The 144,179-nt window shown below is 35.9% G+C and overlaps 2 protein-coding genes across 2 annotated transcripts in view; one reads left to right on the top strand and one right to left on the bottom strand.

Annotated features, from left to right (window-relative positions):
* Positions 1-9,510: 9,510 nt before the first annotated feature.
* Positions 9,511-72,072, bottom strand: LOC148942049 (BAI1-associated protein 3-like). The gene is made up of 8 exons (XM_089103512.1): positions 71,985-72,072; positions 65,254-65,383; positions 36,687-36,902; positions 30,198-30,356; positions 28,438-28,597; positions 19,974-20,097; positions 17,004-17,212; positions 9,511-13,990 (listed from the first exon to the last, which is right to left on the bottom strand). The coding sequence occupies exons 1-8, from the start codon at positions 72,026-72,028 to the stop codon at positions 13,899-13,901; spliced, it is 1,134 nt and encodes a 377-aa protein (XP_088959638.1). The 5' UTR covers positions 72,029-72,072; the 3' UTR covers positions 9,511-13,898.
* Positions 72,073-124,664: 52,592 nt separating this feature from the next.
* Positions 124,665-144,179, top strand: part of LOC148942050 (uncharacterized) — a 64,552-nt gene continuing 45,037 nt past the window's right edge. The window contains exons 1-4 of the mRNA XM_089103218.1: positions 124,665-124,740; positions 131,675-131,791; positions 138,144-138,389; positions 140,053-140,397. Of these exons, the coding sequence (XP_088959344.1) occupies positions 124,665-124,740; positions 131,675-131,791; positions 138,144-138,389; positions 140,053-140,397 (784 nt within the window). The remainder of the gene's footprint in view (positions 124,741-131,674; positions 131,792-138,143; positions 138,390-140,052; positions 140,398-144,179) is intronic.

Here is a 144,179-nt window from a genome sequence, read left to right on the forward strand (position 1 = left end):
ATAATTTCGCTAACACCTAACTTGTGGCATAAGTACCTTGATTCTTTAATGCTTTTGCAAAAGTAAATCCGGAAAAATGATCTATAACCGAAAGAATACAAGTATGGCCTCTGCTAGAAACAGGCAATGCTCCGCTTGTTCCGTATAAGTCAAATGAGATAATATCGAAGGGGTACTTTGCTACCGGGACCCTCCCAATTGGAGGATTAGGATAAGCTGGGGGTATTTTTCTTAAGTTACACGCTACGCATGTACTTACAAATTCTTTAAGTTTTGTCATTGCCGACGGCACGTAAAAATATTGTTTTAACTTATGGAACGTTTTCATTACTCCTAAATGTCCACCTATATCTGAATGAAAATATTCAAATGCAGGCACTATTAAGTTTTGTGGTAATACAGGTATTATTGAGGTTTGGTTTCTATTTGTCTCAGCAATCACGATTCTACATAGTATTTCTTCGTCAAGATCATAGTAAAAATTATCTATCTCTTTTCTAAGAGTTTTGAATTTATCCGGTAACGCATCGTCATTCACAAAATATTTAATAAGCGCCGAACACATATCGTCCTTTTTCTGCTTTCTTTTTATATTTTCTAACGACAAGGGACAATAGTTAACCTTATTTTCTTTTACCGTGTGCTTGACTTTGTTTTTCTTACGTTTATGTTTGCTCTTAGCATTGATAGCGTTAACTTCATTTTCCTCAGCTTCCGACGGAATATTTTCTGGGTATCTACTCAAAAAGTCACAAGCTGCATTTTGTTTACCTTTTAAATGTTCAAATTCGTAATCTAAGTCTTGGATTTTCATAATTCATCTAGCTAGAATGCCCGTGGGGTTTTTAAATGTGCGCAGGTAGAGCAAGCTTTTATGGTCCGATCGTAGTATAAATTTTCTACCGATTAAATAATGTCTAAATTTGTCCAAGTGGTGGATTATAGATAATAGTTCTAAGTTTGTGGCGGAATAACTACTTTCGCCTTTTGATAAGGTTCTACTCGAATAGCATATAACTTTTTCTATTTTTTTTTGTATTAGAAGGTCCTTGTAAAGGATCGGGGTTTCCCATGGGAATCGTTTGCGAAAGAATAACCCCAATGCCTTTTGAACTAGAATCGGTTGTGACCACAAATTGTCCGTTTTCGAAATCAGGAAGTGATAATATTGGTTCAGAAGTGAGCGCCTTTTTGAGATGGTCTAGGGAAGTTTGAGCTTCCTGGGACCAGGTAACATTTTGGGAGTTCCCTTTAGTTAATTCCGTGAGGGGCTTCGCATTTTGGGCGTAATTGCGCACGAATTGTCTAAAGTAGCCAGTAAGACCTAAAATTCCCCTTAATTCTTTCATAGTTCTAGGGGGTTTGAGGTTTTCAACACATTTTATTTTATCAGGGTCTGGGGGCATTTCTTCTTGTGTCACTACAACTCCTAAAAATTTAATTTTAGGTTGAAATAAATTTACTTTCTCAGGCTGGCATTTTAAATTGCCCTGTCTGAACTTCTCGAAGACCTTAGCTAATGTTGCTAAGTGTTGTTCAGTGTTTTCTCCCACGCATATGACATCTTCAACAAAAATGAATGATATTCTTTAATCCTCTTAAAAGGTGTAATAGGGGTCTACATAGCGCGCTTGAACTTGTTTTAAGTCCAAAAGGTACCCTTAAGTATTCACATGAACAACATTCAGCTGCTGAAAATGCAGTTTTATGGACATCTTTTTCGGCTATTTTCACTTGGTGGTAGCCTTGGGTAAGGTCCAAAGAAGTAAAAATTTTGTTTTTGCTTGAAATTGAGTCAAGAATTTTATCTATTCTTGGTAGAGGAAATGTATCAGTAACTGATTGTTTGTTGCGGGCTCTATAATCTACTACAAGTCTAAGATCACCATTCTTTTTTTGTACTAAGATCACTGGTGCACTATGCGGACTTATACTGGGGCGTATAATTTCATTTTTTTATAATTCATGGATTTTATTTTTTAACCATTCTTTGTGCTTATATGGCACACGATATGGCTGTTTTGCTACAGGATTACCAGTCGTTAAAATTGAGTGTTCATAAAATGGTATCAGTCCGATGTCATCTTCAGATGCGGAAAATAGATCTTTAAAATTCCATTATAATTTACATAATTTTTTCTTAACTTCCGAGTCCGTAATATGATCCATGTCAAATTTGTTTAAAAATAGCGATTTAGTTAGAGGGTACCTGTTATTTGTGGTTTTAATGCCGTTAACTAAGTCTCTTTTGGAATTTTCCAATGTATTTAAATCTTTATCCGATAAAACTTGGATTTGAACTAAACACGTCCCCTTTTTTATTGTAATTGTATCATTTTCGTGGTTATTAGTTACCCAAGTAAAACCTTCTCCTCTGTCGTAAGATATAATCTGTTCCTCACGTAGTAGATTTTCAGGAATTTCATTTGATGGTGTCGCAAACCATATTTCAGATTTGCTAACCACTGGTTCAATCATCTGTGATATTTGAATTTTTCGCATCGTTTTGGGAGGGACTTTTGTTTTCCTTATCGCGAATCCGTAATATTTCTCTTTATTTACATTGTTTATTTGATTCATACTGGCACTATTTTGCGCCGTTGCGGCATCTTGCGGCGTCACGTTGGGTTTCACTATGTTTTTCCATAATTCTGCTATTTTCTGGATTTTGTTTGACCTGTACTGTCGCATATCTCCTATTTTTATTTTCGCAGATTCAATACTTTTATTATTTAAATTTACTTCGTCTCTGCAATGTCTTTCAGAATAATTGGACAAGCTTCTGATTATTCCTTTTCCTCCTTGCGAGACATGAGGTTCAAAAGATTGCGATATTATACCGCCAGAAATTTTGTTTACTGTTACGTTGTCTTCGTAAGCTCTGTTACGATTTCTTAAGGTAGAAATTTCTTCCCCCACCTTAGCCGGGTAGACAAGCCTCTCATTTGCTACGTCTAATAGTATTCTATTGGACCTTAAAAAATTTGCACCTATAATTGCTTCGTACGGAAAGTTATCGCATATTATAAAATTTTTCTGGAAGATCCTATTGTCCCTTTTTACGTAAAGGCAAATTGAACCCCTTGCATCCAGTTTATGCCCTATCACACTAGATAAATTGGGATTATTAGGGTTCCTCTGTCGCCTAATATGCAGAGGCAACATATTAAATACGCATGAGTTTATGATATTGACTGTAGCTCCGCTGTCAACTAAGGCTTTAAAGTAAATGTTTTCTACACAAAAGTCCCTAAACATGTACAATCTATTATTATTATCACTACAAGACGGCACTACCATTGTATTGGACAAATTAAATATTCCGGGAATCCTCTGGGTCCAATTTATATTTCTGAGGGGCCTGAAACGTTTCCCTGAGGATTTATTTCATGTTTTAGTGCCTGTAATAGGTATTCAGACATATAAGATTCCTTAGGCATATCTACTTGATTTAAATCTGTCTTCCTTCGCCATATATTATTATGGTAACTTGGGTGTCTTGCGTCAGTTCCGCTTACTGGCGCTGACTGCCAACGCCATTGGCTTGCAAAATTTTCATGTCCCATCGGCAAATTTTCTTAATTTCTATATAGCATTCTCGCATTATATTGGCTTTTGCGAGTATTTGGGTTTTCAAATCGGTAATTAATTTGTCTGTTGGGGGGAGGGTTATACAAGCTTGGTTGGTACGTGTTGTAAGGTACTGATTGGCGCAATCCTCCCTGGCTATAGCCTAGTGCACGACCGGTGCTAAAATTTGTTCTTCCGAACAAATGGTTGCCGTAATTTTGCGTATTACCGACAGCAATTCTTGGTATGCGATTGGGGACATAACGACACTCTCTCGCGATATGACCAACACGATTACAAATATAGCACCTCATTATTGTAGGGTTATTTTCGTAATTGGATTGTTTGACAGGCTGTAAAAATACTGTTTTCTGCCTAGCGGGTTCTTGCGTTTTATTTCTTTGTTGCACTGGGGAGTTATCCCTTGAAAAGAAATTGGGAGACGCCTGATCGCCCTTGAAGTTTAGGTTCACGTTTGAATCGTCTAGGCTATTTATTTTTGCTTTATTGTGATTAGCGACCATCGTATCAACTTCGATCAATCGCTCTACCTCCTGAACTGCAAGATCCAACGTCTGAATATTTTTGGATATTACCACTCTATATAGTTTTGGGGGTAGCCGTTGCAAAAAGATATTTAGTATGACTTTTTCATATAGTTCTCCTGAACCTCTTCCATATTTTGCCTCTACTGAAATGCGTACATTATCAAGATATTCTCTTATATTTTGTGAAAAGTCAAAGCTCACTATTCCGTGTTTTAATTTATTTATGGAACTGGTTTCGATAAATCTATCTTTAAATGCTTTTAACAATTTGTCCACCGTATTTATTGGCAAGTTGGCGTTATTGCCCATGGTGTGTTCAATCTTTTTTAGAAAGGTTAAGGCCTGGCCTTTTAATCGTAGTAGAAGCATGTCGACTAAAGCTTCTATCTCTGTTTTTGTTAGTTGTACAAACTGGGCCAATTGGATATTAAATTCGTCAATATCTGATTGACCATTGTACTCCGGGAAAGATTTTGCTATTTCTATATTTTTCGCGACTAACTTCTGCACTATTAATAAATCGTTAAGGTCATCCACCATTTTTTTTTATCAATTCAAAATAAATTTATTTTTTTTTCACTTAACCTATTTTGGGGGAGGCTATTATCTCCTATGAGATATCTAAATGGTTTCCCTGTAGTAGCTTAGTGGCAATAGACCTAATCACTTTACTTATATGTCTGTATCTCTCCAATAATTAAATTTAAATTACAAGGTTTTATAACCTAATTAGTTCACAAGATTTTCTCCAATTTCCGACTCGCGCCATTTGTAGCGATGGAATTTATTTGTGTGCCTATATAAATGTGGCTATAAAGGGAAAGACTGGACTTGATTGCGGTAATAAATATTGACCTCGTCAAATTTCATATCGTACTTTAAAACTGCGAACTTACACCTTATAAGTTCTCCGATAGCGCCGCTTATAGCGCCAACGATTGTGCCATCGAGCCCTGCGCCACAACAATGGGGAGTGAAGTAAATTTATAACCGCGCCACCCTAAATTATTGAGAGAAAATAACATGTGTAGCCATATAAATGTGACCTCTTTTCTTCGAGCGATCTGGATATCAGATTCCCTGGGAATGTGTCTTTGGAGACATGCGAACTAATTAGCTATCATTAGGCTAGATACGGACATATATAATGAAATAAACACAGGTAAAAAGCAATGGATTTATTGAGACTTACATATTAAGGTGAACAGCAGTAGGTCACTTCAAATAACACAACGGTGACTGAGATACAACAATCAAAGAATTGCAAAGATCGTACGCCGAAATAATTCTGTCTAAATGGTCCTGATTCTGAATTACGAATCCTTCAAAAAGCACTTTTACCCCACTATCAAACGTAGCTCTTTAGTCCTGCGCTGTAAGAACTGGCCCACCATTGGCTCAAGTGGCCCAAGGATGCGAGCCCTTCGTCCAATAATACGTCTTAAATATTTTTCATGATTTAGACGTTCACACGGTTCTTATCGTTTAAACTTCCTGCGAAAGTGACTGCACTTTTTCTCTTTGCTGATTAAGGACTTTCATTTTTGAAACTAGATTTAACTTAATTAGAGGAAGTCGGAATTATCTTTAGAAAGAAGGAACTTTATTTTGGTATTTTAATTATATTGCATTTTGCTCACAGTACAGGCTCACTTGCACGATTGTAAACAGGGGCTTGGCTTGCGAAAATTTGAATCACAGGATTTAAAGGCATAATTTTTAATATGAAATGCTTCAAAGATGTCTTTTGGGGGGGGGGGGATGTGGCAATATCAGAAGGATGCTGTATGCCATCCATAGTTGAACATGGTGGTATGCATTGCCATGGACTAATATAATCTAGAGGCGGGAGGCGTTAAAGAGCTTTTTCCTTGAAGGAGGGTGAAAATCCAATAATTACTCGAAGAAATAGTGTATTTCATTAAAGTCCTTCAAAGATAGCTCTTAATATAGTTTAAATGTACCAGTAATATCAGCTCACCCGGGGCGGGGACTGGTGCCACTTGGGTGATGAGGGGGGGGGGGGTGATGTTGTGGTAGCGTGGAGTGTTTTGTGGGGCATCATGATAGGCTTGGGTTGCAAACTTCAATCATGGGATTTAAATGCATAATTTTAATTATGAAATAACTGAAAAAATGTCTTAGAAAGGATGACGGGGAAGGGTTCAGCCAAAAGGGCTCAGTTTCACGGTTATAAACATGGGCTTGGATTGCGAAAACTTCAATCACGGGATTTAAAAGCATAATTTCTAATAGGAAATACCTGAAAGATGTCTTGGGGGACATGTGGCGATGTCAGAGGGTTGATGTATACCATCGATAGTTTACCAAGGTGATATGCATCGCCATGACTAGTATACTCTAGAGCTTAAAGATAAGGCGGGAGGCGTTAAATCATTTTTCGGTAGAGGGGGAGTGAAATCTAACATTCCTATTTAAGAAACGATCCATTTAGTTAAAAAAGCTCTAAATATAGGATAAATTTAACCCTATTATCAAGGCACCCCTCCTCTGGAACAACTTGCTTGGACCTCTCCCCTCTCATGCTTCTTTAATTTATGCATGTTATTGTTTATATTGCATCCCTTTGTAAGCCTTTTCATGTTTTGGTTTTTCCGTTTCGCATTGTCCTGTCTCAAAACGCTATGTTTTTGTTAAGGGTTCTCAGAAATGCCTCTTGAAAGCTTTAAATCTATATCTAATATCATTCCCCCCCCCCTGTCCCCCTGGATTCCATGCTAGGATTTCTTTTTCTATACTATATGGTTTTTATTTATATATTACGATAAGGCTCTTTTCATGTTTGATTTTTGGTTTGTCATGTTTTTCAACTGCTTTTATCTATGTTTTGATTTTACGTTTGCATAGTCCTATCTCAAAACTCTGTATTTTCGTTAAGGGCTCTCAGAAATATCTCTTTAAACCCTTTAAATCTATCTCTAATATCCCTCCTCTCTCTCCCCCGCCCCTTGGGATGCAAGCTAGGAAGTGTTTTTGTATAATAGATGAAAATTTTGCATATATTACAATAAGCCTTTTTCACCCTTTATTTTTTGTTTTTCATGTTTTTAACTGCCCTTTCCTATGTTCTTAATATTTTTTGTAAATTTGTTTGAAATAATAAATCCTTTATTTACATAGTCTGTGTTTTTAAGATATATTGTTTTGGACTATCAATGTTATTATACAATTAAAGCAATCCTTAGTCTGTATCATTATTAATATCTTGTGAGCAAATGTTTCCGGGAGCGTGTCAAATTAGGGGCAATAACACACCGTTCTAACTAGTGCCAAAAATGGGAAATGTCAGGTGTCGTGCAGTAGATTAATTTTAGAATATATTGAGTAGGACAAAATATTAGGAATGGCTCGTTAGTCCTCTCAGTTAAGGCACAAATCTGTTGGATGGGAATGACCTTTCGAGTCCAGGCGGGGCAAGAACTATAGAAAGAAAGAGCAAAATGTGTTGGGCGTTTCGGGCGAAAAATGTGATGTCAAAGTGTGCATTATGTGACAGTGATGTATGCCGACGTTGTGTAAGATGCACTGGAGCTACATAAAGTTTGTGCCGCCATTACGTAAGGTATGGGCTGTCGTTACGTTACAAGTGACGATTCCCCATGGGTTCCAGACGCATAGTTACATAAAATTGCATCAAGCATATTACACCCGTCCGTTTCAAATGGGGTAAGTCGTGTGACGTCATTTGAGTCCAGAGGGATGTGTCGTAAACGCATTGCGAAGGTGTAATGGTTTGAGAGGTTGGTAGTTCCAATTATCTAACCCTTTAAAGCACAGGGGTGTGTCGTGTGACATCAGAGGGCATGCGGTCGGAATCCTATGGGAAAAGGGAGGGCATGTCCTAGAAATCTAATGCTCCCTGTGGCTGCCTTGACGTCAGAGGGCTCCTCTAGAAACAGATGACCGCATTGTACAGGTGCAAGGGACTATTCATTTCCCGACCAAAGTCCAATTATTAATAGAAAAGCATTCTGGGGGAGTCTTGCTAGCTGGGAGGCATATTTAGACAAGATTCCTTACAAACTTCTAATGTTTTTCATAGAAAAACATCGTGGTGAACTCAAACAGGGATGGCATCGGCTAGTAACCTTATTTATTTTCAAATATATAAAAACCAACAAATAAAAATCCTAACCAGCAAACATAACCAACATAACCAACATAACCAGCAACCATTAATCATAATCATTAATTATAACTAACAAACAACAAACATAACCAACATAACCAACAAGCAACAGCCAAAAGTAATATCCAGCAACCAACAATCATAACCACCAACCAGCATAACCAACAATCATAATCACCAGCCCACATAACCAACAATCATAACCAACAACCATTAATCATGACCAACAAACATAACCAACAAGCAACAGTCAACAACCATAAGCAACATAACCAACAAACATGACCACCAATCAATAAACATAACCAACAAACATAACCAACAAAAATAACCAACAATCCTAATACACAACCATTAATCATAACCAACAAGCATAACCAACAAACATAACCAACAACCAACATAACCATCAATCATAAGCAATAACCATTTATCATAACCAACAAACATAAGCAACAGTCAACAGTAATAACCAACAACCAACAAACCTAACCATATGTTAATTTCCCAATATTAATTTGGTATCTGGCTGCCTGAAAGCAGAGTAGGGGTAATACTCAATTTGGTCACTTAAAAAGGACACTAGAACTTTTCCTTTTCGATCGTATGAGCTCTTTTCGGATATTCAAGGACTATTGTTTCGATACGATCATCCCTGGGAAAAAAAAACAAAAACAAATGAACACGCATCCGTGACCTTTCTTCTGGGAAAAAAAATTTACAAAATTCCACATTTTTGCATATGTGAGCTTGAAAATCCCACAAGAGGGTTCTCGGATACGCTGAATCTGACGGTGTAATTTTAATTGAGATTCCTTGACTTGGAGGGGGGGGGGGGTAGATTCCCTCTTTTTTTGAAAATCTGGCAATTTTCTCGGGCTGGTAGCTTTTGTTGGGTAGCACTAAAATTAATTAATCTTATATATTTGGAATCAACATAACAAGCCGATACTTTTGACATACCTATTGGTATAAAAATTCATTTTTTAGAGTTTCGGTTACTATTGAGCCGCGTCGTTCCTTACTTATAGATCGTTACTACGAACTGTTTGACTAGTACAAATAAAGATTAGAGTTTTTGTAAGCTGTACAATTTCAAGATTATTTCTAAAATATCAAACTGAATGATAGTTGTACCAATAAATATAAGAGCAATAAAATTGGTGATCAAAAACTGGACTTGTTTACTAATCACCGTCAATTACTCTTCTCCTTTTGTGCTAAAAACATACCAAATATGAAATGTAATTTATTTCTCACACCATTAAGTACATACAAGAAATGTAAAAATGTATAGAACTAGCTAGATAGAATAAATTGTGCCGTATATGTATATAGCAAATATAATAAATCTCTATAATCGCAGGTAAAGTTTTATATAAACATTGAAAAGTCGAATCAGGTAAACTATCAGGACAAACAACAAAGAGAGGACAAACTGAAATACAGACCAGAAAAGAAAATGAAGAAAGAAAACATTAATAGGGAGATTTATCATTAAAAAGTTTCGCATCTTAATACAGGATACTATAGAGAAAATTGTGTACATGTCCCAACACCTGGTAAAGCAAATTACTTGATGACAAATGTTGTCGACAAGTATCATAGTTGTTTTGAAAATGGAAAACACAAGCATCACCATTTTGAACGTGCTTGCTTGCACATTGCCAATGCATATGATCATGTATGGTGGGTGTTGAAACTGTGCCAGTAGTATATCGAATTCAGACCAGAAGAGTCGTGACGATATCTTTGATTGGATAAAGGTGATTGCATTACGTTGCTTTTAACTAATCAGAGACCTCTTTTCCGCTGTCGTAAAATTATTGAAAGTGGCATTTTCTGCCTTTAGTCAAAGGGTCACCCAAAGCCAATGAAAACCATTCTTTATCGAGCAGAATCACAATTTTACTATTCTTTTACTTTAAATTTGCAACCTCTGGTACGGCTTCCAATACCCACCATACATGCGTAGGCGCACTGGTGCTGCGCAAGTGCACTGGCCCACAATAATAATACTTGAGTGCTGGGCAAATGCGACTTGTAACCACTTTCGTCACCGCAAGTCATTAAATTAAATACCTTGAGATTCCACCGAAACCTGGTAGATAACAATTTTATTTAAACCCTCTTACGAGGGTTTTATACAGAATTTGCATTGTATTAGGTAAGTGATAAATATATTAGTATTAGTATATAATGTAATAATAGTATATATGTATATAATGTCTATATTAGTATTAGTATATAATAGTATGGTTTATACTGTTAGGGTGGTAGGCATCTTTGCAACAGAAAAAAAAGCGTTTGAACTCCCAAATCGATACCAATCAGTGCCCTCTTTGTACAGACTCCTCTGAAAATATAATCCAGTTAAAATAGTTTACTGTTGGTTTACAATGAGTAACATTATCACAATAAAAATTCCTTATAGTAGGTACCACTTATTGTACGGATTTCTTGCTGCTTAAACTCTGATTATTGATTTAAAATACTGTAAAAGTTTCTACAAAGTACAGGTATAATCTAATCTGCTACTATGATTAACGCCTTTGCGGCTATGATTTTTACTTTATTTTGTACGCGGTTACTTCATTTTTGTTTTTTACCGACTGAGACTGATCTTCTTTGATTGATTTAACATCATATATTTCCATCAGCCCATTTACCTAATAAAAAAATATGAGTGAGTTAAAGAGTGGCGTTTTGCGTCACTTTTTTACAGACTCAAAATTTTTAGCCGAGTGGCTGAAAACAGTGGGAGGAGGAGGGAGGTTCCTGTCACAAATACATAGTTATTGATTCAATAAAATAAATTTAATCTTGCTAAACGTAAAGTGTACCACCCATTGGTTTTCCGATAGTCCTTTACATTCAGATTGACTAAAATGGATTTTGCTTTAACACCCGATTGCATAATTTAATTTTGATTCTAAATCCGACTGTCAGAAGATCATTTGGATTGTATATATTTTTTCTGAGCAAGATTGTTCATTCTGGATTGTCGAAAAATTATAATCTTAGTGTCATGAGGAAGTAAACTTATGTTATATTTTGTGAGAAATTTAGGGGGTGAGCGTTGTTTTTCTTTGGTGGTTTTTGTTTTGAAATGTGTATAAATCATTGTATATTTTTGCTTTTCGTATCATTTCGTAATTTGTTTTCTTTTTCTGTGCAGTAAATACCAGTTAATAAGGTGATATATGTGGATGCAAAAAAAAAATTTTTAGACATTGAAAAAATATTTGCTTAAATAGGGCCGACTGTGCGGCCCTTGTCCGGAAGCCTTTATAAGCGGAAAAAAATAATAAAAATAATAATAATAAAATAAAACCTCAACCCTAGTGTCTTGACAAAGAAAATTTACTTCTGGTAGATTGAAAAACATTCGAAGCAGCCTAGAACTGTCACTGCTTAGCTTGGAATAACCTTACTGCTGACAGTATTTTCAGAGAAAAATAGTTCTAGTTTACCGTTTCTTCTTCCAGTTTTTACATTTATAAGAACCATTCTTCTATGTTCTATCATTATATATCGCAATTGACTTCGTTCAGAGTTCCAGTATTCCATCTTTTTTTTCTTCCGTTAGGGTTTATGGACTTTTCATTTTACGCTAATTAGCCCTCTTTCATTTCCTATTTCTTAGAGAAGCCCCGGCGTACCCTTTTGTTTCTAGATCTATTCAAATATTGAAATGAAACTTTCTAGTACTGTACTCGTTAATAAGGTCTAATCCACCAGACTTTGGTTTTAGCTTGTAAAACTTAAAGCAGTCTACTAGTTTGGCTTAATCTTGATGTGTTGAGAGCCCATTACGCTCATATAGGCACTGGTCAATTGTTTTGTTTGTCAGCTTAAATAGTCTGCAGCATAAGCAGGAGGGGGGGGATTCTTTGGAGTTGGTGATAAAAAAAACTATAAAAGTTTACATCACTTGCATTTACCCATGTCCTATAGTGTATTCTAGAATGGATTTTGGAGGAAATATTTTTCCTTCTAACGGGGGTACTACACCGTTGTTCCAAAACCATTTTTATAGAATTTGTCCCTAATAAATTCCCCTCCCCCATGGGAAATTCCCTCCAGGAATCCAGGAATTTTCCCCCGTGGAAAGTTCCTCTGTCAGAAAAAATTCCCTCCAAATTTAAGACTGAGCACCCAAAGAGAAAGCATGACAAACAAAAACATTAAAGAAAAGAAGGAATTTTCTACCTATATTCTAAAACATAGGCAGAAAATTCTATAGTATTTACTTTTACATTTTAATTTTATTTCTTTCGTCGTTTTCTTTTGGGGATTTAGCTATCATAGCAAGGAAGATAAAGGTTAAAAAATAATTTGAAAATATAAAATTAGTGGCATTGTCTCTTTTAGTATCATTTGGTAGTTTTTTTAATTCTTTTTGTGTGCAATGAATATTAGTTAAAAAAGGTGATGTATCTTACGTAGGTAATTTTTTTTTTTTATTAAGACATGGAAAAAATGTATACTAAAAAGGCCCGAGTGTTCGGCCCTTGTCCGCAAGCCTTTATCAGAGAGAAAAAAATAACAATGAACGAATCGACCAAAAGCTGAAAGAAACAAGAAAATCATATACACAGATGAAACCCACTATACTATGGAAGAGAAAGTAACAAAAAACGAAATAACTCTTCCTTTTTTTCCTTTTTTGTATAGCAATTTTTATAGCTTTATCTTATTCCTTGTATGCTGTTTTGTCTAGTTCATTTTTTCTGCTGGTAACAGCTCCTGACGTGAAGCTGAAATATTCGGGTATTTTATTAGGCCTACATAGTTTTTGCAGTCTTATTAAAAATCCTATTTATATAATTATTTATATTATATATATAAAATTTTGGTTATTTGTATAATTTCATTTCATTTCCCTCTTCATCTCTCTTTTCTTAAAACTAAAATTCTTTTCAAAATTTAGTTTACGTTCGGCCCAGACAGCATTGTTGTCTTTTGCTTAGGAAAAATGTCCAAATATTTAGAGAGAGAATCTACGAAATACTAAAAATAAGAATCAAAGTTGAAAATGACATTTTCCTCTTATCAAAAAAACATTGGAAATAATGAGTATTGAATTAAATTGAATTTTAGGACTTTAAAGCCAAAAAAGAACAAAACAGAGAATATTTGGATAAACTTTTCTTTTCTCCTTTAAGTTACTTCCCTGTCTTGTAAATAAATTAATATAACATGTTTGAATAATATAAAAAAAACACTAATAAAAGATTTTCCCACGACCAAATCTAAAAAACTGTTTCCAGCATGAAAAAGATTATGGAGAGGTAATAAAAACCCCCAAAAATTAATAAAAGCATTAAAAACTGAGAAAAAGGGATCCATTAACAGCATAATTATATAGACTACGGTAAATGATTACTTTCTGGGCGCATGTTCTTTAATATTTTGAAGAAAGTAGCTGATCAAAGAGTCTACTTCAAATTCCTTAGAATTTCATACACGTAGCTTAACTACTTCCTTGAAAATATTGAAGACAAATATCATTCAAAAAGCAAATGTTTGCTTAGCTCTTAGAATAAAATAAAAATAAGAGTATTAAAAAGTTTAGCCCTAATTTTGCTGTTAGAAATTTGAGAAGGCAGAGTGGGACCCTAAGAAAGTTAACTCATAAAACGATCCTTTTGCTTTTTGACGAATTCTTGAGCCAGCTTATCCCAGACCCGTGTTTCAAGGACCTTTAGAACTGGGTGACCTAAAAAAAAAAATTAAGTTGAATATAAATATTACAAGTGATGAGTGGATAAATACACTAGTAAGTTCGTAATAAAATTAAAGCTTGGGAAAGAGAGAGGGGAACACACAGAAGGGGAGAAACAGTTAACGAGAATTAATTGTATATTTATTTAAGTATGCATAAATTTTTTCCGAGAAACGGCTCAATATTTTTGGGGGAAAATTGGCGTCTTGGGATTTTCGTTAAAACCTTATTTTGGAAAATTAATTAAAAACCTTAACCCGGGGAAAAAAAATCATCTGAGTGACGTCATATTTGTGAGCGCATTCCAAGAGCATAAATTACACAATAAAATTATACAATAAAGATAGCTAAGTATATAATACCAAGTGTAATGAGTCTAAATACAAAAGGCGTTTCCAGCAGTTTCATAATACCTAGATGATGAAAATAGAGATAAAAAAAAATGCTAAAAATGAGCAAATTGGACCATCGAATGAGACACAATGAAGAGGACGACATGAGAAATGTAAATTCAGAATGGGTGAAAATGAATAACTTAGACAATCAACTGTGACAAGACTGGTCCCGGCTGGTAAGGCAAATGGCATTAAAAAAACATCTAAAGTAAGGATAAGCGATAATGAAGAACAGAGATACGTGGTTAGAATACTTTTGAAAACCACAACTACAACAAATCAAAACGAAAGGGAAGAACAAAGAAATATGCTGTTACAAGACATGTGTCAAATACCTAGAGGACAAAAAAGTAAATTAACAGGTACTCAAAATGAACTAACTGGACCATCAAATGAGACAAGATCAATAGGACGACATGACAATTGTAAATTTACGGGTGAGAATGAACAACGTAGACGATCGAATGTGACAAGAGAAATCCGAGCAGCTAAGGTGCAAAATGCCTGATGCCTGATGCAAAATGCCTGATGTAATAATAAATGAAAATGAAGAAGAAAGAAATATGTGGTAAGAATACTTGCGAAAACGACAATTACAACGAGTCAAAACGAAAATGAAGACAAGCGACATCGAGAATCAGAACGATTCAAAATGAAATTGAAAAAGAAAGGAATATTTTGTTAGAAGAACAACACCATCGCAATCTTCGGCTCCAACAAACTGTGGCGCAAAATTCAGAACAAATCTGTAAAGAAGCAATAAACTACGCAAGTTTTAATTACAAGTCATTGGGAACCTTTAACGTTGTATGTATTCACTGTGGAGTCCTCCATTTTCCCAAGGAAAGAGAAGCCAACAAAGGTGATCCACTTAGAGGTTGCTGCTTGCTTGGTCAAACTGCATTGCCACCTCCACAATTGCCAAATGCTTTGAATTGGCCTTTTATATGACGTCACTTGCTCTCTAAGGAATTCCACAAACAAATCCAAAACTTAGAGTCGTGTTTTGCTTCAGCTTCATTCAACGTAAGCGGTGAGCCATTGTGCCATCAATAATCGTAAGGTTTTCAGCTTCACAGTAGCTAGGCAAATTTATAACAAAATCTATTTAGCGGCACATCCATCAAAAACCCCTGAAGGTAATTTTGAACAACCTTCATATGGCCAAGTTTACTTTTTAAACTCCAACGAAGCTGTTGAAGAACGACTTGCTCGTTCTTCAACTGCTTGAGGAAGATATACTGCGAGACACAAACAACTATGCCAAAGGTTGCATGAAAATATGAGAAGTGGAGGATGATGTAAATCAACCTGCTGCTTCACTGGGACAACATAGAAGACAAGCGACATTTAGAATTAATATATAAAAGCCTGCCACGTAGCCGTACCAAGAGTCTTCACCGGTCTCCAGGTGATCACTTGCATATGCATTTAAAGAGTTAATTTTACCGTTTTCACCCGTGGGTGACCATATTGTTTTTGGTAGGTGTGACGTCATGAGAAATTATAAAAATGACAAACAAATCCGAAGAGATAAATTCGAACAGCTAAAGCAAACGGAAAATACGATAATTATAGCACAAGAATCACAACGTTTCGCAAACGAAAATAATGAACAACAAATTCCCCGGTTAGAATACATAGGTTAGCGAGCCAATATGAAGCAATCGCAAACTAATCCAAATTACAAAGGAATGAAGGTACGCGGTACGCGTTATTTTAGGGCTGCTCAAAGGAGAAGCAAGCACAGCCAATTCTGTGGTTGTTGCCCGCCTCCCAGGACAATACAAATCCTATAAAAACTTGTGATTTTGTGAAGGATAAACAGGAGGGAGGAACTAAATTCACACCTGAATTTCTTAATTCAATTGAAATTGCTGATTTGTTACCTATGACTTAGAGCTAACGAATTACACAGTAATTATGCTAATGCGTAGTTTAAATATGTCAGAGGGTATGTGCAATGGAAGGTGCCTCGTTGTTACTGAATTATGTACTACCGTATTTAAAGCAAGAAATCACAGACCTCCCCATTTGGCATCATTATATCATACGGAACTTTTTGCATAACGTTTGAATTTGTAATTGTTTAACGAATAATAAAAGTTAATAGTTTGTCCTCACACTTGCCTTTGCTCTCGTTGAACAATAAAATCTAATCGTTTTCAACACAGAACAGTAAAAAGAATCCAGTAGAAATAAGACTGTATTATTTTCACAAGAGATGTTTCATGCGTTCTGTTTTTTTTTATGATATTTCTTGTCAGAATATAACCATTTTGTATAGATCCGAGGTTTTTTAGTTTTTGGGTTTTATGGGACTCTTCTAGAAAATTTCACACCTTACGGAATATTTTGTTCTTTTACTGTAATTGAATCGGTCATGACAAAATGTATGTCCGTTAATAACTATCAATCATACTTGCTCTATGAAGGAGTAGCCATATTCTTAGGAATTCATAGAAGTTATGAAGTAAAGAAAAATATCTTAAATAAAGTAAACCAAGAAGCTTAACAGGATTAGGTTTTAATTCTCTGAAAACTACTTTTATATTCCTTATAAATTCATCATTAATAGGAAGGGAATTTAATATTATAAGCAGTTTTCTTACCTTTGTTGGCTTGCTGCATTAGCGGCAATTCAATTGGTCTTAACCCATGAAAGTTATCAGCGCCATATCCACCGTTAGAAATTCCTGGGATAGACAAAAGTGGTAGGAATGCTTCTCCAGCGAAATCATTCGCAGTTATAACATCATAATCCATCACAGTGAACAAGATAGCTGACCCATCACCTCGACACTGCTTTGCAGTTACAGAGCTAAAACATTAAATAGATAGGTCACTAATTAAAGGATTTTCTGGAGGGAAAAAGCAACTTGTGCATATATAAAGGAAATAAAAAGGTCGTAGTCTTCTGCCTATTCTTGCTATGTTTGCACCTGGCTAAAAAAGATTCAAACTGAACATACTAATTCGGCTAGGCTTATCCACTGCTTGAACCTCCAGGTATGACAAAACCTTTGTACCCTTCATTATGGATCAATAAACCGCTAGTTTTCCTTTTTTTCTCTTTTTTGTGGTGCTGGTGATACCCAGGTTTTATTTTTCGTTCGATTTTTTCGTTTCCTCTCCCTTTTTATATGATATCTTTTAAACCTTTTTAACATTAATTTTATTTCACTCTTTTCTTGTTTTTACCTTTTTAAGTTTCTGACATTTTGGCACTTAATGGCTTTTGACTAATGAATGGTTTTGCCATTTTGATATTGTCGTTTTTGGCAATGGGTTGCCAGTTTTGTTAGTTGTTGTGTTTTTTTATTATTTTTTATTTTTTTGTTTTATGACTCCGAAATGCGAATTAGGTCCTTCAGGGCTTGTGATAGACATTTTTTGAAATAAATAAATATCTTATCTCCTATCTTAAAAAAGAAAAATCGAAAAGAAAACAATCGCCGGCCTGACTATTTAGAGCTCTGTACGTTAACGTGAAGAAAAAGCAAAAGTTTGTAGAGCAATCCTTGCATCTTTGAAATTTTCATGAGACAGAGAATGATCTATGTTTGAAAAAAATATATAAACAAATAGTTCAAATTCAAAATAATTTAAATTAAAATTAACTTATTTAACATAAAAAATACAAACAAATTTACAGCAGCCATCTACAAAAACCCAAAGATTTGTTTACGATGGCTGCAAATCGATTATTTTAAAGCTCTACATCCACATAACAACTATCTCTTTGCGGGGAAAAATCAGCATTTGAATTAAATCAACATAAAGTACATCTCCTACTCTAAAAGGATTACTCTCTAGAAATCGGCAGTGAGAAATATCACCCATCGTCCTTACAACATCCAAAAAAAAAAAAAAAAAAAAAAAAAAAAAAAAAAAAAAAGCAGCAACAGAGGCAAAGAAAAAAAGAAGAAAAAAAAATTAGATACTTCTAACTAAATCAACTATGAAAAAATCAATAAGTATCAGCTAGTCTATAGAGCCGACGCGGTGCGCTTTGGCTGGGTAATTTCGCAAAAATGCGACCTTTGTCTGTCCAAACAATTTTCATATCAAAAATTATTCAAATTCAAATTTTTAACCATTCAAATTATATCCCAAAAGGTAACGCTTTAATCTCCTCTTGAACTTATCAGCTTGTTTAATAGGATCCAGGTGGGAATTCCACACCCCCGGTCGGGGTTGTGGTAGGGGGAGGCAGAAACACAGCACGTTGAGTATTCCGGAGCTCAGATGCAAGGTCATTCACATTTCTAGTCTCATAACAGTGATAAGATGAATTAGCTTTAAAAATTTCCCAAAATTCCTCCGGTGAACACTTTTTCAAACATTGATAAATAAAAATTGATAACTGGTAGTCCCGTAACTGATAAATATTTAATATTTTCAAACTTGTAAAGCAATTCAACGTACTATTTTCAAACTGAATATAATTACCTAAAATACAAACTATATTATTCTGTGAAATTTGGACCTTTCTAAAACTTGAAATAAAACTGCTAGTCCATAGCATGCAACCATACGATAAATAAGGGCTAACAATAGAATGATATAGTAAAAGTAAAACATTTGACGGTAGTTGATTTGGTCTTCTTATCACACCCAATCCTCTTGAAATCTTAACTACCACAAGATCACAATGTGATTCCCAACTTAAATTAAAATCAAGACTAAAGCCCAAGTATTTAACACCATTTACATGCTTTAAAAATTCACCATTAAAAATGATTTTATTATCTAACACACATGGAACTCCTTTTCTACAAAATGTCCTGAAATTCGTTTTTGAAATATTCACTGCCAAATAACTAGAATTTGTAAAACTTATCAATTCAGAAAGGGCCTTATTTGTCTTCTCAATTAACTGGTTCAGGCAAGTAGCTGTAATCTTAAACACCGCGTCATCAGCAAAAGACGTTATCAGTGCATCTGATCTATAAAAACGCATGGTATAAACAATAAAAGATAAAGAAGTGAGCCAAGCACGGAACCCTGAGGCACACCAGAATTAACGATAAAAGTTTTTGAAATAGAATTTTTAATAGAGACTCGAATAATGCGCTGGTTAAGATAAGATTCAAACCATTTCAGAAAAGCCCCTTGGATCCCTAAACGGCTTAGCCTACGCAATAAAATTTTATGAACCACCGTGTCAAAAGCCTTTCTAAAGTCTACAAATACTGAAAGTACCAGTATACTTTTTTCGAGAGCACCATCGATGAAATCTGTTAGGTGCTAGACTGCATGTATTGCAGAGTGGTTTTTCCAGAATCCAAACTGGGTATCACTAAGAAAACCGTAAGTAGTCAGATGGTTATAAAGTCGTCGCATCACTTTTTCATACAGCTTAGCAAATAGGGGAAATATCGAAATCGGCCTCCAATTAGACGGATCAGTCTTTGAACCCCCTTTTTGAAGCGGAATAACTTTAGCTTCTTTCAGCCGAGTAGGAAATTCACCTTCCTTCAAAGAAAGGTTAATCAGATAAACAATACAAGGCAACAAATATACCATAACATGCTTGAACGTTTTCAGATTATTATATAATGCTTATGGAAAAAACTTACAATTCAAAGCACTCGTCAAATACAGGATTCAATGTCTTTCTATGCACAGCTGTTCGCTGCTCAATACAGTGTGAAAATGTCGTTCTTGGCAACAGTTCAACAATCACAAATGGATCACTTAATCCTAGGAAAAAACAAATATTACCATGACTTACAGCTAGGTAAATTACGACCTTTAAAAATCCATCTGTATTAATTGACTGCTCTCATTAAGCGTACTGCCAGGTTATTTCTCGGAGGAGGGGGACGGGGTTAGCGTAACTATTTTGTTTTTTAAAGGTTATGTACATATAAGGATATGAAAAGGGTAACAAAAATACACATATGTAAATATACATTTTTGACGCAAAAACACTGCAAGTCCATGGCAACAAAAAACAAAATGAAAAAAGGAAACAACAAACAAAATAATTAAAACAACCAAAAAAAAAAAAAAAAAAAAAAAAAAAATGCTAGTATAGGCACAACTATCAAAGAACACCCTTCCGGTGGGTGATGCCCATGCAAATAAACCACACCAGACTCCTAATACTTATAAAGCACCCATTCTCCTGCAACTTTAACTACCCACAACTCTTCCCCCTCATCCACTCTAAAAATTTCTTATAATGAGGAAGGGAGTTTTATTCTACGATTTGATAAACAGCCAGAAATTAAATATTAAAGCAAGTTTTTTTTATCTGAAAGTAATGAGCAACAGTAAAACTCAAAACTAACAGAAATAATTCCGTAAAAAAGAGAGGCTGCCCCTTAATCAAATTAGATTAAAAAAAACATAGGTTTTTTAACTGAAAGTAAGGAGCAACATTCAAACTTAAAACGAACACAAATTACTACTTAAATTAATGGGTTTTCCAACTAGTCAATACATCGCTCTTTACCATGGGTGCTGATAATAGGGGCAAGGGGGCTCCAGCCCCCCCCCTGGCTGAATGATGCTGCCTTGTATTTTTATATTTTTGTTTTGAGATTTCTATTATACGACTAGACCCCGGTGACATGCCAATAAGGGAAGGTTGGTGGTGGCAGGGGCAAAAATAGCAGCAGCGGCCACTGGTGCGTTCATTGTTGACTGCAAAGGTTTTGTTTTGATCAGTTTTTCTCAAATACCAGCTTTAATTTAAATCAGATTTGGACCTATTCACAAGCTAGAAACATCGCGAGTGGGTTGCTGAACACTGGTGTTCTTCGTTATTCATTAAGAGAAATAGAAACCTAGTAGAAACAAAATGTCAGTGGCATTTCAGAACCCTTGCATAATAGTTGAAATATCCAACAGCTATGTATTCCTAACACAATAAATTATAAAAATTAGCAGTTTTTTTTTTAATCGAGCGACCGTCACCATCGAGAAGGACTGTAATCATTTACATCACAGCTGGGTTGGTAGGAAAATCTTTCCCCTTAGCTTTCATACCATCAAACATCCTGAAGGGATTTGGAAGGTATATCCCTTTTCAATCCAGATTGTTTTGATAATGAACATATGTGCTCTTAAATACAGACAAATCAAACGTTTTTCGGCCCATGAAGTGGGTGGCAAATTGCCAAGCTCATCAGAGGTCCTAACTCCAACCTAATCCATCCTCCCCCATACAAATCACTGCTACCCTCTCACCTAATGTTCTCAGTAAGCCCTGTGATTTTGCAGCCACTGTGAAATAGGATAGTCACACCTGAACAAGTACAACCATATCCCAGCACCACCAAGAAAACAAAATACTTCAAGGAAGAAAGAAGGGCAGAACAAAAGTGCTCACTGATATATCAGTGAAAGCAAAGATTGAAGCTGCCTTTGCTAAGAGGAAGGCAAAGAAGAGGCGTGTTAGAAATAATTGAAGCAACAATAGCAAGAAAAATAAAGAAGCAGGCTGTGAAGAGATTTGGTTAGAAGACAGCAATGAGGTGAAAATGAAACTGAAAAGGTTCAGAAAGTTACTGTTGATGACAGCTCAGACAGTTCTCTTGGACAAGATAGTGGAAAGGAATGTGAACTTAGTTTTGAGTTGGGTTGCAGTTGGCAACTTTGCAAAAGTCATCTATGAGGACCATTAGAGAGAAGGTAGAACCTACTACAGAGGTCATTGTGACGACTATGAGTGGTGGGAAAGGTAATGCGTGAAAGTGGCTGGAACAGCCAGATCATATCAACTACATGAAAGAGGATTTAGGGTAAAAACCCCCAATACTTGTACAGTGTGATCTTTGACAAATGTTTTGACTAAAATGTATCTTCCCTAAACAAGGACAGCAGGTGCTTAATCTTGGACCTGATACATATAGTTGGGATTGGCTTCCTACTATCTTATAGCCAAACCTATTTAAATATGGTTACTCTTTTTCACAACACATGTCAGTGATTGAATCTGTCCATGATTGAGATACATCAATTTTAAGATCCTTTGTTCAAAATTGGGCAGAGGCCTATTGTCCAAGATTAGGCTGAAGCTAAAAGTTAGCAATTACAATTAGGTCTAGATAATGAAGTTTATGTTATAGACTGAAATTTCTTCGTAGCTGTCAAGATTGTTTGCAGTATTGACATGTTGCTGATTTGAATAGCCAAAAATAGCCAGTGGTTTATTTTAATTTATCCTGAGCGCGAATAATTCCAAATCAGGGTTTTTGTAATGTTCATTCATGTAATGGAAGTTTATTTATTTTAATAAAAATTTAAATAATTAGCAATCAAAATTTAAATTAAAATGTTCAAAATACTCTTTATTTGCAAATTTTGTTATTGAATTTTGCCAAACCCTAAAGTTAATCTGAGCAAAAACTGATTAGAAATATCGAAATCGATATATCGATTATCGAAAGTAAAAATATTGATATATCAATATATCGTTCAATTAAAATATTGTCAAGCACTACTTATCATACATTTGCCAACCAGGCATGTTGTCCATATCTTTCTGCGTTTTAAGCTGAAATTGGCAGACTACGGCAAAAAAAGGAAGCAAAGAACAAAACAAAAGTGTTAAAACCTCAACACAATTTATGCATAACATAAGCCACACGGCACTATTTAGTTATTTTGAAAAATATCACTGAAAGACCAGATCGGTTTTATTTTCTTTAAAAAAAAAAAAAAATACTATTGAAAAAACTTAACATTCGCCAGAATTTAAAATAAAATGGATCCCTAGAAAGTTGGATTTTTTCCTATATCTGAACATTTATATCCGTGGAAAATCTAAAGGCGGCCTTTCAGTCGCTCCAAAGTATTAAGAAGATTTCCTCTCTAAATAGGATTTTGCATATCGTTTCTACTATTTAGGTTCTTCTAAGAAGATTAAAGTGGTGAAATTTCAAAGTAGACGATTTATAAATAAATATATGGCATAGTTATTGCTGTGAAAAACAGTTTTTCTAATAAGAGTGAACAAGGGTTACAGACATTTAGAAAGACTTGAGAATTTTAGAAAATTCCCTTTGCCAGAGGACCTGATCGGATCGGTTTTTTTTTTCTTTAAAAAAAAATACTATTGCAAAAACTTAACATTCGCCCGATTTAAAATAAAATGGATCCCTAGAAAGTTGGATTTTTTCCTATATATGAACATTTATATGCGTGGAAAATCGAAAGACGGGCTTGTCAGTCGCTCCAAAGTATTAAGAAGATTTTCTCTCCAAATAGAATTTTGTAGATCGTTTCTACTATTTAGGTTCTTCCTAAGAAGATTAAAGTGGTGAAATTTGAAATGTAGAAGATTTATAAATAAATATTTGGCATAGATATTGCTGTGAAAAACAGTTTTTCTAATAAGAGTGAACAAGGGTTACAGACATTTAGAAACACTTGAGAATTTTAGAAAATTCCCTTTGCCAGAGGACCTGACCGGATCGGTTTTATTTTCTTTAAAAAAATACTATTGCAAAAACTTAACATTCGCCCAATATAAAATAAAATGGATCCCTAGAAAGTTGGATTTTTTTTCTATATCTGAACATCTATATGCGTGGAAAATCGAAAGACGGGCTTGTCAGTCGCTCCAAAGTATTAAGAAGATTTTCTCTCCAAATAGGATTTTGTAGATCTTTTCTACTATTTAGGTTCTTCCTAAGAAGATTAAAGTGGTGAAATTTGAAAAGTAGAAGATTTATAAATAAATATTTGTCATATTATATTGCTGTGAAAAACAGTTTTTCTAATAAGAGTGAACAAGGGTTACAGACATTTAGAAACACTTGAGAATTTTAGAAAATTCCCTTTGCCAGAGGACCTGTTAAAGATCAGACGGACTTGGATACTCGAAATATGCAGTATACGAGTATTCTTGTTAAAATTAAGAAATACCATAGATTTCAGGAAAAAAACCTCTGAGACACATAAATATTTTAAAAGTTGTAGTCTTTTCCATTGGAAAATCGTCCTGATTATATTCCTGATTATATACCTGATATATAAACCACTGAAACACATAAATATTTTAAAAGTTGTAGTAGTTTTTAAACCTCGCCTGCGTATGCAGCCTGTCCCAAGCCAAGATAAAGAGGGAGGGTTGGGCTGTGGGCTTGCGACCCACACCCGGGATCTCAAGGGCCTGGCCTCGGGGGAAATCCTAACTGCAACCATAACATCAAGTCTGAGCCTCGGATTTTCAAACCCCCTTTTTGATGGCTACCTCTGCATGCCCACGGACAAGAGTTATGAATGCGAAACAACACCTCAAATTTGGTTTCTGGAACGTCCGCACAATGTCTCAAAACTCCAAGGCTGAACAAGTGCTAAGAGCACTGAAAGATTACCACCTCAACCCTCTGGCTCTGTCAGAAGTTCGATGGCTAGGATTTGGATCAAATAAAATGGATAGAGATGTGACCATTATATGCAGTGGATCGCAGCAAAAGTGTGAATACGGAGTAGCCCTAATGATGACAAAAAAGACTTCCCAAACTCTACTACAGTGGACTACTACGGTGTCACCTAGAATCCTGAAAGCCCGCTTCATCGGCGCGCATGCGAAACTGTCAGTAATAGTATGCTACGCACCCACCAATGACGCCACCGACGAATCAAAAGACGAATTTTACAGAGCTCTCAACTCCGTAGCAAACGACATACCACGGCATGACATAACATGTTTTCTAGGAAACTTTAACGTGAAAGTAGGGAACGACCGATCCTTTTCCCCAGAGGTTCTCGGCGAGCATGGTCCGGGCCAGCGAAACGAAAACGGAGAACTACTTATCGACTTCGCGCTCCTTAACGACCTAATAGTCGGAGATACCCTATTTTCTCATCGGGATGTTAACAAATATTCTTGGATATCTACCGATGGCCACACCCGAAATCAGATTGACCATTGTCTTTGAAGCAGGAAGTGGAGATCAAGCCCACTTGATATAAGGGGATATAGAGGAGCTGACGTTGGCTCATATCATAATCTGATGGCAGCAAAAAATCCGCCTCAAATTGAAAAGAAATAAAAACGCAAATAAGGATCCCTTAAACCCAGTCTTTGACTCGGAGAAACTGAGGCTGAGAGAATTCAACTAAGCCTTTAAACTAGAGATGTAGAATAGATTTGAAGCCTTGTCTTTACTAGATGATGCTGATAGAAATCAATGCTGGGAAAGCATAAAGTTGTGCTACCACGATGCTGCGAAAGCCACTATTGGGTACCGCAAGAGCCCAAAAGACCAGTGGCTATCTGACCAAACATGGGAACCCATAGAGACAAGGAAAAAAGTAAAAGCATCACTTTTTCAAAGACAAACCCCCAACCAACAGATCCTCAGATCCGATGAATACAGAGCCGCGGATAAAGAGGTAAAGAAGAGTGCCAGAAAAGACCAGAGAAACCTGCTGGAGCGAAAAGCAGCGCAGGCAGAAGAGGCGGCGGAGAGAGGTGATTCAAGAGCCGTCTATAAAATCACTAATGAGAAAATTGGAAGGAAATCCTCTATTGAACATGGACCAGTAACAGACCCCTCGGGCATCCTGATAACACAGCAGTATGACATAAACAAAGTTTGGGCCAGTCACTTCGAGAAGCTGTTGAATAGACCTTCACCAGACGATCCCCCAGAGATCCCAGCAACAACACTGATTTCCTTAGATATCAGAACGGATCCGCCGTCATCCACTGAAATTATAGCAGCAGCAAAGAAGCTGAAAAATGGGAAGTTGCCGGGCGAAGACAGGATATCCACGGAAATTATCAAAGTAACAGTTATGACCTGCCTCAAGTTCTGGACAGCGTTGTTCGCAGTAATCTGGACGACCGCCAAAATACCTTCGGATTGGAAACGCAGCATTCTTGTGAGGATCTTTAAGAAAGGTGATGCGTCCTTCCCAGGTAACTGGCAAGGAATCTGCATGCTTTCCATACCTAGCAAATTGCTGAAGCACATTTTACTGCAGAGAATCAGCTCACAGCTCGACAGACATCTTCGCGACGAGCAACATGGATTCAGACCAAACCGTTCATGTGCAGACTTGATATTTACCGTACGGCTACTGACGGAAGAAAGCAGAGAATGGCGCTCCAAAAAGTATATGATATTCATTAATTTTGAGAAGACATTTGACTCAGTAGACCGCCAAAGTCTGTGGATGATCCTACTGCATTCCGGAATCCCTGAAAAGATAGTTTCATTGATTGTTGCGTTTTATGAAGATAGCGAGTGCTGTGTGAAGACACCAGATGGCCAAACTTGTTTCTTCCACATTCTGTCAGGAGTTAAGCAAGGTCGCGTCTTGTCACCGCTACTTTTCGTAATCGTTACTGATTACATACTGCGAAGTACAAGCACAGACAGAATTCAGCTGAATCCACATACACTCCTCAGTGATGTAGACTTTGCTGACGACATCGCCGTCCTAGAATCATGCAAGCAAAGACTCCAAGAACTCCTTGACAAAGTGAGGGAGAGAGGTGGCCATGTCGGCCTGAAAATAAATAATGAGAAAACAAAATGCATGGGTACCCCAGATTCACCCCTGAACATCACTTGCGGAGACCAACACATAGAGCAAGTCGTCCATTTCAATACTTGGGAAGCATAATAGAAAGTACTGGATTGACCGCAAAAGAAGCGCTCACAAAAATCGGTCAAGCCAATGGGGCCTTCAATAGATTACGGAAAGTACGGCGGTCCCAAAGCTTCTCTATACGGCTAGAGCTACGACTCTTCAATAGCAATGTTATGATACTGCTGCTTTACGCAGCCGAAACCTGGCACCTGAACCAGGAACAAGAGAGAAGAATACTTGCTTTAGAAAACACATGTCTCAGAAGAATTCTCAACATCCATTGGCAGCAGAGAATAACAAACCAATCCATCTGTGACAAGACTGGCCAGCCTCTTGTGACATATATCATAAGAGTCCGCCGATGGAGATACCTTGGCCACGTACTACGAATAGACAATCTCCGACTACCAAATGCAGCGCTCCATTGGCAGCCATCTGGTCCACGCCACAGGGGCAGACCCAGAAACACCCTGCGTCGAACGTAACAGACAGATCTCCGTAACCTGCACACATCAATCCAACCTCAGCGGGAGGATATACTTGCAGCGGCAAACCTGCGAGAGGATTGGCGGCTCCTTCTTGATACCCTGGGCACCTCTGGAGGCACAGGTGGATCTAAGGTCTAAGGTAATTCTTTTCCATAGGAAAATCGTCCTGATTATATACCTGATATATAAAGCACTGAGACACATAAATATTTTAAAAGTTGTAGTTTGTAGTCTGTAAAGTTGTAGTTGTAGTTTATTTGTCTCGATCTCTTCATTCACTAAAACATTTGTGCGATTTTGCAAATATAGTTGGAGGAATACGAGTGCTTCCAATCGCCAAGGTCTGGGTGTTAGAAAAGACAGAATTTAGTTCAGAAGGCTACTAATTAGAAAATAAGTTAGAATTAGATCTCTATACGTATAAACCATCTTAATTTTGCCCAGACTTGACTGCTATAGTCTGCTCAACAGTTTGAAATCATCAAGATTTGAAAACAGAATTGTTTTATTGTTTTGTTCTGATAATTTTAGATATGCATCAACCAACATGTATTGAGAGGTACTTTTCTGTATTTAGGTGCAGTAAAGTCTATGCCCCTTACATTACTTAGTGGTATGTTATGTGCTTTGAGAGCTAAATAATAACATACTGCATAGATTCTTGGTAATACTGAGGTATCTATATTTTCACTATCATGACTTAAGATCGTATCTGAAACTTTCTTACTCGTGTGATAATTGCCAAAAATTAGTTTACTAAGTCACTAAGAATGGAATTCAGATCAGGAGGGTCAAAGTGTCATTGGGAAAACATTGTCTTTGCCTCGTTGATCTGCGTTTTGAGAGCAGTTTAGCAAACCCAAACGCTTTTGGGCAATTCTATCAGAAGTTTAATATTTTTGACGCAATATTTAGTTTTAGTAGCGACGATATATGCTTGTACTTGTATTTTATATGTTTCCGCTGAAACATGAAGGTAAGAATTTCTACTAACCGTTTGGATCGAGAGGGATAACGTCTCTAGCTCCAAGGACCTCAACACAGAGGCTATCATGATGGAAGTAAGCTCTGACAGTTAGCACACCATAGCCTGCTGCTTCAGTGGCATTCTGTTGCTCATCCATACGCTCTTTGTAGTATAAATTAATAAGAGCCTAAAAGAGAACATTAAATTGTTTTAATAAGACTTTAAAATGGTTACAAATATGATAAAGTTGTTTCTGTTATATATTTATCAAGGGAAGAATTTACTAAAACGCATCCTCATGCATGGATTTATCGAATAAGAAATATTTTTATAAGTTTTTGGTTCAACTCCTTTAAATTTCAAATAAAATGCTAAAAATAAATATTGTATTTTGGTATTGGATCATTCCAATACAAATTGAAGTGGGGCGAACCTTTATGCTCTCTGATGCCATTGAAAGCAATTTATATTGAGTTTCAGCAAATTAATTAAATACTTTCACTTTTTTTTATTGTTTTGTCAAGCAGAATTTCTGGCAAGCCACACAGGCTACAAAGAAGTTTAAGCATTTTTTTACAAGTGCAATTTCTTTTGAAAAATAGAAATGGCTGTAACTCTGGAATAGTCTAAAATATTCTGGTATTTTTTTTTTATTTGAATGGTAAAATCTTTCTAAATAAAATGATACCCTCCGTTGCGAACTATGTGCTCAAGTTCTTTGGCTTTAGTCTCCTAATAATTTTGTTAGATATAAAAAATACAGTTTTCTCACAAAATTTAATTTTAATTATTCGGATTTTTTTGAGTCGTCTCATGAGCAAAATTATATATTTTCCATCGAAAAATGCTTGCCCAATTTTTTTTTTTTTTTTTTGCTAAAGTCTTTCAATTTTTCTTTTTTTTAAAATCCGTAAATTCAAATTTTATTGTAAATTCAAATCCATTTCTTACAAACAGAGAAAATAATTTCATTCAGGAAAATATTACATATCAAAAACCTAATAAAAAAATAAACTGGTAGCGTTCGAACAATAAGGGAATTTTAACCAAAGTTGCTCCTCAGAAATGGGACTCAAGGAACTAATTTTCGGGTTCTGTACCTTGAGCAAGGAAGTTTTGGGTGAAAAAACAACTACGATATCCCAAATTTTAATAAATTCAGTATTTCATAAATTAAATGACTGACAGCAAGATGTTTTTATGCCTGACTGTATGGGGTGAATAACATCAATATTACCCCTCGATCCTCTTGAATATCCTTTGAAAATATTCGAGGCAGAGACTAACTCCCTAAATTTTAAGATAAACTGTAGAAACAAAATCAAGAAAAAACTGTAAGAAAATATTTATGAGCTTCATATGGCATGATATGTAAGGAGTCTGTATATATACGCTATTTGTAATACATAATTTGAAAAATAAATTAAATGGTCTAATAGTAAAGGTTTATAGGAAAACTTTAGAGGGTGTAATTTGCACTTCTGTTGTAAAATAAAATCAAGGCTGTGTTCCATGGGTTAGATGGGTAAACATCAAAACAGGACTATATTGGCATAAACAAACTTGCTAGGCTGGACTAACCTCTAAATTAGCATTTTTACTAGAATGGATAAAATGATTAGTCCGCCTTTAACTCCAAACACCATCTGTAAGTGTACATTTCTGTTCTTAAAATATGAATTAGTTTGAAAAATGCACTGTACTCAACAAACTGTATCGGTTGAATAATCACATTAAAATTGTATCTAACATCAATAGTGCTAGCTTAAGAAGGTCTTTTTTCTTACCTGCGTTGGAGTCCTATCTAAGTCCAATCTGCTTGACAGCCTATACCACGTAGGGGTGTGCAGCCCTTCTATAGAAACTCCTGCTCCTTCAGCGTGAAAAAAATCTTCAAGAAGCTGTAAAGCCTTATGCAGTCGCTCATAAAACGGGGTTAGTTTTTCCTGGAAAATAATTTTGATTGACTGAAAAATTTATGATATGCAAATAGTGTTATTTAAAACCGATTTAAGGTTTATCTTGGGGCCGACGCTCCAAAAACAAGCAGTATTATTGAAACTTCAAAGCTTTATTAGCTCGAAAAGATGTAAAAATACAATTATTGAGAGAGAGAAGGAAATTTATTATAGATAGATAGATAGATAGACAAGTGTATTAAAGCAAAAAAATCTGGCCATGAACCCTAAAAGAGCAAAAATATACTAAACTTACATCGGCGATCATCATCAAAAGTACAAATATAATGAGCTTGTATCAGCCAACATCAACAAACACTTAAATGAAAAATACGCTAAAAAACAAGTTGCTTTAACAACATACACTTAGAAACCTACACTTAATTTGCTTTTTTTTTAATTTAATTTGAACTCAACACTTTAGTAGCAAAAGAGAAATGCAATGCAATTTCTTAAACTTGATATAAATGGAAAAATAAGTTAAGCTTTACTCGTTTTATTTAACAAAAATTCTAGATACCTTCCTATTTTATAAATAAACTGAGGCGACGTTCTATTTAAGATACGTACTATATAATTAGAAAATACAAAATTGAAGATCCAGCCCAGGAAGAAAAAGTTGCCTCAAGTGCTCATGAAAAACAGGAAAGGTTGTTTCAGTCTGTAGGTTCGCAGTAAAGCATTAAGAACCTAATCGGAAATTTAACAGGTTCTACCTCAAGACGAGAAAAAAATGGTTGGGTGCTTCCAAGAAAACTCACTTTGAAAAAATCAGAACACAAAAATATCCTAATCCAAGTATGCATTATTTGCTCCGATAGCATTGCTAAGATTCTAACAAAGTTGGAAAAGTTGGCCACGTGGAAGCTATCTACATTTTCGGTTTTATCTCTTTTAATGGATTCTTTTTAAGGCAGCTTAATATATTTCTTTCTCAAAAAGGAATTAGGCCTATGGATTTTCCAGGAAGTTTAGACCTATTAACAGAAATATTCGATAACGAATAAAATAGAAGGAAGGGCCAGTTACTTCATATTCACTTTGTTTAATCGCAATAGTTTTTGTTCTTATTTTATAATCCAATTAAACGAAAAACAGTTCACGGTTAAAGACTTTGAACATCTATAAGTTATTTCTCCTAGCATCCTGTCTCTCATAATTTTGCAAGATTTTAAAGCTGACATAAGAAAAGTAGTGCACATTTTGCTGTCCAACACCATGGTGTCTACAATCTCAGAAATTTGATAAAAAAATGGTGGCGTCTCTGTCTTTATTCATGGTTTGTTTCCTTGGGCTACAGCGTACAATATGGGCAGTAATAGATCTTGTGGAAATTTTACCACACCTTATGAAAGTCATTGACCCAGCAAACCAATGTTTAATATATCCACTGCAATTATTAGGTTCAGAATGCCTTAAATGATTGTGCGAATACAGCAATAGTGAAGTGGTACTTGGTAGAAGCATATTGTAAAAAAGAAAGACCGAGCATCATACTCACCAAACGAAAATAAAACATCACTAAACAAAAGAAAAGCACAACCATATTGAATTTTTCACTTTACCAGTACTTCAATTCAGGCTGTATCTTGAACATCCATGGATCTGGATTTAATAGAAAAAAAAATTATCCGAAATAGACTTCCTAGTGGCTCAGAATCATAAGTAACTTGAACGGTTGCTACAAGGATACGGCATCTAGCTACTGTCATTTGACATTGCTAGAATTTTGTCAGATGGTATCGTCTCTTGATGAAGATACTTAATAGATTTAGAGGCCCTGGAGACCTGTTAGAAGTAATTTATAGCCTCATGAGCTCCTTCACTGTGGGGCTGATTTCGTTCTGAAGAGGCTGATTTCCCGAGATCCTCCAGCAAAGACAAGCACTCCCTAGAATAGTATATATGAGTGTACGGTTTTCCTTGTATGCTTTCATGACATATACACGCTGTATGCTGTTCCTCCAAAAGAGCTGTTGACACCTTTCCAAAAATCAAAATTATAACCAATAGGAAGAAGGACTATACTGTTACTTGTGACTCTCTAACAGTTACTTAGTAAGAAGTTCTATGTTGTATCTAGGGCTATTTTTGACAAGCATATAAACGAATCCACCCCATCCAGCGAGTAAAACATATACAAAGGCACACTGATCGTTTGATTTACCCTTAGGGAGCACGCAAACCTATATCTAAGATAACAGGTTCAATGAGCATTTCCCTTCTACTTGGACTGATCTTCGCGGATGCGTTCTCCTTGCAGAACCTCTCTATTGATTCCATTAAAACAAAGACACAACAAGCACCTACAGTCTTGAAATGGAATGAAATAATGGACTAGCGACATATTCGAGGCTATAATGCATCTAGTATCGTAAAGATGGGTGTAACAAAAAGGTGATTTTTAAAAGTATACGTAAAAATTTTAACCCAGAAACTTCTAAATTGGCTTTTTTGGGATTTAAAATGTAGATTCTTTGAATTTTTAACCTAAAAAATTGGGATTATATGCAACAAACGGAAATTTCAGAAAAAATTAAGAATTTGTTCATTATCAGAAGAAATCAACAATGAATAAAAGCAGTAAAATATAGCCAGAGTGGCCGCCATTGGTAGTGTAAGTCTGATTGAACTATTTACTATGTTTTAAGTATCCCTTATGGACAAGCGAAAATTAATTATAGAACATTACTACTACTACTACTACTAACAACTCACCGCAGCACCAAGCCGCCTGAGGCCAACACAGCTACGCACGATCCTCCTCCACCCCAATCTATTCAAAGCCTCCCTTTTTACACCCACCCGCGAAATTCCCAGGTCCTTTAAATCTGTCTTTATGACGTCCTCCCACCCCAGACGGGGACGACCTGCTTTCCGTTTAGCCCTAGATGGTTGGCCGAAAAGAACAATCTTCGGCAATCTGTCATCCTTCATCCGCACAACGTGCCCTAACCACCTCAACCTTTTCTTTCATTATAGCCCTAGAGATCGGTATTGAACCACATTTTTCGTATAGCCTATTGTTTGAAATACAGTCAGTCAGTTGGGTACCCAGAACAATCCTTAAGCAATTTCTCTGAAAAACATCTAGCAAATCTTCATCCGCTTTTCGGAGCGTCCATGCTTCAGAGCCATATTTGACCACTGTCATCACTGTAGCTTCTAATATTCTAATCTTGGTTTGCAGACTTATCTTTCTATTCTTCCAGACTTTTTTTAACTGTGAAGAAAATCCTGAGCCTTGGCTATTCTATTTTTTACATCTTCACTGCTCCCACTATCTTTACTAATAATACTACCAAGGTAAGTGAAGCTGCCCGATCAATCTTTTCATTACCCAACGTCACCTTTTCATCTTCACTTATTCCTAGCCTTAGTGACTTAGTCTTCCTAACATTAATTTTCAAACCAATTCTAGCACCCTGAACTCGCAAAACCTCAAAACTTCATTCATTTTGCTAACACTTTCATCTAGGATGCTTAAATCATCAGCATAATCCAAGTCCAGGAGACTTTTTCCTCCCCATTTGATTCCGTGGTCTCCCATTGCCTTTCCTGTGCTCCATAAGACAAAGTCCATCAAAATGATCCATTTAAAGAGGGATAGAACACAACCCTGCTTAACTCCAGAATTAATACAAAGCCAGCTGCTAATCTCATTTCCTACCTTAACCGCAGCAGTGTTATTCTCGTACATAGCACTAATCACTGTAATGTATTTGTCTGGTATACCATACAAGGATAAAACCTTTACTAAAGCTCTTCTATCAACAGAATCGAACGCTTGCTCGCAATCTATAAAACTGAGGACCAAAGGTGTTTGAAAACTCAGGCAGTTCTCAATTATTAACTTAGGAGTGAAAATTTGGTCGACCAATCCTCTATCTTTTCTAAAGCCGCACTGTTCTTCTCTTAAAACTATGTCTACGGCATCTCTTAGTCTAAAAAGCATATCATATTACCAAGTAATTTACTACCTAAAGAGGCCATACTTATGCCTCGATAATTACCACACTCACTTTTATCACCTTTATTTTAAAGAGGCTTGATTAAGGTTTTCCAAAAATCGTTAGGTACTTCCTCTTTTTCGAAAATCATATTCATAATCTTCAATAACTTATTTCTGACGTTAGAGCCACCATATTTAAGAAACTCATTTACCACCATATCAGCACCTGGAGCCTTATTATTTTTTAATCCTTTTAGTAATGTTGCTATTTCCTCCTCACAAAACAAATCTTCCTTCACATCCAAAGTATCACAAACTTTTTCATTTTCCTCTATATTTTTTCCTGCAATTCTATCTCGGTTAAGCAAGTTCTCAAAATGTTCGGCCCATCTCTCTTTAGTTTTTCCCTTATCGCTACTTGTGACCTCATTCCTATTTTTAACTGGGACAAGTCCGGATTGACTACTCCCTCTCAATTTGTTAACGTGCCAGTACAATATTTTACTATTATGCCGTCTAGCTGCATCTTCCAGATCCTCGGCAATTATATCCATTGCCTCCACTTCACATCTCCTTAGTTCATATTTTAAGACTTTCTCCACTTTCTGTACATTCCTTTTGTTTTCATATGATCTATCACTCGGATAATTCTTGTACAAGTCCTTTCTACTTTCTACTAAGCATAAAGCTCTTTCACTTATATTATTAGCTGCAGTTCTGGCTTTCTTCCCTAATACACCTTCAGCAACTTCACAAATTGTTTTCCTAAAATTATTCCATCCATCTTCCATATTGTCAGATTTTAAACTCTTAAGTTTAGTATTCAACTGTTCCTGGAAAGTTTCTCTCAAATTCTCGTCCTGGAGTCTAACAACATCATAACTTCCCAGGAGGTAGTTACCCTTCCAAAATTTCAGCTATGAATTAACCCTTGACACTACTAGATGGTGATCTTTACTTGTAACATCAATAACAGCACTCCTATATACCCTAGTATCTTGTATTGATCCTGCCAGTCTTTGGTTTATTATAACATAATCAATAAGGTTTGCTGTGTTACCATCACGTGAATACCACGTTAACTGATAAACAATTTTATGACCAAACATCGTATTAGTTATAACTAAATTGTTTTACATACAAAATTTCAAAAGTCTGTATCCACTGCTGTTTTCTTTTCCTACGCCAAATTTACCTAGGCTGGGATACCATCTATTCCTATTTCTACCAACCTGGGCGTTAAAATCTCCCAGCAATAACATCATATTTCTACCTGGGACCTTGTCTATTTGCCCCTGTAACTGTATGTAAAATTCATCTGAGTCCCTAGTATCTCCGTCAGTCGGTTCTACAGGGGCGTATACTACTGTACCTGATACCCTGAACTTTCTAGTCATAAAATGAGCAATTAGTATTCTATTATTAATACCTTCCCAGCCTAAACAAGACTTAGCAGCTTCCTTATTCATCATGAGCCCTACTCCTTGTCTATGTACCCCATCCTTCCTGCCTGAGTAAACAAATTATATATCACCTAATTTCATGCTTCCTACCTCTGGGATATGAGTTTTTTGGAACTCCTAATAAATCCAGTTCAAATCGTCTGAATTCGTCAGTCAAAATGTCGATACGATAGTTATTTTTTAATGTCGTAACATTCCAAGTTCCAATTTTCATGTTCTTTAAATCATTGAAATTATTTTCGCCTCAGGAAAAGCAATGATCCCGGATACCAGTGCAGGACGGGGATCACATATCTTCTCAAGTCTACACCAAAGTGCTTAAGCCGGCTTAGAACCTGACAGCAAGAATTCCCTGGAACCTCCATGAATGGAGGCTTTGTGCAATCCTGGGCCCATCTAAGTCACAACATGGTTTTCAGCACTTGGCGATGCTCTTCTATCAACAAGAGTCGAAATCCTGCGCAGACATTCTCAAGCCTATTACCTCCGACTCATTATATATTCATGCCTACAAATATTATGCTACTACGGGGAGGCAACCCATAATAGATAAATTAGCTAGGAAGAGTATAGTCTTTTAGATGAAAATAGGGGTTTTTCATCTCTTTTTATTTTTTTTTTGTTGGCTTGCCTTAATAAATGTATTATTTTTGTTTGTATTATTTTGTTTTTAATTACTTGCTTTTAGCCTGTGTGTTTCAACGTTGATCCTCCTTGACCTAATTTCCAAAGTGTTTGCTAAGTTAATCCCTTAAACTAGCTTAACTTTTATATTGTTTTACTTTGATTACTAATTGGGCTTTGCTAGCTTTTGATAGTTGTCTCTCAATATAGTATTATATTATCTAACTATCTATAAACTATTAATCTAGTGGTTATACTAGAAGTTTGTTTAATACTCACCCCTGTGTTTGCATCACCTTGAGATTCTAGTTCTACGAGTAAGATGTCCCAAATTCCAATTAAAGCTCTCTTGAATGCAGCATCCAGTAAGCCAGCTCGGAATTCCGTGAGTTTAACATCCAAACTGTCTAAAAGAGGTGCTAGTGCAGATTCAGCAGGAAGACTATCTGGCGACCAGGCCAAGTGGAATACATGTCGACGAACTTCTGGTCTCATCTGAAATTTGATTGGGAATGAGTGAAATAACGGTCATCGATGCATTCAAACTAACCATACGCCAATTTAGTTCTGTACACCACCGAGTAGTTAAGGTCTCATTAAAAGCTAAATAAGTTTGTACTACTTCATTGACATTAAAATCTGTAATCAAAACTTCAGTTACATTTCTCTTCAAGGCCATCTAATTAGAAGCAGCACTATAGCGTTGTCTTACAGAGGGGCAAGAGAAGGGCTAAGCACATTTTGGTACAAATCTCTAAAAAGGCTTGGGCAATTTAAACCCTTTGAAACTAGACTTAATTAGCTATAAAGTAGTGATGTAAATCAAAAGATATTATATATACCCAAGTTAACAAAATAGGGTATTTGTAATATCACAGGAACGGATCAGAGATCGAGTTTAAACTTTCATGATTTTTTTTTAGGGGTAGGGGAGGACAAGGGGACCTTGAATATTTATTTGGGGGTCTAAATAGTTTGGTCTATAATCTATTTAGAATCATTGGCGCAATAAGTCCCTCTGGGACTAGAATTTATTAGAGGTGAAATATCGATTTAGACCGGAAGACCCTGTTTATGCATATTGTCGAAAGAGCGTAAGTGTGTTACTTCTAGAACAGCTTGGGGAATCGATTTGAAACTTTCGGACGATGTTTGGGGTGAAGTAGACCTAGAGTTTTGAGCTGGGAGGGGGGGGGAGTTTAATTGAAATAAACTGTGCCTCTATGTTATCAAAATGGCACATTGTTACATTTTGGGAACGATTGGTGGGGATCTAGCTGGAAAATTTTGGACTATTTTTTGTTGGGGGCTTGGGGAGAAAGCTTCTTACTCTGTGTTTACAGGAACTAGATGAATTGACCATAAACTTGCCATAAACTGAACATAAACTTTTCTTGATATCGATTGCATTGTGACGTAATTGGGCCGCTCTGCAAAGGGGTCTTCCGTATCTTGAAAGGGTTTCATGTTCATGCGATCAAAGATCAGTGCACAATTTCGACAGGTTGATTGAAGTGATGGAAATTAGATTCTGATACATCCTCAACTCTGAAGACCAACCTGAATGTTTTGGTACTATTAGCTCCAGTGGAGCCTTGAATCCATTTACAGTTAAGTAGTGAGGTAAATAAAAGACAGTTTAGTCAAAATAACGCGTCTGTAACATCTTATAAACGACTGGAGCAATGGACTGGAAACTTCCACGGAGTTTTTGGGAAGAGCTAAAGAACTTCAGATTTTACATTCTGGGAAAGGGATAAGAGTGCTAAAATATTTTGTCGCCTATATGCTGGTTTACCCAAAATAGGGACGTGAGCTTTGTCTTAAAAGCTTGAAACTTTATCCATAAGATATTGGAGTAAGGAAACCCTAATGCACAGAAGGAACCTGAAAAGACTTTCTCCTCCCGAGAATTGGTAAAAAAAAATTTGATCATCTAGGACTCACAAAATTTTCGTTCAACCAATTTAGCTGATTGTTTTGTACTGTTCCGGAACAAAAGACTAAAAGGTATGGGATGCATAAAAGTGTGTCTTTGATTTTTCTCGCTCCAGTCAGCTTGATCATTAAATTCATAAGCCTCTCTGCCTGGTGGAAGCCTATACAGAAAAAAAATGTGAAAGTAATTTTGGCTGTATCAATCCGTGACGGCTGAGAACTGGCCACAATTTTTTCGTCTGTGATAGACTCGATCTCTATGGTAGACCTCAAAGAAAAAAACAATCAGACTGGCTGTATTTATATGTGACACCTGAGACTAGGCTCAAAAAATCAAGTTTTCCCAAATTGGCTGAAACCTGCAGGTTATGTAGACCGAGACAAGAGGACCTCAATGAAGAATAAAGTAATAGACAAAGAACTGTTGTATTGACTCTTGACGCCTAAAATAGGCTAAAAAAAAATTTTTGTCTCCAATTGACTTGCAACTTACAAGGGACGTGCAATAGGCCATACGAACCTAAGAGAAAAATATTCGAAATATTTGACCCAAAATGGGTCAAATATTATTTTTCTACGATCTGAGGGAGAATTCTATGGTAAGTAGACTGGACAAAGGGGATCTTAACCGGGACGAAATATTTCGGAAAAAAAATTGTTTCTATCGATTCTTAGCACAAAAAGTTTGAAATTTTTACGCTGATTAAAATTTCCGACCATGTAGATGCCTCAAATAAAAACTTCAGGGCTCAATTAATTTCAATTTTGACCAAAAATAAAGGAAAAAAATTAGTTAAATTCGATCGTGATGTCTTTTTTTCCTTATGACAAAAAAAAAAAAAAATCAGAACTCTCTTTTTAGAAATGACCTTGAACTATATTTATTTAAACAAACATTCAGTTGCAATAAAACATACCATAAACAAATTCTTTTAATAAATCTATAGATTAAGAAACGTCCATATTCATTTTCACGCAATTTTTCAATTCATATGAGTAATAGTCCCCCTTCTCATCCACCCAATATTCTATAATAAAAATATTACGAAAAGTTAATTTCACAGAACTACTACTAATTTAAATTTGGCAGAATTTACAAATTTATCCCAAATTTAAATTACAATCAAATATTTTAACTCTTAAGCATAAAAACAGATAAAATTTCAAATTTTGCTCATGTTTATTAGCAATAAAACAATCATGGTTGCAGCAGTAGCTGCAAGTTAAAAAACGCGTTTAAAAAAACAGCCTAGTGAAAAAAAAAATTCCATCTAAGAATGATGCAGAAATAGTGACTATTATTTTCGTTTGTCTCAAAAGTAAAAGTTTATTGCGAAAAGAAATTTATGGTGATTTCGAAAAAAAACCCTGAAAAACCTCGAAAATGGCGTCAGATCAAAATGAAAAGTGTACAATTGAAATCAGCATGGTCAAAACCATTTTATGGAGAAATTAGAGCCCCCTCCTTAAACAACAAAGAAAGTCCCTTTTTTGCATTGGTAGCACTGATCTGTCTCCCGTTTTTTCGTTTTTTTTCCAGGCCTAGCGGGTTACCATAACATCATAGAGAAACGCTTAATGGCTGATCCAAAAACTATTTCTCATATCTACGTACTTTTTATAAATTCCGCCATTTGCATGTGCCATATGGCATTAAAATGGCACTTTTTGAGCCATTTCTCAAGGTGTGGTGCTAGCGGGCTACCAGAACATCTTAGACAGCTTTTTATAGCCCCTATAAGAGATATTGCTCATATCTACATTCTTTCTATAAATTCCACCCTTTGCAAGTTCCAAATGGCACTAAAAACAGCACCTTTGGTGCCATGTTTCAAGTTGAAAAGCTGGGCTAGTGGGCTACCAGAACTTTTTAGAGAGATGTTTAATGGCTAATTTGAAACTATTGCTCATATCTACGTGCTAATTATCAATTCTACCACCCGTAAGTGCGAAACAGCACTGAAAACAACACTGTTGGTGCCACTTCTTAAGTGGAAAAGCTCTGAAGTACAACACAGGTACTATTGTAACAATTATGCTCCAAACCCTTAACTAGATGTTTACAAGAACCCCTCCTATACACTCCCCCTCCCAGCCCCCTTAGTAAGTTTCATAAATCGTTTGCACACCAGTAAGCTACTGCAACATTACCCGGCTACCACACCATCTTAGATAGATGTTTAATGGATCAATTAAAAGCTATTGCTTATATTTACGAGGTTTTTTTTTTTTACTAATTCTACCATTTATTAGATTTCACAGATTTCAATGTTAACTAGTTTCTTGGGAAAATTTGCAATGAACTCTTTGTCATAATTGAAGCAGTACCTACAACCTAGTAAAGAGCGGACCATAGCCCGTAGTAACTAAAAGTTAAAAAAACGGTCAAACATTCTTTTTTTCTTCTTTTTTCCAGGCCTAGCGGGTTACGAGAACATCAAGAGCTCATTCAAAAGCTATTTATGATATGTACGTGGTTTTTATCAATTCTGCCATCTGCAAGAGCCATATGGCGCTAAAAATGGCACTTTTTATGCCATTTCTCAAGGGGTGGGGGTAGCGGGCTACCACAACATCGTAGATAAATTCTTAATAGCTCATATCTAAAATATTGATAATATCTTCACTCTTCCTATAAATTCCACTATCTGCAAGCTTCAAATGACACTAAGAATGACTCTTTTTGTGCCATGTCTAAAGTAGAAAAGCTGAACTAGTAGGCTGCCCGAACTTTTTGGAGTGATGTTTAATGGCTCATTTGAAAACTATTGCTCATTTCTACGTGCTTTTTATTAATTCTACCATTATTATCTGAAATTTAGCCTTGAAAACAACACTTTTGGTGCCACTTCTTAAGTGGAAAATCTTGGTAGTATAAAACGGTATCATTGTAATAATTATGGTCCAAAACCGTTAACTGGAGGTTTGCAAGAACCCCTCACGTATGTTCCTCCTCCAAGCCCCGTTAATAGGCTAAACAATTAAAGTCCAACAAATTTCAATATATCAAATTAGACTATTAGAGGCGTGGTGCTGTTAGTACAGCACTGGGCTTCAAATTAGATTATCTTGCGTTCGATTCCTGCTCGTTTTTTTCTTTCTTTTCAATCCCAGTTTGTCCATTCTTATGATTATTTTTCAGATAATCCCCCATTTTTGCAAAGTGATAGACTCATTTTTTAAAGCATATCCTGGGAAGGCTCATTTTAAAGCTATTACTCATACCTACATGCTTTTTATCCATTATACCGTCTATAAGTGCCATATAGCACTATAAACGGCACTTTTTGTGCCACTTCTTAAGTGGAAAAAGTTTGGAAGCATAAAATGGTACCATTGCAATAACTATGGTCCAAAGCCCTTAACTGGAGGTTAATAAGAGTAGAGGAGGAGGTGCTACTCCCATTGCTCACCCCTGCTGCCACCTACAACTTTTTTTGCACCCCATATATGGGCATAGCCTCCCTAGGGAGAACACGTGGTTAATGGGGTCAATGACCTCTTTTTCCAAGATCGATTTATTTGATGTTTCTATGTGTAATAGCTCCGGGGTGAAGGTTGCACATGCGCAGTGAATTCTAACGGGAACAATTTTATTGATCTAGGACTCGAGGGGGAAGTGGATTTCCGAGAACTTGATTGCGTAATCGATCGTGAATGTCATGGTGTCCAGAAATAGTATTTGTTGTTGTTTTGGTCATGTACATGCTCTCAGCGAATGTTATGATCCAGAAATAGTATTTGTTGTTGTTTTTGTCATGTACATGCTCGAGGAGAAGGTCATGGTGTCCAGAAATAGTATTTGTAGTTGTTGTTATTTCACGCTCTCAGCGACTGTTATGATAAAGAAATAGTATATGTTGTTGTTTTGGTCATGTTAATGTACGAGGCGAATGTCTTGTTGTCCTGAAATAGTATTTGTTGTTGTTGTTGCTCTCGCCAATGTTATGAGTTTCCCGGGAACAGTTAGATCACGTGGTTCCTTCTCAGCCAATCAGCGAGTCGGATACATCCCCCCTCTCAGCCAATCAGAGGCCTGGTTACATATGATTTTCCCCATTACATAACAATTCACCCTTGAGATTTCGTATATAATGGGCAAGCAATATGATTCAATTATCAGAAAGTATTTTGACGCTGTGTAAACAACAATGGATAAATTTGATGAAGTTGAAGTCTTGGCAGCTTCAATTAGCAATGTAAGTTCTGTTTTCATTTTTTATTTTCAAACGAATTTTCCTTGGACATCCTCCAGTATATTCAGCTAAAACGTAAATATATTCCTTTACCCCAAATCCCCCTCCCCCCCAAACCATACAAACATCATTATAATCAATGGAAAACATAAAATATATTCTTTTACCATCGAAACCTAACCCCCCCCCCCCCACCATTGTTTTACAATCCCAAATTCTCGCAAAAAGAAATAATTCTCTTTTCGTTAAAGTTTGACTTTTCTCAATTGTAATCTTTTCTCTGAGACATCCATCGCTCTGTTGTTATTAGCTCGCTCTGATTTGACACAAGACTCCAATGTGAGGCATATAATTAGCTATCACCCTTTCCGGCTTACAAACGCGGTCAATGGAACTATTCTTCCGTCAAATTAAAACACAATGATGCAATAATTAAGCGAAGACCTACACAACCTGTGAGGAAGTAGAGAAACAAGTTATTTTCGAATTAAGGTCTAACAATATCCCCCTCCCTCCCCCATTGTCATACAATCCCAAATTAGCGCAAAAAGAAATACCATTTTTATAACTTCATTCCATATATATTTCCATCTAAATCCCCCCTCCCGCCACCCACTCTAATACAAACTCCACTATGCTATCTTTATAGTCTTTAGAAGACTATAAAATATGCTCTGTTTAACCATCGAAACCCTCCACTCCTTACGACTTTAATTCTTGCAATAGAAATAATACTCTTTTTATCGATATTTCCAGCTAAAGTGACCGCTGACTTCTGTCAATTTTTAGTGAAAATGCCGTTCTGTTTTGACACAAGACTCTCTGGTGCGTGGCTAAAATTAGCTGTCACCCCTTTCCGGTGTGTTTACGAACGCAGCAGCCAAAGTCAAAAGGAACTGTTTCTCATGTCAAATTAAAGCGGTTTCATGCAGACAATTGCAATTTATTAAGCGCAGGCATATATAATCTCTTTTTTGGAGAACAAGTGAAATCTCTTTATTTTCAAATTAAGATCTAATAATATATTTAGGACATTGGCGAAAGGGGGAGGGGGCCATGACTCAAGTCTATCGCCATCATTGTAAGGTGAAAACAAACTGATTCTTCGCGTGAAAAGTAAGGGGGTGGGTTTAAGAAAAAGATACATTGCTTTATTATGCGTAAATTGAATAGCATTTTTACCATATCTTTCGGTTGATGGAGGGGGTATTTTCCCATGTCTTTTCCGTGGAGGTGATTTTCTTTGGGCTGTTTTTTCTGGGGATGTGGTAAATACCAGCTATCGTAAAAGGATATGGAAAGATAAAAAATACCGTTAATACTTTAAATGCGTCAAACAAGGCATGCTCAATACAGATTAAAACCAGAAAAGAACAGAGATGCCTAAAAATAAGAAACTAGGCTGACTTATATAGGCCGGCTTTTGAATGGTTCAGTGAGCTGTAATTCTCAGATTCAAAAAAGGATGCAATTAGTATATTTCACGAAATTTTTTTACGTTGTGCTTTCTTTGTGATAAATACTTTTCTAAACAAATTATGTTTAATAACTTTCTTTCTGCAAAAAAGGGGCAAATTATTTCAATACTAACTTTTTCCCTTCTTTTTAAGGAAAACTATGAAGAATGCGTGTCCCCTCCACCCAAGAAAGCCAGAGTGGACGAGATAAGACCATCAGTGCCAGCCCCAATGCAGCCTGGGTTTAAGTTAAAGAGAGAGTGGACGGCTTCTTATAATATGGTGAACCATGCCGAAGCTATGCAAGATCGTGAAATAGCCGGTCCAGTCACACAAGAACATAGCGACGTCGCCCCGTCCATCCTCCAGCATACACTACCTGGTCCTTCGGGTGCCCAAGTGCAGCCGGGATATGCAAATGGAATTATTTTTTCCTACCTTTCTATTTCTTCATTTTTCAGTCCTTTTCAATCCCAATATAAAGTTATCTCTGTGAGATATTAAGCCCTCGCCCCAACCATTGTTTTAAATTTATCTCCCTCGGAGATATCTAAATGTAATTTTTTACAATTAAACCACTCTTGCCCCCCCCCCTTCCTCGGAGATATCGAAATGTAATTTTTTACAATGAAACCACTCTTTTCTCTGCTCCCCCCTCCCTCGGAGATATCTAAATGTAATTTTTTGCAATGAAACCACTCTTTTCTCTGCTCCCCCCTCCCTCGGAGATATCTAAATGTAATTTTTTGAAGAGAAACCGCTCTTTTCTAATATTTGCTATCGCTTCGATATCTCATAAGCGAATATTTTTAGGTAATTTCTATTAATAATCACTGCCTTTGAAACTCATAATGCTATTTTTTCTAATCTTTGATATTTTCTCTGTTGCCATCTCTTCGCTGTTATCTCATAAGCGAATATTTTTCAAGGGTAATTTCAATTCATGCTCACCATTTGAAACTCAAAATCCCCTATTTTTCACAATTGATTACCACAAAGTTTCAAGAGAATGAACTGAGTGAGATTAATCACATTTATCTATTTGTCACATATGAACCCCGTAATTTGCGCAAGGACATTTTAAAATAACTTTCGATCTTACAAAGCCTTGCCAATAGTTTAGTGATGTGGAAATATTGTTGACGATATATTGAGTTAACGGTTCTCGAATTTAATTGTACTGTTTCCCAGAGAATACGCTTGGAAACAGAACAGACATGAGAATTAAAATAATCTAGGCTCATTTGGAGTCATAGACAACCTGTACGGGGAGTAGGCAAAACGACTTATGCCACCTAACAATACGGTTTTTTGGGGCATTAGGTAAACGGCTGGGAGCCGCGGAGCCCGGAATGCGCCGGTGGGTCCGGGGAGTGCTGTGGGGGTATGGTTAGGGAAGTGCCGGGGGATGCGCCACGGGCCAGGGAAGTGCCACAGGGATGCGCCACGGGTCAGGGAAGTGCACCACGGGTCAGGGAAGCGCCACAGGGATGCGCTGTGGCTCCGAAAAGCGCCACGGATGGTCCGGGAAGCGCTGTGGGGCAAGGTTAGGGGGGGGGGGGAGCGCCAAAAAAAGAACAATTTTAAGACTTTGAAAATAAATGAACAAATTGTTGCCGTTCATGTCATATCTTAGATTATCTTCAGTTGTATTAACAAAGTGTTTTTGAGCAATTATAATCCAAATTTTATAAACAATAGGGGATGATTTTGAAAGCTTTGAAAATATGTTATTTTTTCAGTTACAGACTGTCCTGGTTCCATACTCCCCATCTCCCCCTTGCTCGTCAGTTGGAGAAGGAGAAGAAGATGCACATGTGGAGCTCCCCAACAATTCACTATGGGATGATTCACATCAAATTACTTTTAATATTGATGAGTTTTTTGCTTATTTTTTAAAAGTATATAGTAACACAGTTGAGCTTGTAGATTTGACTCAGAACAAATTGAAAATTTTAATTTAATTTACAGGGAGCCTCCCAACATCCGATACCCTCTCAACTCCACTTCGAACACCTGAAGTGGAGCATTCGCCAGATATTGTTGAACCGCTGGGGGGAGGGGGTAATATACCCGCGGGGGAGGGGGGTACAACTCACTCAGACTTTTAGCTGTCCAACAGAATTTTAAATCTTATAGTTGTTTACACTGCAAGGTTCGGTGACCCTTTTTAATTTGCTTTTGTCTGGTAATTTTGTCTTTGATCCTGTAGAGATTGTACATAACTATGTAGACTAAATTAGTGCACTTAAGGAGAACTAAATTCAATTGTGGGGAGGTAGGGATTCAATTAAGGTTTCCATTGTTCTAAAAGTTTTTTATTTGAATGAGGAGAAAAGCGAGGTTTATTATTATTTTATACATTCCGAGATGCGTTTGGTTTATTCAAATTTAGAAAATTTTGAGGGAGGTTTCATAGATTGGGTCGATCAAATTATAGCGCATCTCGAGAACTTTAATGAAAACGGTAGTGGGTATCTAGTTCTATTTATTGAAAATTTAATCTTTAATATTTGTAAATTTAAGAAAGATTTTATTTTAAGAGGGGGGGGCTGGGTATGAAAGGGAGACAGTCATAAAATATAATACAGATCTAGTAGGTTGTCGTGGTGTCCTGAAGATCTGTTTTGAAACAGATCAAAAGTGTTTCAGATATGCTTTCATCATCTCAGCATTCGAACCTATAACTCGGGACGCTACCAAGAAGAATTTAGACATTTGGGCTGTACATGGGAAGGAAGGGTCCACTTTTCCCATTTTAGATTTTTCTTGTCTAGAAGAAAAATATCCAGTAACGCTTCAATCTATTGACATTTTTGAACGGGCTAATGCCAACTTGAATATTGGCGCTGCTGTGGTCCAATACGACTCTGACTTTGAAGATGGAACTCGTTTAAAAAAGAAGGGGGTGATATTCTCCGTCAGGGCTCCGTCAGTTGATGTGGTTAAACACTGGGTTTGGTTATTATACACGCCACCAAGTCAACCGAACGCACTCGGGCATTTTAATCCGATCAATGACCTTAGGAGCGTACTGGGGGGGAGTAAGCAGAGGGGGACCCATTTCTACTGTCCAACATGCCTCTCTCGAGTCCGTAGTGAAATAAAACTACGGAGTCACATGAAGCATTGTAGCCTGTACGGCTATCAGACAGTGGAAACGGTTTCAGGGGATAGGGCAATTCTACAATTTAAGAAATTCCAAAACACTTTCCTCCAGTGCAACAAAATATATTTAGTTTGTGAGGCTCAGCTAGTGGGGATGAATTCCCCCCAATTTCCAAACTGATTCGAAGAACATCTGACCGTTACAGTGTCCTATCCACTCATACAAAGAGACAATTCTAACGCACGGCATTTGTTAGAAGTAGTAGAGACATTGGATGAGCGGGACGAGTGCATGGTCAAGGCATTGACTAAACTGATTGGCACGGCTAATGGTGCTATTTCACGTTTGAGAAATACGCATTATCCAATGGTGTTGTCTGCAGAGGATCGTATCGCGATTAAAAATCAAAAAATATGTTGGGTTTGTAAGGGGGAGTTTGCAGAGGTGGATAAGGGGACTAAAGGGAAAAGTGGGGGGAGGGGGAAAGTTAGAGCTCAGGACCCGGGGGGGCAGGACCTAGCCGCGGGGGGTAGTAATTTTAGAGGAGTTGCGCATCAATCGTGTAATTTAAATGTTAGCCAACAGTTTTTTATCCCTGTTTTTATTCATAATTCACAGTATGATTTAAAATTTATTTTACCGGCACTGTCACGTATGCACCGGGGGGGAGGGGGAGTAGATTGTTGATGGGTAAATAGTTCATTTACCTATAACATAATTCCCAAATCAGCCGAGAAGTTATTGCTTCTGGAACTTAAATGGCAGGCAGTGTATAATAGCATACGTGCTGTAATAAAATCAGGTTTTTAGATTCCTTTAGTTTTGTCCCCAAGGCATTGAGTCAACTGATTCAAGTGCAAAAAAAGTGAAAATTTTGATAGCTTTCCCTCGTTTAAAAAACACTGTCCAGACAGTGAAATGTGTGATATATTGACCTGCAAATGTGTCTATGCTTACAATTATTACTGTTCTGTTGCATGCTTAAGTAAGGAGAAATTACCTCCAATTGAAGCTTTTTACAATTCACTGACCAACAGTGAATGCACAGCCGAGGAGTCTGAGTTTGCCAAGAAGGTGTGGTCCAAGGGGGATTGTAAAAATGGGTGGGATTATTGTAGACTGTACTTGGCCAGTGACGTTCTAACTCTGTTGGATATAGTCTGTAAGAATACAGACCAAATCTATTCAGAGTTTGGGTTAGATATAGGATACTATTTGTCCAGACCCCATTTACTGATCGATTTGATTTTAAAAATTGGCAAGGAGGAAAAAAGGCCTTATCGTCGATATAGATCAGCACCTTTTTGTAGAGCTTTCATTGAGGGGTGGGCACGTTTTTTACGGAGACCGCATCTTATCAACCGATCCAAGCCGACAAAGCACCGGTGTAAAGTCAAATGCAGTGTTCTTGGACATGAACTCATTGTACCCCTCGGCAATGTCACACTACTCTTTGCCATGTGGGAACAATAAATGGCTTGAGAATCCTTCTGAGGTCCCCGACATTACCACCGTTGAGGTCACTGGGCCACTTGGATGGTTCTTTGAAGTTGATGGTCACATTCCGCTGGTACTTCACGACTCAGTCAAAGATTTTTTTTATCCTTGAATCAATCAACCCGTGAGCAGGGACTCTCTGAGCCCCTACAATCGTTCAGTGGTTGTGGATATGGGGAAGCATTGGACCCCCTCCAAACAGAAACTGATTGCTGATTTGTACCCTAAAGAGAATCTCGTTGTTCACCATGTGCTCTTGCATTGGATGGTGAGCAACGGTTTCAAGATCACGTAAATATATCGGGTCCTTAAGTACAATCAGCGACCATACTAGAAAACATTTATAGATACCTGTGTCGATAAACTCTCTCGGGCAAATTCAAAAGTGGTGAAGGACGTATATAAACTCATTCTAAATTCTGCGTTTGGCACAATTTGTGAATGCCTACGGACCAGATCTTTCTGTAATGTCGTGACTGACCCTCTAGAGGGTGCACGAATTAGTGCCAACCCCAATTTTACATCTTTCAAGAGCATAGAGGGCAGCATGGTTCTTCTACACAGGTGAAAGTGAAATGTAGTACTGATCAACAATATAGCAGGAGGTAGTTCAGTACTAGAAATTTCCAAAAAGCTCATGTTGTCGTTCTTTTACAATGTGTGCAAGGTGCAATGGCCACGGGAGGGGGAGGTTCAAGTTTACTATGGTGATACAGATTCTCTGCTGTTAAAGGTAAATGGGACTGAAGATTTGGATTTATTGGGTGATTTGCAAAATGGGGAATATATCCGCTCGCGGATGGATTTCACCAACTGGACTCAATTACTCTACCCCGAGTTGGTGAAAAGTCAAGCCCCCAACCAATAGATTCTGTTCACATCAGAGTTGTGTAGAGATTTGATAGCCAGGGGGATGGGCAAAGGACCCAAAGTTTAGTGTGGTGAACCTCAGAGTATGGAAGAAAAGAAGTAATTTAAAGGGGTGACAAAGAACTTTTTAAGGAGTACATTTAACAGGAGTGCGTACTGAGATTGTGTCTAAAGTAGTATAGTTCCGAAAGCACAAGTGCTTGTAATTTACTCTCTACAGTATAGAAATTATGCTGTGAGAATAGCGAATAATGTAATCTTGTCCATATCCGACAACGTCTATGTGCTTAAGAATGGTTTGTCTGTCCTACCCCACAGACACTACCGTATTTTAGACAAGGTGTAATGCATAGAATATCGCAATCAACTTGGTCTGGATAAATTAACCTAATCTGACTAACCACCACCCAACCGGTTCATAAATTAACCCAACCACCGTAACTAACCTAAGCACTAAACATCACCACCACTAACTCAACCTCACCTAACCTAGCCCATAGCAGTGACGGCACCTATTGTTTTTCGCACCGCGATTCCCGGGGGGTGGGGTCCCTTCCCACGGCCGCCCAGGGGGGGGGTCCCGCCCGCGGCCGGCCGGCCTTCGGCCCCGCGGCCCGGGGGGGGGACCCACACACCTTTAAATTCATAATAAAGTTCAACTGTGCTATTAGCAATTTCCCTGAGGTTGTGTATATTCAGTTGTATAAAAAGTGTTGTATAGAAAAGTGTTTGTTGTTTTTTTTTGTACATAAAATTTTTTAAGTTGCTGGACAAAAAGTGTTGTTGTTGTACATAAAGTGTTTAAAGACAAAAAGTGCTGCTGATGGACAAAAAGTGTTTTATTATAAAGTGTTATCGTTGCAGTTCATGTTGAACAAATAGAGTTTTCATTCTGACCATGAAATTTTGTAAACTGTTCTTGTTGAGTAAGTGTTATTATTTTTATCATTGTTCATGTTGACTGCAAATATTTGTATTCATGCAGTGTCGAAATAAATGCTGCCATGAAATATTGTTTTTTGTTGTTCTTGAATAGATAGATCTATGGGGAAAATTATTGCTACTACTTATTCATTGAGCACATATGATTTACAGTTAGTTGTAGTCCGACTGTTGTCCCCAACAGCAGCATGTATCAATTTAAAACACCCTTCAGATCGTTTCTGTGTGGGCCGTCAATGTCGGGGAAAACAACACTTTTAACTAGAATAATTCAAAATTGCGATAAAATGTTTTTGGAAAAACCGAAAAAAATCTACTATTGCTATAGTATTTGTCAGGAGTCATATGATAAAATAAAAGCTAGTGCCACAGCCATACCAATACAATACATACGAGGACTTGATGTTTTGAATAGTATTGAATCGAACTCGTGGTTGATAATTGATGATTTGGCTGAATCTATTGAACAGTTCTCACAGGAAACGCTAAAACTGTTCACCGTTCGCTCCCATCATGAACACATTTCCGTTACTCTGGTTCTACACAATCTGTTTCATCAGAGCAAATGTATGCGAACCCTTGCTTTGAGTTGCACCGTCTATATTATCTATTGAGTTGTTCGCGATTCTCGCTCGCTCATAACTCTCAATAAGCAGATATACCCCGGCGCCCCTAAATTGCTGTTGTCAGCGTACACTCAGGCGACTAGCAAGCCCTACGGTTATATTTTGCTGGATCTTAATTGGAGCACGCCAGAGGATCTACGTGTAGTCACCGACATTTTCAATAATTAAATTACAGTAGATCTTCCGGTGAACAGTAGAAAAGACTATCAGTCGCCATTATGACACTGAAGAAACTATACGAACAACGGCATCTGTTTTCCGTTTTAAGCACTTCAAAACCATTGCTTAGGAAGGCTATACTCAAACATGGGGTTGACAATGATTTCATTAATCTAATATCTGAAATTTGTTTAATTTTAACGGCGGGAAATGTAAAACTGCCTTATGGTTTTAGACAACATACAAACAAAAATCTTTCCAGTTGCCGCGTCTGGTCTTTTAAAAACAATGGAAAACATATAAAAAGACCACGGCTCCTTCAAGCGGGTGGTAGCTTTTTCACACTTTTACTATCGATAATTGCAGGACCTGTAAACAATTTTTTCTAGGGAGAGAATGGCAAAATGATATAAATTGACACCATTTGAACTAGTTCTCTCACCCATCGAACATATTGAAGACAATATAATAACATTCATTAATGACGAGAATATTGCCGATGACAAAAAACTGCTTTTACTTCAAGATGCTCTGCGACTTGTGGAAAAACATAAACCATCTCGTGAGAGACCTGTCACCATCACCACTGATCCCTGTCAACAGGACAAATCTCAAGATTCTGCAGCACTGCATCAAAGGAGAGGGACCTGAATTCGATTGTATTGAAAATTGGATACCTATTGCCACTGTCCTATCGAAAACAGACTAAAAGAGTATCATCTTATCTCATGTTAGAAACTGGCGGTGAACAAGTTCAACTCAAGAGCACAGGGAAGCGAATTATAATTCATGGAAAAATTTATAATCTAGTTGATTTAATTTGTGATATGGTGATGAATCGTAAAGGACTCTTATCCTTTGACGATAATCTATACATCTTTCTGTATATATCAAACAGTCCCAAAAGTCTTATTAGCAATAAGCAAATTCTAAAGAAACTAAGAGGATATTGTCCACCAACAACACCATTTAAAAAAGAAGAATATTCAGTATTTGAAGATTCTATCAGCAGCGTCATTGATTTTACAACTCCTGTGGCTGCTAGTCAAAATTGAGGACAAAATGATTCGCCCACCAGTGTGCACAAGGAGAGTGGACATTACACTACGTGTTTACGCTCAAAATGGTTGAAGTTCTGAAAGGTGTCTATGAAAATATTGGTGAAGCGGGAAGTTTAAGTTCCCCCAAAACGCTTTCCAAAGCTGTCTCCGGCACCACCACCACATTGAAAAATGCAAAAGAGTATCTAGAAAATGAACCGAGTTACACACTGCATCTGAATCACAGTCTTCGCAGTAAACATCATCGACAAACTAAAACCTTTTTCCCTCTGTATATAATGAAAATGGATATTTTAACTCTAGACACTGTTCAACGACGTCACAATGTGCCCTACAAATATATTAGCGTGTAAATCAGTATCTTTATTCGCTATGCTTATGCCATTCCACTAATGTCAAAGAGAGGTGTCGAAGTTGCTCGGAGCATTGAAAGTACTCTAGAACAGGATTCATATAGAAAAATTCAATTGGATCGTGGCAGTTAATTTGTTAATCCTCATGTGAAAAAGGTTATATTGAAATATAATCAAACACTATATCATAGTCACAGCCCGATAAAGGCTGCATTGGCTGAACTATTAATAAGAACTATTCGAATTTTATAATCAATATATTGCACTCTTAAAAATACACATTATTTTATTCAGTATTTTTATAAAATAATGTTTATTTATAATCATCGACCCCATCGATCTCTATCCAACTGAAGCCCTCTGGGTGTTCGCTACAATTAAAATACAGTCGATACTTTTCTAAAGCAATACTCCAATGCTGAAAAAGAGAAAAAAAGAAGAAATTCAATGTTGGTGATACTGTTCTAATAAATAAAAACAAAAATATTTTTGAAAATGTGATTTTTTTGTGGAGCACTGAAATTTTTAAAGTTTCCAAAATCCTGGAAACAATACCCATAAAATATCGACTGCGATACAACAAGGATGATGAGAGTTTCGGTGGTTTTTATGAATATGAACTGAAGAAAGTTAGAAAACCCAGCAAAATGCATCAAATTGAAAATATAATAAAGAGACGTACACACCCTGGTAAGAAACAGTTGGATGTTTGCTGGCTAGGATACAACTCAGATTTTGATTCTTGCGTCAGTGCTGAAGATATTAAAAATGCCCAATGATTTATATTTGAATTTCTTGTCCAATGTTTCTGATCCTCTCTACAATGATCTGAATAGAACAATTTATTTTTGGACGAAACTCTCCCCCACTATCAAATTCAACGAAGGAAAGTATGAATTGGCTCTTGTCGACTGTATTCTCAAAAATACCAATGACATCCTGAAAAAGGATCGTAAATATGAAATAAAAATTAGACCCTATGATTGGCCGCCTTCACCAGTTGATCAAGAACAAATTCAAAAAATCAATTGGATGAATTATCCATATATTGAATTACCCTACGAGGAACTCACCTGTATGAATGATTTATGTCGTTCTATCAATAAAAGAATTTCCGCTCGTAAAAAGGGAGCTTTTCATTTCAACTATTCAAAGGAGGAGGGCAAGATCTACATTAGTTCACCTATTGCCAGTGAAAAGGTTATTCTCAATGACAATCGAAAGGATGTTCATGGTTTTAAGCTCAATATAATCAATGGTAAAAGGGCCAAAAAAACTTATTTCAATTTTGCCGAATATCTGGTTGACTTCACCAAGGATACCCACCTGTATATTTCTCTACACATCCTTTGTGGAAACATCTCGAGTTGGTAATTCAAATGTTCCTCCTACGAGTTCTTGAACGAAAAACCAATCAAGAACATATTCATCACTACAATATAAAGCATCTTCAGTATATTCCCGTAAACACTTCCTATTTGGAACTCTGTCAGTTAACACTAAGAACCGAATTGGGTGATCCAATAGCAATTTCAAAAGTTTTGTCTGTGATTACATGCCATTTTCGACCCATCGTTCAACAGCAAGATGTCTAATAAAAAAGTGGTATTCACTTGTCCTGATATTGACTGCTATGTTAATACTCTTGACCCAAGACAACAGGGCAATGGAATGGACTACTACAAAGGTCGCTCGTCAATGTCTGGCTACGGTCTTGGCAGTTGGTTTGCTAAGCTGTTTCTCTCTTCACTACCACTGGCTAGAAAATATCTTGTACCGGCTGCGACGGATTTTGCATCCTCGACACTATACGATTGGGGCTCTGGCAAGGATTTTAAAAAAAGTGCTTCGGAAAATTTTAGGTCCAATGCGCGAACCCTTGGCGAGAGATTAAAACAAAATGATAAAGGCTTAAAAAGGTCACGAAACACTGCACCCCTTATCAGTCTCCACTCAGGACGGAAACGAAAGACACCCCTTTTGTCAAAGAAAAGAAGGAAAAAGCCGACACGTAGTGTAACCAGAAGTCCCAGGAAGAATAGAAGTGTCATATCGAAACTTGATTTCTTCACCTAAAATGTCCTACCTACTGCATAAAGATTTTCAGCCTTCAATCACCGCCTCGTTGAATCTATTCAATGCTGAAAATGTTGATGTGAGTGTCAAGCATGGATACTATGAACAATTTTATCCACAACAACCCCTCTCCGATAATATCCACTTTCAAATTTATTCCAATGAAGACTACTTTATGGACATGTCTTCAACATTTATAGATTTACAAATGAAAGTCCGAAAATCTGATAATCAATGCCAATTCGGGCCGATGGAATATCCTATGAAAATTGTATATTACATAATTTATTTCGTCAAATTAGTGTCTACATCAATGGCACGCTGGTGAGCACAAGCAACAATATCTCAAATTATACAAGCTATATTCAATTCATGTTGATGACACACAAGTGATAAAATTAAATAAGATTCGCCTAAAATGGCTATGAATGTATTACTAATACTGATAGTAGAGATGCACTGAAAAATGCTACAACTAGTGAATTACATCTATTTGGAAAAATATATCATGAAATATTCAATATACCCCAATGGCTTACGCCCAATGTTAAAGTGGATATAAAACTCTCGCTTGCACCCTCCAATTTTATATTGAGAAAAGAACTTGCTGGCAATCCCGATGTAAGTCTCTCCCTCACCTCGGCAATACTTCATGTACGCAAACAACAGGTTATGAGTTCTGTTGCTTTGGCCGTGGAAAAACTGAGAGCCAATGGTAACAATATTAAACTACTCGTTCCAAATACAATCACCAATCCACGTCATAGTGCAATGGGGTCACGCACCTTCCCAGACTTATCCTATATCATTGGCGAAATCCTGTCGAAATTGACTAGGTACTTTGTAAAAAGTACCCGTGTAATAGGATCATGGACAGAATGCCCACATAAATTCGAGATTTTTGTACTTTCATCTCTTGTGTGCAAAGTAAATGGTATACCACTCTATAATCTATCTTTTGATAGATCATGTAGAACATTGTACGAGCTGACCATGCAAACACAAGATCATGACTCTCAAATATTTGAAAATGGTATAACCGAAGATATGTTTACTAAAACACATGGTATCATTGCACTGGATTTGTCGGGTACACAGGATATGAGTATAGTACGTACGGGGAGTGTGCGTTTAGAGTGTACATTTACCGACCCATTGGCTGAGAGTATTGCCCTAATCTCACTAAATCAATATGAAACCTATTGGGAAATCACTCCCCAAGGTAGTGTTCTACTAAACTTGGCGCTATTAACACCAGTCAAATAATCAATGTATTTAATATGGACTCCTACATGTCCCATTACAAATCCTATTGTCTACCCTCAGACTTTGTTGGAAAAATTCAACGTGTCAACAATACCTTGATTATTGTTAATAGCAGTCCAACGACTTTGCTGACAAGTCATTGGCTGTGCATCTTTCAAACAATGAAGACGATTGAATTTTTTGATCCTCTTGGTATACCCTATACATTCTACACGTCTCACATCAGCAACTATATAGAGAACAGTGGGAAAACTATTATTCAAAATCGGAAGAGGGTGCAGGATCTAACGCCTAAAATCTGCGGCTTTAAGACACTACTATATTTTGTATTCCGGTGTTGCGGCTATACTTACAAGCAATTTCTCCACATTCATAGTGACAATCCACGTCTGAATGAATTTCTAGTGGAAAATATCTTCTCAGACCTATATAGTATTGATTTCAGTTCCCTAAGAGTAAAGTGATTTAAAAATGTATGAGAATTTGTTTATTAATAAAATTCGTATGTATATGTATACAAAAATGTCTTTCAATCTACAATTTATATATCTACATCTTCAACGTATAGTCAAGTGTGTTGAAAAACTATTGCTTATAAATCATTTGGATTCAATGTATTTAGATATTGATTGACTGCAAATTCAGGGTCACATTTTCTACAGTACAATGTAACTTCACTCTTGTCATATCTCTTTCTATAGTCAATGATACTATTTGCATTCATATTATGAATTTCAAGAGTTTCTATCTGTGTATTTGAAGAAATATCACATACAATGTTTTCAAATGGTAAATCACATTCAATCACAGCCAAATAAAAATCACTCGGTTTATAGTCATAGTAGGCAGTGTCGTCACATTGATGACGTAGACATCAGATTGTCTTATTAGCCCAACAGTTGAATCGTAGACCAGATTCCTCTTCCCATAATAATTTAAATCCGTGACGATACCAATCTCATAGAAATAAACTAAAATCGCGTTTGGCATTCTGTCCAATCATAGCGGGGTAAGTATTCTTCCACTGATCACATTTATCATAATGACAATTGGAGCACAGGTGCCCTCTAGGATGAGAGTCACACACCTCCTCAATACATGAATTACATCCTTTAATTTTTACTGCATAGCCTGTATGTAATTTACAAGGATTACATAATTTACACTTTTCACTATAGTCATCAATAATTGTACAATTATCACAATGATTCCAACTGCCAAGAGTGTACATGCACAATAGACATATATAGAACATTTTTCGGTTTCCGATGTCAACTCACTCACAGCTAAAACGAAACTGATCCTCTTCGTTCGATAAATTCAACGAGAGGGAAATGGGGGAGAGAGGAGTAACTCTGTGACGTTACCTGTTTCGAATGATGGGGGAGACATCTACATTGAATCCATTGGCAATATTTTCAAAAGTATATCCACAATATGATTCTGTCATGTGCCAATTAATATATCAATAAATTGACTATAAACATTTGAGTCACATTTTAAAAGTTTCAGACAATAGTCCAATGGGGGGGAATCACTCCTCATTATATTGCCAAGTGTTCACCGACAAGAGACTATCCTGAGTTTAAGAGATAACTCGAGAAAATCATCATCAAAATCAAATGTTTTTCCATAAACACTAGATTCGATCTAATTCTCTCTTTCTCAAATTTATTCATTTTTCAATCCTTTCACTCCAACTGCTGACTCTAGACTGACCCTGATTCGTTAGGATACACATGATCCTGTTTCCCATTATCGGATCAATAAAATTCCCAATCGATTACGCAATCAAGTTCTCAGAAATTCACTTCCCCCTCGAGTCCCAGATCAATAACATTGTTCCCGTTAGAATTCAATGCGCATGTGCAACCTTCGCCCCGGAGCTATTACACATAGAAACATCAAATAAATCGACCTTGGAAAAAGAGGTCATTGACCCCATTAACCACGTGTTCTCCCTAGGGAGGCTATGCCCATATATGGGGTGCAAAAAAAGTTGTAGGTGGCAGCAGGGGTGAGCAATGGGAGTAGCACCTCCTCCTCTACTAATAAGAACCCCTAACGTATATTCCCCCTCCAAACCGTCTTAGTAAGTTTCATAAATCGTCTACTCATCTTAAAAATAAAAGATTATTGCTAAAACTATAAAACTCTTTAACTAAAAATCTACAACAATTAATTAAGCTTGAATGATCAACAGTTTTGAATTGAACGTACAAATTTCATTTTGCGATGAGAACTGTGTGCTAGTTTTAACGACGGTAATTGAGGGAAAGGAACGTCCTTGCCCCCTTTGTTTGTTTTTTTTTTTCTCCGGCCTAAGTTAAGAAAAACACCTTTTTCTCGTCGTTTTAATGGAAAAGGCGCTTTTTTCATTTGAAAAAAAATGGGGAAAACAACTAATAGTGTACTTTATGGGAAAATCCTATCAAGTCAAATTTATAAAAAGCAAATAGGTGTGAAAATAAGCTTTTAAATTAGCAAAACAGCTGTCTTTTGTTACAGTACCCTTCTAGCTTCTGCTAGTCAGTAGGTGATTTATAAAGCCCTGTCTTCATTATGGCTTTTTCAGGCGAAGTCGGACGAGTAAAAACAGCTTTTTGTTCATCGAAAAACAAACGTTCCTGAAAAACATATATTGTTTGTAAAGTATGGATCACAAAATCTTTGTTATAAACTGAAAGCTTTTTCGTACCTGTCGAGGTTGTCTCCAGTATTTTCTAGAGATGTCTTATCTTCCCTAGATAGGTGATGATTAGAATTTATATTAAAAAATAAGTTTTCGACTGAAAGTAAGGACCGAAATTAAAACTTAAAACGAACAGAAATTATTCCGTACAAATAAAAAAGATCAGGGCGGTGTTGTTTCTATATTAAATTTTAATAAAAAACAAGCAAAGATAAATTTTAAAAGAAACAAATTTTTTTTCCGAGGGAAGTAAAGAGCGAAGTTGAAGCTTAAACCAGACAAAAATTATTACTTCACAGCATATCTAATATATATCAATAAAACTAGTAAAAATAAACCGACTAATTATGTTTCACTATGTTTCTAGGATTATAGAGAACTAGCGCTTTACTGAAAACACAAAATGATATAGGAGTTTTGGTACAGTAAAAGCAAACAAATTAAGGACACTTTTTACAGAATAAAAATATTATCAATCCCTTTTAGGATCCATCCCTTTTAAGATCAAGCAACAATCCATTTTTAGGATCAATCTTTTTTAAGATAAAGCAACAATCCATTTTTAGGATTGTTGCTTTATTTATTTTTTTGTTTAATTTTGTATTACTTCTGTACAATGCAGTTCAGTGACTGGCTCTCGTTTTGGTTCTGAAAAGGACATGTCATGATTAGTTTGTTGACAAGATTGAAGTAAAGCCATCTTGATAGTATTAAAACTATAGACTAGCTTTAGAATTTGTATCATAACTTAAAATTCACTGTTGTATAGAAAGAAATAGCCAGATTTCCAGAGTTCATATTATCTCGTATTTGATCTTCATTTCTATTAACACTAAAGTATATTTATTACAATTGAAGATCGTATATTAATCACTATTGGTATTATAGCTGGTGAGACTAAAGTGCTACCTAATAAATCAATCCAGTGTTTCTGTATGCTGTTCAATGACTTTGCGGCTATTAAAAAATATTTAATTTTACGCTTATGATTTTAAGATAATTTTAACTGGTGTAAGACTCCTAAATCAATATTCCTGTTTTTTATACTTGGCTTTTGTGTTTTCAGTAAACCGCTAGTTCTGTATAATCCTAGAAACATAGGGAAATATAATTAGTTGGTTTATTTGTACTAGTTTTATTGATATTAGACAGGCTGCGAAGTAATAATTTTTGTCCGTTTTAAGTTTCAACTTCGCTCTTTACTTCTTTCGAAAATAACTTCGTCTTTTTTAAATTAATCTGTATTAAAAACGAACAGAAACTATTTTAAAAACCAACCACAAAACCAAAAACACCCAATATGAGCAAAAATAAAGTCCTAATTGTTGAAACCTTAAACAAACAGAAATTACTATCATTAAATAGTGAAACCCAAAATCAAAAGAAGATAAATGTATAAATAGAGAAAACATAAAAATAAAAGATTCTCCTATAGATTAATGGATGAATTCGGAAACGGACAGATATTAAAATGAATAGTAAAGTCAGAGTTAAATGAACAAAAGTTGTTGCAAACAAGAGTAGGACTAGCCCCCGTTCTCCTCTAATCCTTCTGAAGGCCAGAGTGTTTTGAAGGCCATCTGCTCTCTGTTGGTATTATTCTCTTATAAGGTTAGTATTTGCCTGAGATAAGTCAATTGAAGTTGTTAGTCAAATAACTAGAGGAGTTATTGGATTTTGCCAATACTAATACAACAGCATGGCCATTGGTCACAAGTCTCTTAATAGTTTATGTCCTGTTAGGCTTAGTTATGATTGCCGAATCATGCAATAAAACCTGTATATCAACAAACACCTAAATACCTTGATGCCTAATATAATAAGTCAAACTTAAAACAAACAGGAATATATAAAACCATAAGGAAATAAAAAATTTAGAAACAATAGAAAAATAAAGTCAAACTATCGTTTGAACAACGATGGTATATAAAGTCATTTAAAGGAAAATTTGGTCTTGGTCGGGTATTGGATGATTTGGCTGTCGATTATTCTTTAATTTTATTTTTTGGTCAAGTGGCTTGTGTTCTACAATATTTTTTTTAATCCAAATTTATCATAGGAATGTTAATTGACTTGCAAAATGTGAATTCAGTTCGCCATTGTTTGTATGTTTGACATTAATGAAAGCATTGATTTTTTTTTGGATCCTGGAGAATGTGGAACACCATCTGAATGTTTCCTCACAATGTGGAAAATCTTCATCCCTATAGACGCCATTGGCTTATCCAATTGTCTCACATGCATCCAGCACTGCATTATCACCTGCTGGTACAGTTTACCGGCTCATCCACTCCCCTGATTACTTTTCTCGTGCCATTTGTCGTAAGTAACAGAAACTCTTCCCGCCTAGGAGCCGCATTGCCTCTTTTGATAGTCTTACATGCACGTGTTATTTAATCTCGCCACGTTACATCAAACTGTATACTTATTCATGGACAGCTTATATTGTAGCAACAACTCATCTTTTGCATTTTTAATCTAAAAAATTTTAATCTATCCTCGCAGCAAGCAAAAACTTGTAGTTTTAGAACATTCAGAAAAAAAAACCTATTTCTGGTTCTATTTTTAGTTTTTGACTAACTTTAGTTTAAATATTCACATTTCATGCTCATAAAATCTTTTTTAAAGTTTTGCCACTATTCAGGAACCTTTCAAGACCTTTAACTATAAGACGAAAACCCTCTAATCAATTTTAGATCAACACACTTCAAACTAAGCAAAAGTAAAGCTTATAATATCAAACATGAAGATATCAAGTTTCTCAACAACGAAAATTTGCAAATTTCATCGCATAGCAAAGAGCATATAAGGATAAATATGCAAGCAAGCGATTAGAATGAAGAAACAAAAACCCGTGGAGACGACTTATAAAGTTGTGTTCAGTCAAGATTTTTGGGGCCAGTTTTCCGCTGTGATTTTACCTTTGAGGGAAGTGGTCGTTAAGGATGGCTTAAATTGTAGCGTTTAGTCACCCAATGCCGCTACACTGGCGACGACTCCTCTATCTAATCATATTCTTATAAGTTGTTATATTTATTTTTGCTGTCTTTAGTGAATACTAGGGGCAAATTCCATCCATCTTGATCAGTAAAAGCCATTAAAAAACATATTATCCTGTGTTCAAACCATCTGCTTTAGGGTGAGCAAAACACTTTGTGGTTTTTCTATTCTGCTTTTGACACTGTCCCAGAACATTTTTTTTGGTTTCAACACTGCTCAAGCTAACTAACCCATGTACTACTTCAACCAATTTAGGCTTGTTTCCATCATTCCACTTAGTGTTACAATTTTTCTGTTCCCTTATAAAAACATGTGATTTACCGCACATTTTGGAACCTTCTAAAAACTGAATAAAATAAACTATTAAGAATTTCAGAGTTATAATATTTAAAAATAAATTGGAAAAAAGGAGTGCTTTTATAGACGAAGTTAAATTAGTTGTTTAAAATAGATATTCACAGTCGTAAGATATAAGTGTCACCGACAAAACGCCTTTATGAAAAACTTTTGAGTTTCAATTTGATTTTTTGAATATTCCTAGCCTAGTGGTTAGCACGCTAAATTTGAAATACTTTGTTCGTGAGGATAGGGTAGGGACTTTAAAGTCTAATGCCATATTCTTTACCTTACCTTTACTCTAAAAAATTACCAACGTTTTTTTTTTCAGCACCTTTTCGACTGGAGCCAGCAACGATTATTAATATTCATTTTCATTTAACTTATTGAACCTCACTTTTTAGTAAAATAAAAATTGGATTTCAGGTAAGTCTAAGATATCTTTCAGGGATCACCTAGTCTAAGATATTTTTTTTCTTTTGAGTAAGCAAAGGTTTAATTTTCCACATTGTTTAATAAATTTTTAAGTCCCGGTTAAACTCCTCCATAGTGTTCCCGAGTATAAGATCGTCTGGGCGAACCTATACTGACTATCATCTTACAGATTTATCTCAACACTCTCTGGATAACTTCTTTCAAGATTTTATGCAAAACAAGACCTATCGAAATAAACAAGATGACATTTTTTTTTTTTTATCAAAATGATAAATTGAAAAAATATCTAGTTTTTATAGTTTATTTTAAACAAAAATGATGTAATTTGTTTTACATACATTTTTAATACTGCACACAGACAGAGGGAATAGATGTCGTTATGAAATACAATTTCTGATATTCGATTTCGATGAGCCGCCTAATAAATCGATGTCCATACTGACTATTGCATACTCTTTTCAGCATTTATTTTCTGATTGAAAAGGAATTCCCGAAGGGCACTAGAGAAGTAAAGGAGCGTCACGATTTTTCCATTAAAATAAAAACCTTGAATCGCATTGCCTTGGAATCTAAATTACGGGATCAAATTTGTCATGGCCAGCAAAGAAGTTCAAAAGAAAACACGGCTTAGGAATTCACAGAATTTGCTTTAAAAGCAAATCCTTTTTTGCATACTCAATAAAAAAAACCTTCAGAGAAAACATGCTAGATAACCACTATCTTAATATGCAGTATTTTAATTTGGAAAGAGGAACATATAGTGAGAAACTAAATGAGGAAACAGGGTAAGTAATAAAAAGAAAAGTTGTTATTTTGTTATATTTTCTAATAAGACCTTGTCCAAAGTATACTTTAAAGTACTTTTTGAAGAAGCTAAATAAGGTAAAACACAGGTTTCGGAAAATGATTTTTGATACAACTGCTCTATACCATCTTTTACAATTTGTGGTGAATGGTGAAGTCTTCAGGCCCACCTAGGGGGCTAGCTTTTTAGAATCTTCCCGATGTATGTCTATATAATTTTTATAATGCGTTTGTATTCTTTTTTTTCTTTTTTTAGACTCCCTCTTCTGTTTTGAAACAATTTTGCGTAAGTACAAATGCCTACTTATTTTTCTTCCGATCCAAATGAAGAATTAGAGGGTAATGGTGGGAGCTCTCTCAGTGTATCCTGAGAGTAGTAGGCACGAATAGGGGCCTAATATAGGTAACATTAGTCACTGTCAAGCCACTGGTCGCCCTATCCAGTGTCTGACCACGAAACAGGGCATTTTGCGGAATATTCTGCAGAGATTGGAGGAACTGGAGCCAGTAATATTTGGCGAAATAATGCCTAGGGGGCCAGTCCCCCTGGACATATCCCTTGACGAGCGAAGTGGGAAACAGAACTTCACTTGCAAATACTGATTCTGAAGATTAAATGATTAAATGCCGCTGATAACTGGCAAGTGGTTGGTGACGCTCCAATCTCTTTTAAAGGATCAATCTTGCCTGCCCTAGCCAGTCTTAAGCTGACAAATGGGGTTCTTGAGATGGGTTAAAACAGCTGTGCATACTTTGATACTGGAAAGGAAGGATTATCAACAAAGGAGAAAATAAAAGAGCTTCGTAAGACCTGTCTCAATTTGGTAAGACATGTCCCAATAGCCAAGCAGCTACTGGTGCTATATTTATTATTACGCTTGGATGGAGTGGAATGGACCTCTGAGGCCAGTTTTGTGTCAAAACCCAGCTTTGGGATTCCACTCATAATAAAAATAATAATAATAATAAAGAGTAAACAAGTATGTAGATTAGAGGTCAAAATGGAGTTGGTAATTTAGTGCCTAGTAAGAACCCTTTAATATACAAAATCGTGTAAGCAGCCTGCTCATTCCGGTATCTAAGAAATTCAAAGGTGTCTAAAATTGGGACCACAGCTAGCAAATGTTGACAGCTAAGAAAATTAATAAATGATATAGGTCTGAATAGGTCTGAATATAGGTCTGATATAGGCTATTGAATCTCCTTGTATAGATTGTACGTATGGGATCGTGCCTGCTAAAACTTGTACGTTATGAATACTGAGGTCATTAATAAGGATGGAAGAAAGCTGAAAAAGAAAATTTATTGTAGAAGCACTACCTCCCCTACCTCCAAAGAAAGCCAAATTCTCACACTTTTCATGCTTCTGAATTATTATCCCCCTTTGGCCCCGATTTTTTAGCTGATGGAATTCGGATGAAAAAAAAAAACTTCTTTGAGGGTTTTATCATTGCATGACAGACCCATAAAATATGTTAAATGATTAGTGCTAGGTAGTAGGATAATATTGCTGAGGTTAAGATAAGGAGCGGGGCTAGAAGTTTGCTGCATATGGAATCTTTGGTTAGGCAGACTTGTGTCTTATAACCATTTATATAAATTATTTTGACATAAATTGTCCTAAAAAACACAATAAAGGCTAAGGAGCCCACGGTATCCCAGATAAAAAAAAGCAACATGAACAAACTTTTCGAATTTTGAAGAATTAGGGTCTTAGAATAGATTTATTTTCATCACAACTAACTTACTTAAATTAGATATAAATGAGGATGTGAGGTGATGTAAGGCAACTAGAAGACTGCGAGTGAATAACTACGTCGACCTATTGGTTGTATAGCAAGAACGATGAATGCACCGAATGCAAATTAAAACAATTCAATTTTTGCTCATTGCAATTTGTGCATAAGCTCCTTGAGGTACAGATTCCTTATGACCATAATTACAACCAGTTAGAATAGGTCTTCAAGAAAAAATTTGAGCAATGGTGCTTCCAGGGGGGGGGGGGATTTAGGTTTTTTCCTGTTTTTACCTGTTCAGCTAAATGACCGATCACTCGTAGTACCCTTGCATCCAACTGCTCAACTGCTTCATCAAGTAATGCACCTGCAGCTTGTCGTGTTGTTGGCTCATAGTTGTTGTTTGACCCCGTCCGAACCGGACTGAAAATTAGAAATGTAATATAGCACTGACAAATTCGAGAAAAAGGATTTATCTTTTGGAGATCAACCTTTTAAATAGCCGAATCGTCGCATTCACAAGAATATTAGTTTAGCTATTTCCAGGGCTACATAAGGGGAAGGAAAGGACGGAAAGATGAATAGATGTTTACACCTTTCTTTAGGAGATCAACCTTTTAAATAGCTCAATCGTCGCATACGCAAGAATATTATTTTAACTATTTCCGGGGCTACATTAGAAGAGGAGAAGGAGGGAAAGATGGATAGATATTTACACTCTTTTCCTAATGGAAGACCAAAACTAGGGAACAAAAGGAACATTCTATAATATTTGAATCTTGGCTACAAGACTTTATTAAGCCTTTTCCCTTTTTTATTTTTATAATCTATTTACATATTTTATTATACATTATTTATTATATTTATATATTTTATTTGCCCTTTTTAACTTTTTATAAATTTATACATATTTCAGTCATATCTTCCTGGAAAAGTTTTTGCAGACATCCGAGACAGATAAAGCACTGCAAATTAGTATAATTTCCATTGGAGCTTCCTCTTCGCAGTTTAATCTAAATCTGTAGTCGAAATAGAAATGTTAATAATCTTGTATGATATGTCATGGTTACAGCAGTAGGTAAAACCAACTAATGACTGAACCTCGCCCCATAGTTACCCAAAATCTGAAAACCTATATTTAAGAAGGTTTAGTGTGAAAAAAAGGTCAATTAACACAGTTTTGCAAGTGATACTTAGCACTGACGTTCAACTTCATATTTATCTGTAGTTACGAAAAGGAAATTCTGAGATTTTCAAATAAGAACCTGAAAGCCTTTGAAAACTGCAGCAAATTGAATTGAAATTTCAATAAATGGAATTATCATGACAAAAAACCTTTAGCTTGAGGCTTGGGTGCCCCCATATTAAAAATTAAGGGAAATCCCGAAATACGAAAGGTAGTGTATCCCATTTCTTCTTTGGGATCCTCACATGAAACAAATTACTGTTGACAATGTAAATCTAATCATTTAAAACTTAGACTCTACATATAGTTCCTTGAAGTAGAAAAAGAGAAACACCCCAACGCCACATTCACGGTAAATTCTTGTGTGTTTCAAGTTCTAAGGTCATCCTTTACTTTTATTGAATATAACGTTTTTTGACGTTTATTGAATATAACGTTTATTGAATATAACGTTTTTTGACGTTTATTGAATATAACGTTTATTGAATATAAGTTTTTAAACCTCAAAGAAAGGAGCAACATTAAAACTTAAACGAAGGACAGAAATTATTCTCTATTTGATGGGGACAGCCAATTCCTCAATCTTCGCTTTTTTCGCTAAAGTCTTAAACATCTGCAAAAATACTTCTCATTCAAATCCAATGGCCCTTGTGTTTGAGCTGTCTTTCTTACAGAATTGTGACAAGAAGTCAAACTTAAGCGTAAAGAAGGAGGTTTAAGGAAGGGGCAGCCCCCTTCATATACAGAGCAATATTTGTCCTTTTCTTCACCTTTTTTCTTTTCATTTAACGACCTCGTTGAGTTTCTCGTCTTTGATTACAGCTGAAACAAATTGCTTTGTTCAAAAACAAAAGGCGTAAATCCAACGTTTGATAATTTGACAGAAAGAGGCCTTCACGACAGCAATTATTTAATCAAGAATATTCATTACAAAATCAAAATTCATGAAAAATATAGAATGTACCCTTAATAATGTACCTTCAGTGTAGTTGATTATATGTAAAACTACATTCAGTAGTTTTTGAGCTAAGTGTATCAGATTTTTTTTTTTAGTTCACTTTATACAGCTCCCTTGCCTTGTACGTATTAAATAAAAAAAAGTTTTTTTTAACTGAAAGTAAGGAACGGCATTAAAACTTAAAACGAACAGAAATTATTCCGTATATGAAAGGGGCTGTCCCCTCCTCAATACCCCGCTCTTTACGCTAAAGTTTTTTATTGTTTAAAAAAATAAAAGTTGTGTGACAGATTCAAACTTTATCGTAAAGAGCGAGGTATTGAGGAAGGGACAGCCCCTTTCATATACGGAATAATTTATGTTCGTTTTAATTTTTAATGTCGCTCCTTACTTTCAGTTAAAAAAACTTATTTTTTTTATTTAATTTCTGAACGTTTTTGAATTAATGCAGCTTTGATTTTGGCTCACCGTACATGAATAATTAAACCGTAATTTGCATATTAATTTTACTTTTTTGGCTAAATGGTTTTCTCGAGATTTTGTTCTGACGTAACTTACGAATTAACTTACGTAACGAACTTCTATATTCGTATGTTTTATTACGTATATTAGGGAGTTTGCACCCTAGTCGATACCTTGCTCTTTACGCTAAAGTTCGAATGTTGCTTGAATCACAAACCCCTGAATCACAAAGGCCGGGTAATTAGAATAGATAGCTCTTTTGAAACTACTAAAAAAAAACTTTAGAAAAAAGGGCGAGGTATTGACTAGGGGGCAAACCCCCTCATATACGTAATAATTTCTTTTTGTTTTAATTTTTAAATGCTCCTTACTTTCAGTTGAAAAAACTAGTTTTTTTATTTAATTTCTGATCGTTTTTTAAATAATGCTGGGAAATCCGGCACCCCCTTTATAGAAATGTCCCTTCCCCAAAGGAAACATCCTCCATGGAACGATCCTCCCCTGCAACCCCCTCCTCCCACCTCCCACCCATCAGAAGAAAATCCCTCCTGAAACGTCTTTATACTTACCATTAACCAATACTATATGTGAACAATGGGCAAAGTTAATAACTTGCAGCCCTTCCCCCGAGGACTGGGGGGGATTAAGTCATCCTCAAAGACATAATTATTAGATTTTCGACTATGCTGAACAAAATGGCTGTCTCAAAATTTTGATTTGGTGACTTTGGAAAAAAAATGAGTGTGGGAAGGGGCCAAGTTGCCCTCCAATTTTTTTGGTCACTTAAAAAGGGCACTAGAACTTTTAATTTTCGTTTAAATGAGCCCTCTTACGATATTTTTGGACTAATGGATCGACACGATCACCCCTGGGAAAAAAAAAAAAAACGAAAAAACAAATAAACACGCATCCGTGATCTTTCTTCTCACAATAAATACAAAATTCCACATTTTTGCAGATAGGAGCTTGAAACTTCCGCAGTAGGGTTTTCTGATAAGTTGAATCCGATGATGATTTTCATTAATGTTCTATGACTTTTTGGGGGTGTTTCCCCTTTATCGAAAATAAGGCAAATTTTCTCAGGCGCGTAACTTTCTATGGGTAAAACTAAACTTAATGAAACTTATATATTTAAAATCAGCATAAAAATCTGATTCTATTGATGTATCTATGGGTATCAAAATTCCGGTTTTTAGAGTTTCGGTTACTATTGAGCCGGGTCGCTCCTTACTTACAGTTCGTTACCACGAACTGTTTCATTGATAACTTAAACATTTTGAATTCAACCAGAGAACCTACTTCAAGACTCCTTCTCAATTCCTAATTCTTATTTGAATTTCTTGCTTAAAAGGCTAACCATGTAATTTCATTTTCGTTCAAATGACCCCCTCCCTGATATTCTACGACCACTGCAAGGATTTAATTATCCTTGGAATAGAAAAGAAAAAAAAACCACTGCTGTTACTAACAATTCACTGTGCAACAAGGCTGGTACGAAGCCCAAGGCCATACCCATGATTTTTTTCGGAGGGGGTTTTAATAAAAAAAAAATTCGAGGGGGGGGGGGGGGCTACACAAAAAAAAACTAAAAAAAAACATACATAATTTGTTTATATCCGTTTTGTTACGTTATTACGAGTCAGACAAACATTTCGGGGGGGGGGGGGCTCAAACTGGGTAATACCCCTGGAAATGGCCCTGACGAAGCCGTCCGAATTTAGCACAACTGCGCACTCTCCTTCCTCCTTTCCATACGATATAATTTTAATTGGGCATAATGTTTCAGGAGTGTCAGCGTATTTTTCGAAATTTTCAAAAAAATTTCTCTCGTAAATACATGTTATTGTTTAGCGGAATCCGAGTGAACATAACCATTTTAAAATAACGCCCCATGAGGATTGTTGTCAAACAGTTAGTGGTGACGAACTGTAAGTAAGCAGCAACTCCTGATAATTGTAACCAAACTCCGAAAAAAGAATTTACATAGCAATATGTGCAAAAGCTTATTATGGTGGTTCTAAATATTTAAAATTCAGCGAGCTTAAACTTACTCATCAAGTCTACGAACCTGAGAAAATTCACACAATTTTTGAAAAATGAACAAAACAATCAAAAAAGGGGGGGCATGGAGGGATGGGATTTTCCTGACCACCACCAGCAAATTCTCAAGAAACTTTGCAACCAGGAGCTGTGTTTTGCCAAAATTTAAATGGGAATAGTTCTAATTTTACAATTTGTAAGCTTTTATTAATGTCTGTTTTCTTTCCCAGAATGCATTGTCCCCCTTTTCATGTCCCCTTGCTGGTGTTCGTGGTAGACATCCGTGTGAAAAATAAAAAAAAAACATTCGAAAACTTCACCCTAAAAATGTCGCAAATGATGGCCTTATTATTCATTCTCGATATTCCAAACAGAAAAATTTCTGCCATAAAATGCAATCTTATTATGGCAGAAACAAATTTCTGCCATAAAATATATATATATATATATATATATATATATATATATATATATATATATATATATATATATATACATACATATATATATATATATATATATATATATATATATATATATATATATATATATATATATATATATATATATATATATATATATATATATATATATATATATATATTTCAACTCCCCAAATAAGTGGGAGTGGTAGGATCTTCTTTCTCAGGATATATATATTCGTGGTAACGAACTGTAAGTAAGGAGCGACCCGGCTCAATAGTAACCAAAACTCTAAAAAACGAAATTTTGATACCAATAGATACACCAGAAGAATCAAATTTGTATGCTGATTTTAAATATATAAGTTTCATGAAGTTTAGTCTTACCCATCAAAAGTTATGCGCCTGAGAAAATGTGCCTCATTTTCGAAAAAAAGGGGAAACAACCTTTAAAAGTCATAGAACTCTAATGAAAATCACACCATCAGATTCAGCTTATCAGAGAACCCTACTTTAGAGGTTTCAAGCTCCTATCTGCAAAAATCTGGAATTTTGCATTTTTTGCCAGAAGAAATATCACGGATGCGTCTTTATTTGTTTGTTGTTTTATTTTTGTTTGTTTTATTTTCCCAGGCGTTATCGTATCGATCCAGTAGTCCTAGAATATCGTGAGAGGGCTTATTCGAACGGAAATTAAAAGTTCTAGTGCTCTCTTCAAGTGACCAAAAAATTGGAGGGCAACTTGGCCCCCTCTCACGGTCATTTTTTCCCGAAGTCACCCAATCAAAATTTTGAGATAGCCATTTTGTTCAGCATACATCGAAAATCTAATTAATATGTCTTTGAGGATGACTTAATCCCTCAAAATTCCCGGGGGAAGGGCTGCAAGTTATAAATTTTGCCCATTGTTTATATATAGTATTGGTTATTGGGAAGTATACAGGTGTTTTCATGAGGAATTTTTTTCTAGTGAGGGGGGGGGGGGGGCGGGGTTGGAGTAGGGGTTAAAGGGGAGGATCTTTCCATGGAGGATATTTCCTTGGGAGAAGGAACATTTCCATGAAGGGGGCGCCAGATTTCCCAGCATTATTTAAAAAATGATCAGAAATTAAATAAAAAAACAAGTTTTTTTTCAATTGAAAATAACGAGCAACATTAAAACTTAAAACAAACAGAAATTATTACGTATATGAGAGGATCCGCCCCCTAGTCAATACCTCGCTCTTTACGATAAAGTTTTTTTAGTACTTTCAAAAGAGCTATCTATTCTAATTAACCAGCCTTTGTGATTCAGGGATTTGTGATTCGAACAAAATTCGAACTTTAGCGTAAAGAGCCAGGTATTGACTAGGGAGCGAACTCCCTAATATAAGTAATACAAGCATACGAATATAGAAACTCATTACGTAAGTTAATCCGTAAGTTACGTCAGAACAAAATTTCGAGAAAGCCAATTAGCCAAAAAAAGGACAATTAATATGCGAATTTCGTTTTAATTATTAATGTACGGTGAGCCAAAATCAAAGCTGCATTAATTCAAAAAAGTTCAGAAATTAACTTAAAAAAACAATTTTTTTTTTAACTGAAAGTAAGGAGTGACATTAAAACATAAAACGAACAGAAGTTATTTCGTATATGAAAGGGGCTTGCCCCTCCTCAACGCCTCGCTCTTTACGCTAAAATTTGACTCTGTCTCACAAAATAATTTTTTAAAACAATAAAATCTTATAATTTAACTTAACTTGTCTTTGGTGTCTACGCCAAACACAGGTTACTATTTAATCGCATGTTTAAATTCTTTAAGCTTCGTATTTTTGTTGGTTACCCATGAACAATAGATATCTTTTTCCTTGCAATTGATATTATTTACATGGATTTTGTATTTAATTGTGTTAAATTATGAGCGCAAATCGAACAAAAATCGAATTGATAGTCTTGATTTACAATTGAAGATACCTTGGCAGGGTTTCTTCCAAAAGTTTCAGGTCACCAGGTAGCATCTCAACAGATTTTCTCACATGTTCCAGGCTGTTCAAAACGACCAATAACTGTAAGAGAGAGTAAATGATATCACACCTAACGGCAAATATTCAAACTCATGAGCTCAGCAATATACAAGTGCGTAAAGGGTACCTCGTACTTGTTAAACCTCTACCAAGAGAACTCAAATATATCAATGTCATTTGTAAATTAAAGATTAGACAATAACATTTTATGTATGCTGACTAATAGAATTTTATTTATGCTGACTAATTGGAAAAAAAACACAGATGCATGTGTAAAATTAATTTATGTGCTACAACAGAAGAGCTTAAGGTTTGTCGTATTGATTTATGAGTATGAGTTATATTCGTATATTCGTATGAGTTAAAATACTCACAATGATAATGATTAGCATAGCCTCAATCCTCTCATTTTAAGGGGATAGTTTATTTTCGGCAGAGTTATAACCTACCTTACTAGTATTTTCAGGAGCATTTGAGTTTTTATCAAGACAGTTTCGGGCCAATTTAATAAGGAGGGGGCAGTAGTGATTCTTATGCACGACTTAAATTTATTTATAGATAATTGTGTGCAAATTATGTTTGTGTCAATAAGATGTAACTCATGTGAATGAGCCCTTTTGAAGTTTCTACGACAACACTTTCAATAAAAACTTTATATGCCCCCAGGGCATAACTTACAACCCTTGCACTCTGGGCTCTGAGGGTGTTATCATCTAAAAGACCCAATTTCCAGAACATTCAACTACGTTGAACAAAATGGATACCTCAAATTTTTGATTGGATCACTTTCAACTATTAAAAAAGGCACTAGCCCTTTCAATTTTCGATTGAATGAGCCCTTTTGAAGTTTCTACGACAACGCTTTCAATAAAAACTTTATATAAAACTTTTCAATAAAACTTTAACTTACAATCCTTGCCCTGATGCTGTGGGGGGAGGGGTTGTCATCCTTATAGACGTAATTTCCAAAACTTTCAACTACGTTAAATAAAATGGCTATCTAAAAACTTTGATTGGATGCGTTTGGGGAAAAGGTGGGCGTGAAAGGGGGGTTAGTTACTCTCAAATCACTTTCGACTATTAAAAAGGGTACTAGCCCTTTGAATTTCAAATCGAATGAGCCCTTTTTCAAGTTTCTACGACAAGGATTTCAATGAGAACCTTATATACCCCCAGGGCATAACTTATAACCCTTGACCTGAAGACTGTGGGGGAGTGTCCTGCTCAAAGGTATTATTTCCTGATTTTTGAACGTCGTTGGACAAATAGGCTATCTCAAAATTTTTATTGGATGTGTTTGAAGATATGGTGGGCGTGGAAGGGGTATTAGTTGCCTTCCAATCACTTTCGACTATTAAAAAGGGCACTAGTCTTTTCAATTTCCAATCAAATAAGCCCTTTTTGAAGTTTCTACGACAACGCGTTCTATGAAAACCTTATATGCCCCCTGGGCATAACTTACAACCCTTGGCCCGAGGGCTATGGGGGAGTGTCCTCCTCAAAAACGCATTTTCTATTTGAAAATCAACTACGCTGAACAAAATGGCTATCTCCAAATTTTGATTGGATGTGTTTGGGGGAATGAAGGGCGTGGGGGGGGCTAGTTGCCCTCCGATCACTTTCGATTATCAAAAAAGGCACTAGCCCTTGGAATTTCTAATAAAATGAGCCTTTTTTGAAGTTTCTACGACAGCGCTTTCAATAAAAACCTTATATACCCCCAGGGCATAACTTACAACCCTTGCCCTGAAGGCTGTGGGGGAGTGTCCTCCTCAAAAACAGAATTTCTATGTGGTAATAAACAATGCTGAAGAAAATGGCTATCTCAAAATTTTGATTGGATGTATTTCGGGAAATGGTGGGCGTGGAAGGGGTGTTAGTTGCCTTCCAATCACTATCGACTATTTAAAAGGGCACAAGCCACTCTATTTCCAATTGAATCAGCCCTTTTCGAAGTTTCTACGACAACTTCTTCGATACGAAGTACCCTGCTCTAAAGGAAAAAATTATAAATAATATATTGTGCCAACATCGTTCTTATATGCCCAGAACTTATGAAAGTTCAGAACATAAGTTCAGAACTTATGAAATAAAATTGTTCTTCTGTTAGGTGATTAATTGAGATTTGAAAATCTTACTTAGGGTTGTTTTACGATATTGACTAACGATTTTTGCTTACCAATAGTTGAATTGATATTTTCTCAATACTTTCGTGAAACATTCAGGTTAAGCTTTACTTATCATGTTGTTAAACTAGGAATTCTGAGGGAATAGTGTCTGATGCTTAGGATACTCAATGAGCACACTTTGTTTCTACGTTTTGAAGGACCACAGATGTGGAATCTTCTGCTAGAGGTCGTACAGCTGGTAGAAAATGTTAATCATTTCAAGAGGAAGTTGAAGTTTTAGACTTCTAGGAAGTAGTTTCTGGTGTGTTTCTAGCAGGTTTCTAGAAAATTAAAAATTATTTAGATTTGTTTTTGAAACTTAAATTTTAGATAAGTAACCTTTATGATGTTGGAAACAACCGTCATAAACAGCCCAATGCGTTTTCCTTATTGTTTTTGAAAGTTCTTGTTATTAGAAAGGACCCTAAAGGTCCGAGGGGGAGTCCATATATGGGCATAGAGTCCCTAGGGAGACGGTTTTCTCACTGAGAATGAAAAAACTGGATTTTTCTCACTTGAAAAAACAGGAATTTTATCACTTTTATGGATGTTTCTTGGACGTTTATGTGTGTTAGTCAATTTATTTGATGTTTTTCATGGATGTCAACATCAATTTATGTCTGTTTTATGGTTTTTGTCAGTGAGAATGAAAAAACAGGAATTTTCTCACTTTGATGGATGTTTTCTGGATTATTGAGTCTAACGGGGACAGGGTCAATGACACTTCTTTCAAGATCTTGTTTTGTTGTTTTGGCCAAGTGCATGCTCAGGGCGAATGTTGAGAGTTTCCAGGAATTAGGAAACGGTTAGATCACGTGTTTCCTTCTCAGCCAATCAGCGAGTCGGTTACATCTCCTTTCTCAGCCAATCAGAGGCTTGCTTACATATGGTTTTCCTCGTTACATAACCATTGAGATTTCGTATATAAATTTGTGAATTCACCATTGAGATTTCGTATATAACGGAAATGCAATGTGATTAAGTTAACATAAAGTATTGTGACACAGTTGAAAGAACAAGAATGAATATTATTGATGAGCTTGAAGCCTTGACAGCCACAATTAGCAATGTGAGTACATTGTCATTTTTTATTTTCAAAATAAAATTATTTACCTAGGTCACCCTCCAGTATATTTAGGTAAGTCCCCCTCCCCCTCCCCACAATAAAAACACCACCATGCTATCTTTATACTCACTAGAAAACATAAAATATGCTCTTTTTACCACATAAACCTAACCCCTCCCCCACTGTTTTACAACGATAATTCTCGCAATAGAAATAATTCTCTTTTTTGATAAATTTTGGCTTTTCTGTATTGTAATATTTTCACTAACTGACATCCGCCGCTCTGGTTTGACATAAGGCTCTCCAGCATGCGAGTGTTAAAATTAGCTGTCACCCTTTTTAAAGCACTTCCTGTAAAAGGTTTCACACATCCAAAAGGACTTGTTCTCCCTGTCAAATTAAAAACTAGTTTTGAGCAAAAAGAGGGATTGCGATAAATTAAGCTCAGAGCAAAACGCATGCTTGTATTTGGAGAACCGGTGAAACGAGTTATTTTCAAATTAAGGTCTAACAATATTTTTTAGGACATTGCTGAAAGGGGGGGAGACATGCCTCATTCCCAGACGGGGGGCGTGAAAACTATGGTTTTTAACTTTGATATGCAAGGCCAGAAAGAAAAGTCTTTAGGAGTTGCATGAAGCTTATAATATGCGTAAATTGAATAGCATTTTAAACTATATTTGCAAAATTTAGGCCTATAGGCTGCTGGGTTAACGACCTTTTTTTTATCTAATTTAAAGCCTATAGACTGGAACATTTAATTTTTTCTAAATGGTAAAAATAGAAACATTGATTTCTATCCTAAGGCTATAGACTACTGATTGTCATGATTTTTTTTTTCAAAGTTGTGTAATAAAAACGTTTGTTTTCTAAGTCTAGTATATTTCTCGCGAAATTTTTACTTTTTGCTTTAGTGAAATGAGATAAATGCTTTTCTAGACAAAATTATGGTTAGTGGGGGTGGGGATACTAATTTTACTTCTGTAAAAAAAAGGGGGAAATCATTTACCATACTAACTTTTTTCTCTTCTTTAAGGCAAATTGTGAAGAATGTGTGCCTCCTCCATCTAAGAAAGCAAGAGGTAATAATGCGGCCCCTGCGAAGGCGACAGTTAAACAATACGGTCGCTGGCCGAAGCCTCCCAAACAAGTGTTGCCTGTCCAAGCCGCAGCCCAATCTGCGCAGGATTGTGACATTGCTGGTCCATCCACTAGCAGGAAATTCAAAAGTGAATGGGCAGCTTTCTACATGATGGCCGTACGTCACTGACTCCACGGTAAAGTCGATGCCCCACCAACACAAGGTCCACCGATGGTACAGCATGCTTCGCCTGGGCCTTTGGGCATTCAAATACACCAGGAATTTGCGAATGTGAGCATTTTTTCCTACCTATCTTATAGAAATATCTAAAAACAAAACTATTTTTCAACCTAATATAAACTTGTCTCAGAGATATTAAAATATCAACCCCTCGCCCCCAACCATAGCTTTAAATTTCTCTGCTCCTTCCTCCCTCAGAGATATCTAAATATAATGTAATTTTGTGCTTGCTCGTCAAAAGAAACCGCTCTTTTTCTAATCTTTGCTATTTTCTCTGTTCTATCTCTCGATATCTATAATAGCTTTATCTACTTACTGTTATTATACCTCATAATAATAATTCTTAGGTAATTTCTAGTTTACTGCTATCTCTATCCACTATGAAACTCAAAATGCTATTTTTCACAATTGAATATTATAGTTTTAGGGGAAGGACAGAGATTATCCCATTTATCTATTGCACATATGGATTCTAATTTGTATAATATTTATAACGGCCTTCAACCTTACAACTTGCCAAGAATTTAGGGGAAACATTGACAATAAGAGTTAACGGTTTCCCATTTAATTGTATTTACCTGCCTTTGAGTAGTCTTGTCACAGAACAGACGCGGCGGCTTACGATAATTAAGCTATTGAGTTCACAACCTGTAGGGAATTAGCGAGAGAAACGACTTATGGTCTAACAATATTTTTTTTTGGACATTATGTAAACGGCTGGGGGCCGCCGTGGGGGTCGAGAAGCGCCGGTGGGTCCGAGAAGCACTGCGGGGGCCGGGACGCGCCGCGGGAAGCGCCGGGGGGCCCGGGAAGCGCTGCGGGAAGCGTTGCGGGAAAGCGCCGTGATGGCCGGCTCGGAGGGGGAGTATTAAATAGTGGAAATTGGGAAAGGGGTGGAGTTGTTTGAGCAAAATCAAATTGTCAATTCTATGTAATGTGTTTTAGATTGTAAATATCTTATATTAAGTTGGAAATTGGAACTTTCAGAATATCGATAGTTGTGGGGAACAGTGAATTAACCAAATGCTACTATGTGCATACTGCTACTACTACTACTAAGCACGTTTTAAATAATAATCAAAATTTTAAAAACAGTAGGGGTGATTTGAACCCTTTGAAAATAAGCTTTTTTTTCATTTATAGGAAAATGGGCCATTGGTCCCTTATTCCTTGTCATCGTCATCATCAGCTGGTGAAGGAGAGGAAGAACTCGCGTCTACGGAATTTCATGTCATTCAGGACAATTCACATATCAATGAATGGGATGGTATCGTTAATTCCTGACAGTCAAATACCTTTTAATATTGATGATTTTCTTAGATGATTATTTCAATGTACAACCTAGCATAGTTGAGCAAGGTAATGTTCATAGTTCAGAGGGAGACTTGCCATTGCTAAGTCATAATACCATGCTAATTTTAGACGATTTTACCCGGGATTTAACAGGGAATCCTACTCTAGCCCCCACTGATTACCTACTTCCACTTCAAACAAATGAAGTGGAGCATTCCCATACCCCAAATGTTGAACTATGAGGGGGAGGGAGTGTTGACACTATACAAGAGGGGGAGGGGGGTAATGACCAATTGACAACATTTCCAGACTTTCAGCTGTCCAACACAATTTTAAATGCAATAGTCGTTTACACTGCGACTTTTGGGGATCCGTTTAATTCACTTATAGGGGGAAATTATGTGTTTGACCCAGTAGAAATTGTGCATGACTATTTAGATAAAATTCTTGCAACGCTGGACAACCAACTACAATTATGGGGGGGGGGAGGGATTCAATTAAGGTTTCTATTGTTTTAAAGGTGTTCTATTTAAATGAGGGGAAAAGCGAAGTTAACCATCACTATATACACTCCGAGATGCGCGTGATTTATCCTAATTTATAAAATTTTCTGGGATTTTTTATGGTGTGGGTAGGTAAAATTATTGCGCATCTTGAGAAATTTAACGAAATTGGGAGCGGCTGTATAGTTTTATTTGTTAAAATTTAAGCGTTAATATTTGTAAATTTAAGAAAGATTTTATTTTAAGAGGGGGGCATAGGGATGAGGGTATAGTTTTAAAATATAATCCAGATTTAGAAGGTTGTCAAGGTGTCCAGCGGATCTGTTTTGAAACAGCTGAAAAATGTTTCAAGTATGCTTTCCTCATATCAGCATTCGAGCCATCTAGCACGATGAATCTTCCAATATGAGTCTAAAAAATTGAGCTGTACATAGAAGGAAGGGTTCGATTTCACAGTTCTTTATTTTTTGCGTTCAGAGGGAAAATATCCAATGGCGCTAAAAACCATTCAGATTTTTGAAAAGACTTATGTCCACTTAAATATCGGCGTTACAGGGGTTCAGTATGAAACTGAATTTGAAAATGGGTTTCGTTTGAAAAAGAAGGGGGTGGTCTCCCCAGTAAGAGGCCCGTCAATTGAATTAGTCAAACACTGGGTTTGGTTTTTGTATACACCACCATCTTGTGACTTTGCCAATTCAATTGGCCATTTTAATCCGATCACAGACATCAGTAGAGTTCTGGGGGAGGGTAAGAAACAGAGTGCCCGTTTCAACTGTCCGACATGCCTCTCTCGATTTTGGACTGAATTAAAGCTGCAAAATCACATGAGGCACTGTAGCCGCCATGGCTATCAGACCGTGGAAACTGTTTCAGGGGATAGGGCTATTTTACGCTTCAAAAATTTCCAGAATACCCTTCTCCAATGCAACAAAATATCTTTGGACTGTGAAGCTAAGCTGATGGAGGTGAATAATCCACGATTTCCAAACCGTATCAAAGAACAACTAGCTATTGCAGTGTCCAATGCTCATGCGTAAATACATAGTTCTAACACCATGCGGTTGTTGGAAATCGTAGAAATATTGGATGAGGACGGGTGTATGATCAGGGCACTGACTAAACTATTTGGCACGGCTAATGGCGATATTTCTCGTTTGCTAAATTCACTTTATCCTATTGCTGTGTCATCAGAGGATGGTATTGTGATTAAAATCAAAACATCTGTTGGGGGTGGAAGTGAGTGTTTTTCGAGGAGGATAAAGGGACTAAAGGGAAAAGAGGTGGGAGGAGGAAAGTCAGAGATCAAAATCACTTTTGGCAGGAAATATATTCTGGGGTAGTAATTTTAGAAGAGTAGCGCATCAATCGTGTAACTTAAATGTTAGCCAGCAGTTTTTTATCCCTGTTTTTATTCAAAGCTCAAATTACGACTTAAAATTTATTTTACCGGCACTAGCAATTATGCACAGGGAGGGAGGGGAGTAGATTTTTCCAAGGTAAATAGTTCATTCACCTATCACCTTATTCCAAAATGGGGAAAAAGTCTGTTTTTTCTCAAGCTGATATGGCAGGCAGCGGATAATGGACATAAGTACTGGAATAAAATAAGGTTTTTAGATTATTTTAGTTTTTTTTTCCCAAGGCATTGCGTCAATTGACTCAAGTGCAGAAAAGCGACAATTTTGATAGCTTTCCCTTGCTTAAACAGCACTTTCCAGACAGTGAAATGTATTATCTGTTGACCTGCAAAGGTGTATACGCATACGATTATTACTGTTCTGGTGCTCGCTTAAGCGAGGTGAAACTACCTCCAATTGAAGCTTTTTACAATTCACTGACCAGCAGTGAATGCACAGCTGAGGAATATGAGTTTGCCAAGAAGGTGTGGTCTAAGGGGGATTGTAAAAAATGGGTGGGATTATTGTAGACTGTACTTGGCCAGTGACGTTTTAACTCTGTTGGACATAGTCTGTAAGAACACAGACCAAATCTTTTCAGAGTTTTGGTTAGATATAGGTTACTATTTTTCCACACCGTATTTGGTGATGAATTTGATTTTAAAAATTAGTAGGGAGGAAATAGGCCTAATCACCGATGTAGATCAGCACCTTTTTGTAGAGCGTTCAATGAGGGGAGGGTATGTTTTTCATGGGGACCGCGTCTTGTCAACCGATCCAAGCGGACAAAACAGCAGCGGTGCAAAGTCAAATGCAGTGTTCTTGCACCTGAACTCATTATACCCCTCGGCAATGTCTCACTACTCTTTGCCGTGAGGGAACTATCAATGGCTGGAGAATACTTGTTAGTTCTCTGACATTACCAACGTCGAAGACAGTGGGCCACAAGGATGGTTCTTTGAAATTGACGGTCACATTCCACTGGCGCTTCACGATTCCGTCAGAGATTTTGTTTTTCCCTGGATCAATCGGCCCGTGAGCAGGGACTCACTGAGCCCCTACAATCGATCATTGGTTGAGGATATGGGGATGCACTGGACCCCCTCTAAGCAAAAACTGATAGCTGATTTGGACCCTAAGGAGAATATTGTTGTTTACCATGTGCTTTTGCACTGGATGGTGAGCAATGGTTTCAAGATCACCAAAATACATAGGGTCCTACAGTTCAATCAGCGACTATATTTAAAGACGTTTATCGACACTTTTGTCGATAAACGCTCTAGGGCAAACTCTAAGGTAGAAAAGGAAATGTACAAACTCATTCTAAATTCAGCGTTTGGCAAAATGTGTGAAAGCGTACGTAACAGATCTCGCTGCGACGTCGTGACTGACCATCTAGAGTATGCAAGAATTATTGCCGATACTAATGTTAAATCTATTACGAGCACAGAAGCTAGCTAGGTTCCTCTACATAGGCGAAAGTGAAATGTAGTACTGAACAAGAATACCGCAGGAGGTAGTTCAGTACTGGAAATTTCCAAAAAGCTCATGTTGTCGTTTTTTTACAATGTGTGCAAGGTGCAATGGCCACGGGAGAGGGAGCAAAAACTGATTGCTGATTTGGACCCTAAGGAGAATATCGTTGTTCAGCATGTGCTTTTGCACTGGATGGTGAACAATGGCTTCAAGATCACCAAAATACATAGGGTCCTGCAGTTCAATCAGCGACCATATTTAAATATGTTTATCGACACTTTTGTCGATAAACGCTCTAGGGCAAATTCCAAGGTAGAAAAGGAAATGTACAAACTCATTCTAAATTCAGCGTTTGGCAAAATGTGTGAAAGAGTACGTAACAGATCTCGCTGCGACGTTGTGACTGACCCTCTAGAGTGTGCACGAATTATTGCCGATCCCAATTTTACATCGTTCACGAGCATAGAGACTGGCATGGTTCTTCTACACAGGCGAAAGCGAAATATGGTACTGAACAAGAATATAGCAGGTGGTAGTTCAGTACTGGAAATTTCCGAAAAGCTCATGTTGTCGTTTTTTTTACAATTTGTGCAAGGTGCAATGGCCACGGGAGGGGTAGGTTCAATTTTAATATGGGGTTACAGATTCTCTTCTGTTAAAGGTAAATGTGACCGAAGATTTATTGGGTGATCTAGAAAAGGGGGAACACATCAGCTCGCGGATGGATTTCACCAACTGGAATCCATCACTCTACCCCGAGTTGGTGAAACGCCAGGCCCCCAACCAACTATTAATGCTAAAATCAGAGACGGGGAGTGATTTGATATCCAGGGAGGTGGTCCCGGGTCCTAAAGTTTATTGCGTTGAAACTTATAGTGGGGATGAAAAGAAGGCATGTAAAGGGGTGCCTACACATTTTGTAAAGAGCAATTTCAACATGAGCGTGTACAGAGACTGTGTATAAAGTAGCCTAGTGCCGAGAGCACAAGTGCTTGCAATTCGCTCTCTACAGTTTAGATATTATACTGTGAGAGTGAAAAAAAAAATGCAATGTCGTGTATATCTGACAAAGTCTATGTGCTCGAGAATGGTGTGAGTGTCCTGCCTCATGGTCACTACTGTATTTCAGACCGAATTGAATGCATAGACTATCGCAATCAACTTGGTCTGGATAAATTAACCTAACCTGACTAACCAAACCTAACTAACCATCCAACCCATTCATAAATTAAATGCTCCAACCCTTTCATAAATTAACTAACCACCTCAACACCACTGACCCAACCTAACCTGTAGCAGCAGCAGTGACGACAACTATTGTATAGTTTTTTCACCCCGCGGCTCCCGGGGGTGGGGGGCCCTTCCCGTGGTCGGCCCGGGGGTGGGGGTCCCGTCCGCAGCCGGCCTTCGGCCCTGCGGCCCTGGGGGGCCTACCTTTAAATTCATAATGTTCAACTGTGCTAGTTCAATTTCCAAGTGTTGTAAAGAAAATGTTTTTGTTGTCGTATAGAAAAGTGTGTGTTTGCTACTAATGTACATAAAGTGTTGTTGTTGATGGACAAAAAGTGTTTAAAGATAATAAGTGTCATTTTTATCATTGTTCATGTTCATGTTGAACAAATAGAGTTTTCATGTTGCCGAAATAAATGATCATGAAATATTGTTGTTGTTCTTGTTGAACATAAAGTGTTATTCTTATGTTGTTGTTCATGCTGAACAAATAGAGTTTTCATGTTGCAAATAAATGACCATGAAATATTGTTGTCAGGTTGTTCTTGTTGATCATAGTGTTATTTTATAGTTCTTCATGTTGAACAAATAGAGTTTTCATGTTGCCGAAATAAGTGATCATGAAATATTGTTTTTTTTTTGTTGTTCTTGTTAACGTAGATAGATCTATGGGAAAATTATTACTGCTACTACTTATTCATTGGACACGTATGATTTACAGTTAGTTATAGTCCAACTGTTGTCAACAGCAGCAGCGGCAACAGTTATCAATTTAAAACACCCTTCAGATCGTTTCTGTGTGGTCCCTCAATGTCGGGGAAAACAACACTCTTAACTAAAATAATTAAAAATTTTGATAAAATTTTTTTGTAAAAGCCAGAACAAATCTACTAATTGTCACAGTATTTGGCAAGAGTCCTATGATCAAATAAAAGCTATTGCCACAACCATACCATACAATTCAAACGGGGACTTGATGTTTTCAATAGTATTGAATTGAACTCTTGGTTGATTATTGATGATTTGGCTGAATCCATTGAACAGTTCTCACAGGAAATGCTACAACTGTTCACTGTTCACTCCCATCATTAACACATCTCCACAACCCTGGTTCTACACAATCTGATTTATCAGAGCAAATGTATGCGAACTCTTGCTTTGAATTGCACCATTTATATTATCTATCGAGTTGTTCGTGATTCTAGCTCGCTCATAACTCTCAATAAACAGATATACCCCGGCACCCCTAAATTTTTGTTGTCAGCGTACACTCAGGCGACTAACAAAACCTACGAATACATTTTGTTGCGTCTCAATCAGAGCACACCCGAGGACTTACGTGTAGTCACAGACATTTTCAACGATGAAATTTCAGTATATCTTCCGATGAAGAGTAAAAAAGGCTATTAGTTGAAATTATGACACTGAAGAAACTACACGAACAACGGCATTTAATTTCCGTTTTAAGCACTTCAAAACCCTTGCTTAGGAAGGCTATACTCAAACATGGTGTTGACAATGATTTCATTAATCTAATATCTGAGCTGTTTTTTAACTTTAAATGAGGAAAATTCTCAACTGTCAGATGGTGTTATACAATTTAAACACCAACAGGTTTCAACTGTACGTGCCTTGGCTTTTAAAAACAAGATAAAAGAATTCTAGAGAACATGTCTCCTTCAAGTAGGCGGTAGCTTTTTCTCACTTTTACTGCCAATAATTGCAGGACTTGTAAACAGTTTTCTCTAGAGAATGGCCAAACCCTATAAATTGACACCATTTGAACTTGTCCTCTCACCCATCGAACATTTTGAAGAGAATGTGAGCAATTTCATTAACAATGAGAATATTGCCGATGACAAAAAACTGATTTTACTTCAAGATGCATTGCGATGTGTGGACAAACATAAACCATATCGTGAGAGACCCGCCGCCACTGATCCCTTCAAACAGGAAACATCACCTCAAGATTCAGCATAATCAAAGGAGAACGAATTGAATTCAATTGTATCGAAAATTGGGAACCTATTGCCACTGACTTATCGAGAACAGAGTAAAGAGTATCTTATCTCATGTTGGAAACTGGTGATGATCATCAAGTTCAAGTCGATGGCATAGGGAAACGAATTATAATTCATGGAAAAAGCTATAATCTAGTTGATTTAATTTGTGATATGGTAACGAATCGTACATAACTTTTATACTTGGTCGATCATATATACACCTTTCCAAATTCATGGAACGCTCCCAAAAGTCTAATTGACAAGAGTCCGACTATTGACAATGTAAAGGATTATAATCTCCCCCCAACACCAACGCCATTTAAAAAAGAAGAAGAAGATTTAATATTTGAAGATCACATCAGCAGCAATGATTTTAAAACACCTGCGGCTGCTAGTCAAAAGTAAACACGAATTGATTCACCCTCCAGTGTGCAAAAGGGGAGTGGTCCTTACACTACATGTTTTTATTCAAAATGGATGAAGTTCTGAAAGGTGTCTATGAAAATATTGGTGAAGTGGGAAGTTTAAGTTCTCCCAAAACGCTTTCTAAAGCTGTCTCCGGCAGCACATTGAAAAAAGCAAAAGAGTATCTAGAGAATGAACCGAGTTACACACTGCACCGGAATCATAGGCTTCATGGCAAACAATATCGACAAACTAAAGCCTTTTTCCCTCTGCATATAATGCAAACGGATCTTTTAACTTTAGACGCAGTTCAACGGCGTCACAATGCACCCTACAAATATATTCTGGTGGCAATCAGTGTCTTTAGTCGCTATCCCTATGCCATTCCATTACCGTCAAAGAGAGGTGTTGAAGTTGCTCGGGCCATTAGAAGTATTCTTGAACAGGATTCGTGTATAAAAATTCAATCGGATCGCGGTAGTGAATTTGTTAGCCCTCATGTGCAAAAGGTTCTATTGAAATATAATGCAGCACTTTATCGTAGTCACAGTCTGATAAAGGCTGCATTGGCTGAACGATTAATAAGAACGATTCGTCTATTAATTTCAAGATATTGTACACTGAAAAATACATCGGCTTTTATTCATGATTTAGATAAAATCATGCAGATATACAACCATCGACCTCATCGATCTCTGTCCAACTCAAGCCCTCGGGAAGTTCACTACAGTTAAAATGCATTTGATGCTTTTCTAAAGCAATACTCCAATGGTGAAAAAGAAAAAAATGTGAAGAAGAAATTCAATGTTGGTGATACTGTTCGAATTAATAGAACCATCAATATTTTTGAAAAGGGGAATTATTTATGGAGCACTGAACTTTTTAAAGTTTCCAAAATCCTGGACACCGAGCCCACAACATATCGACTGCGAGACACCAAAGATGATGTGATTCTTGGCGGTTTTTATGAATATGAGCTGCAAAAAGTTAGAAACACTAGTGAAATTTATCAAATTTAAAAGATATTAAAGAGTCGTACTCGTAGTGGCAAGAGACAGTTGCTTGTTCGCTGGCTAGGATACAACTCAGATTTTGATTCTTGGATCTGTGCTGAAGATATTAACAATGCCCAATGATTTCTATATGACTTTCAAGTCCAATGTTTCTGATTCTCTTTACAATGACTTGAATAGAACAAGTGATTTTTGGACGAAACTCTCCCCCACCATCAAATTCGACGACGGAAAGTATGAAGTGGCTCTTGTCGACTGTATTCTCAAAAATACCTACGACATCCTGAGAAAGGATCGTAAATGTTATATAAAAATTATACCCTATGATTGGCCACCACCACTTTCAGGTGATCAAGAACAAATTCAAAAAATCAATCGGTTGAATTATCCATATATTGAATTACCTTACAAAGAACTCACCTGAATGAACGATTTATGTCGTTCTATTAATAAAAGAATTTCCGCTCGTAAAAAAGGAGCTTTTCGTTTAAACTATTCGAAGGAGGAGGGGATGATCTACATTCGTTCACCTATTTCCAACGAAAATATTATTCTCAATGATAATCTAAAGGATGTTCTTGGTTTTAAGCTCAATATAATCAATGGTAAAAGTGCCGGAAACACTAATTTTATTTTCGCTGACTACCCACCTGCATTCTCCACGGACACTTGTATATTTATCTATGCCTAATTTTTGGGAAAAGTTAGAGTCGGCAATTTAAATGTCCACCTTCAACAAGTTCTTGAATGAAAAACCAAACGAGAGCATGTTCACCACTACAATAAAAAGGATTTTCAGTATATTCCTGTAAACACTTCCTATTTGGAACTCTGTCAGTTAACGCTAAGAACTGAATTGGGTGATCTCGTAGCGATTTCAAAAGGTTTGGCTGTGATTACATGCCATTTTTGTTCCATTGTTTAAAAACGAGATGTCTAATAGAAAAGTGGAGGTCATTTGTCCTGTTATTGACTGCTATGTTAATACTCTTGGCCCAAAACAATAGGGAAATGGAATGGACTTACAAAGTTAACTCGTCAATGTCTGGCTATGGTCTTGGCAGTTGGTTTGCTAAGCTCTTTCGCTCTTCACTACTTCTGGCTAGAAAATATATTGTACCGGCTGCGACAGATTTTGCATCCTCTACACTATACGATTGGGGCTCTGGCAAGGATTTTAAAAAAAGTGCTTCGGACAATATCAGGTCCAGTGCGCGAACCCTTGGCGAGAGATTAAAACAAAATGGAAAAGGTTTAAAAAGGTCGAGAAACACTGCATCACTCATCAGTCTCCACTCAGGTCCGAAGCGAAAGACATCACCACTCTTGTCAAAGAAAAGAAGGAATAAGCCGACACGTAGTGTAAACAGAAGATGAAGCCCCAGGAAGAAAATTATTAGATCAAAACTAGATTTCTTCTCTTAAGATGTCCTACGTGCTGCATAAGGATTCTCAAACTTCAATCACCTCATCATTGAATCTATTCAATGCAGAAAATGTTGATGTGAGTGTCAAGCATGGATACTATGAACAATTTTATCCTCAACAACCCCTCTCCGATAATATCCATTTTCAAATTTATTCCAATGAAGAATACTTTATGGACATATCTTCAACATTTATATATTTACAAATGAAAGTCCGGAAATCCGATAATACAATGCCGAATCGGGGCGATGGAATATCCTTTGAAAAGTGTATACAACGTTAGCTTTGCCGTCAAATTAGTGTCTATATCTACGGTACGATGGTGAGTAATAGCAACAATTGCCACAACTATACAAGCCATATGTAATTCATGTTTGTGACTACATAGTCATACTAGGACTTGGAAGGTCTCTCCAATGGTCAAAAAAAAATGAATCTTACCCATCGTGACAATAAACTTACAAATGCTACAACTAGTGAATTACATCTAGTTGAAAAAATATATCATGAAATATTTAATATACCCCAATGGCTGCCGCCCAATGTTAAAGTGGATATAAAACTGACGCTTGCACCCTCCAATTTCATATTGAGAAAAGAACTTGCTGGCAATCCTGATGTAAGTCTCTCCCTCACCTCGGCAATACTTCATGTAAGCAAACAACAGGTCATGAGTTCTGTTGCTTTGGCAGTGGAAAAACTTAGAGCCAAAAGAAATAACATTAAACTACTTGTTTCTAATACAATCACCACTCAGAGTCACATTGCCATGGACTTACATACCTTCACCCATCATTCCTTTATCAAATGTGAAATTACAACGGAACTCACATTGGCATTTTTGAAAAACGCCAGTGCAAAACGATCGAGGACTAAATGTCGGCACAAATTTAAGAGGTTCGAACTCTCATCTCTGGTGTGCAAAGTAAACGGCACCCCACTCTACAAACTCTGTTTTGATAAATCCTATAGAAAATTCTTTGAGATGACGATGTAAACCCTACATCATGATTCGCAACTATTTGGAAATGGTATAACCGAAGATGTGTTTGCTAAAACACTTGGTATCATTGTACTGGATTTGTCTGGAACACACGATATCATTATACTACGTACGAAGAGTATGTGTTTAGAGTGTGCATTTACTGATTCATTGCCTGAGAGTATTGCACAAATCTCGATAAATCAATATGAAACCTCTTGGGAGATCACTCCCGAAGGCAGTTTTCTACTAGACTTGGCGCCATGAACACCAGTCAAATAATCAATGTATTTAATATGGATCCCTACATGTCCCAGTACAAATCCTATTGTCTACCCTCGGACTTTCTTGTAAAAATTCAAAGTGTCAACAATACCTTGATCATTGTTAATAGAAGTCCATCGACTGTGCTGACGGGTCATTGGCTGTGCATCTTTCAAACAATGAAGACGATGGAATTTTTTGATCCTCTTGGTCTACCCTATACATTTTACAAACCCTACATCACCAACTACATGGAAATCAGTAGGAAGACTATTATCCAAAATCGGAAAAGGGTGCAGGATCCAACGATTAAAAGCTCTGGCTTCAATGCACTACTAAATTTTGTGTTCTAATGTCGTAGTTCTAAGAAACTTACACGTAGTTTCTCCCCATTTAAGGTGACAGTCCACGTCTATATGCTTGTATAGCGGAAAATATCTGCTTAGACCTATACAGCATTGATTTCAGTGCCCTAAGAGTAAAGTGCTTAAAAAATGTTTGTGAATTTGTTTATTAATAAATGCATATATATACAACAATGTCTTTAAATCTTCACTTTAGATTTCTTCTTCTATGTATAGGCAACTGTCGTGAACCACTAATGCTGGTAAATCATTTGGATTCACTGTATATTGATCTTGATTGACTGCAAAGTCAAGGTCACATTTTCTACAGTACAATGTAACTTCACTCCTGATTTTTCTTTTTGTATAGTTAAAGATACTATTTAAATTAACATTTTGAAATTTACGATTTACAATCGTTCTATTTATAGCAATATCACGAACAGAGTTTTCAAACTTTGAATCATAATTGTTCGCAACCAAATAAAAATAACTTGTTTTATAGTCATAGTAGGAAGTGTCGTCACAACTATGACGTAGAAACAAAATTGTGTTTTTAGCACAACATTTGAATCGTAGACCAGATTCCTCTTCCCAGAATAATTTAAATCCACGACGATACCAATCTCGTAGAAATAAACTAAAATCGCGTTTGGAATTCTTTCCAATCATAGCGGGGTAAGTATTCTCCCACTGATCACATTTATCATAGAGACAATTGGAGCACAGGTGCCCTATAGGTTGCGAGTCACAAATCTCTTCGAGACGTGAATTACATCCTTAAATTTGTATTACATAACCTCTTTGTACTTTACAAGGATTACATAATTTACACTTTTCACTATAGTCATCAATAATTGTACAATTCTCACATTGAATCCAACTGCCAAGAGTGTATATGCACAATGGACATGTATAGAACATTTTTTGGGGTTTCCGATGTCAACTCTCTCACAGCTAAAACGAAACTGATCGTCCCTGCCGACGGATAAATTCAGTGAGGAGACTGGGGAGAGAAGTAACTCTGTGACGTCATCTTTTTCGAATGATGGAGCCATCTACATTGAATCCATTGGCAATGTTTTCAAAAGTATATCCACGATATGATTCTGATTTGTTCCAATTAATAAATCAATAAAATGAGTATAAGCATTTGAGTCACATTTTAAAAGTTTCATACACTAGTCCAATGGGGGAGAATTAGTCCTCATTATATTGTCAAGTGTTCCCCGAGACAATATCCTGTGTTGAAGAGATAACTCAAGAAAATGGTCATCCAAGATCAAATGTTTTTCCATAAACACTAGGTTTGACCTAATTCTCTCTCTCTCAAATTTATTCACTTTTCAATCCTTTCACTCCGACCGCTGACTCTAGACTGACCATGATTCGTTCGCCCTAAGCTAACCTGACCAGAAAAGAAAGGGAACATTTTCGATTTCGCAACAATTTTATTGAATAATTACAACAACAACAATACTAAGCATGTACAATTAGCGATACAGTTTATTGTCTTCGATATATTTCACCAATGCACTTAAAGTACATTGAAGTCTATTCACATGTGCTATATCAACTTTTGCAGCGAAACATAATTGATCCTCCATTTTAAATTTGCTCAAGGATTTTCCAGACAAAGCCGTGATCCTCTTGTGATTTCCACCGCAATGTTTGGTGCTCTTGTATTATTGCCATCAACTCTACTATCAACTTCTAATACGGTAAACATTCCACTCGTCATCAACACACAAATATATATCCAAATGAGTAAAGTCAAACTGTTCTTCTTCTCGCTCCTTTGAATTCTATTCACAGACTAATAAAACTATAGTAAAAATACTGTCCTTATATTCTCTGCAAACCACTACTACTAATATGTAATCAGCCCTCTAATTGGCTTAGAAGGAGACACGTTATCCGCTTTCCTCTTGTTGGATCAGTAAAATTCCCAATCGATTACGCAATCAGTTTCACGGAAATCCACTTCCCCTTCGATTACGTAATAATTTGCTCGGAAATTCACTTCCCCTTCGATTACGCAATCAAATTTTCGGAAATTCACTTCCCCCTCGAGTCCTAGATCAATAACATTGTTCCCGTTAGAATTCAATGCGCATGTGCAACCTTCGTCCCGGAGTTATTACACCTAGAAACAACAAACAAATCGACCTTGGAAAAAGAGGTCATTGACCGATTACGCAATCATTCTCCCTAGGGACTCTATGCCCATATTTGGTGCCCCGTCAGCATTAAACTAAATTGTAGATGGCAGCAGGGGTGCCCGTCACAACCTCCTGAGGCCTTTCTACTTACTACTACTACTACTACTACGACTAACAGCTCACCACAGTACCAAGCTGCTTGAGGCCAACACAGCTAAGCATGCTCCCCCTCCATCCGAACCTATTCAAAGGTTCCCTCTTTACACCCTCCCGGGAAGTTCTCATTCTCTTTAAATCTTTCTTTATAACATCCTCCCACTTCAACCACGGAAAGCCTGCTTTTTTTTACCCCTAGACGGTTGCCCGAGAAGACCAAACGCCTAGTATCTATGCCTTTGGATACAACATAACCCCCCCCCCCCCACACACACACACACATCCCTAGGTGAAACTTCCTTAAATTATCAAATTTGCCTATTGTTTACGCATAGTATTTGTTATTAGGAGGTATACATACATCTTTGGGTGGGGGGGGGAATTTTTCTGTTTTTTTCAACGGGGGATGTTTCCATGTAGAGGGAATTTTCTAGGTGTTGAGCTGTTGGGGGAAATTACACACTGGGGAAATTTGCAAGAATTTCTTATGTTTTGATTTCTCTGTTTCGTCTCGAATTTTTGCGTGGCATTGTTAAGGGTAATTGTCCTAGGTAAGTTTTCAATGGGATTGAATTTTCTTGAGAATATTTCCGTGGGGAGGAAATTTCTACGTGGAGGTGGGACCAGGTTTCCCGCCATTATTTAAAAGCGATCAATAATTAAATAGAAAAAAAGTTTTTTCAACTGAAAGTAAGGAGCAACATTAAAACTTAAAACGGACAGAAGTTTTTACGTATATGAAGGGGTAGCCTCCTCCTCAACACCTCACTCTTTACGCTAAAGTTAGAATTTTGTCCCAATTCCTTAAGAACGACTCTTGAAACTCAAGGGTCGTTTAATTAGAACAACAAGAAGTTTTTTTTAAAGGACTAAAAAATTTTAGGGTAAAGAGCGAGGTGTTGAAGAAGAGTCCACCCCTTTCATATATGTAATAATTTCTGTTCGTTTTAGGTTTCAGTGTTGCTCCTTACTTTCAGCTAAAAAAGTTTCTTTTGTTTTGTTTAATGTATGTAAAGTGTAGTGTCTCCAGCACAAGTTGCCTGCACAAGTCTTAGGCACTGTCAGTAGTGAATACAGTACTAACTTTTCGTTTGTTCAGCTTCAACTTCCTATCTTATAGGCAAGCTTCATCTTAAATACATAAAAGAAAAACAACGACTTGTTTAGTGGTCTGTAACTAGAAGCTGCATTTTGTCATTTTCGATTTTATATTAATCAGTGTTCTCAACTTCAGGTAAAAACGTCGTTTGTAAAGACAAAAGACACAACAGTCAAAACAAAATTTGACACTCTTTCTTTGTTCTGACGCAATCTATGCCTAGTCTTGGTTACAGATAGAACCTCATGTTCCATCTTAAAATTTCTTCATCCGTGAAACGCACAAAAAAATTCTTTTATAATTAATTAGCTAAAGTAAAAAGTGATATCAAATTCTGAAAACAACCAGAAGTTGTTCCATTCGAAAGTGAGTGTTCCCCCTCCTTTACTCTTTATCTGCTCTATACACTAAAGTTTGACATTTTTTTACCAATGCCATAAGAATAGAAGCTGGCTGTAAGGTAATAAAAAGTGTTTTCCAAAAACTATAAAACTTGTTCGTAAGGGTGGAGGATACTAAGAAAGGGAAGGCCCTGATACACACGAAATATTTTATGTCTGTTTTAACCTTTAGCATCATTTCTAACTTTTATTTGCAAAAAGTATTTATTTAATTTGTTTCATCAAATAAACTTTTATTTTTAGAGCATAACCCCAGTTTGGAAGTTAAATATGTTAACAACTCTTTTTCCGACCCCAGTATGATGTTCGAAATGAACGAAGAGCAAGGGTGAGTTTTATTTCAGACTATTTAATATTTGATGTTTCACTGAATATTCGCGGGAAATAAATTCGTCAAGGATAACCCGCAGTGAACGATCAGAAAGGATGCTCTCGATCCATTTTACAAGACATCCATAAACACCACGCGCACGAAGCTTTTTTAGAAGGTCACGGTCCCATACTCTTTTAAAATGTTTAGTAATGTCGAATTACAATAGCCTAATTTTGTACCCTATTGCCAGATTCGATCCACACCTGAATCTAGGCCACTGGGCAGTCTAAAGTTGAGCGTTTCCGGCAGAATCCATATTGGAAATCACCTAGAAGGTCGATTGACTCCAGAAACTGTTGAAATGTCTTATTGAAGATATTGTTATAGACTTTACCAACGCAGGAAAGGATGCTAATGGGTATATAGGAGCCCCTCACTCGCTGAATCACCATCTGGCTTTAGGGTAGCTGTTGCTCTGCTAACATTTTAGTAAGTCTTCCTGTTGAACCCAGGACTTTTTTTCGAGCCCCAAAGTCTTCTGTTAGGGGAAGGGATATGCCACTATCCATCTTTCTTATGTATATCCTCATTTTTGAATATTATCTATGTGTACAAAACTGTATGTGCTCATTTTTGAAAGAAAAAATTAAGTTTACTAAAACAAACTGTGTTTCTGTTCTTAATGAGGTTAACGTTTTATTTGAGTGAATCATTTTAAAAATTGTAAATATGACAATTTATTCAAACAAATTTTCAATCTTACTATTTTTTCTCCAACTTTCTGTTCCGAAATCGAGGCTTGTGATGGAAACTTTTAAGAAATGAGGACTTCTTTTGTATTAATTCAAACTACACTACTGCAAATGGTAAATTATGAAACTCACACATTAAATGTCAATTACTTAATATGTTGTGTAATGATTTACACGTGAATTTTTATTACTTAGCTGATGCCTCCCACTACTTTACAAGGTTAAGATGAGGTACATAACAAGCAAATAAACAAACTTATACAAGGGAAAGAGGATGTTAAAAAAACTAAAATTCACGTAGGGGTATTCCTCAACTTCTGCAAATTAGTACCTTTGATGATGCATTGTTAATATTCTAAAATTAGGAAAAATAGAAAACTGAATTAACGATGTGGTTAAAAATATTTTAGAGACTGCAAAAAATTGAGTCGAGATATTATAAGCGCACATACATTCTTATTCAAGGAAAAACGGACGTTCAAAAAAAACTACAGATCACGGAGGAGTGTTCCTCAACTTCTGTAAATTAGTCCCTTTGATCTTCCTCTGTTAGTATTCTAAAAATTGGAAAAAAAATAAATGAAAGAACAATGAGGCAAAAAATTATGTCTAGCTTTTTGAGTATTGGTTGCTTTCACTGCCAATTAAGTTTTAAAACTTTTGGCAGTATCAGGGAAATTCCTTGGACGGAGGGGTACACATCTATTCCGCCTTGGTTTTTTCCTAACTGGGGGAAATGGCTAAGCACTTAATAAACTCAACTTCCTTATATTAAAACTCTTGAAGTTTAATTTTCACATTAGAACCTTGAATAATGTTACTTTTTTCGATGCTTCTCATTGTCGATAAAAAAAGCCAAAGCACACATTTTGTCCATAAGTCAGTAAATTATAAAAGCTAAACGATTTGATCCATAGACACAATTGATTGCTGCACTTCTTTGTACGTATGCGTTTTATTTTGTTCTCTGCTTTCTCTTTGACCATTCTTTAGTTTGATCAGTGGCAGACAAGCCATTTCTTGGTTGGAATAGTTTGGATTATATTCATGATTTTAGTGTGATCCAAGTTATACCGATGTGGAAAAGACCACCCTTGGAAGCTTCAAATGGCTTTACTTTTAAAGATGTTCTGGTTGTTGGATAAGCCACTCAGCGCAAAGTTGGATAAGCCACTCAACGCAAACACCAAATTAATGCTTTATTTCGTACCATATTACAAACTGCTGATAGCCACTTCAACTCGCTATTATCATTTACCTCATTTTCTAGTCTCTTTGAACCCCTGTTCCCGTATCTTAGTCCATTTTTTACTCTTGTTGATAGTCTGTTTCACCATCCGGGCTTTTTAAAGATGAGAATATATTTTGAGTTTTCAGGGGCAACGCTGTAGGGCTGCTTATAGAAAAAGCCATAAGGCTTTAAACTTCGGACGTATTTTGTGCCCCTAAGAAATTTAATTTAGAAGAGTCATAAATTTGGGAAAATTGGTGACCCCCCCCCCCCAGCACCCTTAATATATTTTTCTCAAATATTCTAAAGGATTTTAGATGGACCAGACAAAACTATCAAAAGGGAATTCAACTGTCAGAAAACGGTGTAAATCCAGGCTTTTTTCCGCGAGTCTATAATTGCCGAACAATAAATAAATTTAGCATACCCAGTCTAAGAGAAAATGCTTCCATCATGTGTCCAGTCTTTTACAGTCCAGTAGGATTCTTATACTCCTTAACCTTCAATTTAATTTCGTTTTTATGATCCAATCTATAACAGGTTTTCTTTCATTTTTCTGTTAACTTTGGTTTCTGATTTCCGTTTTCTGATATTTTTCTTTTATAAGTGTTTCACGCTGTGTTCTGGTAGATGTTTTCTGTATTCAGTTCTTGTTCTTTTTCAAGTATTATATAGAGTTTGACATTAAATATTGATTTTTTTTTTTCTATGGCGCTTTATTATGCTATTGGGAGGTCCTAAACTATTTAATCTTCTACACCTGTATACTATACAGTTTAGTTCTAAAACTTGATCTTCGTATGACCTTTGGACCATTAATAGATAGTGATGTCAACTATTCATTTGATCATTTATTCCTTTTAAGTAAATAGTGTTATTTTATAACCAGAATATAGTATATAGTGCTTATAAAACTTTTTACTTAGTAAGAATAAATGATGAAATTAATGGTTGATCTCAATATCTATTAATCGTCAAAAGGTATGATGATCAAGTTGATACGATGATCAAGTTTCATAACTAAACTATTTTTATGTGAATGAAATTGCCTTTTTTACATTTACATTTAAGTGATAAAATTAATGGTTGATCTCAATATCTATTAATGGTCAAAAGGTAATACGATGATCAAGTTTCAAAACTAAACTATTTTTTGTGAATTAAATTGCTTTTTTTACATTTACTACAAGTTAAACTATGATACTTAATAAAAATAATAAATAGTATCTTCACATAAACTTTGACCAATTTTATATACCAATATTGAGGCTGGTGATAGAAACTTTCTAAATCAGACAAATTCTTATTTTAAAAGCTCAAATGAGACTAATGCAAATGGTAAATTAGGAAAATGAAACTTTCAGTAATGAATGAGGGCCAAAAACATACCCTGGGAAGTTTTTTCAAAGCTTCTATGTTAACCCTCCTCTGATATCTAAGTCTTAGAAATTTGCCTACTTGACAGGTCCATAACCTATTGAAATTTTGACAAAACAGCATTTTACCTTAATTTTCAGTTATCAAACTATTTTCCTCTAGTTTTAGTTCTGAAAATGTAATTCCTGTTATTTGAGTAGAATTTTAAGCCAGATAAATATTTTTTTCCTAAATTAAATTTTCTTTTTTTTATTTTTCTTATGTTAGTAGATCTTTGAAACCTCATAAATTGGGATTTGACAAAGTTTTAAAGCTCAAAACAATTTTCTTGTACTTTATTTAAGCATAAGATCTATTTTGCAGGGTTTCACTTTTAGAGCACAACGATTTTCAAAGGTCAGCAAAGGCTCCAGTACAGGTCCCAGTACTTCTGATTTGATTTTTCCCCACTCTTGTACATGAGTGCTTCTGAATGATTTTTAAAGGCCCCAGTACAGGTCCCAGTACTTCTGATTTGATTTTTCCGCACTTTTGTATATGAGTGCTTCTGAATGATTTTTAAAGGCCCCAATACAGGTCCCAGTACTTCTGATTTGATTTTTCCGCACTTTTGTACATGAGTGCTTCTGAATGATCTTTAAAGGCCTCAGTACTTCCCGCATTTAATAATAACTACTTATGTTCAGTGACAACAATACGGGAAATTTCAGTACTTAATTAATACCTCCCACCTCTCGACAGTTTTAAGACGAGACAGGAAAAGCACGAACACACACAATTATGGAGAAGGGTTCCCCATCTTCTACACATTAGTCCCATTGGTCCTGCCCAGTTAATATTCTACTATCGTAGAAAAAGAAAGATTTGATTAGATGAAAAATGTAACTCACATCTGTTATATATCAGTTAGATTGTCAACCCCAATAATAAAATTCTTTCTTGTACCCATAAATCCAAAATATCATAGTGTAACTACCATTTAAAATGTTACAAAATTGTTTCTAACATATAAATACTTTGTCAAAATAGGAATTAAAGATTTAAAATATTATATTTTAACCAATGAGAAAGAGTATGCTAATTAAAAAGGACACAAATTGATACAAAAAAAATTATCTAATATAATCAGTATTTAAAATAGAAGTAAAGAGCTGCAGTTAACAGGCTCCAACATGAGTTGATAACCAATAGGAAATTACAAATAAACGATTATGTGAAGTACCTGTTTTTTCAGTTTAAAGTAAGGAAAGACACTAAAACTCGAAGAAATGGAAGCTATAAGGGGAGCTATATATATATATATATATATATATATATATATATATATATATATATATATATATATATATATATATATATATATATATATATATATATATATATATATATATATATATATATATATATATATATATATATATATATATATATATATATATATATATATATATATATATATATATATATATATATATATATATATATATATATATATATATATATATATATATATATATATATATATATATATATATATATATATATATATATATATATATATATATATATATATATATATATATATATATATATATATATATATATATATATATATATATATATATATATATATATATATATATATATATATATCTGATCATTTAAAGAGTAACTGTATAAAGACTTGTTTGAATGGAGTAATTATTAACTTTGCCGTGCATAAAATATACACACAAGCAGCATCCCGAAAGAGGAGCGTTTTCATTGGCTGTCAGTGACAGATATTAGTTGTAATCGGGCCTCGGCCGGTTCTTTGTCTTTGGTAAAAATTAGTTTAGCTTGCCGAAATTGGTAATATAAGTTAGAAACTCGAAACGAAGCGAGAAGCATATTTTGAGCTTCTAATCAGTACTAATTAAACTTATTCTTAGACCTTTGCCTGAGCTTATGAAACAAGGCTTAATTTAAATATGGGTGATTTACGTAAGCGTTAAGTCAAAAGAGGGATGGTTTAAACGTGGGTCCATTTAAACGATGGTTTAGTTGAATGGTGATGATTTGTATAGGGGATTAGTCAAACAAGGGTTCAATTTAAGTGGGGTTGAGTTGTGCCTGGGCTTAGTTAAACGGAGGTTCAGTTGCACGGGGGCTCACTCAAATGGGGTTGAGTTACACACGGGTTGAGTTGCACAGGGGTATAGTTGTACGACGGTTAAGTTATATAGGGCAGGAAGAGACAGGAAAAGACAAGAAGTAAATAGAAAAAAAAGCAAAAAAAAAGAAATAAAAATGTAGAAAAACAGGCTATTATGTTCTGGTAAACTTTGATTTATTGACCACTTCTAAAGAATAACAAATTAATAAAGTAAAAGTAGTACCTTTTTCTAATTTCAATCTTTAAAGAGGCATTCTTTTCCTGCAAGATTATCGGTCAAAAATAATGGGATGTGAAGTATTTTATAGACCCTAAAGACAATAAATTTGTATACAATAAATTTGTATAAAATATGTATATTCATTCATATCTAGTGAAAACCAAAGACAAAGACCCGGCCGAGGCCCGAATACAACTAATTTCTGTCACTGACAGCCAATGACAGCCACTTGCGTTAACTCAATAAACCTCTATAGAGTAATGCCATGCAACGCGTGTTTTTCATTGCGTTTCCAATTTGTAAATTGTTGTTTTTTGGGGTTTTGGGGTAGGGGGAGGTACCTCGGTTAGGCTTGGTTAAGCATTTAATAATCTATGCTTTACTTTTCTCCTTTGAACCGACCAAAATAGCTGAGGCGGTCTAAACCATATATAAATATATGTATATATATATATATATATATATATATATATATATATATATATATATATATATATATATATATATATATATATATATATATATATATATATATATATATATATATATATATATATATATATATATATATATATATATATATATATATATATATATATATATATATATATATATATATATTTTCATTTTCAGGTTATAATCTTGAGTATTGTTTTTTTTTTTTCAATATCATTCTTTGTCGATGGAAAAAGCTAAAGTACACATTGTGTCAATAAATCAGTAAATTATAACGGCTTAATGATACACCTTGGGGGGGATTGCAAATTTAAGTTTGTCTCTTGCTCAGGGCAATGGCTACACACTTGATAGCTACATTAAAAATTCTGAAATATTTCATTTCAACATTGAAATCCGTGGTATTTTTCCCCTTTTCCATTGCCATTCTTTGTCGATGATAAAAGCCATAGTCCACTTTGTGTCAATACTTCAATCAACTGTAAAATTTTATTGATGACAGTATTGTAGATTGTGATTCTGTTGTGAATTAAAGTTGTTGTTAATCTGACCCTTGGAGAGATATGATCCTAAGGGGGATTAAAACTAGGATAGCGTTTCCTTAGGGTTGGCCTGTCTAATTAGACGAAGCTTACCTACTGGTATAGATGAGAAGAAATATTAATGAGAGGATTGGTATAATATTATTACCTTTATTGAACTAAAAAAATAACGGTACAAGGTCTGGCTATATATTCGCCACTAGGACTGTTTGCCCCACGGAATAAACAAAACACTATAAAACTATAAGACACTTAGGGACATTTAAGATTCCAAAGCAATCCTAAGTAAAAAGTACCAGAAGTCACCTAAGACTAAGATAAAAAGTTCAAGTTACAACAAGGCGTAACTTATATAGGCTAGGCCTAACTATGCTTTACCGAGCCACAAAATCTACGTAGACAAGGAAATGATTATCTCTCAATTACCTTGAATGCCCAAATTCAAGGATAGTTTTCCAACACCTGGGGTTCTTTTTATGGTTAAACTTTAGACTTTTATCTTAGTAAAATAGTTTTTCCAAAAACTTCGTGATTTTATTTTTCGTCATAAATATTTGTTTCCATATTAAATCAATTTATTCTTAATTGGCCAGGTTACCAAGATACTTTTGATATTTGTATTTTATTTTTATCTCTGTTTTCTCTTAGTGGTCTATACAAGATCTCTGTTTTCTTTCAGTGGTTTGTACCATGACCAAAGTACCGCAGAAATAAACGAGAATGATATTTGTCAACCAGGTTTGTCAAACAAGAATGAAAGTCAAATTTGTCTGGAAATGACAAATTTTAAAACTGAATTCAGTACTGTCTTCACAGACGAAAAAAATAAAGGGTAAGTCGTTCAACACCATCTATATCATTCATAATCATATAATGTCTGATTAATACTTTATTCTTCCTTTTTACTTTCATTAGAAAGAAGCGTTTATTTCCAAGCAACGATCATTTGCATCGTTGCTTTTAAGATACGGTCCAAGTCAAATTTCTGTGGAAATGACAACTTTTAAAACTTAATGCAGTACCGTCATAAAGGACAAGAAAAAAGAAGGACAAGCTATTCAACGCTATCTATAATATTTATAATCATATAATATTTGTTTTATCGTTTAGTGTCACTTTGTACTTTAATTAGCAATAAGAGTATAATAAATATAAAATAAATATAATCTTTATTTAGTTGAGAGTCATTTCCATAGATTTACAGCTTTAATTAATATTTTTAATAGACGACGTTTTCTTTACGACTTGATAAACATTTTTAAGGTTTGATCAATTCGTAAATGAAACGGGGTCTCTCGAAATGAATGAGTTTGAAAGAAAAGGCAATACTGTCTTCATGGATAATGAAAACTAGGGTAAGTCATTCAGCGTCATCTATAACACCATTTCCATTGATTTAAAACTTGGGGAAGTTGACTTGCAATTTTGGTAGGCTACTCAGTGTCAATACTGAAATCGTTATGTGACAGACTGCTTATTCCCCCCTCAATTTGTTATTGTCATAAGCCACATTTTTCTATTTTGTTTGGAACTCCCATGTGTTAGTCTATTTTTTCCAATTGTTTTAACGGCAACGACACTAATATTCGGCACTCAATTACCGGCAATTAGTTTTTTCAGTGAACCAAAGCCTGTATTTGTCTTCTATTTTTAAAAGCTAAATAATATTTTGATAAAACTTGCTTTATCTGTTGTTTTCCGTCTATTACTTTCCGTCTAATTTGATAATTTAAGGAAGTTTCACCTAGGGATGTGTGTGTGTGTGTGTGGGGGGGGGGGGGTTATTTTGTATCCAAAGGCATAGTTACTAGGCGTTTGGTCTTTTCGGGCAACCGTCTAGGGGTAAAAAAAAGCAGGCCTTCCGTGGTTGAAGTGGGAGGATATTATAAAGAAAGATTTAAAGGAAATGAGAACTTCCCGGGAGGGTGTAAAGAGGGAACCTTTGAATAGGTTTGGATGGAGGGGGAGCATGCTTAGCTGTGTTAGCCTCAAGCAGCTTGGTACTGTGGTGAGTTGTTAGTCGTAGAAGTAGTAGTAGTAGTAGTAATAGTAGTAGTAGAATTATTAGTGGTAGTAGTAGTAGTACAATGTAGTAGTAGTAGTACAATTAGTTCTACAATGTTGTGCAAACCCTGAATGCAAGTGTTCCTCTTTTGAAGAAGGTACCTTAGCAATAACTGAAAATTTCTGCAACAAACAGACCAAAATTTAGATCTGCTGGTTTGAGATAACTAACCCCACTTGGGCAATGCAAACGCAAGGCTGGGAAGGGCTACAGCTGAATATAATTTTACCAAAAGCTTTCTATTGAAATATGTTTCGAAAAAGTAGGTTTACTGTAGCTCACATGCATACTCATTGTAATATTTTCAATTATAAGCTGATGGGTGCTTTCAATATTTTGACCATAGGCTACAGCTAAGTACTTCATTGAATTACTTCGGGAATCATCAGATACTTTCATCGCCGTTGTCTAAGACCACAATTACGGCTAATGGGATCACCAAAGTTAAACCAAAGACAAGTAAAGATAAAATCAAACAATTTTTTCAAAGAGAAAGAGAAATTACAAAGAATAACCAACTCAAACTCAAAATAAACATAATTACAACACATAGGAATAGAGTTAACACCCATTGTACCTTCTAAAGGCAAGAAAATAATTTGAACTTCACTTAAAACAATCTTTGTTTCGAGATAGGCCTATGTGTATCTTTTCTTATAATATCAAAAAAGAAAAATCTCCGTCACAACCAAGATTACAGAAAAGAACAAAGAAACGTAGATAACATACTAATTACATAAAATATTAATTACTAATTAAATATTAATAATAATAACATAAAATATTAATTCCTTAAAGTCTTGAAAATTTCAGATTTATTAAAATTATAAAAAAGAGAATGGTTTGAAGCCCCTTTGTTTTCTGTAAAGCGCAAGTTATTTTCGTCTCTTTTAAAGGCGCAGGGGGGGGGAGGTTGTCCTACTCCTCCTCAACGAACATTTTGCTTGTTTTGTGTTTTACATGGTCATTTAACGTAACTACTGTTTTTTTATTGATATATGTACGCTTAAAAATTGGTTTGACTTTATTACTGCCCTTTTTTGGTTTACTTATATTTGGTTTTGTTGACTTATATTTCAAAACTTATTTTATCGGAAAAGGAGATATTTCCTTGCTTTTAATTCACACTCTTTTTTGTTATTGATCAACAAAGAACATATTAAGTCTTTCATCCAGTTTTAGCTAACTATTTTTGTGTTTGACAAAATTTTGCAGCATTTTTAATGATAAAAAAAAAATGATTATACAATAATACATTGGATTCTTTCATGAGGAAAAAAAATCTGCATAATCTTTGTATTTCTTTAGGGCTGTCAGTATTCTAACTCCGATTTTGTTACAATCTTGAATATAGACAAATATTAATCAACTATCCCCCACATGCCCCGAAACTCCTTACTTGATTCCCCAAAACTCTGGTGAGACATCACAGACGCGCTGCTTTAAAAACGTTTAATGCACGTATTTAAGTGCATGTTAAAACAGGTCGTGATAATTAATTGTAAGTAAGGACTGATGTGGCTCATTAGTAACAAAAACTCTAAAAAAAGAAATTCAATATCCATAAATACTTAAAATAACTGGCTTATTATGTTGATTCCAAATATATAAGATCCATTGAGCTTAGTGCCACCTGTCTAAATTTATGAGTCTAAAAAAATTCGCCTAATTGTTGAAATGGGAGGGACACCCCCTATAGGTAAAAAAATCAAAATAAAAATCGCACATTCAGAATTAGTATATCAGAGAACTCCACTGTGGCTTCAACCTCCAATCTGCAAAAACGAGGAATCTGTATTTTTGCCAGAAGAAAGATCGTGAATGCATGTTTATTTGTTGTTGTTTTTTCCAAGGGTGATTGTTTACAGCTAATAGTTCCAGAATATTTGGTGAGGCCTCAGCCAAACAAAAATTAAAAGATCTAGTACCCTTTTTAAGTAGCCAAAGAGATTGAAAGTCATGAAATTTACTCATTTTTTAAACATAGTATTTGTTATTGGGAAGTATACAGACGTTTTTCGGAAGAGAGGGAGGGGTGAGTTTTTTTGCAGAAGGAATTTTTATAGGGAGAATTATCTGTGGGGAGGGAAGTTTCCAGAGGTTGGACTTTCCAGAAAAAATTTTATTCTGAGGGAATTGCCTGAATTTCAATAGGAAATTATTTTTATTCGTCTTACTGTCTCTTTGCTGACTCAATTTCTCTTTGAGACAATTTAGTGTTGAAAATGTCTAGAAAATGTTTCTGAAGAACTCACCATTTTCCCGATGAAAGAGTGGCCAAAAAAGGTGACTCATTTGGAGATTCCTGCTTAAAGCAAGGATCAATATATACGTCCCTGCCACATGCCATGCGCTGGGGCCTGACCTTGAAATCGGCTATATGGCTTTTTTCTTAACTGGCATATTGACAATTCTACCCACTAAAACGGTCTAAAAAGGTTACAAGTTTAAGGAAGATTACAAGTCATTGGGACCTCTGCCGTTACATGTATTCCCTGGGGAGCCCTCCATTTTCCCGAGCAAAGAGTAGCAAACAAAAGTGATTCATTTGGAGATTGTTACTTACAGTGAGTATTAATATATACGTGCTTGCCATATGCCAAGTGCTGGGACCTGGCCTCGAAATCGACTACATAGTTGTTATTTTCTTCACGGGCATATTGACATTTGTAGCCTTGAACAATCAAAAAATTTCACAACTTTAAGGAAAAATTAGTATTTTCCCAGGGTGGTTGTATCAGGCCTATTGTGACTCCAAGACATAAAGAAGAGGCTCAAATTGTCTGTGGTTAGAAGATAAACACAAATAAAAAGTAATATATACAATACTGCAAGGTAGCAATGCCGGGGTCTGGCTTCGAAATTGGCTACATAGCTCTTTTTTCCCTAAAACTAGCATATTAACATTTCTGGCCACAAAAATTGATCTAAATAGTTAACAACCTCGAGAAATATTCAAATTTTTCCCAGAGTGGTTGCATTTAACCTATAGTGACGCCATGATATCAAGAAGAGGCTCACATTGTCTGCACTTAGATGATGATTGATAATGAGAATCCATATACAGAAGCATGCCGCGTAGCCGTGCCGCGGCATGACTAGCCGTGGCATTCGGTACTTTTTATATCTTTAAAGTTGCAGTAATTGTGTATGTATTTGTTAATGTATTTGTTATTTCTCGAAAATAGTTTCATATTATTTTTTGGCAAAACTGCTTGGATTTTTCTGCCCTAAAAAAAAAAAAATTATTTATCGATAAAAGCTTCAAATTTTTTGGGGAAAGTTGGCATCCTGGTATTTTCTGGCGTAAAAAGATTGATTTATACAGATCACAAGTTTGAGATTATTCGTTAAGAGCCTTAATTCCTTAAAGAAAATAACACCGTGAGTGACGTCATATTCACGGATATATTTCAAGAGCTTACATACGTAAGAGCTTAGTAGTGGGTTGTATGGTTTTTGTGTCTATGATACAGGCAAAATTATACATTAAACATAATAAGCATAAAATACCAAAGGTAATGAGTCTTTTTGCATAAGGCGTTTTCAGCAGTTTCATAATAGGGCAAATGAATAATCACGAAGAACAAAGAAATATATGGTTAGATTACTTGCGACAATGACAATTACACCGAGTCAAAATTAAAAACGAAGACAAAAGAATTCCCGGTTAGAAGAAACATGCCTTTAGAAGACAAGCGACAGCGAGATACAGTTAGAATGCTTGCATCAGTTACGATTAAAACGAGTCAAAAACAAAAGGGAAGAACAAAGAAATATCCGGTTCAAAGATAATCGGCAGCAAGAACTAAAACAAGTCAAAACAAAAGTGAAGAACAAAGAAATATGCGACTAGAAGACATGCAACAACGAGGAGTGGAACGAATTAACAATGAAAGTGAAGAACAAAATATATGCAGTTAAAAGATGTGACATAGCGACAAAAAAGAAAACCCTTGCCCTGAGGGCTTTGGGGGAGTTGTAATCCTCAAAGACCTAATTTCCAGAACTTAAAACTACGTTTAATAAAATGGCTGTCTTAAAATTTTGATTGGATGTGTTTGGGGAAAAGGTGGGCGTGAGAGGGGGGTTAGTTGCCCTCAAATTACTTTCGACTATTACAAAGGTTTTATGGGAGGGGCACTAGCCACCCCCCCACGCCCATCATTTCCCCAAACACATTCAATCAAACTTTTGAGATAGCCATTTTGTTCAGTGTAGTTGATTTCCAGATAGAAAATATGTTTTTGAGGAGAACACTCCCCCACAACCCTCAGGGAAAGAATTTTAAGTTATGCCCAGGGGGTATATTAGGTTTTTATAGAAGGTGTTGTCGTAGAAACTTCAAAACAGGCACATTCAATTGGAAATTCAAAGGGCTAGTGCCCTTTTTAATAGTCAAAAGTGATTGGAGAGCAACTAGCCCTCCCCCCACGCCCTACATTCCCCCAAACACATCCAATCCAGATTTTGAGATAGCCATTTTGTTCAGCGTAGTTGATTTCCAGATAGAAAATATGTTTTTGAGGAGGACAATCCCCCACAACCCTCAGGGAAAGGGTTTTAAGTTATGCACTGAAAGCATATAAGGTTTTTGTAGAAGGCGGTGTCGTAGAAACTTCAAAAAAGACTCATTCGATTAGAAATTCTGAGGGCTAGTGCCCTTTGTAATAGTCGAAAGTGATTTGAGGGCAACTAACCCCCCTCTCACGCCCACTTTTTCCCCAAACACATGCAATCAAAATTTTAAGACAGCCATTTTATTAAACGTAGTTTTAAGTTCCGGAAATTAGGTCTTTGAGGATTACAACTCCCCCAAAGCCCTCAGGGCAAGGGTTGTAATTTAAGGATTCTCCGAATCCTTCATATTACTTCTTATAAAAGGGATGCTCGTATAAACTTTAGAGAGGGCTCATTTGATTGAAAATTGAAAGTTCTTGTTCACTTTTTAAGAGTCAAAAGAGATTGAAGGGCAACTAGCCCCTCTCCCTCCTCTACGCCCTAAATGCATCAGATAAAAATTTTGGGATAGAAATTTTGGTAAAATAGTTCAACGTTCTGATAACAAAAAACTCCGGTGTCGACACAGCCCACCAGGGCCCAGGGGTAGGCATTTCTTTGGCACACAAATTCCTAATAAGGTCAATTCCAAATAGTCGTGATCCCTTTGTGTCAGCAAGTGAAATAGTCTAAACCCCCTTATTGGAGCTATTTTTTAAATCCATTCATTGTTGTCAATCGCTGTCCACAAGTTATGTAAGCTGTCTATTGTTCATATATAAGGTTTTATCAAAGAGGTAATCGTATAGACTTTGAAAAAAAGCCTCATTCGATTTAAATTGAAAGTTCTAGATCTATTTTTTAAAGTCAAGAATAATCGGACATTAAGCGACCCCCCCCCCCATGTCATAAAAACTTGAAACTTTTTGCAATCAAAAACGAACAAAAATTAATTAAAAAAAAAACTTTCTGAAAAATAAGTTTTTCAAAGAAAAGTAAAGGCCATTTTAAAATTAAGCTCAGGAGAAACAAATACCTGTTAAAATTCAAACTCAAAACGACCAGAAATTACTATTAAATAATAAATGAAACCCAAAACAAACAGAAATTAAATAAACAATCATAGCAAAAAACATACAACAAGTAATAATATAAATCAATAAATATATCTTAAAGCGACTAATGCTTAGATTGAATATGAAAATCAAGCTTAAAACGAAAACAAATATTTTTCTATTAAAGTATAAATGAAACTTAAAAAGAACAGAAATTAAATAAACAATCAATGCGAACAAACATACAATATATATTAGTGTAAATGAATAAATAAATCTTAAAACAAGTGAAACTTTAATTGAATATGCAATTCAAGTTTGAATCGAATAAAAATAATTACAAACAAGAGTTTGGGTATTGCCTCACTGCAGAAGCCTAAAACCTACTGTGTCATTGGCGCTTTACTGAAAACGAATTATATTACAAATGTTTTCTTTTGTACTTAATATTGAAAATAAGTATTAAAATTACAGTAAAATTTTGAACTGATGAGCTTTTAGCGATTAATATCATTATGCATCAAATATTCAGTTTAATTTATTAGTTCTTATCAAGATTGGTCAAGACAAATATAGTTTCACTACAAGCAAAATTTGGATACTGCCCCCTTCTTTAACTGTAAAAACCTAAAGCCTTCTGCGTCGTTAGTGCTTCACTGAAAACGAATTACTCGTATATTACAAATTTATTATTTTCCAGTTCTTACAGCATTGAAAATGAAAATAAAAATTACAGTGAAAAAAAATCTTGAACTGATGGATCTGTCAACAATTAATATTATTATATATCTAATATTCAATTTGATTTTCTTTATACTTTCCAAGACTGTTCAAGACTCATAAAGTTTTGCCATTTTTTTAACTCTGCCATTTTTTGTAACTAATCGTGTTATTTGTTATGAAAACATTCTATGGCTTCTAGGCATTTCTATTTGAGCGGAAAACTGCACCTCAAAATTTGTGGGACATGCATTTTCTTGCATGAAACACCAAAATATAATAAAATGTCAAGTTTCGGAGTGTTCCACCACTCGCAAGCAAGTGCCATTTGAATTTTTGAATCCGCATGGTCAATTTAGGGGGTGGAGGGTAGGCTAATTCTCGTATCAGCCCCATTCCGTCGTGGTATGGTTCACATTTTCAACACCTGGCGTCCGGACTATCATATAATCTACCAAGCATACAACTACCCCAAATCAGTATCAATAAATAAATGAAACCCAAAACGAACAAACATTAAAATAAATATTAGAGTCAAACTCGAAACGAGCATAAATTAACGTGAGTAGGGTTCAAAACCCCCTATGCTTTCTAAAAGCCAGAATATAATTTGTACTTTACTGGAAAAAAATTAAAATGAGTTTACTGAAAAAAAATGTGCATTGTCAATTTAATATACATATGCTGATATTTATTCACTAAAATCTTAACTAATTTTTGATTTCTTAAAGTTACAAAAGTGAAAATATTTCAAAGAATTGTTTTCAGTAAAGCACCAATGACGCAGTAGGTGTTAGGCTTCTGCAGTGAGGCGATACCCAAACTCTTGTGTGTAGTTATTTTTATTCGATTCAAACTTGATTTGCATATTCAATTTAAGTTTCACTCGTTTTAAGATTTATTTATTCATTTACATTAATATATATTGTATGTTTGTTTGCATTGATTGTTTATTTAATTCCTGTTCGTTTTAAGTTTCATTTATACTTTAATAGCAAAATATTTGTTGTCGTTTTAAGCTTGATTTTCATATTCAATCTAAGCATTACTCACTTTAAGATCTATTTATTCATTTATATTATTACTTGTTGTCTGTTTATTGCTATGATTGTTTATTTAATTTCTGTTCGTTTTGTGTTTCATTTATTCTTTAATAGTAATTTCTGGTCGTTTTGAGTTTTAATTTTAAAAGGTATTTTTATATACAGAGCTTAATTTTTAAATGGCCATTACTTTTCTTTGAAAAACTTATTTTTCGGAAAGTTTTTTTTAATTAATTACAATAAATAACCATGCCAAACTCAAAACGAGCAAAAGTACCAAAGACAAGAGTAAGGCTAGTTCCCTCTGTGTCTTCTAAGGACGAGGGTGGGATACAAAATTTCCTTTATCAGTCTTCAGTTTGAGCTATGTCTTCTCTTTCGTATGAAATTAAAACAGAAAAAGAAAAAAGATCATTATCATAGCCAAGATTATTGAAAATAACAACTAAAAGTGGATTAACTGTTTAATATGTACTAATATTAATTCCTGTAAATTATAATTGTTTTAGATTTATTAAACTATAAAAGAGAAAATTAAAAAACTATTCAGTAAAGCGCAATTTATTTTTTAATCTTTGGAATGCGAATGGGGCGTTACTCTATTGCTCTTTGTCGTAGAATTTTCTTGTTTAGAATTTGTGATTTCTTAAGGGATTTTATCTGTTTTAAGTGTTTAGAGTTTTGCTATATATTATTATTGTTGTTCATTTCGAGCTGTATTTATTTATTGATAGTTATTTATGATAGTTTTACGCTTTGAAAACTATTTTATTTAATTTCTACACATTTTTGGTTTAATATTGCTCTTCATTTTCTTTTGAAAATTTATTTTGTGGAAAGTTTTTTTTTATATTAGTTTCAGTTTGCTTCCAATTGAGATCATCTTTTTCAGTTTTAAATAAAGGAACGGTTTACATCGTTTTTGTTTTTCTCTATGAGAGTAAAGATTTTGGTTTACTAAGTAAACATTGAACAAAATTTTGAAACAATTTTTATGGTTTATGGGTCAAAAAATTTTGGCCGGTAGGAGTTTGAAAACTCTACAATTAAATCCTCTAATACGCTGAATCTTATGGTTTGATTTTCATTAATATCCTTTGACTTTTAGGGGGCTTTCACCCCTCTTTTCAAAAATCTAGCAAATTTTCCAAAGCTACCAGCCTTTGGTGGGTAATATTAAACTTAATGACTGTTATATATGTGAAATTAGCAGAATAATACATATTGTCATTTTCTTCCATAAGGATGACTGCTATTTGTAAGGCAATAACAAATCAAACAGTTCGTGGTAACGAACTGTAAGTAAGGAGCGACCCGGCTCAATGGTAACCGAAACTCTAGAAAATGGCATTTTGATACAAATAGATACATCAAAAGAATTAGATTTTAATGCTGATTTCAAATATATAAGTTTCATCAAGTTTAGCCTTACCCATCAAAAGTTACGCGCGTGAGAAAATTTGGCTGATTTTCGAAAAAAGGGGGAAAGACCCCCTAAAAGCTATAGAACCTTAATGAAAATCACACCATCATATTCAGCGTATCAGAGAACCCTACTGTAGAGGTTTCAAGCTCCCATCTAGAAAAATGTGGAATTTTGCATTTTTTGCCAGAAGAAAGATCACGGGTGCGTGTTTATTTGTTTTTTGTTTTTTTTTTTTCCCCAGGGGTGATCGTATCGAACCAGTTGTCCTAGAATATCGTGGAAGGGCTCATTAGAATGGAAATTGAAAGTTCTAGTGCCCTTTTTAAGTGACCAAAAAAAATGGAGGGCAACTAGGCCCCCTCCCACGCTCATTTTTTTCCCAAAGTCACCTGATCAAAATTTTGAGATAGCCATTTTCTTCAGCATGTTCGAAAATATTATAAGTATGTCTTTTAGGATGACATAATCCCCCGAAGTTCCCGGGGGAGGGCTGAAAGTTATGAACTTTACCCAATGTTAACATATAGTATTGGTTATTTGGAAGTATACAGACATTTTCAGGGGAGATTTTTCCTGGTAGTGGGGGGGTGGGTGGGTCAGGGGTTATGTGGGAGGATCTTTCCATGTAGGAAGTTTTCATGGGGGAAGGGACATTGCTATGAAGGGGACGCCGGACTTCCCACCATTATTTAAAAAAAGATCATAAATTTAATAAAAAAAAACAAGTATTTCAACTGCAACAGTAGCAACATCGAAACTTTAAACGAACAGAAAATATTACATATATAATTGGGTTCACCCCTTAGTCAATGCCGCGCTCTTTAAGCCAAAGATTTTTTAGTACTTTCATAAGAGCTATTTATTCTAATTAACGGCCTTTGTGATTAAGCGGTCATTTCTAAAGAATTGGAACAAAATTTGAACTTTCGCTTAAAGAGCTAGGTATTGACTAGGGGGCGAACCCCCTAATAAACTTATTAAAAATATATGAATATAGAAGTTCGTTACGTAAGTTAATTCGTAAGTTACGTATATTTATTACTAATAAAAACGTTCGTAAATAAAATTAAACAGGTTTTGAGAAAGCCATTTAACTAAATAAAAGTAAGTTAATATGAAAATTTCGTTTTAATTATTCATGTACGGTGAGCCAAGATCAAAACCTGTATTTATTCAAAAACGTTCAAAAATTAAATAAAAAAACAAGTTTTTTAAACTGAAAGTAAGGAGCGACATTAAAACTTAAAACGAACAGAAATTATTCTGTATATGAAAGAGACTGTCCCCTCCTCATCGCCTCGCTTTTTACGCTAAAGTTTGACTCTGTCTCACAACTTTATTTTTTAAAACAATAAAAAACTTTAGCGTAAAGAGCGAAGCGTTGAGGAGGGGACAGTCTCTTTCATATACAGAATAATTTCTGTTCGTTTTAAGTTTTAATGTCGCTCCTTACTTTCAGTTTAAAAAACTTGTTTTTTTATTTAATATTTTTCAAACACGATAAGAGTTTTGCTTAAATATTGAGGGAACGAAATGAGGGAAGTTGCTTTAATATGTGCAGGATTTTTTTTTTGTCTCTTTTATCCTTCAGTGTCACTTTTACTTTTCTTAGAAGAAAAGTATATTTTAATTCATTTCATTAAAGAGCTTTTACTTTTAAGGTACGATCCAATTCAAATTTGTTTTTAACCCAAATTTGACAACGATTGTACCTTAAAAGTCAGAGACGAGTACAACAAAAAACTTGCTACCGAGGCAGAGTAGATACGAGCTTTTGTGAGACGGCTGAACTGGGGTTTGTGGAATATTGTTCTCAGAAGACGGTCAAAAACGACGTTCGCCTTTGCCACCCTTGCTAATATCTCTGCATCTAGATTTCCATTTGAGCAGACAATGGTAGGTGAACCGCTTGACTATTTCAACATCTTGGCCACATACTTCTATAGTTGTCAAGAGGCTGCATGGTGTCTTGTCCTCAGGCAATATTTTGGTTTTTGTCCAGTTTACATTTAAACCAAGCTTTTCTGCAGCAGATGCTAGCGTTATCAAGGCAGTCTTGATGTCAGCAAGATTTCCGCATATCGATGCATCATCGTCAGCGAAGTCAAAATCTGACAGAACTCTTCCAGCAATACAACTTACCCTTCTTTTTTCTTGTCCGTTATGACAGTTTTCAAACAGTTCGTGATAACGAACTGTAAGTAAGGAGCGACCTGGCTCAATAGTAACCGAAACTCTAAAAAACTCTAAGAAACTGTATCGAAAGGTACGTGCCTGAGAAAATTTGACTGATTTTCGAAAAAAAGGGGGAAAAACTCCCCAAAAGCTATAGAACTTTAATGAAAATCACACAATCAGATTCAGCGTATCAGAGAATCCTACTGTAGAGGTTTCAAGCTCCTATCTGCAAAAATGTGGAATTTGTATTTTTTTGCCAGAAGAAAGATCACGGATGCGTGTTTATTTTTTTTTTTGTTTGTGTTTTTTTTTTTTTATTTTCCCAGGGGTGATCGCATCGACCCAGTTGTCTTAGAATATCGCGGGAGGGCTCATTCGAACGGAAATTAAAAGCTCTAATGCCCTTTTTAAGTGACAAAGAAAATGGAGGGCAACTAGGCCCCTCCCAAGCTCATTTTTTCCCAAAGTCACCCAATCAAAATTTTGAGATACCATTTTGTTCAGCATGATCGATAGTATTATAACTATGTCTTTGAGGATGACTTAATCCCCCAAAGTTTCCGGGGGAAGGGCTGCAATTTATGAACTTTGCCCATTGTTTAAATATAGTATCGTTTATTGGGAAGTATAAAGACGTTTTCAGGGAGGATTTTTTCTGGTAGTGGGGGGGGGGTAATTTTTACTAATAAAAACGTTCGTAAATAAAATTAAACAACTTTCGAGAAATCCATTTAACCAAATAAAAGTAGAATTAACATGCAAATTTCGTTTTAATTATTCATTTACGGTGAGCCAAAATAAAAACCTGAATTAATTTAAAAACGTTCAGAAATTAAATAAAAAAACAAGTTTTTTCAACTGAAAGTAAGGAGCGACATCAAAACTTAAAACGAACTGAAATTATTCCATGTATGAATGGGTTGTCCTCTCCTCAACACCTCACTCTTTACGCTAAAGTTAGACTCTTTATCACAACTTTATTTTTTTAAACAATAAAAAAATTTAGCGTAAAGAGCGAGGCGTTGAGGAGGGGACGGCCCCTTTCATATACGGAATAATTTCTGCTCGTTTTAAGTTTTAATGTCGCTCCTTACTTTCAGTTTAAAAAAACTTGTTTTTTTTAGTTAATTTTTAGAATAGAATCGTCTTAACGGACAAGAAAAAAGAAGTGTAAGTAATTCAACACCATCTATACCATTCATAATCATATAATGTTTGTTTTATCGTTTAGTTTCACTTTTAACTTTCAATAGCAAAAAGTGTTTATTTAGTTGAGAGTCATTTCTATAGATTTACAGCTTTAATTATAATAGACGATATTTCCTTTACAACTTGATCATAGTTTTTTATTTTATGATCAAGTCGTAAATGAGATGTCGTCTAACAAAATGAATACGCTTGAAAGCAAAGGTAGTACTGTCTTTATAGATGACGAAAACAAGGGTAAGTTATTCAACGTTATCTATAATATCATTTCCATGGATTTACAATTTATATAAGTTAACTTACAACATGTGTAGGATACTCAATGCCAACACTGAAATGACTATATGACAGACTGCTTATAGCCCCTTCAATTTGTTATTGTCATAAGCTGTATTTTTCTCATCTGTTTGGAACTCCCGTACGTTAGTGAATTTTCTTTTATTTTCCATAGTCTAGTAGTAGTAGTAGTAGTATTAGCAGTCGTAGTAGTAGTGGTAGCAGTAGCAGCAGTAGTAGTAGTTTTAGTAGCATTAATAGTAGTAGCAGTATTAGTAGTAGTCATTGCAATTGTAGTCATAGCAGTCGTAGTAGTTGTAGTAGCAGTATTAGCAGTAGAAGTAGTAGTAGTTGTAATAGTAGTAGTAGTAGTTCTAGTAGTAGTAGTAATAGTAGTAGTAGTAGTAGTAGTAATGGTAGTTCTAGTATTAGTAGTAATAGTAGTAGTAGTAGTAGTAGTAGTAGTAGTAGTAGTAGGCACCGTAGTAGCAGTTGCAAGCAGTCAAAGTAGCAGTTCAAGTTATCACAGTTGCATGAAGCCGCAGTCCCAGTTTTGAGTAGGCAGAGTAGCATTCACAAATAATTGAAGACGCAAATAGTCATATTCATCTTTACAGTCACAGTCACCAGTAGTTGTAATCGCTATCGTAGGTGGCTGCACACGCAAGTAGTTAATGCAATAGAAATAATCTGTCGTCACAATCTTAGCTTCATTCGCTGGTAGTTACAGACACAGTTACCGTTAGCTCGAGTCTTAATTGCACGAAGTTGGAGTCACAATTAGTCACAGCTAAATCTATTCGCAGTAGCAAGTAGTTTCAAACACACACAGTCACGAGCAGTTGCCGTTGTATATAGTTGTAATATCGGTAATAGCAGTAGTAATAGCTACAGCATTAGTGAAAGAAGTGGTATAAGTAGCAGTGGTAGTTTTTGTTGCCCAAAAAGGCTCAATTTAACGCCCTCCTCTGGTCCTGGGAAATTCCTAATTTTAGTTTTTTAACAACCTGCATAAACATACTGCATTTTAGTATGGTTCAACATAAAACGAACATCCCCTAAGAGTGTCACCCTTAATGTTGTTAGTTATTCGAGATGTATTTCTGATACGTCCTTTTCATGTTGGCATTTAGCTAAACCTCCACCTCAATATACCCATATCTTTGAATATCCACCAGCCTTTTGCTGAATGTTTTTGGTCGTTTTCTAAGAATAAGACGAATTTCCTCTAACTTGCAGCCTTCCATAAGTAATCATAACCCTGATATATTTCGTATATGTTTTATAGTATCATTTATTTTTTAAATCAAAGTTCTGTTTTTTAGCCTCAGCTTAGTCTCAGTCTTATATTATCGGTCACTAGTAGACCAATTCGCTTTTATTTTACAGCAACCGCAAACTATTTAACCAGTTTTTTTTGTCTTTTTCAACTAAAAAAGGCTGCAAAGATGTTTACATTTGTCATTTTCCGTTTTCCTTTCAATAATTTAGGACTTAATCTTTACACAATCATGATAGCCTGTAATATATAACGTTGGTAAAGTAAATTTTGTTACCTACCAAACATTAAATTTTTTTAATTTTGAACAAGTATTTGTCTATTTTGTGTAACCACAATCTTGAAAGCTAAAACCAGAAACTCTCGAATTCTAAATTTCAAAAAAATTTAGGTGTTCCCCTCAAATGTTTAGGCTGTACTATACCCTCTTATAAAGGGTGTGCCCTTCTTACAATAATATACGAAACGTAAAGAATAATATTAAATGTTGCTATTTAATTATAATATAAGCACTGTATAATAATAAAATATTATCATTTAAGTACTATATAATATTATTATTATAGTACTTATGTATAACCAGAACACAGTTGAGAATTTTGTTTATAAGTTTGCTCTGATTTCTCAGGAGACAAACCCAAGCCCAACATTGAGCCAGGATCAACAATCGTTTCTGATTGTTGGAGGGGCTACAACACAACTGAGCAGGATCAAGCAGAATTTACACATTTGACGGTGCACCACAGTCATCGGCACATAATCTGGTGCATCTACCCAAAAAGTAGAGAGAATGTGGGGTTCCCTAGAGTGGAGGAATAAACAGCAACGAGGTACACCCCACAATCATTTAAAATCATATCTAGCGGAATACATTTGGTGGGTAGCAGCAATGGCAGAAGGCAGAGCTTATTTTCACGTGATTCTTAGTAACATTTATCCGTTCTGGGCGCATAATTCTCACTTATAGTTCCCATAGTTTTGTTAATAAAGTATTATATCTTCATCATATTTTGATATATTTCATTAGGATTAATCTAACTTCAGTTCTCGATTGTATACTAGCTAATACACAAGTACCAAAATATATAAAGTCATAATATAAAGGGAAAGCACACCAAATATATTATCCACAAATGATATTAATTTTCATTGACAAAAATTTTATACAAATCTACTGGAAATAAATTAGCAATTATTCAGAACCTAGGGTAATCTTAACGTAGGTTAAACAGTCAATGTTTAAGTCAAGGTAAATGCTTGGATTTAGAATATTTTAAAGTGTTAGGTCTTTGAATATTCTTACTTTAAACTTAAGCAACTGTCGGTCATTTTTAGTACAACCGATTTTTCTCGATGCTTCAGAATCATTTTTGTCTTGATAATTTGAGGTTAGATTTTCAAATCTTAGGAAACCAGCCTTCGTGCTAATCACTGACAGGATAAAGATTGCTTGTAATTTAGTACGACGGATGTGTAAAATTAATAAAACCGAAAATTTAATAATTCTCACTTGGCTCTCTTGTTTGATTTGATGATTTCCAGTTGTTCAGCAATTTCTGTGTAGATTTGTGCTCTTACCATCTGAGAAAATGTTTTGACAATATTAGTAAGTAGTGTATTATTTTGAATCTTTGTTATTGTCCCCATTGAGGACTCAGTGTTGACCAACTACCCAATCTTTGGATCAACAAGCATGCATTTTTGCATTCAAAATGGGATACTTAAATGATTCTCTATTAATTGGCAGATCTTTAACAGATCGATTCTTGGGAACCAGTTTTTATTTAAATGTGGAAATATTCTGTTTCTTCTGTCACTAAAAAGCTGTAGTAGATAATGGAATTACGTGTTTCAGATCAGATATTGGCCAGAAGTTTAGCCGAACTCAATTCCTCAACTAAAATCGGTGGTCCCACTTACCGAGAAATTTACATACCTACCTTACTGGCTGAGAAGAAAAGGGCTATTTTGTTCACGTGATCACTTTTGAACTGGCTCTACAGGATTAACCTAAATAAAACTTAGGACATTTATAAGTTGTAAGATTCAAATCTTGCATGAAGATCAATTAAATTTTTATTTAAATTAGAAACATCAAAAATTGGTTTATATGTATTTTTTACTCATTCACGAGTTTGACAAACATTTCGAAGGGGGGGGATTAAACCTACAACCTCTCCTCTGTTTACGGTCTTGGCTGTTACTCTCCCTAATACAGTGTAGATAGTTTCATTGACACTCCTCATGTCTTGGCTAAGTTGTTGGCTAGGTGGACTTTCTGTTCTGGCTAAGGGGTTAGCGCGCTGTGTTGTCTATTCTTTGTGTGAGGGCACAGGTTTGATCCCTGGCATGGCCAGTTATTTGCTTTAGGATGTTGATCAGTGGCGTTACTCTGTAGACTCAGCCAAAGTCGACCCAGCTGATGGGTACCTGGATAAATCTTGAGATTTTAAGCAGGAATGTGTACGAAATCACAGGATGGTTGGCTCCCAGCCCCCCTCGCATTTCCTGGCTAAAGGGCCATGAAACAAAGATCAGCACCAACGGGTGGGAACTTGAGTGTCTAGTGCCATCATACCTACTTACTTACCCTTTATGTCCTCTGAAGACAAGAATAAAATCTGCACTTTACTGAAAAAAAAGGAATGTGAAGTTACAGTTTAACATCCATATACTGATATTTATTCTATAAGGTCTTAATAATTTTTTATTTATCAAAGATAAAAGTAAAAAGATTTAAAATATATTTCGCTTTCAGTAAACTGCAGATAATATTCTGGTCTTCAGTCGGCATTGGAGGTGACACCCATAGGGGATTACTCCAACTCATGTTAATATCTACTTTTTAGTTTGACTGAGTTATTTATTGTAATTTCTATTCCTTTTGGGTTTCAATTATTTGTTGGTCTTGATTAGTGGTCATTTTACGTTTGGGAAATTATTTGGCTTTATTTCTGCTCAGTTTTTGGTTGATAGAGTTTATTATTTATCTTTGAAAAGTTATTTTGTAGCAAAAGTTTTTTTACCTAGTCCATAGGTTGACCTAGTTCATAAAATTCTAGGATCACAGGTAACGAAATAGCAGATGAAGTGGGGGAATTGATAAGTCTTGATGGGCCTATTGTTTCCATTCCTCACAATTACTCTGAAACAATTATTTTGAAATGGACCCAAGAGAGGGTGGAACAGAATCAGAAAAGAGAGATAAAATATAAAGAAACAAAGTAAATAATACCAAAGTTCAATTCCACAATGACGAAATATCTTTTCCGACTATAAAGTTGAAAAATACAGATGATAATTTAAATTCATACAGGATTTTTGGATTTTAAGAATCATCTCACACGAACTGGAAGACTTGATTCCCAATTTGCCAAGGGTACCAGATGGTCATTGAAACAGGAAGGTATGTAACTGAAGAATGTCCAGCTGGGATTAGGTACTGCCTAGAGGACTCTCATAATTTGGATATTAAGCAGAAGCAAATAGTTCAGGAAATATCCAACTGCTGGTAGGATATATGATAAAGAATGGAGAATATACTCTTAGTTTCCTAACAGTTGGTTATGGTTTTTTCTCTCGATTTTTGGTTGGTTTGTTTTGGTCTAAGATTAAAAATTCCTGTGTTATTGGCATTTAAACAAGATGCTAAGTGCCTATATTCTTTGTTGACTGCTGGGGGTTAATGCAGAGAGGCCCCCAGCCTCCATTGCACTTCCTGGCCGAAGAATGACGAAATGGAGATCAGCGCCGCCAGTTTGAACCTTTGGGGGTCTGGTGCCATTATACCTACTTACTTACTTAGAAATGCAGAAAGGGGCATTCGGAAGGGTCGCAGCCATGATTTAAGCAATCGGATTGTCGACGCTTCTTGACTACTAAGGTCCATGTGTTGGTCCTATGGAGTTTTGCTGCAGCCATGTTCAATCTCTAGGTTCCGTATTACCAAGCTAAGTTCAAACACACTGCGCCATCACAGGACTTGGCTTTTGATAAGTAAGTAAGTAATTGGATTAACGGCATTTATTGACTGCTAAGGTCCCTGCGATGATACATTAGTGTGTTGCTAAGGCAAGCAACTTTGTTTCCTGTGTTACCAAGTTAAGGTCAACAAATTAAAAATAGAAAGCTATAACTATCGCTCACTTCCTTGCAACAGGAGAAATTGCACCTCAGTCCTGAAAGTTTCGAGAAAAGGCCTTATCCATTACACTGTGACAGGGTAGGAGGATAAAATTGTTAGGAGAGTCTCACAGTGTGCATACAGTAACAGATCTCCCTACGATAGTAGGATTGGACCTGAGTAAATTCAATGAAGAACCGATGGTGTCATCCGCCACGCAGCCACAATCTCTCCCTCGCTTTCTCTCTTTTCCTCTCCTCTTTAGTTCATCCTCTTTTCTCTCTATCCCGTAAGGTCAAACCCATTGCATAAACACAGGACACGAGCGAGATCCAATTCTCAAATCATTCTAATTTAAATTTTTTGCATAAATTCAGTTTCGAAAGGTGTAATGGACGCATCCATTCTACACAGGTAAATCGGTCAAGAATAGTTCAATTATATTTGGACTCCTTGTCTCCTGGGGCAAGGTAGGTTATGTCACCCCTGGAGATATTCACATATAGAACTGTTACACTGTTACTTTTACGTATGGGCTAAACACTGGTACATATACATACAGAGCCGTAGACTTATAAATTTATATACAGAACTGAACACTGTTACATTTTCACATACAGCAAAACAGTGGCACACTTACAAACAGATCTGAATCTTGGAACATTTGAAAAGGAAACTTAACACTGGTAAAGTGGTAGAGTAGAACCAACGTTGACTTTTTTTTTACTTATAAAGTGTATTTGCTTGTAGAGACATAGAATCGGGCGATGCAAATGTATATTTTTTTTATTTAATAAATGTTCTTTGAGCGGGAAAAATCTGAACATCAACTTTTATATGGGGGGGAGGTAAATTTGCGGAGTAAAAAACAAAACATAATTAATACAATTCAGAAACTAACCTCCGATTGGTCACAGTGCGTGTAGTGGGGGGAGTAGCGCGACATCTGTGCATTCACGCGCTCAGCAGGTCAGTCGGCATCAAGCCGTAGTCGAGTGAACATTGTACCTGCGCTAGTTTAGTTATTGTGGTAGTTTGAAATGTGTGCTGCAATAGAAAATCCCGCCAAATGTGAAGTGCGTGCTGTTATAAGGTTTTTTACAGCCAAAGGATACTCTGCAGCAGCTATTCATCGTGAGCTTTGTGCCGTGTACAAACCAAAAGTTATGAGTGAAGGAGTTGTCCGTGAATGGGTACGTTTATTTAAAATGGGACGAGAAAACGTTCATGATGAAGAGAGGAGTGGTAGACCATCCTTGGTGACTGACGAACTCGTTTAGACAGTTGATGCAAAAGTTCGTGAAAATCGACGTTTCAAAATGGCGGAGTTGTCTACTAATTTTCCACAGATTTCTAAGACTCTTTTGTACGAAATAGTGACAGCAAGATTGGGTTACCGTAAGTTCTGTGCACGATGGGTGCCCAAAATTCTTACCGACCACCACAAAACTCAAAGAATGGCCTCTGCATTAGACTTTCTGTCACGTTATGAGGACGATGGAGAACCATTGTTAAACAGAATCGTGACCGGTGACGAAACCTGGATTAAGTACGTGAACCCTGAGACAAAAGAACAGTCAAAGATGTGGGCACTTTCAGATTCGCCTACCAAACCAAAAAAAGCCCGGCAAGATTTTTCTGCCAGAAAACTGATGGCAACGGTGTTTTGGGATGCAAAAGGGGTGTTGTTGGTTGAATTCATGGAACGTGGGACGACCATTAATCAAGATGTGTACTGTGAAACACTAAAAACATTACGACGGGCTATATAGAACAAACGCCGTGGTATGCTGACTTCTGGTATCGTTTTTTTCCATGATAACGACCGTCCTCACTCTGCTCGCAGAACAACAGCCCTTCTTGAGTCCTTCAAGTGGGACGTTTTCAACCATCCACCTTACAGCCCAGATCTGGCGCCAAGCGATTATCACCTCTTCATGCATATGAAGAAATGGCTCGGGTCCCAGCGGTTTGATGACGACGAAGAGCTCGAAGATAAGGTCACAGGCTGGCTCAAGGCACAAGCGGGTGATTTTTATGCAGAAGCAATTTCAAAGCTTGTGAAGAGATACGATAAGTGCCTCAATCGTTATGGAGACTATGTCGAAAAATAGTGCAAAGATGTAGTTGTAAGATGTATATATTAAAATATTTTTACTTAACTTGGTGTATTTTTTTCAATCAACCGGAGGTTAGTTTCTGAATTGCCCTTAGAGCAAATGGATTGCGCCACTTGTTTTCTGTGAATTTGATGGAGCCCCATATACATTATTAATGAAACTGGTCAAGACAAAAAAATGTGGATTAAGTGCCCCTAGAGACTGTAAGAAGCTACAAATCCGTCGTTTCAGATACAGTACGACAAATGCCAATACTTTCTAGTTTCTGTGTGATTCCTTTCATATTTATCCTAATTGTAAAGTTAGAATTCCAGAATTTTTTCCAGTTTAGAACTCCGCTTTATAGTATTTTCTATGATTTAAAAAAACTACATGTTTTAATATCCGTCACATAAAGCTTTCATATATCAAGATGGCATTGCCAGTTCACTGGCCCCTCAAATTTTCTTAGAATATTTATGTACATTTTTTTTGTGATTCCTTTCATATTTATCCTTATTGTAAAGTTAGAATTTCACGATTTTTTTTCAGTTTAAAAATCAGCTTTATAGCATTTTCTATGATTTAAAAAAACTACATGTTTTAATTTCCGTCACATAAAGCTTTCATATATCAAGATGACATTGCCAGTTTACTGGCCCCTCAAATTTTCTTAGAATATTTATCTATATTTTTTTGTGATTCCTTTCATATTTATCCTAATTGTAAAGTTAGAATTTCACGATTTTTTCCAGTTTAAAACTCCGCTTTATAGCATTTTCTATGATTAAAAAAAACTACATGTTTTAATATCCGTCACATAAAGCTTTCATATATCAAGATGACATTGCCAGGTCACTGGCCCCTCAAATTTTCTTAGAATATTTATCTATATTTTTTCGATAAGTTTAGTCGTCCTAATCTTTGAGACTGATAATGATCTCCTTATTTATAAAAGATCAAACTGTTACCAAAGTGTAGATCAAACTCTGTTGGATAATTGCTTTTGGTTGACTTGGTCAAACACAATCTAGCTAGTGCGTCAAATGCTATATTTTCATTAATCTATTTGAATGTTTTTCAATTTATCACTGGATTTTCAGTTTATCACTGTCTGTAAAAATCTACCAGAAGTGGTCTATGTAGAGGATGTGAAGGGGAGCAAAAATTTTGTGCAGCGTTGCCAGATAATGGCAATTCAAACAAAGCTTTGGGGATAACAAGTGTCAGACATTGTAGTTCAGGAATCATGTCCGAAGTTTAGGTGAGGTTTGAACTATAATCAGTATAAAAGACATTGAGGTAAAACGAAAAAATAGTAAAAACAAAGAAAAACGAGGATTATACAAGCCAGTGAAAAATGTAGACTAAAATGCAATTATTTCGTTCAAGACTCCCTCTTGACCGTCCTCAGTACATAATAATAACATAAAATTATTAGTAAAAATCCAACGATACTATAAAAAAAAATCAAACCTTAAAGCAAAATACAACTAAAATTAGACGACCCTTTCCATGTAATGGTTAAATGTGCTTGCACCGTACATAAATGGGGTTTAAATAGGTTTCCCCAGTTTCTCAATTGAGAGCTACCTTTCGGTGAATGTACTTTTTTTTATCTCAACTGCCTCCCTGAAAATTTGGATGAGACCTCCATTATTGCCCCTGTTAAAGGTCTCATCCAAGTTTTCAGGGAGGCAGTTGAGATAAAAAAAGGAACATTCACCGAAAGGTAGCTCTCAATAGAGAAACTGGAGAAACCTATTTAAACCCGTTTATAATGAACTAATTAACTCTGATCGTTTTTACTTAAATAAAAAAAAATCACATTTTACAGCCTAACCTAATCTGTGATGAAGTTTTACCTGGGAAGCGTTTAGCTTTGAAAAATGCTCTGAATAAATAAAAAAATTGAATTCCCATTCAATACTGCATTTTTAATTCAGTTACCCTTTCACAGTTACATGGATAGGGTCGTCAAATTTTAGTTGTGTTTTGTTTTAAGGTTTGAAATTTTTATAGTATCCTTAGATTTTTATTAGGAATTTTGTACGTTATTATCGTGCACTGAGGACGGTTAAGTGGAGGTCTTGACCGAAATATTTCCATTTTAGTCTATATTTTTCACTGGCTTGTATAACCCTCGTTTTTCTCTTTTTTACTAGTTTTTCGTTTTATCATAATTAGCCAGTGTGGTCTCAGAAATTATTCAAGACATTGAGGCCAGAGAGAACGCAAAACATATGACACGAGTCCTGAGCTTCAAACATATAAAATACTGAAATAAGAAGATTAGGCAATGAAACCTTTCAATAAATTTGATTGAGCACTGTATGATATGACAAATCGAATAAATGTCTTGAAAACATTGTAAGCTTTGGTGAATTTACCATCAAAGTTTTCAAGGAACAGCAAAGACAATATCTTTTATTTTGTTTGTCTCAACTTTTTTAATTTCTAGATCTTCAGGTTTCTGGCTGTATACTCAGTGGTTCATCTGCTGTTCCAAAGTTCGGTAAAGATACTAGTCAGTCTTTTACTAATTTTTTCTAACTCTAAGGCTTTCCTACTTTTAATGTTTTATTTTGAAGGCACTTTAAGTATCTTTCAAAATCCTCCAGCTGTTGCTGATTGAATCCTTTAAAGTCATAACCGTCTTCAGTTTAATCTTTAAGAATTAGGCCTACATATTATTGAATGTAATGCAGCCTCATTTTCAGTAAAATTCTTATGCAATTTGACTTCTAGGAAATAAAGTCTCGAGTTTCAGAAGACTCATGACAAGTTTTGGGATAGCTCTGAACCCTTCTTTTATATCTGTCAATTACGTAAATGGTTAATTATTTTTTTTTAGTATAGCCCTTTTACTATCAACAGATTGTTTTATTTTTAGTTGCAATATGGATAAATATAATGAAGATCTTATTCAAGATGATGTTTTCTTAATTAATGATGATGAGCCTAGTACATCAAAAGGTAAATTTTCAGACAAGATAAAGTTCAGATAAGGTAAATTTTCAAAAGGTGAGTTTTTGAATTAAATTTAAAGGAAATTTAATTCAATTAAGTTAAATGAATTCACCATACTTTGTTACGTTCAATAGAATAACAAACAAGGATCATTTTTTCTAAGGAAAAATAGAGGAACAAAAAACTCAGAATGAAGCGAAAAACAATTTACATGAGGAAAGCTGGTTCTCCAGCAGCCTACACTATTTACGCTAAGATATTGAAAATCTTAGAATTTTTGTCAATGAAAGTTCTTCGGCATTTTTACAGAGTAAGGAATAATTTTTCCTGTCAGTTTTTGTTCTTTGTCTGGAAATCATTAGTGTTTGTAAGGGTGTTCCCCAAAGAGCTATTTTATCATAGGTAGCGCACTAGCGCTGCCTAAGCAAGAACGATGTGGGCATAATGTGTTTTTGGTTTGTTTTTTTTTTTCTCCATACACGGGCACTTCGTATCGAAGGAGTTGTCGTATAAACTTCGAAAAGGGCTCATTCGATTGGAAATTGGAGTGGCTAGTGCTCTTTTTAATAGTCAAAAGTGATAGGAGGGCAACTAGCCCCCCCACTCAAACCCATAATTCCCCCAAATTCACCCAATCAAAATTTTGAGATAGCTATTTTGTTCAACGTAGTTGATTTCCAGATAGAAAATACCTTTTTTTGAGGAGGACACTCCTCCACAACCCTCGGGGCAAGGGTTTTAAGTTGTGCACTGGGGCCATATAAGATTTTTACAGATAGTGCTGACGTAGAAACTTCAAAACAGGCTCATTCAATTGGAAATTCAAAGGGCTAGTTCCATTTTTAATAGTCGAAAGTCATTGGAGGGCAACTAGCCCCCCCCCCCCACGCCCATCATTCCCCCAAACACATCAAATTAAAATTTTGAGATAGCCATTTTGTTCAGCGTGGTTGATTTCGAGATAAAAAAATATGTTTTTGAGGAGGACATTCCCCACAGCCCTCAGGGCAAGGGTTTTAAGTTATGCCCTGGGTGCATATAAGGTTTTCATTGAAATCTTTGTCGTAGAAACTTGAAAAAGGGCTCATTCAATTCGAAATTCAAAGGGCTATTACCCTTTTCAATAGTCGAGAGTGATTTGAGGACAACTAACCCGCCTCTGACGCCCACCTTTTCCCCAAACACATCCAGTCAAAATTTTTAGATAACCATTTTATTCAACGTAGTTGAAAGCTTTGGAAATTAGGTCTTTAAGGAAGACAACCCCTCCCCCCACAGCCCTCAGGACAAGGGTTGTAAGTTATGCCCTATAAAGTTATGCATATAAAGTTTTTATTGAAAGCGTCGTCGTAAAAACTTCAAAAGGTTCTCATTCAATTGGAAATTGAAAGAGCTAGTGCCTTTTTTAATAGCTGAAAGTGATTGGATAGTAACTAACGCCCCTCTTACGCCCACCATTTTCCCAAAAACATCGAATTAAAATTTTGAGATATCCATTTTGTTCAACGTAGTTGAAAGTTCTGGAAGTTAGGTTTTTTAAGATGGTATAACCCCCTCAGAACCCTCAATGAAACGGTTGTAAATTATGCCCTGGGGCATATAAGGTTCTCATTGAAATCTTTGTCGTAGAAACTTGAAAAAGGGCTCATTCGATTTGAAATTCAAAGGGCTAGTACCCTTTTTAATAGTCGAGAGTGATTTGAGGGCAACTAACCCACCTCTCACGCCCACCATTTTCCAAAACACATCCAATTTGAGATATCCATTTTGTTCAACGTAGTTGAACGTTCTGGAAATTAGGTCTTTTAGGATGATAACCCCCTCAGAGCCCTCAGTGCAAGGGTTGTAAGTTATGCCCTGTGGGCATATAAGGTTTATATAGAAAGTTGTTGCATAAATCGTAGGCAGTGCAATCACGCTACCTAAGAAAAGAACGGCGACCCTCAAGAACGAGACAAGAAGCGGGGACTAAGTAAAGAGGAGAATACTCCCCCACACTCCTCAGTGCAAGGGTTGTAAGTTATGCCCTGGGGGCATATAAGAACAATGTTGGCCCAATGTATTATTATTAATTTTTTCCTTTAGAGCAGGGCACTTCGTATCGAAGAAGTTGTCTTAGAAACTTCGAAAAGCGCTCATTCAATTGGAAATTGGAGTGGTTTGTGCCCTTTTTAATAGTCGAAAGTGATTGGATGTTAATTAACACCCCTTCCACGCCCACCATTTCCCGAAACACGTCCAATCAAAATTTTGAGATAGCCATTTTGTTCATCGTAGTTGATTTCCAGATAGATATTATGTTTTTGAAGACAGTCCCCCTTAGGGCAAGCCCTTAGGGCAAGGGTTGTAAGTTATGCCCTGGGGGCATATAAGGTTTTTATAGAAGGTGTTTTCGTAGAAACCTTAAAAAAGCTCATTCGATTAGAAATTCATAGGGCTAGTGCCCTTTTAAATAGTCGAAAGTGATTAGAGGGCAACTAACCTGCGTCTCACGCCCACCTTTCCCCCAAACACATCTAATAAAAACTTTGAGAAAGTAATTTTATTCAACTTAGTTTTAAGGTCTGGAAATTAGGTCTTCGAGGATGACAACCTCCCCCCCTCCACAGCCCTCAGGGCGAGGGTTGTTAATTATGCCCAGGGGGCATATATTGTTTTTATATAATGTGTTGTCGTAGAAACTTCAAAAAGGGCTCATATCGATTGGAAATTGAAATGTTTAGTGCCCTTTTTAATAGTCAAAGTGATTGGAAAGCAACTAAAGCCCCTTCCACGCCCATCATTTCTCCAAACACATCCAATAAAGATTTTGAGATAGCCATTTCGTTCCACGCAGTTCAAAGTTCAGGAAATTATACCTTTGAGCAGGACACTCCTCCCACAGTCTTCAGGACAAGGCTTATAAGTTATGCCCTATATATAAAGTTTTTATTGAAATCAATTTTGAATAAAGTACAAAATTATATTCTAGCTTTTAGAAAGCATAGGGTTTAGAATCCTACTCAGATTACTCAGATCAGACTTTTTTACAAAATAAGTTTTTCAAAGAAAAGTAAAGTTTTTCAAAGGCACTTCATACGGAAGTGGTCATCGTAGAAACTTCAAAAGGGGCTCATTCGATTGGAAATCGAGAGTTCTAGTGCCCTTTTAAATAGTCGAAAATGATTGGAGGGCAACTAGCCCCCCCCCCCCGCCCATCATTCCCCAGAACACATCCAATCAAAATTTTGAGATAGGCATTTTGTTCAGCGTAGTTGATTTTCAGATAGAAAATATATTTTTGAGGAGGACACTCCCCCCCCCCAACCCAAAGAGCAATGGTTTTAAGTTATGCCCTGGGGGCATATAAGGTTTTATAGAAGGCCCTGTCGTAGAATCTTCAAAAATGCTCATTCGATTGGAAATTCAAAGAGCTAGTGCCCATTTTAATAGTCAAAAGTGATTGGGGGGCAACAAGCCCCCCCCCGCCCATCATTCCCCCAAACGCATCCAATCAAAATTTTGAGATAGCCATTTTGTTCAGCGTAGTTGATTTTTGAATAGAAATTTTTTTTGAGGAGGAAACTCCCCCATAACCCTCAGGACAAGGATTTGAGGTTATTCCCTGGGGGCATATAAGATTTTTATACCTGGCGTTGTCGTAGAAACTTTAAAAAAGGCTCATTCGATTTGAAATTATATGTTTTATATGTTAATAGATAATATGTTTTTGAGGAGGACACTCCCCCACAGCCCTCAGCGCAAGGGTTTTAAGTTATACCCTGGGGTCATATAAGGTTTTTAAAGAAGGTGTTGTCATAGAAACTTCAAAAAAAGCTCATTCGATTTGAAATTTAAAGGGCCAGTGCCCATTTTAATGGTCGAAAGTGATTGGAGGGCGACTAGCCCCCCCCCCCCTACGCCCATCATTCCCCCAAACACATCCAATAGAAATTCTGAGATAGCCATTTTGTTCAACGTAGTTGATTCCCAGATAGAAAATATGTTTTTGAGGACGACACTCCCCCACAATGCTCGGGGTAAGGGTTCTAAGTTATGCCCTGAGGGCATATAAGAGCAATGTTGGCACAATGTACAGTTTATTATTTTTTTCCTTTAGAGCAGGGCACTTCATATGGAAAGGGTCGTCGCAGAAACTTCAAAAGGGGCTCATTCGAATGGAAATTGAGAGTTCTAGTGCCTTTTTGAACAGTCAAAAATGATTGGAGGGCAACTACCCCCCCCCCCCGGCCCATCATTCTCCCAAACACATCCAATCAAAATTTTGAGATAGCCATTTTGTTGCTATCAGATAGAAAATATGTTTTTGAGGAGGACACTCCCCCAAAACCCTCAGGGCAAGGGTTTTAAGTTATGCCCTGTTGGCATATAAGGTTTTTATAGAAAGTATTATCGTAGAAACTTAAAAAATTGCTCATTCGATTGGAAATTGAAATGGCTAGTGCTCTTTTTAATTGTCGAAAGTGAATCGAAAGCAACTAACATCCCTTCCACGCCCACCATTTCTCCAAACACATCCAATAAAGATTTTGAGATAGCCATTTTGTTCCACGCAGTTCAAAGTTCAGGAAATTATACCTTTGAGCAGGACCCTCCCTCCACAGTCTTCAGGGCAAGGGTTATAAGTTATGCCCTGGGGGCATATAAGGTTTTTATTGAAATGTTTGTCTTAGAAACTTGAAAAAGGGCTCATTCGATTGGAAATACAAAGGGCTAGTGCTCTTTTTGATAGTCGAAAGTGATTTGAGGGCAACTAACCCCCCTCTCACGCCCATATTTTCTCCAAACACATCCAATCAATATTTTAGATAGCCATTCTATTTAACGTAGTTGCAACTTTTCTAAATTAGGTCTTTAAGGATGACAACCCCTCCCCTATGCCTTCCCAAGGCCAAAACAAAATTTGCACTTTACTGAAAAATACAAATGAATGTGCATTGTCAGTTTAATATACATATACTGAAATTAAATAATTAAAATTTTAATATTATTCGATTTATTAAAGTTATAAAAGTAAAAACATTTATATTTTTTCATTAAATTGCAAATTTTGTTAAAGTGCAAATTTTGTTCTGGCCTTGGGAAGGCATAGGGGTTTTGCGCCCAACTTATGTTAATTTCTGCTCGTTTTGAGTTTGACTCGGTTAATTATTGTAATTTCTGTTTGTTTTGGGTTTCATTTATTTATCGATGCGGATTCGTGGTCGTTTCACACTTGGTAGATCATTTGATTTTATTTTTGCTCATTTTTTGTTAAACGGAGTTCTTTACTTTTCTTTGAAAAACTTATTTTGTGGAAAAAGTTTTTTAATTAATTACCTACAATATTTAATTCTATTGTGTAAAGGGCTGGACACAAGTTGCTTTTTTTTGAACGAATTTACTAAATCAATGCCGATTCGTAAAGAAAATGATGCTAACTTGAACTTAACATTTGTTTAGTGCTCGGCGCCGTTTTACAACAACGGCAGAGTATTTTACTGTGATCATAAAAACAAAGAAATCCTTAATCTTTTTTTCTCTTCAGCAGAAAATTCAAAAGGACTAAATAATAATAATAATAATAATAATGATAATAATAATAATAATTTAATATAATTTACACCTTATGTTAGCTTATATTCTCTTATATTAGCTAAACTTGTATTAGAAACCTTCTCTTTTTTTTATAAGGAGTACAGTAAAATTTAATAATAAAAGAACGAATTAGAAAGTTGAGATCAAGCGTACAACTATTGATAACTTGCAGTTGACAATTGGTGTTCATGATGTTTGATTTTGAAAATCACGCACAAAGGGTGTTGGTTTTGTACTGCAATAGTTTGGCCACTGAGCTGCTGAATTCACTGCTTTGTCACAATAATTTCAATGATTGTAATTTAACCTCTAAACGGAAGTATGACTAGTGTTGTGCACTTTCCTTGTCTTAAAATTTCAAATAGTTCTCATTACATTATCCAAAAGATTGGAAAAGTACTTATCTGTCAGGTTTTATTGAAAGCGTTGAAAAATTCCAGGAGGAGGAAGATTTACTCCAATCAAAGGAAATATTAAAGAATGGATATTTACAGATCAATTCTTTGTATGGAAGTAGAAAAAAGTTGAAAGATTGAATTTTCTGCTGCTTTATCTAGTTTTTCTGTTTTGTGTTTTCTTATCCTGGAAAATTATGACTTTTCTCTGGAGAATTTTCAGGTGCCTTTTTTCTTTTTTCTTTTTTTCCTTCTTTTGTCTCTCAGAAGAGAAGAAAAGACATCTGAAAATTCAACAAATAGTGACTAGTTTGGTTTATTGGTGGTTTTTTGGGTGGTTATTTCTGAAAAAACTTAGACATATTTTAAAAACAGCATCCACCAGCTCTTCACTAGAAGAAAAACTGCAGAGACAAATGTAAAAAGAAACAGAGGAAAAGGTACCTAAAGATGCTCCAGAGTATTAGAATAAGGACGCATAAGGACAAGAAAAATTCACTTTCAATTTTTCCGATGTGATCAGTGCCCTGCTTCACCAGAAAGCTTGAATTGTAAAATTGTAAACTAGGAAACAAAATTGTGACTTAAATTATTCACTTGCCTTAACGTATATTCAGTACTACCAGCACTTATGCAATAGGTTTCTCTTCTTCACATACTTTTTTTTGTACAAATCGTAAAGAACAAAGATTGTATTACACCAATATGGGATAGTCTTAAACAACAAAGAAAGTTAAATCTGAAGATTTTCCACAATCTCACCTCGAAGATCAGGGAGGTAAAATCACATCCATTTTGTTTTTTGTACGATTGGTGCCTTGTTTCTTTAGAGTAATTTCAACTACAATAATACAAACCTTGAAATAAGAGTATAATTAAAGCTCTGAACATACCTTGTTGTATAATTATATCTGCACAACTTTTTCAATAATTTATTAATCATTTAATAGAAAATCTATGTTTATTAGGAAAGAAGAAAATTCCACCTAAGAAGCCTCCAAGGCCAAGTTTATTGAAGAATGAACCTCCAAAGAAAATGGTATCAAAAAACTGTGCAGTGTCTCACAATGAAGAAACCTTACAAGGTAAACTAACTGGACTTACTTTTGTTGTTGTTTTAAATTAATCGGTAATCCATTGGAAATTATTTTATAGCTAATTAATTAGATTGATAGAAATTGGCAATCAATTACATGAGTCCTGGTGTTGCTGTGTCAACCTAGAAGAATAAAAGAGCATATTAGCTCACTGGAAGGTATATTGCCCTTTGAAAAAGAGAGAACGAGTATAGAATGCATCGTTGTATTATGGGTGTCATGCCCTCTTGGAACTGTGGACTCTCTACTGCTCATTAAAATGTATCATTGTATTATGAAAGGGTACCATGCCCTGTTAGAAGTGTAACCCTCTTTACTACTGAATATATGCCCACACTTCTGTTATATATATTACAAGGCTCTAAAATACCCTTTTGAATATATTTAAAAAAGAGTCTTGCGAAATTTACCGAAGGGGATTTTGTTCTGGCCATTTGGTTATAAAGGCATCGGTCCAGGCCAATAATTCCTCAGAGGCTTCTTCTGGGGTTGCTGGTCCTCCCCCTATAAATTGCGCCATGAGCCGCTCAATTTCAGCTTAGATAAAAAAAAACATAGGTATGAATGGAACTAGCAGGAGATCTCTAAATTCTTTAAGCCATATTCTTAGCTATAAAATGAATGTCCCCGTTATTAGAAACCCTGAAATAAGCCCTTTTAATGTCTCTGAGTGATTATTAATAGCTTTATTAGGTTGAAACAGGATGAAAAACAGTGTTATTTACTGATTTCTGAGGGGGACCGAGTGTCCTGAAACCTAATGGGGTGTAAATAAGATGAAATGTCAAAAGTAACTACTTGAACGAGAGAACAAAGTGTCATTACCTCTGAGGGAGTACTGATTACTACCCAAAAACTAACGAGTTAGCACTTATTAGCTTAAAAATACCTTTCAAAGCTTGAAAATGGTAAAAAACAGCCTTATTTCTGAGGGGCAGAGTCCTTTAAAACAAGGGGTGGGGGGGGGAACCTTCAAAATTATAAGGAAAACCCATACATATAAAACGAGTAAGCACTTATTAGTGCAAACGTTCTCTTACAAAGCCTGAAAAATGATGAAAATTCCCTTCATGTGCTGAAAGAGGCGAGGAAAATGCATTTACTAGACGGAGAATATAAGGTGATAGGAAAATAGTGAAAAAATAAGTAGACAATTAAAGATTAGAAAATAAGAAAAAAAGTCTGATTTTGTTATTTCTGTGGGGGACCTTGTCTCTTGAAACCTAATGGGGGATAAATAAGCTGAAAAGTCAAAAGCAGGCACTTGCAATCTTGCAAGTGCCTGCTTGCAAGTGCTTGCAAGGCCAACGAAAACTTGAGCATGGTCCATTTGGGTGCATAAACTTAGCTTCAACTTCGCCACTCTCCTCATCAATGCTTACAACACACCCCACCCACCAATCAGAGCCATACACACAGGCTACGTAGTCTCCCGAGTCCAGATCGGTTAAAAGGACGTTCTCGAAATCTAACCGCAACACAATAAATTCTTGTCTTGGCAAGATAGTACCCAAATCCGATAAAACGCAAGCACTGATATTATTTTTGCCTTTGGGCCTAAAACTGTGAAATTACTGAGTTCCAGGAATAGTAATAGCTATCTCAAAGCGGTCTTCGAGGCAACTTTCAAAGTTTTCATTAACGTTATTTGACGAAACCCAAAATACTGTAATGTTGGGTAGGGACTTATCTGCCCACTCATAAAGATCGTGTGCCGTAAGTATCTGATTGTCAAATGGCCTTTGCAAGCTGGCGCGAGCTACTAGTCTTTTCACAGTACCGCCAATCCCATCACACGCATTCTTTCCATGACACGAAGCAAAGAAATTCCACTCAGTATCTAACCCAAAGTCACTGAAATGGCAGCTCAAATTTGCAAAGTTTTTTCTGTTTTTGTACTGGGATCCTGCACCGTCGCTGAAATAATAGATTTTGAAAGACTGGGAATCATAGCCTTAACGTGAAGCAATACGACTTTCAAAAAAGCGTGACCTGCAGGAGTGTTATGGTCCATGTGGTTGCTGATAACACACAAATTGTAAGTGAACAGTCTATTACCCCTACGCCAATATACCACAAACTGATGTAATGTTGCCTGAGAATTTTTCCAGTAAAAACCCTGAACTGCGTCTTGGACCAAAAAGGAAAAATTTTCTGCAAAGTCTAAAAGCAGGAGGACCTCATTGGAGCAGAGATTCTGCTTTAGTTGGTCTATGTAATTTTGCTGACGGACTGAAATGAAATGGTGTACTGTAAGGTTCCGGATTGACTCGACGAAATTCGGTATGAACACATCTATCGTTTCTTCTACTTGTCTAAGAACTGTTCGGTCCACATGTACCCACTCTTTATAGGTCACTGAATCAGATTCAGCTAGTTCCTCCCAGAGAAAACTCTCCAAATCGTTTTTTTTATCAACACAGACAGTGCACTTGTGTAGCATGCGCATTTCATTTCTGATAGAGCATTCAACTTTGGACATCAAATCCTCGAACGAAATCCTTATATCAGCGCCTAATGATTTAAGCTTAGCATTTTGGTGATACAGACACACATATACCGAATGAACCCCACTTGAGCCTGCTATAACACACCGGGGTGGCTTAAGCTCAGCAAATTTGCTGCGTCCGCTTTTGAAATCTGGCTTGTCCTCATTGTCCTTCTTAAATAACTCGTAAAGTTCAGAAATGTTGGCCAGCAGTAATTTCTTTTGTTTTTGTTCCCTTTTGCCATCAATTTTTACGGAGACGAAATCTTTCTTGCCTGGAAGCTGTCGGCTGTTGATGTCAGATTCATAAAAGTCCAGAACAGCCTGAACTACATGTGGCTTAAGAACATTAGGTGGCTTTTTTGAGGTCAAAAGAGGCAATATTCCTCCCTCCTTTCTGATATTCCTAGCTATCCTAACAAGGTATTCCGATGCTTGGAAAAAATCATACTTTTTGCCGGGGCCATGTCGGAGGCACTAGAGTGAGAAGACTAAGTTTCCTAGATAATGTATCCGAGGTTTCAAGTTTGGTTTTCAGGGAAATACAGAAATCCTTTGTTTCTGTGTCGTTCATCAGAAAGAGGACAGATTCTTCAGCAGACTCCATAGAATTCTGAACCAATGACGAAGCTATGCATTTGCGCTTCAGCACAGGAGAGGAAGTAGCACTGGTTGGAACACTCAAAGCGACATTAATGATTTTGGAAACGAATTCTGCAACCGTTTCGGACTTCCGTTTAACGTAGTCTTTTTTTTGTCCAACAGAGAGTTTTAAGGAATAAGGCTTGAGCGGCGAGGTCCCAATATTTTCAAATAAACTTGAAACAACTGTAGCTGCGTTCGCTGCAGATTTTCTTGAGGAACAATCAGGCTGGGAATTGTATGAGAAAGATCCGTCGTTAGAAACTTGGGGAATATTAATAATGTCATCATCGGACTCTTCGTAGGCACGATCGTCAATTTCGGTGCGGCATTCAGCACACACCTTGTAACCGGGAATAAGTTTGAAACGAGACAAGGTTCTAGCGTTTTCTAGTGTTATAGCTCTTGTTCCTTTCGGAGGACAAGAGGTGTGCAACTCAAATGGATCACAGCAGATTCTCGGAACAGCCTTAGCAAACTGATGAAGGTAGAATTGCTCATGATGAAAGCAAATACGCTCTATGGAGCTAATAAATGTTCTCAATAAAATTGTCTCGCGACTCTGATCTGAAAGTTCGGTAAATTTTCTAAGTCCTTCTTTGCGAAAAAATGTTTTCTTGTGACACTCGCTATTTAAATGAAGTCCAACACAACATTTTCAAGAGCTATTTTTTCTAATTCCGACATCTAACAATCCTCATAGTACGGTATGAATTATACTTCATTCACGGTCAATAGGAATTATTCGACTGTGAGTGAAATATCTGAACTTCAAATAATTCGATGACGCATCCCACTAACTTACTCTGGAGAAAGGAATCGGTCAATTTGTGTGATTTTGATATTTGAATAAACTGCTTGGCAACAAAGAATTTAAACTTGCAGCAGTTCATTCCGCATGCATTTTGTTAACTTGAAAAACGGTCCAACTTCAATCTTCATTTAAAAATCAGGATCGAATTTCGCCATCGAGGTTTGTATGGTTTCAAGTAGGTCATGATTGGTAGTTTAGGACCTAATAAGTAGTTTTCCTGGATCGTGTTGCCTACAGAGCTTTTTTTGGGGATGAAAAGTAACAATTTTCCCAATTTGTCAAAATTCTATAAAAATATCTCCGAAACTAAAAGCGATAGGACAAAATGCAAAACTTCCCTTTGTACCTGGTGACAAGAGGACAAGAATAAAAAAAAAATGGTATCCTAGCTCTTACCGTTAAGAATTTACAGATTTTTGAAGTTCTGCTTTTTCGCACAAGGGTTCAAAAACTTCGGTTGGCCGTCAGTTCTTCCGTCGTTATCGGATTTCCTCAATTTTTTCTATCCAATCTCTCCTGGCTATTTTGATAATTTGATAAATAAGTAGAAAAAAAATACAAACTTTTTGGATTTTTTTTTTTCAAAAAACCTCGTTTTTTGCGAATTTTAAAACTTTTGAAATTTTTTCCCGAAAAAATATCTTTCAAAAAAAAAAAAAAATCATGTGTGTACTATCAATGAAGGGAACAGCTGAGAATTTTTTCAGCAAAATTGGAATTTCACGTGCAGTCACGATTGGATGATTTGGCGTGGATTGACCCAAGAGCGAAACAAAGTGTCATTATCTCTGAGAAAGTACTGATGACTCTCTCCGAAAACTAGTAAGAACTAGTAAGAACGGAAACTAGTAAGAAACCGAAAACTAATAATAGTAAGCACTTCTTAGCTTTGAAATTATCTTTATATTAGAGTGAAAAGTTGATAATACAACCTTATTTAGAATCTTTTAAACCTTTTAATTGGAGACGTTACTTTTAATTAGAGACGTAGCGATCTATCATTCAACGAGTGAACTTGTTTGTTTAGTTATACCGGTGTTATACCAGTCTCTGTCATTTGGATACTTCTTGGATACTTGCCAGTAATTCTGTATTTGATGAAATTCTAAATGAAAGCATAAATCTCACCTGAGAGCAGATTTTATAGCTATAGAAATATGTCGTTAGTCAGCCAGAAAACGTTTGATGATGGAATGAAGGCACTGTGAAAGAAACTGGATCTCATAATTAACCAACAAAAAGAGTTTGCTGTTACACTGTCGTCGACTTCGGATGAGGTTCAGACTTTGAAAAATGAATTGAAGTCTCGTGATGCGAAGATTGCTAGGCTAGAAAGCCAGCTTGAGGAGCAAAAGTCAAAGTGTGATACAATCCAAACAAAACTGCTGGAAATCGAAGTAAAAGACCGGAAACTCAACTTAATCATCTTCGGATTACCGAAAGAAAAAAACAAACAGACAGTTCTCGCGAATATGTCTACGTTACTGACATCAAAAATGGAAATCACGGATAAAATCCAAATATCAGAGTGATACCTGGTGCCTCAGAAGTCAAATTTGTCTAGCCGTAAGCCGATCGCCCCTCCAGTTTTCGTAACAGTGTCGTCAGAAAAAGATATTCAATCAATCTTCAGTTCGATATCGAAGCTGAAAGGAACTAGGGTCCGGATTCGCACGGACTTGCCGCCCAAATTAAACTCTGTTTGAAACGAGTTACTGTCTAAGGGTAAGGAGCTGCGAGAGAATGGATCCGCACAACTCACACGAGTGAAACAAAAAGGGGCCAAACTCTGGCTAGAGTATAAATCGGATTCTGAGTCGCAGTGGGCAAAAGCGTAAGAAATACTAAAGGCGACTAGTAAATAGATATTAGATCAATCCCGCTCTAGATTGATAATTGTTTCGTTTTTGCGTTTGTGGAATGTTGACTTTTTATTTTTATGTGTTATTTAGGCTAGCTCGGTTCAAGTTTCTTTTGATTATTTCTACCCCAGTTATTTCTGTTCTACTTATACCTTCTCAACTTAGGTCTTCTCGAAGGATGATAAGCATAATAGGTTTTCATGACTCGGCAGCAGTACGGGCTCCTTGTCACGCGGGCTTACTGGCGCGGGGTGGGATCTATCGAATATTATTTAGTTGATTTTAAAGTTTGAGGGTGCGGGGGGACCGATAGACTGGTGGCTTTGGAGGAAAAACCCCTTAACCTATCTTTACTTTCTTAAACTTTTCATGTATTCGGTCAAAGAGAAAACAACACTTTTTCTAAAATAAGACCGTCAACGTACGTTTCTCCTGATGCAATAAACAGACTTAAAGATAATTCATTGCGAATGGGGTTTGTGAATGTACAAGGACTCATGAGTTCTATTGATGAACTAACAAATTGATTGCCAGCAAATCAAATTGTCATTTTGGGGATTTGTGAAACATTTATTAATGATGAGACAAAATATAAAGTGAAAATCCCGGGATATAAATTCATTGATAAGAATCGACTAGTCCATGAAAAAGGTGGCCTTCGGTTATTTTTGAAAGACGGAGCGCATTTTGAGCGACTGCAAGAACTGGAAAAATATAATGCTGAAAAAGTGTGGGAAATACTGGCTGTTGAATATCGGCTTGGGACTAAAAAAAACTCAAGTTTGTGTTGTGTATAAGCCCCCGTCAGCCCCAATACCGTTTTTTTTGCAGTCTCTCGAGTCTTTAATAGCATCTTTGAACGATAAGGATGTAGTGGTTATGGGGGATTTTAATATAAACCTACTGGAATTTAAAGACAATACCCATACAACAGAATTTATTACATTAATTACATCGAACTCCCTAATTCCTTCGTGTACAATTCCAACGCGTGTTAGCAACTCTCATTGACAACATATTTTTAACAACACCAGCCACGTCTTCACAGGTTGTTCTGACGGATTTCTCTAATCATTTTTTGTTAATTTCTGATGTGAGATACCAGATTCATAAAATAAAATCACCAGAAACAGCAACCCAGATTATTAATATAAAAAATCTAATATGTTTAAAGGATAAACTGAATTTGACTGATTGGTATCCTGTATTTGCTGCTGCTGAAATAAACTCTGTGACGGATTATTTTTAGAAGCACTTAATGCAGTACTTGATGAGTCATGCCCAAGAGTAAAAAAAAGAAAACAGCAATATAATCAAGCCATCCAGCAATGGATATCGCCAGCCCTTTTGACGTCAATAAAACATAAAAACAATCTCTATAAAACTTTAATATCTTTCCCAAGTGAAGAAAATAGAAGAACCTTCAAAAATTATAAAAACCTACTTTCAAAAATAATACGTAATGTTAAATTGAATTTTATTTCGATTCTTTTAATGAAGTAAGTAAGTCCCCAAAGAAAACTTGGGAACTAATCAACTCATGTTTAATTCAATTACGGACGTCTTCTTCGCCATCAAACATACGGGATGCCCATGGTAATACAATTGAAAGGGAACTAGAAATGGCAAATTACATCAATTTTCATTTCGTGTCAATCGGGCAGTCAGTAGCTAATAAGCTCCAACGTAATATGTCCCATGGGCAATGTAATTATCGTACGTACCTAGGAAGTCCTTCTGAAAATTCTATGCTTTTAACTCCGGTAACAGAGGAAGAGCTTGCTAAGGTTGGTAAGCTTTTAAAGAATGGAAATTCCCCGGGGATTGATGAATCATCGACCAATATTGTTAAAGCCATTTTACCTAGTATTATTAAAGTTATGTGTCATTTAATAAATCTGTCATTTAGATCGGGAGCTTTTCCGGATTCTTTCAAAAAAGCGAAAGTGTTACCGCTATATAAAAGTGGTGACCGGACTAATTTTTCGAATTATAGACCCATTTCTATTCTTTCGGGTTTTTTCTAAACTAATGGAGCGATGTTTTTATAATCGAATGTATAATTTTCTCTGTTCAAAAGATTATTTTTCAAAAACACAATATGGATTTAGAAAAGAGCATAGTACGTAAGATGCTATATTAACTATGGTACAATTTATTCTCGATTGTTTGGACAAAAAATGGATCCCGGCGACTATATTTTTGGACCTTGAGAAGGCATTCGATTCATTATGCCATGAAATATCGTTGTACAAATTAAACCATGGTGGGATACGAGGACCAGCGCACGATTTTATCGCATCTTACCTAAGTGGTCGCTCCCAAGTGACTATTATCAACGACATAGTTTCGGATCCATGTCTGTTGTTAAATATTGGTGTCCCGCAAGGTTCAATCCTGGGACCACTGATTTTTATAATATACATAAATGACCTTCCATCAGCTACAGAAAACCATGGTCTTAATGTTCTTTTCGCTGATGATACCGGATCATCACTTACTGGACAGTCGGAAAAGGATCTCAAAGAGAAGCTGCAAATCCTATTTTCGCAACTTCTTGGTTGGCTAAAAGCTAATCGTTTATCATTAAATGCATCAAAAACCAAATTTATTATTTATAGTAGCATTGGGCAGAATGGACAAGGAATTTCAGCAATATTTGATCATGCTACAAATATTAAAATTCAAAGGGTAACTTCGCTCCGATATCTGGTTATTATTATTGATGAAAATCTAACATATAAAGAACATTGTACTAGATTACGGGTTAAAGTTGCTCAAGGGGGTGGTATAATGCGAAGGTTTCAGCATTTCTTTCCATATGAAATCCTACGTCTAATTTATTTTGCGTTGGTTCATTCCCATCTTACGTATTGTCCTCTGATATATTTGGCAGCATTCAGATGTCATGTGAAACCGATACAGATTCTTCAAAACTGGGCTCTTCTAATTTTAAAGAAGTATTTACCATCAACGTCTTCGTATCCTAATAAGAGTAAAACTGAAACTCTATATCTTCTAACTAATATTTTGCCTGTTTCACAGAAATTCACCCTTAATTCTTTTTTATTTAAGGTAAAATATGACCGGTCGGTACTACCTCCGTACTATCGTTCGAATAATTTTTTCCCTGCGCAACATGCCCATTCTTATGAAACCCGACATGAATGGAACAATCAGCACCTAAAATTAAGCACAGAGAGATCACGGTTCTTGCCATTATTTTCAATCACGGGTTGATGGTGTCTTTATCTACTATTTATTGATTGCTGCAAATCTCTTCCAAATATAAACAAGCAACTTCATTCTATCCTTATAAATAAATTTAAGAATTAATAATATATTAAAAAACTGGGTACATTTGATAATTTTGTTTTGTGGGGTGTTTTGCCCTGTGAGATGCTGGTCGTTGGTTACCCCTGTTCGCCCGTTGGTTTTTTTTTATTGGTGTGTTTTCGGTGGATCTTTGCCCGGTGTCGGTGGGTTTGTGGGATGGGAGCCCGTCTATTGGTGAGTCATGGAATAACTCTTATTTATTTGTTTGTTGTCAAATAGGTTTATTCCGATTAATGTACCGGGTTTTTGTCATTCAACCTTGTGTCTCCGGCGTTTACCCTTTATTTATGTCTATTTTGTACAGATATTTTAAAATTAAATCTTGAACCTAATGGAGCTTAAATAAGTAGACACTTAAATATTAGAAAGGAGTGAAAATGACGTTATTAGAGTGAAATGGCTAAGAGGCTTATTTCTTATGGGGAGTCTTTTAAAACAAGGAGCGGGGGAAATTTTAATATTCTAGGGAAAACCTTTTAATGCCTCTGAAAAGCAAAAATTGGCTTTTATTAGGCTGAAAAATAGTTTTCTTTAGATATTTCCATAGCATGGTCCTGTGACAAAAGGCTGTATGAGATGTAAAAATTAAATTGCAAAAATGCTCGACTCTTCAGATTCAGGCTACACTTGGGTGCCGGATGGTCCAGCTAGCGTGTAGTGCTCAGCAACGCTAAGGGGTTGCACAGTCATGCCAGTGACGTAACGGCTTTGTACAAATGGAGCAGCAGCGTCAGATGGGGTTGTGACTTCATGCACGGGAGCTTGTCTAGGCTGCTCGGCAGCTTGATAGGCAAGAGTTTGCATATTCTGCACGGTAGCTCTATAGTGTACATCGGTTGGGAGCTTGATGAGTCAACGGCTTATATCTTGAGCATAGATGCTCGCATTCTCTCCTTGCTTGTGGAGTGCAGATGGACAGCATTCTTCCTGTGGGGTTTTGGGCAGGTGGAAGTGCCAACCATCTCCATTCGTTGCATATGGGTTGCCTCATTGCGCCTTGCCCTCTTGCCAGGAGGAGGGAGAGTGGGGAAATTCTAAAAGAGAAGAGAAAATGTGGTGTAAATTAGTACGCTCTCTTCTCGAGAAGAAATACGGAATCTTCTTCCATGCTAAAAATATTCAAACACTGTTCCGCTTTTAAATAATTCAAGTCTTTTTAAACAAGCACGAAATAGAAATCAACTTATCAAATAGTAGGCAATGTTTTAAAGCTTAAAAAATCTACGACCACTTGATTCGATCTCGATCTCAAAATATTCACCCCCCTCCTTCCCAAAAAAGAAAACTTGATAAATATACTTGTGAAAACTTTGTTATAAGCCATAGCTTTGCTTTAAGACATTTGCCCCAAATAAGTCCCCCTGTTTTTAAATAAGTCAAGCTTTTTCAGTAAATCCTAAAGTAAAATTTGTGAGAAATACACCCGACAGTCAGTAAGCGTAGAAATAGTCCTATTATTACCATTTATAAAAAAGTAGGTTTTCTTTTGTTTTTTCTCTGGTAATGGTACTCATTAGCAAAGAACGACAGAGGCACACATTTTGAAATAATATTGAAGTCAGTTATTACAGAAAACTATCATTTCACCTGTACGAAACAAGATGTCTTCATCGCTGAGAAAACAAAGATAAAACTAGAACAACCTAAAACCAAGTAAGATCCAAAACCAAGAAACAAGACAATATATACAATTGTCGCTTCTGTGACTGAGCACCGCAGAAGCTAATACAATTGCTTCAATGAGGACGCAAATGGTACAGGCAAATTAGAGTCTGACCCCAAAAAATTACAACAAAAATGATTTTTACACGAAATTGTAGAAAAAAACAAACTAAAAAACATATCCAAAGTTGTATATTCTAGGTCAACGCAAAACTAGTTTTTTTGCTTTTTGTGTAAATATTTTCAGTTTTTTCAAAAAAAAATGAGCTGTTGGTAAATGTTCCTTTTTCTGTATATGAAGTATCGTCCCGGTATAAAAGAAAGAGCTGAGCATGAAAATGAAAGCAAATTTGATTTAAATGTACCAAAAAAAAGTTTCATAGTCATCAATATTTGATTTTACCCTTCTCATCCTAGTGACCTCTTTTTCATAATACTATCAGAAGGCAACTATTCTGACATAAAATGATGAGTTGAGCCCTAATTAACCTGATGTAATGTATACTAGAAAAACCGTTTCATATTCATCAATATGCATTTTTTCATTTTCATTTGACATTTTAGCACTTAGTACTTATTATTTTAGCACTTATTGTCCACCAATTCGTCGATTGTTGATAGAAACAAATGGCAACAGAAACGACTTTTACATCATGTTATAGAGGGAAAAAAAGCTGAATAACCTATCCGACGTTGTACTTCCTAGGTCGACGCAAAAACTAGTGTATTTTGCAAATCCTGTCAGTTTTCTCACTTTCCTAACAAAAAATTAAGTACCGGTAGTTGTTCCTTTTTCTTGAATTCGTGTACAGTATAAAGAAAAAGTTTCATAATCATCAATGCGAGACTTTTAACACTTTTCGTCGTCGTGACCCCATTCTTTTCTACCAGACCATCTTTTGCTGGCTAAATTGTCGGTTTTAAGATCTAATAATTAGTTAGCCTGAATCTGATCGTCGCTGGCTCCATCACCTGATGGGTCGGCTTTAAAAATTTAATTATAATGTTTATTATTACATTATTAAAACTTATTATAAAGAAAGGTTTATTATTAATGTTTATTAAATGTACATTATTAAGTAATGTTTATTAAAACATAATAAGTATTAGAAAAGGTAAATCACCTATAAAACCAGTTTTCAGCGGCCGACATTTCATATCCGTCTTAGAATAAACTATTATCAACACACTGACTAGTCCTTCAGAACTGATAAAATTATCGAATTAACTTCCTGAACAATTGAAAGACAGAATCAAACTCCGACTAGTATTTACAACTTATTCTTTTGATTCATGTATCTAAGCTTCGACGTTTTCTTCATCTTTATAGCTTTCTATTCTTGGAGAGTTAGAACATATTGTCCCTTTACACGTTTTACACGGTGATATGTAAGCTAAGCAGTTTTAAAGCAACTATATCTCGTTGAGATACATTACAGTTGACAGGAGCACTTCACAATTTTCATATACAGACGAGGGGCTGGTAGGACGTCAGTAGTTAATGGATACAAGAAGTTGTCTTTATTTTTCCCACCCCATTGCTCGGCGTTTAGTTCAGACCCAAGATCTCCA

The sequence above is a fragment of the Artemia sp. Qi Xiang Cuo genome, chromosome 17 (assembly GCF_049724085.1).
Source record: "Artemia sp. Qi Xiang Cuo chromosome 17, ASM4972408v1, whole genome shotgun sequence".
Classification (NCBI taxonomy): Eukaryota; Metazoa; Arthropoda; class Branchiopoda; order Anostraca; family Artemiidae; genus Artemia; species Artemia sp. Qi Xiang Cuo.

Coding starts and splice junctions, on each gene's coding strand:
- LOC148942049 (XM_089103512.1), bottom strand. CDS start 72,028: ATGCTACCTGGTGACCTGAAACTTTTGGAAGAAACCCTGCCAAG. Junction 36,903..65,253: donor TCGGTCATTTAGCTGAACAG/GTAAAAACAGGA, acceptor ATCAAATTTCAG/ATGAGACCAGAAGTTCGTCG. Junction 13,991..17,003: donor AATGCAGCAAGCCAACAAAG/GTAAGAAAACTG, acceptor TTTTTTTTTTAG/GTCACCCAGTTCTAAAGGTC.